At 39.0% G+C, this 119,610-nt stretch overlaps 8 protein-coding genes across 13 annotated transcripts; 4 read left to right on the top strand and 4 right to left on the bottom strand.

Moving 5' to 3' along the window:
- Window positions 1–4,726: 4,726 nt before the first annotated feature.
- LOC121528241 (WD repeat domain phosphoinositide-interacting protein 1-like) lies at window positions 4,727–20,476 on the top strand. Of its 2 annotated transcripts, none has more exons than XM_041815570.1 (12): window positions 4,727–5,133; window positions 10,649–10,731; window positions 11,985–12,154; window positions 12,253–12,349; window positions 14,770–14,867; window positions 14,964–15,056; window positions 15,136–15,206; window positions 17,685–17,792; window positions 18,228–18,392; window positions 18,472–18,579; window positions 18,705–18,844; window positions 20,339–20,476. In XM_041815570.1, the coding sequence occupies exons 1-12, from the start codon at window positions 5,057–5,059 to the stop codon at window positions 20,449–20,451; spliced, it is 1,323 nt and encodes a 440-aa protein (XP_041671504.1). In that variant the 5' UTR covers window positions 4,727–5,056; the 3' UTR covers window positions 20,452–20,476. The 2 variants fall into 2 exon arrangements, with proteins under 2 accessions (XP_041671504.1, XP_041671502.1); XM_041815568.1 differs by having other exon boundaries at window positions 10,649–10,758.
- A 2,435-nt stretch (window positions 20,477–22,911) lies between these two features.
- arsg (arylsulfatase G) lies at window positions 22,912–40,595 on the bottom strand. 2 transcript variants are annotated; one of them, XM_041815567.1, is made up of 12 exons: window positions 40,507–40,595; window positions 38,482–38,543; window positions 38,304–38,397; window positions 37,991–38,226; window positions 34,629–34,743; window positions 33,475–33,621; window positions 24,632–24,831; window positions 24,456–24,536; window positions 24,223–24,331; window positions 23,734–23,854; window positions 23,544–23,634; window positions 22,912–23,192 (listed from the first exon to the last, which is right to left on the bottom strand). In XM_041815567.1, the coding sequence occupies exons 2-12, from the start codon at window positions 38,528–38,530 to the stop codon at window positions 22,912–22,914; spliced, it is 1,524 nt and encodes a 507-aa protein (XP_041671501.1). In that variant the 5' UTR covers window positions 38,531–38,543; window positions 40,507–40,595. The 2 variants fall into 2 exon arrangements, with proteins under 2 accessions (XP_041671501.1, XP_041671500.1); XM_041815566.1 differs by having other exon boundaries at window positions 38,304–38,543.
- LOC121528238 (monocarboxylate transporter 7-like) lies at window positions 40,127–54,258 on the top strand. The gene is made up of 6 exons (XM_041815565.1): window positions 40,127–40,365; window positions 44,936–45,176; window positions 45,283–45,426; window positions 45,548–45,676; window positions 47,651–48,610; window positions 53,605–54,258. The coding sequence occupies exons 2-6, from the start codon at window positions 44,939–44,941 to the stop codon at window positions 53,910–53,912; spliced, it is 1,779 nt and encodes a 592-aa protein (XP_041671499.1). The 5' UTR covers window positions 40,127–40,365; window positions 44,936–44,938; the 3' UTR covers window positions 53,913–54,258.
- Window positions 54,259–54,397: 139 nt separating this feature from the next.
- On the bottom strand, window positions 54,398–62,783 carry LOC121528242 (archaemetzincin-2). Of its 2 annotated transcripts, none has more exons than XM_041815571.1 (7): window positions 62,672–62,783; window positions 60,326–60,614; window positions 60,075–60,248; window positions 57,392–57,520; window positions 56,978–57,141; window positions 56,647–56,823; window positions 54,398–55,289 (listed from the first exon to the last, which is right to left on the bottom strand). In XM_041815571.1, exons 1-7 carry the CDS (start codon window positions 62,717–62,719, stop codon window positions 55,152–55,154), a joined length of 1,119 nt encoding a protein of 372 aa, XP_041671505.1. In that variant the 5' UTR covers window positions 62,720–62,783; the 3' UTR covers window positions 54,398–55,151. The 2 variants fall into 2 exon arrangements, with proteins under 2 accessions (XP_041671505.1, XP_041671506.1); XM_041815572.1 differs by having other exon boundaries at window positions 62,438–62,678.
- A 371-nt stretch (window positions 62,784–63,154) lies between these two features.
- On the top strand, window positions 63,155–65,330 carry si:dkey-21c1.1 (protein FAM104A-like). Its single transcript, XM_041815007.1, has 3 exons — window positions 63,155–63,832; window positions 64,204–64,309; window positions 64,628–65,330. The coding sequence occupies exons 1-3, from the start codon at window positions 63,816–63,818 to the stop codon at window positions 64,883–64,885; spliced, it is 381 nt and encodes a 126-aa protein (XP_041670941.1). The 5' UTR covers window positions 63,155–63,815; the 3' UTR covers window positions 64,886–65,330.
- Window positions 65,331–71,001: 5,671 nt separating this feature from the next.
- tepsin (TEPSIN adaptor related protein complex 4 accessory protein) lies at window positions 71,002–79,633 on the bottom strand. 2 transcript variants are annotated; one of them, XM_041814903.1, is made up of 13 exons: window positions 79,543–79,633; window positions 79,030–79,102; window positions 77,629–77,720; window positions 77,435–77,528; window positions 77,276–77,343; window positions 77,106–77,187; window positions 76,145–76,216; window positions 75,856–76,047; window positions 74,050–74,236; window positions 73,822–73,935; window positions 73,657–73,735; window positions 73,437–73,571; window positions 71,002–72,662 (listed from the first exon to the last, which is right to left on the bottom strand). In XM_041814903.1, exons 1-13 carry the CDS (start codon window positions 79,579–79,581, stop codon window positions 72,057–72,059), a joined length of 1,833 nt encoding a protein of 610 aa, XP_041670837.1. In that variant the 5' UTR covers window positions 79,582–79,633; the 3' UTR covers window positions 71,002–72,056. The 2 variants fall into 2 exon arrangements, with proteins under 2 accessions (XP_041670837.1, XP_041670838.1); XM_041814904.1 differs by having other exon boundaries at window positions 75,856–76,044.
- Window positions 79,634–79,823: 190 nt separating this feature from the next.
- On the top strand, window positions 79,824–82,379 carry ndufaf8 (NADH:ubiquinone oxidoreductase complex assembly factor 8). The gene is made up of 3 exons (XM_041815018.1): window positions 79,824–80,104; window positions 81,942–82,052; window positions 82,131–82,379. The coding sequence occupies exons 1-3, from the start codon at window positions 80,024–80,026 to the stop codon at window positions 82,149–82,151; spliced, it is 213 nt and encodes a 70-aa protein (XP_041670952.1). The 5' UTR covers window positions 79,824–80,023; the 3' UTR covers window positions 82,152–82,379.
- A 119-nt stretch (window positions 82,380–82,498) lies between these two features.
- Window positions 82,499–119,067, bottom strand: slc38a10 (solute carrier family 38 member 10). Of its 2 annotated transcripts, none has more exons than XM_041815016.1 (17): window positions 118,886–119,067; window positions 118,472–118,696; window positions 115,525–115,642; window positions 115,090–115,135; window positions 114,848–114,941; window positions 114,500–114,643; window positions 111,806–111,930; window positions 101,849–101,951; window positions 101,299–101,481; window positions 97,991–98,102; window positions 93,384–93,490; window positions 93,137–93,287; window positions 91,563–91,718; window positions 91,037–91,489; window positions 90,870–90,956; window positions 87,894–88,034; window positions 82,499–87,799 (listed from the first exon to the last, which is right to left on the bottom strand). In XM_041815016.1, exons 2-17 carry the CDS (start codon window positions 118,559–118,561, stop codon window positions 86,643–86,645), a joined length of 3,267 nt encoding a protein of 1,088 aa, XP_041670950.1. In that variant the 5' UTR covers window positions 118,562–118,696; window positions 118,886–119,067; the 3' UTR covers window positions 82,499–86,642. The 2 variants fall into 2 exon arrangements, with proteins under 2 accessions (XP_041670950.1, XP_041670951.1); XM_041815017.1 differs by lacking the exon at window positions 111,806–111,930 and adding an exon at window positions 111,008–111,132.
- Between the last annotated feature and the right edge of the window lie 543 nt (window positions 119,068–119,610).

The raw sequence follows: 119,610 nt of genomic DNA, 5'->3' as shown, positions 1-119,610 counted from the left end.
ACCAACAACAGGGTATTTTCGGGAACAGCTGATTTTACGAGCTGAAAAGTGAAAGAAAGGAACCTAGGAAGTACAGACTTCTCTCATTTCTCTGCAGGCCTGAAGCTGAAGGACATATGTAATGTGAAACACACCACAATAAAAATGACTTGTACACCTAATAAAAGCATTTTTTTATACTTGAGTGAAAAGATAACGGCACATTGTATAAGTCTGAATAACTTTGAGGTAATTTGTTACTCACTGAATGAAGTGCATGTTAAAAATAATGTTTCATTAAATTGAAATATAAAGCCTACACATATCTTATTCATTAGAATATAACTGTGGATAATGGGGTTGCTTAATATTGTTTTCAGGGCCCATACTGATCCAATTATCAATTATGCATGAGACCGATCGCACTTAGTGTGGCAAAAGTAAAATTGCACAGAAAGAAACTGAAGGAAAATAAAAAGTTTAACCCTAGATCTATCAGCTTGAGAAATGGTACAGAGCAACAGCAGGAAAACAGAAAGCAATTCCACATGCTTGCTATGTCAGTGGCACCCAGGCAACAGTGTTGATTTGCAGCTACTAGGGTGACATCCGGCCAATCAGATTATGTTGTATGCAGGACATTTGGTTAAACTGTGGAGAGTGAAAATAAAGCCAGAGGGGAAGAAACGCCTTGCAGTTGAGCCAAAGAAGCACAATTTTGATTAATTAACTAGACTTAGCATAAAAAGTAAGGTAATTTGTTTGGTAGATTACTTCTTTGTTGTAACAATGCATCTTGGCAAATCCTATATAGTTGGAAAGCCTGCCTATTTCCCTTTTTAAAGGATGCCATGTCTGTAAGGAACATGCATTTGTGGGATGAGCAGCAGAGCTGAGTATGTGGGTAGCACCCATGAAAGATTGGCCAAATCTTCTCTGCCAATGCCAAACAGCGTATTCTGCCATTGACTTTTTTTTAAGCTTCTGGTATCAGTTATTATTTTTACTGTGAGCCTTATTGCTGTTTAAAATAATTAAGACCTTCAATATTTGTTCATTATTAGGTCTTCTGATAGAAAATAACTGGTACAAATTGTGAAATATATGTGATTTGAGAAATTTTCACAACAATATAACAGTTGTATTGTACTTAAATGGTATAAATAAGTTTTTATTGTGAGCTTCATCACTGCTAATTTACTTAGTTATTCAATATTTGTGATTATTATAGGCTCCTTTTAGAATTAAAAGATAAAACTGGTAGTCAGTGGTGTCTTGCCTCAAATGAAGGTCAGAATCCAAAGACAACCTCATCAACTCTGACATCTGTGACCCTGCAGGAGACACTGCAGCATCTCAGATGGCTGTGTGATCTGACCTGTCCCTGATGATTCCCCATGCTTTAAGTTTTACAGAGAAGCAGCATGTTGATTACTAGGTACAGTTTCATTATTTACCTCAAAAATAATTGCTTATGAAATAAATAAGTTGTACTTAAATACATTTTAATGTGCAAGTGAATAGCCATTAACAATGTGTTCAATTTTACAATATTAACTTTTTGATATGCATCCAATTAGTGGAATTTTTCTACAGCAAACGGCCAAGGAACCATATATGGTCACTAGATTAGACTGACTAAATTAGAATAAAACCATGATAAAGCAGTTATTAAGTAGTTTATGCAAAGGTCTTTAGATAAGAAAAGCATGCATAGGCCTGTTTTTAGGGTTTTATCAGTGAAACACTTCAAATCTATGTCGAACTTTGACGACAGTGTGTGTCTTTTTCTTCTCTCTCTGGTCCTTGGGTGAGTTCTGCTTTTCTTAGGTACATGTGGGGGGTGGTGGGGAAACACTGTCCCTAGGCTTTGAATTTTGAATTTGTAAGTATTTCAATGAGTGCCATATAAAGGATTAACTGTATAGATATCCCACAAAATGAGGCAAAAGCCCTCCTCAGTTTTTGAACTCCTGCAGAAAGATTACGAAAGAAGCAATATTATCAGGGATGATGACTTTCCACTAACCACAACTCCACATCCTTTTCGTTGATGATATAGGAAATGAAAAGGCCTCTACCAGTCAGGTGGTCGGTCCAGCCAGACGACCAATGGATCTCTTAGCAATTCATGAAAGGTAAGACAGTTTGTTTGAGCAACAAGCTATGGAGTCTATAAATCCTGTGGTTAGATGGTGATTTCACTCTACTCCCTGAGTCTGTTGGGCTAGAACAGGCCCCGTTCAGGGTTAGGGTCTGGGATGCAGTTTTGTTCTGAGTCCTGCAGTTGTTGGGTCGGTGTCTCAATGCTTCAAGTTCTTCCATGCCAACTTCTTCACTTTTCTTTGAATCCCTTGAGAAATAAAAAGGAGAAAATGCTGGAGCTCTGGAACAGTGACTTGTCTTATCTTTTGCCGTACAAGCCACAGAGAACTACTTCATAAAGTTAATGAGGGCAAAACTGAGGTTCTAACCCAAGCAGAAATGTTGCTGGTCTGTCGAAAAAACACTAAGATTTTCATAGCGCCAACAAAGATTGAAGAGACATTTCAAGAAATGAAACAGAATCAACATGCCTTTGAAAAAGTCATACAACTGAAATGCATCAAAATATGAGTGGTGTAGGCCATCGGCAGGTTTAAGATTTCATTTCTTGATCAGATAGCCCAACTTTACTTAGCGCTGACCTGAAAAGATACTAGATCTTTGGTGTTGAGTAGTATTCGGCGCCATGACATTAACAGCAGATCCTTAAGGGCCTGTTAGTTGTGGCCTATAAGAGTCTCCATGGACCAGCACGTCCCATAGGTGCTTGATTGGATTTGGATCTAGCACATTTGGAAGCAAAGTCAATGCCTTGAACTTGCTGGTGAATTCTTCCAGGACACTTTGCTCTATTGCTCTACAGTCCTGTTGTCATGCTGTCATGCCCACTCTACCTGGTAGACAGGTGTCAGATCCTGACTGGTCCATGTCCACATAACCCCCCCCCCCCATGCATCTTATCTCCTCTTTTCAAATGTCATGTATACTATGAGATGTTGAAACTGCAGCATTTTACAACTTCATAAAGTATGTTAGATAATTTTTAATTTGAAGACAGCAAGACATCTAAAAAAAATCAGGGACAGGGCCGTGTTTACCATTCCAAGCATCTCCTCTCCTTTTAAGACAAGTCTGTGAACATTTGGAAAGTGAGGAGACCAGTTGCTGAAGTTTTGGAAAATGAATGTTGTCCAGTTCTTGTCTGAAATAGGATTCTAGCTGCTGGTCTTTGCTGGATTTTTCCTTTGTGATGCACCGAATGTTTTCTATTAGTGAAAGGTCTGGAGCGCAGACAGGCCAGTTCAGCACTCAGGCTCTCCTGCTTTGAAGCCATGCTGTTGTGATAGAAGCGGTATGTGGTTAAGAACTGTCTTGCTGACATATGAAAAGCTTTCCCTGAAAAGAACATTATCTGGATGGAAGCATGCTGCTCTAAAACCTCTATATACTTTTCAGCATTGATAGCACCTTTCCAGATGTGTAAGCTGCCCACGCCATAGGCACGAATGCAACTCTATACCATCAGAGATGCAGGCTTTAGAACTGTCCTGTTTCGTTCCAAGGACACAGCATTTATAGTTTGCAAAAAACAATTCAAATTTGGATTCTTCTGACCACAGAACAGTTTTCCACCTTGCCTTAGTCCACTTTAAATGAGCTTTGGCTCACAGAAGACTGGCGTTTCTGGATCTTGTTCACAAATGGCTTCTCCTTTGCATGGTACAGCTTTAACTTGCATTTGTGGATGGTATGGTGAACTGTGTAGACGGAAGTGCTCCTGAGCGCATGCAGTGAGAATCATGCCTGTTTTTTCAATGCAGTGCAGCCTGAGGGCTTGAAGACCACAAGCATTCAATATTGACCTTTGGCCTTGTCTCTTACACACAGATTTCTCCAGATTCTCAAAATACTTTGATGATGTTATGTCCTGTAGATGGTGAGATATTCAAAGTCACCACAATTATACATTTGGTAACATTTCTGACATTACTCCACGTTTTTGGCACACTGACCCTCTGCTCATTTTCACTTCTGAGAGATTCTGCTACTCTAAAAGGCTCCTTTTACACCCAACCCTGTTGCCAGTTGACCTAATTCATTGCAAAATGCTCCTCCAGCTGTTTTTCATTACTACCACTTACTATTCACGCCTTTTGTTGCTCCGTCCCTACTTTTTTGAGATCGGTTGCTGCCATCATATTCAGAATGAGCTAGCATTTAACATGTAACGGTAAAACGTTTCAGTTTCAACATCTGATGTGAATAAATGTTGGTTTATGAGATTTGGAAATCATTGCATTCTGTTTTTATTTACATTTAATACAGCGTCCCAACTTTTTCGGAATTGGGGTTGTACTTAGAGAAAGCATCTTTACTTGGATTTAACAAAAACACAGTAACATAGCAGTTGACAAAGCCTTCGAAACTATGAGCCGGTTAATGTGGCGCTGTTCAGTCAGACAGTCCAAAAGCTTGATACCGCTCTTATCCAATGAAAACATCAAAACATTTCCTCGTGATAAGACTGAAAGAATAATTGGCCAATCAAGCGTTTTTGCCGTAAAGAGGCGGGCCTTATTTTACTGACATCGGTGTTATCAAATGAGCCAGAGGCTTTAAACTATCTGACCAATAGAAACACCGCAGTCGAGGTTTTGGCAGGTTGTTACCAGCCAATCACGATGCACCTGAGAGTGACGCATCCACCCATCAGCTGTTTTTGTTTTGCTGCTGTGTGGACATTGGAAGTTAATAACATAATAACAACAGTGTCGACTGTTTAAAGCGAAAGAGTCCATTTAGGAGGTGCTATTGTTAATCCTTCATCTTGATCAGATTTGGGATCAATCTTTCGGTGTGCTATGTGTGTCTTTTGAGCCAGTCTGCCCGGACAGTCCTCTCCCCTGAAGAGTGTGAGCGTGGCGCTTGGAGTCGGGGAGCAGAGGAGGGGAAGCGGGTTCCGGCGGGGATCGACCCGAGCCCTAGGCCTCCGACCTCGGCCGGCGAGAGGAGAGGGACGTTAGCGACTCAGATGGAGTCCGAGGAAGCACCGGACGGTCCCGCAGTGCGCCGAGGCTTCATCTGTGCCTCGTTTAACCAGGACACCACGTAAGCGACCTACAGGCTGGGCCCAGCATGAACTCAGTCTCCACGATGCACCTGACTGTTGCATAATTATTTTCAGCTGCATTACATTAGCCAGGTTTCTATTCTGACTGTTAGCAATAGCGTCAACAAAGCAGCTGTGTGTCTGACTAAACTTACAGCGTCTCATTATAATTTACAGATTAGTCCAAACAGCTGAATGTGAAGTAGGCCACTGTGTTAATCTTTAAGGCCTGTTGCACATTAAACTAGACACCATATAACCAAACTTCAGCCTGTTGTGTTGTAAGATACGGGTTAATACAGTGACTTAAAACAATAGTGTTTATGGCTGCCAAAATAACCGATAGGCTTCTTTTTCGATACTTTAAACGATAAATTCACCGTTGTTTAATGAACGATTGTATCGAAAAGTACAGAAAGTACAAAACAGGTGCTTTGGAGAGAAATTAACCGGCTATTACCTGGGTCACACACTAGGTAGGGGCCTTTGAGAAGCCTGCAATAAAAATGTGTTTTTTAAATTAATGAATTGACTAAATTAATAGGTCAACAGATTGCAATTTGCATCAAAAAGAGAAAAATACAATACTGGGAGGGACTGCCCTTAAAAATATTCTAAATGGTGTAGTCCAGCGCTGCAAAATAATGGAAGTAAATTTAATGTAAGCATAGTAAAAATAGTCTGATATTATGGTTCAAAAATACATTGAAATGCATAGATATTTGTAAAAATGATGCAACATTCATTGCTTGGCTAACTGGCTAAGGGAGGGCCCGTGTAATATTCTTTCAGGGGACCAAAATCCCTAGCTACGCCCCTGGATGCACCTATATGACTCTATTTCTTCCATGTAGAAGTTCATGTACCTACATTTATACTCACCGATGCCAAGTTTGAATATGAGTAGCCTACTTAGTAATACCTTTATAGTTTTTAAAATTATTTTAAAAGATCTTTTATTTTCCTAAGCTATTCCTAACACATCTTCACTGTAATGCATAGTTTACAGTGTAGGCCACTTCTGGCATTCTTATTTATGTTAAAATATCACCAAACTGCAGACATGACTTCAAATTTACCTGCCAACTCAAATAACAAGAAGCTGTAAAATAATACTGAGTACAGTATCTGCAAGTTTTATGAGTGTGAGTACTGAGGCTTGGTATTGGCACAGTACATAATATTGGTATCGGTATCTGTGCAGCCTTCATACAGATATATGTGAAGTATGGCAATTAACAAACAAGAGTAATGCTGTAATACAGCTGTATTGAACATAAACATCTCTTTCTCCTTCAGTCTCCTCCCATTCTTCATCAATACACCACTGCATTCAGGTCTTCCACTGATCAAAGCAGTGCAGTAGGTCTTCTTCAGACAGTTGTCTCAGAACCTCTGTCGTTCTTTTCTTAACTTCTGACACAGACTTAAAAAGTGTTCCTATGAGCACAGACTTTATCTTAGGAAAAAGGAGGTGCTAGATCAGGTGAATAGGGAGGGTAACCAAGAACTGTGATTTGGTTTTGGGCCAGAAACTGCCTTACTAAGAGTGCAGTGTGAGCTGGAGCATTGTCTTGATGAAGAATGAAACCATTTTTCCACAATTGTATGCTCTTTCTTCAGACTTTTTCTCACAGTTTTCCTAGAACTTGTATGTAATAGTGTTGAGTCACCGTTGACCCTTCTGGAACCCATCTTTCCAAAATGATAGCCTTTTTTTTCCATAACAAAAACTAGACTAAGACTATCAAAAATAGATCTGTTATGACTAAAACTGACAAAAAATAAGTTTAGTTTTCGTCAAGATGGCTAAAAAGAGACTAAAATGTAATTTAGTTTTTGGCAGACATTCTAAATCCATGATATTTCTCTACTGGTGGTAAATCTCAAAAAACAATGCAGCTGCATCTATTCTGCCTCTCAGCTGTAGAAAGCAGGGACCCCAGGTCTGGCAGAGTGTATAGAACACACTACCATGATTTGGTACCAAATTTGGGCAAGAAAGTAAATGCTTGGTCTAAAATGTGAGGACTTTTTATGGACTAAGACTAGTCTAAAATGTCTTGAGTTTTCGTTGACTAAAACTAGACTAAAACTAAAAAGGGTAGGAATTACTCAAATGGGACTAAACCTAAAAGACATTTCATCTAAAGACTAAGACTTAAATTATAAATAGCTGCCAAAGTTAACACTGAAGATGATACCCTTAATGTCAATGATAACATTAGCGTGGCCATGAATATGAACTTACTTTACCATGTTTTCTTCACCCTTGGTGGTGATGGGGTTTTTTCCAATGCACTGATTGCTGTTTTGTCTCAGGATCATATTGGAAGATCCAAGTTTCATTGCATATAATCAGTCCTTCTGAAAAATTTGGGTTTTCTTGCATTTGTTACAAAATATATCCACAAATTTACCTGTTTTTTTCTTTTTGATGAGGAGTCAGAAGTTTTGGGACAACTTTGGCTCATACTTTTGTCGTGTTCAAATTATCAAAAAAAAATTATTTTTATTATAAAATTTGCCGAACTGTCTCTTTACCAGTGGAGGCCATTTCTGCTACCGTCATCAATCATTTCGAACAATTTGTTCATTTGTTACTCATTTCCAACCCCTTAGCAAAAACATGTGCACTTCTATCAGTAGCTATCTGTGAACTAAAGATGTCACTTACTGGACATTTTCAGCAGTTGTGTGTGAATACCCAACCTTTAATACATAACACGTATGAGTGTGAACCACATGGTTTTATCCTCATTAGCACAGTCTCATTATTTAATGGCCATTTTGGTCTATATATACATTTAAAGTCAGCTCTACAATCTTATCTTAAGGCCTAAAAGACACAGAAGCCAAAAGGCTGGCACCAACACTGCTGATGTGATGCACATGCAACGATATTATAAATTCTCATCTTGCTAGGGATTCATTCACTCACTTTTTCTCCAGGCAGGCCTGTTAGTTTACAGGCAATATTGAATGTAAATACTCAAACCACTTAAAGCATGTTTGTTTTTCTGAGGCCTTAAAAAAATTATATAAACCATTTTACAGATAGATGTTTCTTTGTCAGTCATGACCACCACCTGCACAGACCACGGCCACATGCTCAGGGATTATGAGGGATCCTGAAGGACTACCTGACTTGTTTAGTTACAGGTGTGTCCCCCTCACATAAACACATCCTGTGGCTCCCATTGTAAAACCAACCAGGTGGCCAAACAGTTCAAAGCCCTTGTATCTCTTTTGCAAAACATTATTTTCAACTTCTGCGAAGATAAGATAAGGCACCGACGCCTTTCTGGGAAAATTGAAAGATCTCAATGCAAGCTGTGTTGTCTTAACAAGATGAGATAATCTGACAGGAGCCATGTCATAAATTGTTGCCTAATCAGATCAGGTAAACACTGAGAGGGGCAGGTGACTGCTTCTTCATTGTGTTACTATAGCATGGCTGATGATGGTTCACTTATTAGTGGAAAGAAGTCATCTAAGCCTCTAAATGAGCTAACAAAGCATATCAACCTATTAGCATAGAAATAGCTCATTTCTTTAGTTATGTATGCCTTTAACCAGCACAAACATACACAGCTATGCACAGTGTGTATGCATGTAGAGTAATGGTGGCCCATTGGCCAGGTCAGACCAGCCACCGCCAAGTATCTGGCTTGCACTGACCTTTGTCATAATTTTATACAGAGAGCCAGTCCACACCATCAGTTATCCACACACTAAGGCCTTTGCCTGCCACTTGGTACACACTGCACCCAACTCCCATGTCCATCCATGCCAGTGGTGAGCCCACAGGGTGAGGAGAATGAGTTCAGACATCCAGAGAGAGCTAGGAGTACAGCTGCTGCTCTGTTGCATTGAAAGGAGCCACTTGAGGTTGCTCAGGGGCCTCATACGGATGCCTCCTGAGAACCTCCCTTTGGAGGTCTTGGTTCAACTGAGGGTAGACACAGAACTCACTTGAGGGAATATATATCCCTTCTGTCCTGGGAATGCCTTGGGATCCCCCAGGAGGAGTTGGAAAATGTTGCTTGGGTGAGGGATATCAGGTTCAACTTGCTTAGTCTGCTGCCATCACATACCAGCCCTGGATCAGTTGAATAAAAATGCATGGATTTATGCAGGACTTCTGAATTTTGAATTACTATACAACTACTTCTGCTCATTTTGATCATTTAAAAAACTGTAATCAAAGAACAATAACATCTAAAATAACTTTCATTTGTGCAGTAGGGAAACCTCAAAGCTGTCCCAACCCATGACTTGATATCCTAGTACAGTATGACCCTTTGGATGAACTAAAGTGGGAACATGATTCAGGATATGTGAAATAAACACAAGATTTGTGATACTCAGTGAGGAGACCTGTAACCCTAGTTGTGCCAAAAATGGGTCCTGGCTCCCCCCTTAACCTAAACAGCATGCCACCTTTAAACCAATTGTTGCCTTTTCGACCAGTTTTCACAGCTGCTTTCCCATTCCTGACATTTTTAACTACTTTTCCACATCCTTCACCCCTTTTCGTTTTGTAAGCTGCCCATTTCCCTACTTTGTACCTATTTTTGCCACTATCTTCCCAGTTTTGCCACTCTCTTTGCTACTTTCACCAGAATTTTAGTATTTTTCACCCATTTCTGACAATTTTTGCCTCTTCTTGCCTTTCTCAACCCATTTCCCAATTTTTAGCCAATTTTTGCCTCTTTTGACCTATTTTTTGTGAAACTTCAGCGACTTTCACCACCTATTACTGCCAATTTCTGCCACTTATTATCCATTTTTGGCCACTTTTAACTGCTTTTCACCATTTCTCTTGCTGATTTCTGCTTCGGTTTTGCCTTTCTTAACCCATTTTTGTGACTTTTATCCCAGTTTGCCTCTTCTAACCAATATTTGCCGCACTGAACGACATTCCCCCACTTATGTCATTTTTTACCACTCTTATCCAATTTTTGCCAATTTTTTAGCCTTTATTCAACAATTATTTGATTAGTTTTCCCTTAAAGTTATTTAACTTCCTTCTACTTTATTCTCAGGTGCGCTGACATTTGTGCACATCATGGCTAAGCTATTAGCTGTTAATTATAGCCTGATATTTGCTGATTTTGCTGATCTCCATGGGCCCCCCATTTGGTGAGGCTCCAGAAGGTTCTCCCTTTTAGCCCCCCCCCCCCCCAATGGATGGCCTTAGGCATCAGTACTGAAACATTACAAACATATTTGTGCAGTAGAAGGTGAGCAGATGTTTGCAATTTTTGATGTGTTCATTCTTCTCCTAAGCACTGGTTTCATGATACAAATGTATTTTTGCCCTACATTTTAATACTTTTGTAGAATATTTTTCAGTTTTAAAACATAGACTTTCAAAAAAAAAAAAAAAAAAAGAAGTACCAAAAATTTAGACAACCTTTGCCGTAAACCAAAACCTGTATTAAATCAGTCTTACAGAACTGATAACCTCAAATTGTTGTTTAAATGATCTTTTGTGTGTTTTTTTCTCAGCTCTCTGTCAGTGGGCACCAAAACTGGATACCGGCTCTTCTCAGTGACTGCTGTGGACAAACTGGACTGCATCCATGAGGGAGGTAAGGAGGACACTCTGCCTCATCTGTGTAAGTATACAAGTGACATAATAGCTCCCACTGAACAGCCATATCTTCAATAAACAACATGCCTGATTGAGTGTTTATTTATAAAATTCCAGTCATGCGTACAGTAAGTGACAAAATGTGCCTCATCCCTTCCTTGAGGTGTCATGATATAAACAGGAAAGAAGTTTTTACCGGAACCTTTGAGGGTGAGGTCAGCAGAAATTGGTTGTACAACAGCTGAGCGAGGCAGCAAAATATTTAAACTCAGGGAGTTGTCTTATCCTGCATAGCAACAAAGAAAGTGAAAGTGTAGAGTTGGATTGAGGAAGTGTGAGCTCACAACTTCTCTGTTTGCTATAGACAGACAGTGCTCTAATGATTTCACAGCTCATCCAGGCTTTTGTTGCTACTGTCCCAAGTTTTTTGAAACACTATACTGGCAACAAATTCAAAATGGCATTTTCCAAAATGACAGAACCGACCGTCTTTTTGCTGTTTCAGATTAGATAAAAGGTTTCAGTGTTTCGACTATCATCATACTGATTTTATGAACTTTTTACAAAGCGTTCCAACATTAGAGGAAATGATGTCGTGTCGTTTCAGCCATTGTTGTTTGTTGACATGGTGAAAAAAGGTTCAGGTGTGAACAGCCCTTCTCGAGTCAAGCCACAAATTCTCTGTTGGATTGAGGTCTGGGCTTTCACTCTAAGGTTTAAACAACAGTTTTTGCAGTGGTGACAATTTAATCGCCCTGAAACAGGAAATATATTTGCGAGGGATTTTGAATACCTCTACATTCACCAAACTTAGCAGACATGAGCTCAGTAGTAACATGAAATGATTCCTTTAAGTTCTTGAAGTTTACTTTACTATTTAGCTCAGTGGTGCCTCATTAGATTGCATATAGGTGGTCAAAACAGTGGCTAAATTATTTATGCTCTGTGTGAATGTGAGCATTTTAAGCTTTACATGTACTTTGAGACCTTTTGACTTAATTTGATGAGGACAGGACAGTGAATAGTGTAGGGAAGCAGGCAGACAGATTGGCAAAGAAGCCACAGGTCAGACTTGAATGCAGGCCTAGGGGGAAGACTAGGCCTAGACCTGGGAAGACTAGCTTCCATTCATGGGGCGCGACCCACTTGCCAGGCCATCCCCACCCCTGAACTAATATTTAATACAGGGTTATACTGAAGCATTTCAGATTAAAAGCACCTATCAATGTCTCTCTCTTGTCCCTTTCCCAGTCGAGTGTCCAGATGTGTACATCGTGGAGCGTTTGTTCTCCAGCAGTCTGGTGGTGGTGGTCAGTCTGTCCATGCCTCGGAGAATGAATGTCTACCACTTTAAGAAAGGCACAGAGATTTGTAACTACAGCTACTCCAACAACATCCTCTCTGTCAGGCTCAACAGACAGGTACGAACCGGATGTACAGCTTTTCATACCTTTAATCCTCACAGGTATTGCTTTTGTTTGTCACCTTTTTTTACATTTTCTTTTGTCTGCCATGACAGCGGCTGGTGGTGTGCCTAGAGGAGTCGATCTACATTCACAATATAAAAGACATGAAACTACTTAAGACCCTGCTCAACACACCCACAAACCCCTCAGGTACCATCATGCTTTAACACTTTATTTACTAAATACAGGCTAATATGGTGTATATTGATTTATCAAAATAGTTGCATTTTCTTGTTGATAAAAAGCAGTACCTCATTTTTGATAAATAAAGTGATTTTTGAAGGAGCATAGTAAATTCTGAGACTACTGGTATATAGACAGTAAAATGATGCAGGCCTATCAGTTAAAGAACAAAATCTGCTCTTCTGTTTGCTAAATGTGCCATCAGAAGCTTCTTGTCAAACAGCCTATACTAGGGCTAAAATGCATTTCATTACTTAATAAAATAATTTTTTTATATTGAGATAAATGAAGAGTAAGCCATTATTGCACGATGCTTGAAGTACGGTGATACTTGAACCAGAACTACAGCCCGAGATTTATATGCCTCATGCATGTGTGTTGGATGAGTAGCACTGGGGCTACCATCCTGGCTAACAGTCCTTTCATTTTGGAGCTAAAAAATGTATCAAACAATCGTTGGTTTCTAATGTTCACATTATTTATTGGTCCCACTTTATAACCCCATTTCACCACTGTTACCACCCATTTGTTTCCCACATTTTCCACTTTTAGACATATTTTCCTCTTTTAACCAATTTGTATCACCTTTTTAACCACTGTTCACCATTTTCTGCCCATTTTGCCCCTTTCTTGCATTTCTTAGCCAACTTTTGCAGGTGTCATTCTGTTTTTTCCCCTTTTTTTTCCACATAGTTTTGTCATTTTTAACCCATTTGTCACTGTGTAACCACGTCACACTTTTTTCCTACCAATTTTTCCCACTTTTAACCCATTTTGCCCTTTTTTTTCTGTTTTCCTGAAAGATATTTCTTTTCCTTCCACTTTATTCTCTGGCAACTTGACGTTTGTGCAGATTATGGCTTAGCTATGAAGTCTGACATTACTGTTCGACGGTTTAGTCCAGCCTTTCCCAAACTTCAGGATGCTGCAACTCAATTTAAGACCTGAAAATCCTCTGGGGCTCACCAACAACCCTGTGTAACCTGAAAATGAGTCTCAAATATTCAACTTTTACATATCATATTTTTCTTTTATAATGAGGGAAGAGACATTAACATTACTCAGAAAGTGTTCCCAGAAAACTCGTTTCTAGTTGCATGAATTTCTTCAAAGACATCCATAAATTCTTACAATTGTGAAGTGAGCATCATACTACAATGTTTGACTGCGGGACCCCTGGTTCTTTACATTGGACAAAATGAATTTTAAAAAGTGATATAAGTTCAAACATCTGGCTGTATTTTGTAAAGTTAGAGACTTTAAATGATAGAATGAAATCAAGGATACATTAAGATAATTTAAGACAGGATTTATTTATTCTTTATGGTTTTTAATTCATATTCATATATATATATTCTATTCATATAGTACCTCTGCAGCCCACACTTTGGGAAGCACTGGTTTAATCAATGGGCCCATCCACAATGGTAACAATACTTTTTTAACTGGTTTTCATTATGCAAGTATCTAACTTTGCCACTTTGTTCCTGTTTTTTGCCACTATTTCCCCAATTTTGCCACTTTTAACTGATTTTCACCATTTTGTCACCTCATTTTTACTTCCTTAACCTATTTTTGTGTCTTTAATCCCATTTTTGCCACCTCTAACCTGTTTTTGCCACATTTAAACTACTTTTCACTACTTACTATTGTGTTTTACCACTTTTAAACCAATTTTTGCCTTTTTTTTTTTTTACCAATTTTGTCTTTTTTAACCAATTTCTGCCATTTTAATTACTTTTTCCTATTTTTAACCCCTTTTCATAATGTAATCCACCCATTTTTCACCCAATATTTGCCCTTTTTTTCTACTTATTACCCTTTTTTGCCACTTTTAACTGATTTTCACCATTTCTGCCATTACTGACCTTTTTTGCCTCTTTTTGCATTTTTAACCCATTTTTGTGACTTTAATCCCATTTTGTCTCTTCTAACTTGTTTTTTTGCCACACATTAAACTTTTTCACCACTCATTAGGTATGAACATGAGGCTCAGTGACTGACATTTTGTCTTTAATTTTCAAAATAGAATTATACTGTATGTCCTGAGTCAGAGTAGACATTTGAGCAAGTGAAAGAAAATCCCTAAAAACAGACTTTAGATAATGCATTCACAATGGACGAACAGCCTGAAAACATAACTCCAGTGCACAGGCATAAGATGCAACAGATTCTAATGTTTGAGGACAAAATGTGTCTCAAAAAGAAAGGTGCAGCTTGTTTGATTTTGGTGTTATCATTGGTCAGATTAGAGACTGATTTCTATGAAAACAATGGACCAAGACAGATAATACCACAGTGGGTCTATGAAAGCATCACTCCAAGGATTTGTCTGAGACATAAAGGCAGGAAGCTTACCCATCATCCCTCTCTCTGTTACTTTGTAGGTCTTTGTGCTCTCTCTGTAAACCACAGTAACTCATTCCTGGCGTACCCTGGTAGTGCCACCATCGGGGAGATCACTGTCTATGATGCTAACAACCTGGTAAACTAAACACCACGTCAAATAAGCGAATCTGTCATTTCTCTCCAGCTCAGTGTTGCTCCTGATATCATTAAAGACATTTTTTTTCCATTTTAGACCACTCTGACACTGATCCAGGCCCATGACAGCCCCCTGGCAGCCCTCACTTTTAACTCCTCCGGTACCAAACTGGCCAGTGCTTCAGAGAAGGTCAGCTTTGAGATCTGTCATATATATATATATACCCTTCTTTTTTATGGCAGACTTTTAATCCCTTTTTCTTCATCAGGGCACTGTTATTAGAGTCTTCAGCGTGCCTGAAGGACAGAAGTTGTTTGAATTCCGCCGAGGGATGAAAAGGTCAGCACTTGTATATTTAGGCCAATCAGAAAGCAAACTGTGGGCACAATTATTTGTGGTGATAGTATGCTGGGTTAAAAAAGAGCTAATGACAGGAAGGTGTGCAGTTCACTTACCTGCATCAGTCAACAGTCAGTGTTACACCTTTGTAGTCATTCTGAAAACAAGGATTAAAAGGTGTTTTCACTGTGCGTTTCTGTGACAGCGCTGTAATGAAGCTTCACTGTCATTACACCTCGAGACAGTCATATCGATTCCCCTAAGGCGTAAAATTATGTGTCCCTGTCTGTCAATTCACAGTGAGTTTTGACATAGACGGCCTACCCATACACATGAGCTGCGCTTCTTGCTGGCTCCACTGATCCTGGTTTTGCCTCTATGCCTCTGTCAGAACCTCTGAAGCCAGGTTGTGCAAAGGCAGTCTCCCTGACAGGAAGTGGATCTCTGTAATTACCCCAACAGGAAGTGTGTCACTTGGCTACGGGGGCGGATGTGTATTAAGGGAGGGTGGAGAGATTTGGCTTGAATTTCACCCAAATGGATTAAAAATAGCAGCACATGGGTTGTTTCAGTTCCCATTAAAGTATTTTAGGTTTTTAACAATGTTTTGTTAAGCAACATGTGATGTATCTATCAAAATAAGCAGTTTTATTGTTATTTTTTGTTTATGTAGATCCCCTTTAGTTTTTGCACATGCTCCCAACCTAAATAATACAAATTATGCTTTGAACAGGACAAAAATAATCAAAGTAAACCAACTGACTGAAGCCTAACAAAAAATGTACCAAAATAAAGAGGTAAGTATAAAAAATAATGAGGAAATACTTCAGCTACCTACTTGCATCACATATTGTTATACAAGTGCATCTCAAACATTTAGAATATCAAGTAAAAGTTCAGCCTTACAGGTCACAAAAATCTTAAACCAGCTATCTCAAAATATTAGAATATTGATGAAAAGCCCAATTTGCAAAGGTTTCCTGAGCCGTCATTCACTCATTCTGGTTCTGCACACACAACTGTAATCATGGGGAAGACTGCTGCCTTGACAGATTTCCAGAAGACAATCACTGACACCCTCCAGAAGGAGGGTAAGCCACAGGAGGTCACTGCTGAAAGACCAGGCTGTTCTCAGAGGCTGTATCAAAGTATATTCATGGAAAATTGACTGCAAAGGAAAAACGAGGTAAGAAAAGGTGCACAAGCAACAGGGATGAGCTCAGCCTTCTGAGGACTGTCAAACAAAGCAGATTCAAGAACTCAAGGAAGCTCCATAAGGAGTGGACTGAGGCTGGAGGTAACAGAGTCTAGAAGAAGATCTGAGAGGCACCGAATCCAAGGTACTTGGAATCCAGTGTTTTTTTTGTTTTTGTTTTTTTTTTTGTTTGTTTTTGGTGTTGGTCCACTGTGCTTTATCAAGTCCAGAGTCAATGCTGTCAGCCATCTACCAGGAGATTTCCTGATAGATGGATGGAGAACGCTTCATGCTTCCATCTGCTGAGAAGTTTTATGGAAATACTGCAGGACTGAGCACCTGTTCATCATGGCCAACCAACTGGCCTGACCTGAACCCCGTAGAGAAGCTATGGGGAAGTATCAAAAGGAAGATGAGAGACACCAGGATCAACAATACAGATGAGCTGAAGGCTGCTATCAGAGCAACCTGGGCTTCATAACACCCTAGCAATGCCACGGACTGATTAGCTCCATGGCATGTTGCATAGATGCAGTCATTTGTGCAAAGGGAGCTTCAGCCAATTACTGAGTGCATGAATGAGCCTAATTTTTTCATAATGCAATAATTTCTGTATTATAAATCCTTTTTAGACCGTGATATTGTAATATTTTGAAATAGTGGATTTTTGATTTGTGTGACTTGTAAGCTTTAATCATCAAGATTTTAAAAAGTCTTGAAAGATTTCACTTTGTATGAGATGAATCTGGGATATTTTAAAGTTTCACCTCTTGAAGTAAATCACAGGAAAAAATGAACTATTGCACTAACATCCCTCTGAATGATGAAAGATGATAACTTTAACTATACCTAAATAAGGATTAATGCCAGAACTACATTTATACCAAGAGACACACCAGTTTTCAGGGGTGAGTTCCTTGGCACAACACCCTGGCACAAACTGGGGATCCCTTCATCCCCCAGTACACCTCTATGACCTTCATAGTGCAGGTGAATCATCACAGGAGCGTAAATGTCATAGCGTTGAAGAACACTGTAAACTGGGCTAAAATTTGCATTTGAATGGATAACTCTAAAAAGAAATGATCATGTCTGAGTGAAACATGCTTGTTTACAACAAAAAGCAGCACTTAGAGATAGGGCAGGAATTTATTTTGGAATTTTTTTAAGTAAGTTAAATTTTCTTTTCATCTAGAAATTATTTTAAGGAAGAAAACAAGGAGGGTATACCTACTCTAGCTCTAATCATGACTGATTCTTGTCCTTCTTACTCCGTGTTTCAGATATGTCAGCATCAGTTCATTGTCCTTCAGCGCCGACGCCCAGTTCCTGTGTGCCTCCAGCAACACTGAGACGGTTCATATCTTTAAACTGGAGCAGCACAGTCCCAGGTGAACACACCTTTCTCTTCAGTGATTGTTTTCTATCAAATGTTAAATTAATTGAAGAAGCAGGTCTGAAACAACATTAAACCATGGTAGGTGAGTAGGCTTTCTGTTCCTTGATTTTCTTTTGTCCCATCTTGAACCTGCTGTGGTTCAGTGAAAGACGATGCACGGTATGTCCAGCACCCTCTGCTGTACTTGTGAAGTAAAGCAATGCATTTGTGTTCCTTCAATACAAACTCCAGTTTTTTCAGTTGATTAAAGGTCTCAAAGGACTAGAAACTCAATGTATTCTGTTTTTAATTCACATTTTAAATGTCACAACTTTTTTGGCATTAGGGGTTTCATAATACCAGCTGGCCTACTAAACACAGTCCACATAGAGGAATCGAAAAACTGATGCTGATATTCGTTGGTTTTCCTATCTTGTGTTTCTTCTAGTCAAGAGGAGGAGTCTCCTACGTGGTCGGCCTATGTGGGAAAAATGTTCACAGCAGCCAGCACCTACCTGCCTGCCCAGGTGTCTGACATGATGCACCAGGACCGAGCCTTCGCCACTGTACGACTCAACATGTTTGGCCTGAAGAACATCTGTGCCCTTGCTACGTAAGACAGAGTGAGAGGGTTATTTTTCAAGTCTGTCCTCAAAAAGTCATTCATTATCTTCTTTGTTTTTGTTTGTCAGGATTCAGAAGCTCCCTCGTCTGCTGGTGGCATCCTCAGACGGGTTTCTTTACATTTATAATGTGGATCCACAGGATGGAGGAGAATGTGTGCTCGTGCAAAAACACAGGTAGGCTCTTTGTTTGTAGAGCTGTATCACATGGGCAATCAAAGGACCAGGGCTGAAAAAAAAAAAAAAAAAGAAGTGGCTCTGGATGCAGAGGTGTAAATACTTTCTCTGCTCTGTTCCTGAAGGTTGTTTGACTCCAGTGAGGAGCAGGTGGAAGAGAGTGAAGAAGAGAAACAGGAAGATGTACCTCCCCAACCAGCCAGCCAATCATACGCTGCCACTGTAGCTCTCCCTTCGACTCCTCCCTCTTCCACCACTCTCATGGGTAAAGTGTTTTTAATAATTCCTATTTAAAGACTGATTAAAAACACAAGATAAATTACAAGCATTGTCAGCTGGAGATGTTACTGTAACCACCTTCATTCTGAAGTTTCAGAATGGCTGCCATATTATTTCTTTAGCTCCTTAACTCAAATTTGAAAAAAAAAAAAAAAAAGAAAAGAAAAATACTTGAAACAGAAATCAAGCAAATCAAAAGCTTTTTATGCCATTTTGACACACACATTTTTTGTTTTGTTTTGGTAGCACTTTATTTTCATGGGCCTTTATGACCTAGACATTTTGTAGTGCAAGTGGTATTTATCTTGTAATTTATCAACAATAAGGTGGTCATTACCTAGTAATTAGCTGGCTTTTTACAAAGTAATAACTCGTTAAGATTAAGGAAGCATGTTCCCTTGTAATAATGTAATATTATCGAGTAACTCCTTGTAATTTTATGGAAAAGTATTAGGGCCACTGAAAAAAAAAAAATTGAGACGAATTTTTTTTTTTTCACTTGTAAGAAAAAAGTCAGAATTCTGAGATTAAAGTCAGAATTCTGAGATAAAAGTCAGAATTCTGAGAAAAAAGTCAGAATTCTGAGATTAAAGTCAGAATTCTGAGTTTAATCTCAGAATTCTGAAAAAAATTGACTTTTTTTTCATTTGAAGAATAAATTCAGAATTCTGACTTTTTTTCTCAGAATTCTGACTTTAATCTCAGAATTCTGACTTTAATCTCAGAATTCTGACTTTTTTCTCACAAGTGAAAAAAAAATTTTCGTCTCAATTTTTTTTTTTTTAATGGCCCCAATACTCTTCCGTATAATTTAAAAAAGGGTTCCCAAAAGGTTTCCTCTCATGTTAAAAAAAATAAAAAAATAAAATAATCTCAAGTTCCAAGTGTGCCATTACATCTCTCATAAGATTTAAATATGTTGATGCACTCTTCTATGTCTAGGAAATTCTTTTAAAATGTAATTTTGTCCTATCTCTTTGATTAGTTACATGTTTTGTATTATCTGAGGGCCAAACTCTATTTTTTTTCTCTAAATACATCTGATTTGTCAAAAAATTTGGTCACAAGTTCTAATTGAGGAGTTACTGTTGGGTCCTGACTTTAGCCAGTTGAGAACCAGTGCTCTAGAGGATGGACAGTCAAAAATTCCCACAGAAACACTCCAAAATCTTGTGGAAAACCTTCCAAGAAGAGTGGAGGCTATTGTAGCTGCAAATGGGGGGCCAACCCCAATGTTAAAGTACATTTGCTTTTGATACAACATCATTACAGTCCCTTACAATCCCAGTTTTAGATTGTCTTTTAGGCAAACCAGTGACCACAAAATCATAATTATGTGGACTATCATGTCTAGTATGCTACCGTGATAACCGTAAGGTATCAAAGCACAAGGTCTGACATCTAACACAGCAGCTCGTCTACAATGAAAACTGCTATCACTATTAAAATCTTCTTTCCCCTCCCTTCATTTTCTCCCCAGGTTACTCTGAGGATGGTGGAGCCCAGAAAGGTGAGCTCATCCCAGAACACGAGTTTGCTGAGGGCCCCGTGTGTCTAGACGACGAGAATGAATTCCCACCAGTTGGCAACTAGAGTAACTGACCAAACCCTGCTTTCTTCTTTAAAACATCCATCCTTGCATAACAATCAGACTATTTCAAACAGGGATGGTGGACAAAAAATATTCCTGTGTTGAGATATTGTGTCACCCACACCTTCCCACATGTACCCCTGCTGGCCTAGGGTTTAATGTCGACAAGATGTTACTTCCTGATGTTTCTGTATAATGCGTCCCTGTCTCTTTTTGTAGACAATAAGGTTTTAAAAAAAACGCTATAAAGATTGGAAAGTCCTCCCATTATAAAAAAACATATTCAGAACATCTTTAGCTCTTTACTTAGAATGAAAGACTCTCAAAGAGTCCCAAAGTTAAAGTCTACATGATACCATTAAAGCTCCTGTGAGGAGTTTTTAGCTGGTTATCAAAAAGACTAAAATAAATACTGAGGCTTCTATATGACCTACAAAAGCAAAAAAGACTATAAGTGAAAGACGGAGTACTTCTGTATTATGTTTAATGTCTTAAACCACTGCTGGGGGTTAGGTGTCAGATTAGCAGCTCCCTACAGAAATAGCCTTTTTCTGCCTTTTTCAGCAAAAATAAACACTACTTACACATGTACAGGCATATTCAGAAAAGAGATGAGGTATGGTTTTATCCACTAAAATACAACACAAACTGAAAGTTCCTCACAGGAGCTTTAACAAACAGTGTTAAAACCTTTTTTAAAATACTGACTACACCAAGAAACCCAGAAAACACAGTCATAATATTGTTGCAAACCATTTTCATTTTGGTGAGGGTGTGATAAATCTTTTATTTTTCAGCAGACTGAATATGATGAGGTGGTAGTGAAGACAACAGGCGACTGTAGCCTGCAGTGGTTTGTGAGATTCCAGGGGCCAGATTGACAAAAAAGCTCTTCAGAGAGATGCACAGATGTCACTAATAAAATGTTTCTCTGAGGCTTTTTAAGAGGGAGTTTCCACCATGTCAATTTAAGAGCACTCTCACTTTTGCTAGGTTACAGAAGTTAGCTTCTGCTTCCCTCGTTAGTAACCGTAAGTGCTCTGTATGTCTAAAATTTCACCAAAAAGAAACTTAAAAAATGTAGCCTTGCAAAGATAATGGATCATCCAGATTCCATGTACCCAGTCGGAGAATTAATGAACCAATCAGCATCATCCATATATAAAGACAAACTGTAGTCACATTCATGGGAAATGTAGAGTTGCTCATTAATCTTATGAGCATGTCTTTGGACTGTGGACGAAAGCTGGAGTACCTCCACACAAAATGCCCCTATTTAATGGGGATTTGAACCAGGAACCCTCTAGCTGTGAGGTGACAGTGCTAACAACAGTGCAGCCTGTAAAATTCACAAGATTAGAATTTGTTATCTTTTATTTATAACTCTTATCAGTGCATTTTTGTCAATTAGGCCTCTGTAGATTTGGAGCTTTTGAATGGGCATTAAATGGGTCACATCTCTGTAAAGAGGAGCAGCAGCTCACTCGAGAAGGAAAAGAAGTTTCTGGGTGTGACACTATGAATCGTGATGCATGCAGTATGTATTTATGACGTGAAGGTGCGGCTGTCATACTAATTGTTGTGACGAGAGATGCAGAGTAACAAATGTAAGCTTATTTATCTCGAAGGTTAGTTTAAGTCAGAGGAGCAGTCAGCAGCTGAATGTGAAAAGCCTTGTGTTGAGCTGTACGGGACAAAGTTGCAGGTCCTTGAATTTCAGTGATATCCTGAAGACCTTTTTATTTACTACATGATGCTGAACACACTTTAACATGTACGTCATTTTTATTTGATGTATTAAATATTCTTTGGTCAAAATGTTTTAAGTGTTACTCGCGTTGACTGACCATGTGTGTATGTATTGAGGATTTTTACTGTGTATAATGTATATATAACATTTATAAATAGTACTGTTGTAATAAGTAACATGGTAATACCATTGATTTGCCAAAAGGTGGCGCTGTTAGGACACCCTTACGCTGCATTGAGCTGTTCATTCTGGGCATTTAAACCAGAGACTCATTAAAGCTGAGACATGATGCAACCTCAAATTTGTGTTGTTTTTATTAGCAAGCTTTGTTTTAATTTAACAAGACCTGTATTAAATGTTGTTTCATTTCAAACAAATACATATGTTTGCAAAGTTTCCGATTTTTTTGTTTTGTTTTTTTCAAAAAACCTTAATTACTTATCATAAATCATTATCATAAATTACTGAAAAAAGTAGCTTAAGTGCCCTAAATTAAAGATGTGACATTATCTGATCAAAGTTCATCTGTCTGGACCTTTTCACCCTCTTTTCTTGTTTGCATGTCTCCTGCTGCATCTGAACATTGAACCTCCCAAACAAACACTCTACAAACAACCAGCTGAGCATGTCCAAACAAGACATCTGTCTCCACATCTGTTTGCTTGCATCAGTGCTTCTCTCTAAGTGCGCAAGTGTGTGTGATTTCCCAGCATCAGCCCAGCATGCTGCAGCGGCAAACAGCCCGTCTGGGGTCACAGCAGGGTGCTGCAGAGTCATCTGTGCTATAATCTGCTGTGGAGACTGACGTGTCCGTTGCAATGTCCCACAGCAACTCCTCCCTCATGCGGCCAATCCTCTGCGCTGCTGCCTGGTACTCGGGTGTCTGGACCTCCAGAGGTGTTTCCTCTGCCTTGTCATGCTCCAGATCGAATATCAATGGTGGGTTATGGAGCTGCTGACTTCCTGTTGAACCACCACATGCCTCGGCTGCACCTGCAATTTAATAAGAATATGTTTCAAAGATTGTGTCACATCTTAATGCCCTTTTTTTCTCTCTTTAAATTCACCTTTATGAAGCCTGGTTTCATTCTCAAGAGAGATTAGGCGGGATAGGCGTTATTATTTAAACATCCCAATGATTTACTTTGAGAAAATACAGTAGCTGCTAGCAATTTGAGTCAAGCTTAGAGAATGTGCCTGCTCAGAAAGAAACGCAGGCCTCTTGGCCAGTACTACCTTGTTGATATAACGTCATGCACACCATCTATCACCGTGACAGGAAATAACAACATTGTACTGCAGCGTAGGAGGACTTTTTTGTATATATGTGACCTTTTATTTTACCTGTGATGTAAAAAGCTTTGTGTTTGCCACTTCGAGCTGCCTGCAGGTCACCAAACCTCCCAGCAGCTCCACTATTTGGATGGAAGAGAAACTACAAGAAACAACACAAGCTTATACCTGCAGCTTGACGTTTAACCCAAAAAACAAAGAATAAATCAGAGAATAAATCAATATCTGTCAAAGTCAGTACCTCATGGCCATCCTGTTTACCATGCAGGAGGACACCTGATGCATCAATGCCATCATAGCGTCTGTCAGAGGGGGCAGTTATTCCTGCCAGGGAGAGGAGAGTTGGGAAGATGTCCATACCACTGCAAGAGCATGAAGAGAAGAAAAGATATATTTCATGTGCGTTTTATTTCTCCCTGTGTTGAAATAGAAGTAGCTTTATATTGGAAGCTCATTCATGGTATAATTGATAAGAAGAAAGAAGAAAAATCTGAACCAGCAATATATACTTTTATACTGATATGGCAACCTCACTGTGAGGGAAGATTTGATGCCCCTTTACCATGAGTGTAAAACAGGTGTAAAATTTAAATTTAAATTCCATTATAGATACTAAATCTCACTTGCAAATTAAAATTTCATGAAAAAAAACTCCTACACAAAAATTCTTTTCATCTTTTAAAAATATCAAGGAACTGAAGCAGTCTGTGTGTTTCTACAATTGGAGAACCTGAGCAGGGCAGAGCTGGTAGTGTTTGCAGGAATCCTTCCAGGCCAGTACGCCACTGTTGGCACCCTGTGGCCTCCCTCCCAGGTGGTGCGCTTTGCTGAGCCTCCGCCTAACACATGAGTAAAAAATGACTCTGGGAACATAACAATTCACAGCAAAAACATGTGAAGTAGTTCTGGAATATTTTATGTAATCAGCCACATCAGCTTACTTTATAGAATTGTTTTTTATACCTGTGCTGGTCTGCCACTTCCCCATGAAAGGTCCAACACTTCCTGCATACTGGCACTTCTGTTCCCATGGCCCATTGTCACCTAAACACAACACACATCTATAATGCAGACATTTCTAGGACAATGGCCACACAGGTAGTGTGGAATAACAGATTTAACAAACCCTTCTGACTGACCTGTGAACCAGATGAGAGTATTATCTTTGTCTGTTTCATCTGAGGCGCTCTTAACTGCTCCCACCAAACTGTCCATCTCTCGAAGGCTGGCAGAGTACACACTGCTGTCCGTGGAGGAGGCATCTTGAGAAGGCGGAGGAGCGAGGGGAACGTGCATGTGGGCTAAAGCAATGTAGAGGAGATAGGGCTGTCCTCTCTCCCTGCAATGATAGATTTGTTTTTTGAATCTTTGACAACATATAAAGAGAGGAGCTTTGTCACTTCAATTTATTGAAGCAACAAACGATCTTATGCTGATGACACTGCCATCTACTTCCATGCTTCCGTTCTTTGGACAAGTGAACTTTGTCTCTGTGTTTGGTTGTAGAGATGTAATGTGCATGCATGCCTCCTTATCCACTTTACAGACCCTTTGGCTCAGTGTTACATGCATCTCTGCATTTCATCACTAATGGAAAATCCCTGACTCATCACTGCATTCTTTATGATCTAGTGAGTTGGACACAATTAACAATTTGCAGACAGCAGCAGTAGCGTATTTACAAAGCAAGACTGGGAAAACTGCCAGCTTACTTTTGTGCCACACTTTCCTTCAGCTCTACTGGTAACTAGTTAGACTCAGAGCCTTAAATGTGATGCTCTCTACTGTATCCAGAGTTTGATAGATTTAGGGTTAATACTTGTTATCCAATAATAAATCTTTGTCGTGGAATAATCTTTAACACAAGCTAAAATTAAAGTCACTGATTTTGAGCAAATCTAGGCGATTTAGAAGATCTAAGAGAATTGTAAGTCACATGCTGATAGAGGCATGAAATTGTCATTGCACAGTAGACCAGGTGTCTCCCACTGTTGTTTTATGTTCCCAGGTTTAGCTTAAAGGTCACATATTTTAACCCTTCAAGATAAGGTTATATTGGTTTCAGAGGCCCCCAAAAAATACCTGTTAAGTCTGTTGCTGAAAATCACAACAGTAATGGATTTTCCGATCTCTAAAAAACCCTCTGTTTCAGCCCTGCTCAGAATGAGCTGCTTCTGTGTCTGTGGTTTAAATGTTAATGAGCTGTCTGACTCTGCCCCTGACTACACCTCTCACAGGAAATTGATGTGGCTTAATGCAGTGGTTCTCAACCTTGGGGTCGGGACCCGCTTTGGGGTCGTGAAGAGACTGAGAGGGGGTCACCATTTGCCTTAAAAAAATTCAGAATATTTTTTAGACAACACTGTTGCCACTTTACACCAATTTTAACAAATTTTAACCCTTTTCATCACTTTTCCCCACCAATTTTAGCACATTTTTGCCACTTGAAACCCATTTTTGTCTGTTTTAAACCCTTTCCATCACCTTTTTCTGCCTGTTTTTGCCACTTCTAAACCAATTATTGCCACTTTCTGCCTATGGTTGCCTCTTTTGACCCATTATTGCCTCCTTCAAGTCCTTTTTACACCCCTTTCTGCCCATTTTAACCAGAGCTAATCCATTTTGCCAGTGTATATCAATTTTGATCCCATTCCACTTATTTTCCACCAATTTTTTGCACTTTAAAGCAATTTCAGCTATTTTTAAAATCCCCCTTTACCACTTTTTGTGCACATTTTTGCCACTTTAACCCATTTTTGATTTTTTTTTGCCACTTTTATCTAATTTTTGCCACTTTTTACCTGTTTATGTTCTTTCAAAATCTAATTTCATGACCTTTTCACCATTTTTTGCCATTATTAACCAATTTTAGCAATTTCTAACCCATCTAAATTATGTTTTTAACAAAAGTTTTTTTCATCCAAGGAAGGCTAAATGAATAAAGTTATTTGTTTCTTTGATAAAGTGATTATTATTCAGGTCAAATATAACTTTACAGTGGACCATGATTTTGCTGAGTTCCATGGGCCCCCAGTTTGGCTGAGTCCCAGAGACCTCCCCTTTTAATCCCTCCTTATGGACAGTCTTGTCTGCACACGACTATTCTTGAATGTTCTTGGCTGTTCAACCACATTCAGGTAGGGGTCCCCAGTCTCTGGCACCTTAATTTTGGGGGTTGCAGGCTGAAAAGGTTGAGAACCTCTGGCTTAATGGATGTAGCTCCCCTGATCCTCCCCTCAGCCTCCAGCTGAGAACTTTCTTGCAAGCAGGGAGCACTAACCAAGCCTGGTGGTGGTGCTAATTCCCCACATGACATCATGTGGGGAAAAATCTGAAAACAGCTTGTTTCAACATACATTTTATGAAAGGTGGAGAAAGAGAGGGGCAGAGGGATGTGATTTTTCTGATTCTTGGGGTGATTGTGGACAGGCCAGGGGCACACATTTTTACTAGAAAAGCCTGAAAAAGTGTATTTTGCATAGTATGTCACCTTTAAGTATTAGCGCAGTCAGTAACCCGCCAGCTGAGTACAAGAGTTCTTTCCTTCCTTGTATGCTATCCAGACAGAAGTACTGCAGAAAGCCCTCAGTGTCCAAAGAAGGGCATGCAACTCTTCCCCAGCCTCAGAAAGTAAATAAGAGCCCTGCTTTCATTCTTGATGCCACATGACTTTTAACTTGCTGGAATTGTGGAAGGAATGGACTGACCTCTGCAACCTTCTGGATCTGTTAGACATCAGACTCTAATCACACACCGTGATCACAAGGAAGAGGCTGTGATCTGGACAGAACTAGCTAAAGGAAATGTTTTATGTGCACTAATCTATAGCTGCATTTGTTGCCCTATCGTCTGCTTATGTGTTGTTGATTTACTTTACTTCTGTATAATCAAAATCTGTCCACTGGGTTACTGTGTGGTGAATCATTTATGCTGAGTATTTTAGCCATATTGTAACTGTTGTCTTTCTTTTACTATCTTAGTACCTGTGACATCATCACCATACTGCCTCTCCTACACACATTCACCGTTCACATTCAACTTTATTTATTTGTATAGCACCTTTCATACATAGACATGTAGCCCAAAGTGCTTTACGAAGGACAGACAGCAATGATCAATAAAAACCAAAGAGAGCAAGAGACAGTAAGGAATAGAATAAGACAAATTGAAGAAACAGAGAAAAGAAAAACTAGAAAAAAATAAAAATAAATAATAATAATAATAATAATAATTATATATATAACAATTAAAAGAACTTTAAAATCGATTCTAAAAGAAACGGGAAGCCAGTGCAGAGTTTTTAAAAGGGGGGTAATGTGCTCGACTTGCTTCTTTTTGGTTAAAATTTTTGCAGCAGAATTCTGAATAAGCTGTAGTTTTTTAATGACTTTTGGGGTAATCAGTAAAAAGAGTGTTACAATAATCTAAACGGCTGAAAATAAAAGCATGAATTAAAATTTCAGCGTCTTTTTGTGTTAAAAAAGGTCTCACTTTGGCAATATTTCTTAGATGAAAAAAGATGTACTTATGACCTTGTTAAAATGTGGATTAAAATTTAAATCTTGATCTAAAACCACTCCCAGGTTTGTGACACTGGCTTGAATGTAACTGTTAAAACCTCTGAGTTGTGTTTGAATTTGCTCTCATTTTTCTTTAGGTCCAATTTAAAGAATTTTGGTTTTGTTATCACTTAGTTTTAAAAAGTTCTTGCTCATCCATACATTGATGTCAGAGATACAGGCAGTAAGTGAATGCAAAGAAGTGGGGTCATCAGGGGAAACAGAGAGGTATAACTGAGTGTCATCGGCATATAAGTGATAGCTGATATGTTGTGTGATGATATTTCCGAGTGGTAGTGTGTAAAGTGAGAATAAAATGGGTCCAAGAATGCTTCCTTGTGGGATACCATAATTTAAATCGTGAGGCTGGGACACACTAGCACCAAGGCTGACGTAAAACTGTCTGTTAAAAAGATAGGAGGCTAACCACCAGGCTAAAACAAGGTCAGAGAGACCGGCCCATTTCTCTAGTCGGTTGATTAAAATCTCATGGTCAAGTGTGTTGAAAGCCACATTAAGGTCTAAAAGAATAAGGACTGGCACGTTGTTTTCATCTAAAACCATTCTAACATCATTTACAACTTTCAGCAGGGCTGTCTCAGTGCTGTGGTTTTTTGTGAAACCGGATTGAAGTGAGTCTAAAATGCTGTTCTGGGATAAATGAGCAGATAATTGGTTAAAAGCAATTTTGTCTAAAATTTTACTTAAAAATGGTAGATTAGAAATTGGTCTGTAATTATTTGACTGAAAGAGGTCTAAACTGTTCTTTTTAATAAGAGGTTTCACAGCAGAGGTTTTAAAAGCTGATGGGAAGATGCCAGAGTTAAGAGAAGTGTTTACAATCCTTGTAATTTCATATGAGAGGCTACTGTAACAGGATTTAAAAAGCTTGGGTGGGATGGGATCTAGTGGACATGAGGAAGGCTTCATCGCCCCTACCACATCCCCTATGGCCTCTTCTGTCATTGGTACAAATGAAGATAAAGTTGCTGGGGGACCAACAGCGGGGAGATCACAGGGAGACTGAGTTGTTTGATTTAAAATACTTTTTCTAATGGAGATGATTTTATCCTTAAAATAACCAGCAAATTCTTCACATTTCAGAGTTAAAATCATCTCAGTATTCAATGATTTGGGATTTAAAAGTCTGTCGACTGTATTAAAAAGCACTTTGGGATTGTTTTGATTTTCTAAAATAATCCTTGAGTTTAGCGTAACAATAGCTATTTGTTTGATTAAGAGACATCGATTCTAATTGATGCTGCTTTAGTAAATGAAGTCTATTATCGAGTAAAGAGTTTAAAGTTCTCTGTGATTACTGCACTTACAAATTGCAACAATGCTTTCCCATTGAATGCTGTTATACAATTTCACACCTTCTATTTATTTAAATACCAATATCTATTAAAAATAATAACATTATTTAAACATTAATTGTAAGACTGATTTTTGCTGTTTTTTTCATTGTTGTTCCCTGTTTAGGGGTGGTTCCCAATTAATTATTACTCTTTTTTAATACTTTGATTTATTTATAATAATAACTCTAATCATAATTATAATTATTAAAACAATAACCGAAACCTAGCATTAAAACCCTGACAACCTCCTGGAAAACTTAAAAAAAAAAAAAAAAAAAAAAAGTCTTATTCTATGAATTTGCTGATAGCTGGAAATTTTTCAAACCATAGCTTGCAACACTGGATTTACTGGTTTCTAAAGTTTTTCACTACTGAAACATTAGTTTTATTGCTGTTGTTAAATTTCATTTGTGGCATTTTCAGTGTTTTAAAGGTGCACATGAGAGAGTTTAATTTGTTCTGCCATTTCCTTTTCTTTGTAGGAATGTGAACTTTCTTAACCCCAGCATCAACGCCTTTGAAATGGCTTCACTGAATGAAAGCCTGCATACTTCTGGGTCTTGACAGCACATGACTGATAACCACTGCTTTAGCTCACATGACTGTGCTATAGCTTGAAGGCCCACTTTTCACAGAGAGCTGCACACAGCGAGGTTAGCGCACACCCATTCATTCACACACTTTATGTACCGTACTTTTACCAGCCAACTCTGGTGGCAAATTTGCAAAACTCTCACACTCTGTTTGTAAATCTTCAGTGGTAGTGCAGGAGGTAGACCCTCTATTTTTCAGAACCCTCTTCAGTTGAATCATCTACCAGTCAGGGTTAGGAGGCGGTAACCTTCCCTTCTTAAATAACCAGCTCTAATTTTTATTCATTTATTAAGTTTATCAGAAAGCCTGGCTTAGGCTTGCATTGGACCAATCCCAAATTATGCTGCTATAAGGCTTAAGATGCTTTTCAACCAGACATACCAAGAACTTTCAGTTCTAGTAATTTATCAACAAGGAACCAGTTGGCTCCAGTGGCCCAATGTTGTTCGTTTTCCACCAGGATCTGAAGTCTCCCGAAGATTATGCTAGGGTGACCATATAATCAAACCTCCAACTTTCACCTACATTGAAACATAAAACAAAAAAAAGTACTATCATCAGCTTGAAATAGAATCAGTTTTAAACAAGATGTAATCTGTGCCTACTTGTACACAGTATTGGGTGTAACATGGTGCAAAGTAAGCTTCATGTTTTACTGGATTCATGTGTCTTTTTTCAGTGCAATCTTCCAACAAGCATGAAAAACTGAAACCATCAAACTTGTTAAAACTTGGAATATTCTGCCCTTAATGTAAACATCTTTACTGCTGATGTTAAACAAGGTAATAAAGCATTACTCCTCAAACTAAAGCACTGGGGGAAACTTGCTTTGACTTTTGAGCACATTGTCCTTTGTGTCATATAGAGATATTGTGGTGCTGCCATGATCAGCTTTCCAAGGTCTCACTTGACGAGGGACACTATCATAGTCTTGATTTTCCTTAGTGTGTTCCCTGCATTCTTTATGTTGCTTTTTATGGTTATATCCTTTTTCATTCCTTTTTGTCCTTGTGTATGAGTCCTAATCTTCTTCCTGCCCTTCTGTTTTCTTTATACTAATCACCCTCATCAGTTTCATCTGTGCCCTGTACGTCTTCCAGTGATGCTTACATATTTTCAGTGTTTCCTTGAGCTTTTCTGCCTCTTTTTGAACTTTTTTGCATTCTGATCACTGAAGTAAGTTTTTGTGTCTGCCTGTTGGACTTTTGTTTAAGAAATACAATTTTCGTTAGTCTGACATTGGGTCACTGGCCTTTGTTTTAGCCCTGAACTGCGACGAGCAACAACACTTTTCCACATGAGAGTCGATTTTTCACCTGTTGATGCAGACATCAAGATGGTAAAATTAGGCCAGTTAAAAGTTGTGTCCATGCTTTTAAGCTGTGGGACCAGCTGTACGTACTCTCAGAGTATTTGCAGTGTAGTGGTGTGCAAACACTGAGTACAGAGAACTCAAACAAAACCATCCCCCCTTTGAGGTCATATTACTCTGTCACTAGAACTACCAACCACATCTAACAAGCATTTAAAAAATATTATGGGGACATAAATTGTTTGATGTAAAAAATCTTTACACATAAAATTAAATAACCGTATGATGACTGAGATCAGCAGTGAAATAAATTGTACATAAAATGGTTACGTTTGGGCCAGTCAAACATCTTAACCTATTTAGAGTCCCCAGTAAACACAGTAACATTGTCAACCATAACACCAGCATTTGCTGGCCTGTTTAGTGCTTCTGTTGCGTATCGCTAGTGTCTGCCTAAACCTTGTATCTCCAAAATCACCACTCTTCAAGGAATTTTAAAAATGCAGCATCTTTAAAATAATCTAACACTGAATGGTCATAGTTGGCATATTTTTGACACTTTCTATAGCTCTTAAATGTGTTAGAATCCACTGCCAGATGTAAAGGGTGACCAATAGCACAAATTTATGAAAATACAATAAAACAGGGGTGTCAAACTCAATGACAGAAGGGGCCGGATTCTGAATTAAGGTCTAATCTGAGGGCCTAACAGGGTCCACATTTAGCCAAACTGTTAACCTCATTTTCACCAGTAATAAATTATGGGGGAAAAACTAGCACCAATAATAAATGATTACGAGATTTAAAAAGTCAAAATGATTAGTTAAAAGGTTCAAAATCTGAGATTAAAAAGTCAAACTTTTAGTTCAAAAGGTCAAAACACAAAATTAGATGTTAAAATAATGCTTTTAAAAGGCAAATATATAAAAAATAAAGTCACAATCATGTTGTCAAGGCAAAAATATGACTTAAAATTTAAAATGGTGCACCTTAAATGTCAAAATGTGAGATAGAAGTTGAAATAAGTTGAAAAGTTAAAACGATTTGATAAAAAGTCAAAATTATAAATGTAAAAGGTCAAAATATGAGTTAAAAGTGAATATAATACATTTTAAATTGAAAAAGCTGAAATTATTAGATTAATAAATATTTTAGATTGAAAAGTTAAAATAAATATGAGATAAAAGGTGAAAATAAGAAATTGACAAAGTCAAAATACATACATAAAGTCATAACAATAAATGTAAAAGGTTAAAATATAAAAGTCTAAATAACAGACTGATGTCATAATTGTGCAATGCAAAATTTAAATATGAAATGAAAACACAAAAATAATTTCTTTTCCAACGTTTTTTTTCTGATTATTTTTAATTCTTTATTTTTTTTTCACATTTTTATGACTTAAAGATATTTGATATCATCGTGGCTAAGTTGATATTTTTGTACTGGAGGAAATCTGTAGACCTCGTATTTTAGGGCCAGTAGTAAGTAAGAATATGATATGATCTTGCGGGCCGGGTGTAACTGCACCACGGGCCGGATTTGGCCCCCGGGCCTTGAGTTTGACACCCATGCATTAAAATAATGAAAAATGGAGATACAAGGTTTTGGCCCAATGCTAGTGAAATGGGATTTTGCTATGGAAAATTTTGTTTTGTTTTTTTTTTTAATAAAAATTATGTTCAAACATTTTATACTGACATTTAAACAACTACACATTTACTTTACCCTTAGCAATCTGTCTGAAGAATACCAATCGCCAATCAGAGCCATGATATTGCTCTTGTCAACATAATCAATAATCTAAAAATAAACAATTCCAATAAAATCTAAATCTTATCATTCGTAGATTTGACTTTATATTTGATACAGCTTATCACAACATCCTACTGCACAGACTGGAAAATGTATTGGCCTATCCAGATCTGTCACCTAGTGCTTCAAATCAAATCTAAAGGACAGAACATTCTCAGTTTTATGGGGCAATTTTTCATTAAAAATTACAGCATTGTCTGCAGTGTGCCACAAGGATCCATTCTTAGTCCTTTGTTAATTAGCTGTTACATGCTGGTTGTGGTGAAGAATATACTAAAAAAACAAGGTAATACTACTTCAAATACTTGTCGTATGTTTCAGCTATGTTTGCAGTTGTATTGTACCTTGCATTGTGTATGATCCTGACTGCAGCAGATTTGTATTTTTTTGTCAGTGTCCACAGGTCAAGCGGCTGCTCCACAATACTGCTGTTTTCAATCAAAGGAAGGCCCACTTTGGAGTAACAGCCTCCATGCACACTCCTCTGCAACCTAGAATATAACAATAATGCAGTGTAACAACATGATTAATGGACTTCATACATGTATTCAGTGCTATAAATTTCACTAAGAGTGTACTGCTCAACAGACTGGAACAGTGGTTTAGACTTTCTGGTACTGTACTAAAGTGGTTCAAAACATACAAGACGGGCTAGTTTGTGTCCTTTGCTAAGTAAAAATCTGTGCATAGACAGATGACGTGGCGTTCCCCAAGATTCAAGTCTTGGCCCCATACTGTTTCATTTCTACATGCTACCACTTGCTCAGATTACAGCATCTTATAACATATAGTTTCATGCCTATGCAGATGACACACTGTTGTTTATCTCAGTGCCATCACATGACTACACTCATGTGTTACCTTTTTTTTTTTACTTAAATGGTAAAAGGACTTTTGCTTTTTTGGTCAGCTGACTAGTCAAAGCACTTTTTACAAACTATTGACTCAGCAGTGGAAGCAATTTAGGAATATGTGTCTTGTCCAAGGACAAATTGACACGTGGCTGCAGGAACTGGGGATCAGACCCCAGGCTTTCCAAGTGGGAGATTACCCAATTCACCACTATGTCACAGGTGCCCTTGCCACCATTATCACATGAACCATTTTTATGATTTAAACAATTTCAAAGAATAACTTAAGAAATGCCAATTAATTTTATTAATGATTTGTTATCTTTGCTCTACGTCATGTCTTTTGATAACTTTGATATTAAAAATGTCTTGTTTTTTGTTCTGTAAAGCACTTTGGAATTGCTGCAAGTACGAATGGCACTCTATATAAAGAGTTGCCTTGCCTTGACTCAGAGTTTAAACTTTAAAAACTCAGTTTTACATCAACTTGTAAAGACTGTCATGATTGTCACATTAATAACAAAAAAAAAATTTTCAATCTTTAGATTTTAAAAGAATATAACTGAGTGAGAAATGGAACAATTTTTAAGCAGAGCAACTTTAATTATAGCATGAGGATGTCATTAATGTAATAGAAAGAACCACACCTGATTACTTGTGGTCCATATGAGTGACAAGGGTGGCACTCGGGTACATCGTATCCTGGTTTGTCAGTACAGCCCATGTCATTGCTGTACGGGATACCAAAGTAGTATTCAAAACCTGTTCAGAAAATAAACACAGTGCTCGTCTTCAGAAACCCGTTTGAAAATTTGGCAACAAATAAGAGGCTTGTTGTGTTTTGACTGTGCTGTTCACTTGCAATACAAACACACTTTATTACTGAACAAGACATATTTTTGTGAATGTATGTGAAAGCTTCTCAAAGAACTAAGAAGCAGGCAAATTGTCACTGTTTTAGGGAGCAGAAAAATGTATTCCTGTGCTATGCAATATTACAAAGGTCTTGAAGAGAGCAAGAATGTCACACATCAAACTGAAGTATAGTCTGTAAATGTCCTAGATGATTTTCAGCCTATACCAAAATTTGCCAGACTCACCTTAAAAAAATTAAAATAATCTGGTGATTTTACTGGCTGATCAAACCTCAAAAACCAGTTTCCTTGTTGTCATCACACAAAAGTTGGCATTAGTCTTCTTAGAAAAAATTTGATCACATCTTGGAGCTGACACAACTTGTTTGAACAAGGCTTTTGTTCACATCATCGCTTATCTTTTTCCTTGTACCACCTGTTCAGTCCCATGGCTGTACAATAAAAAAAAAAACATAAACTGTCTGAAGACAAGGCCAAGGGCAGGATAATGAGGAAAAGCTAAATAAACCTATTGCTTAAAGATTAGGAGTGGGAATGTCAAGGATACTGATGATACGATACGGTAAAAGACACAATACACGACACAACACAGTAAAATATTGAACTGAATTTTCCTCAGGATTAATATATTATCTATATGAGGTGATACAGTGTGATACAATACAACACTATATGATATGAGACAAGATGACACGACACGACATAATACAATATGATGTGATATAATGTGATACAGTATGACTCAACACAAAACAATCCGCAATACAATGTACACACAATACAATTAAATACAATACGATGTGATAGCATACAGTGTGGTACGATGCGATGTGATGTGATTCCATTCATCGATGCAATCTGATACGAGGTGATAGGAAGTGATGGGATATGATGCAATGCAATGAGATCTGATATGATGCAATGCAAAAGATACCATACAATATGATGTGATGCAATACGATCCACTGATCCATGATGTTGAATGATACAATTTGATACAAATAAAATGATGTGATATGATTATGATGTGATACAATATAATGTGATGCAGTGTGATACAATACAATGCAATGTGTTTACTAAAGCATTTTTTCATCCTATCATGACTTCTAATTTTTCAGTTAAATGTATAAAAATATTTCAAACTATCAGAATAAACATGCCGTGTTTTATTTCAAAGTGATTCATCTGACTCTGTTATATCAAACAGACAGATGTATGACTCATCCTAGCCTGTTAGCTACTTGGCAGCTGTTTGCTAAGCTAGCGCACTGTCATTCAACCGTCTCTCCTCAATCCACCAAGAGAGTCTTCTTACAGACATTAGATATCCATAAACACATGTTCACTTGGATAATCATAAGTGCATGCACACTACGTAATCTACTGATCCAATGACCACATCCAAGTGGCAATCAAGTGTGTTTTTTCAATAAACAAACACTCAATTATGTGTATTAACAAATAAGTAAACTACCATTGTCATGGAGAAAATGGATGAGAAAAGTTGGAACAGTAGTAAACCTTCCTGGGAGTGGTCAATCTGCCAAAATTAGTCCAAGAGTGCAACGCCGACTCATTCAGCAGGTCACAACAGGACCCAGAACATCTAAAGACCTGCAGGATTCACCTAACAACTTAAGCTCAGTGTTCATGATTCAACAATAAAAAAAGAGACTGGGCAAAAATGGCATCCACAGCAAAGTTCCACAGCCAGAACCACTGCTGAACAAAAAGTACACAAAGGCTCGTCTCACATTTGCCAAGAAAACATCTTGATGATCCCCAAGACTTTTGGGAAAATATTCTATGGACTGACAAGACAATAGGTGAAATTTTAAGATGTGTGTCCTGTTACTTCTGGTGTACAACTAACACAGTATTTCATAAAAACAACATCAGACCAACAGTAAAGCATGGGGGTAGCAGTGTGATGGTCTGAGGCTGATTTGCTGCTTTAAGACCTGAATTACTTGTCATAACTGATGGAACCATGAATTCTGCTCTCTACCAGAAAATAATGAAGGAGAACGTCCTGCCATCAGTTTGTGACTTCAATCTCAAGCACTTTGGTTATTTAGCAGGACAATGATCCAAAACACACCAGCAAGTCCAGAACTAAATCCGATTGAAATGTGCTTGATGATCTGAAACCTCTAAGTGTGCAAAAATATGCAAAAAAATAAGAAATCAGGAGGGGGGCAAAATTTTTTTCATAGCACTGTACATGTAAAATATGGCCAGGGTGTTTGAGGTGAAGAAGGACTGAATGGGGGGAGGGTCGAGGGGTTTGGCTAACATGTAGGTGTTAGCAGGGACTTGGTGTTGAGTCAGCTGTAGGGGAAAAGTCAAAGGGGAGTGTGTCGTCTCGGGACACAGCTGCAGAAAGCAGTGTGATCTGCTCCCCGCGGTGAGGCTGACGGGTTCGCTCACACACTCCATGTGGCTGCAGTGACCTAGAGAAAGAGACCGACACCACAACACTGAACTGGAAAGATAGCTCCTATCTCATTAATCTATCAAACAAACAAACAAACATTTTTATATTCTAACAGTGTTTAAATTGTTCAAAAGTTAATAAAATCCTAGTTTAATGCACTGTATTTGTATCAGCAGATCTTCCTTTTCTTGTAGAGTAGCTGCCACAACGCAAATATTCAAGACTGGACTGTATATATCCCTTCTGCCCTTATTTACATCCTGCTCTTGTTTGATTTGTCCTTTTATAGCTTTTGGCTGTGGTGGTTAAATGTACTTGTTGTCTTTACTGAGCTTAAGATAACATGGTTTACTATAACTGTATGTCTAAAAGAAGGCTGTTTTTGTACATTTTGTCAAAAGAGGACAGAAAAGATCAGGCAGAAGCAAAACATTGCAAAAAGTAGATTAGAGGTCAAATTTCACACTTTTAAAGTTTGGTTCATGCCGTCTTTAAGAGAAGGAAATGTTCATAATAGAAACCTGTTGTTGTTGGTTCTTAACTTTTGCATGATTTGGGAGGGCCAATTCCTGCTTCCTGCTAAAAGGATTAGATACAAATTCCATTTTAATCACCACACCTCTTTGAAAATGCCTGTTTCTTCTTTGTAGATGACATCTATTTGGTTTTGTGCATTAATTTCAATCCTACTTGCCTCTTTTAGTAGGACTGTAGGGTCCATTGTGACCGAGATGCCATTTCCCTATCATGGCGGTGTAATATCCCGCCCTCTGCAGCAGCTGGGGTAGCGTGACTTCGGACAGTGGCAGACCAGCCACTGATCCCACACCAAAGTTATGTGTGACCCCATTTCTGAGGCCGTAGCGGCCTGTCAGGATGGCAGCGCGGGATGGGGAACAGGTAGAGGCAGGAGAGTGAAAGTCTGTCAATCTGGAGAAAGTAAGAACACTTATATGGAAACAAAGGACTATACTTTATTAAATGTTACAGATTTATAAATGGTTTACCTGATTCCGTGCTCAGCCAACAAGTTTAGATAAGGCGTGTTGTTTGCCTTCACCTCAGGCTGGTTAGCATCCAGGTCACCCCAGCCTATATCATCTGCCAGTATGATGATAAAATTGGGCTTTTTATTATGATTATCAACTTCCTTCTCATGTTGGGACACAGTGTGAAGCAACAGACCACTGATCAGTAGCGCAGGCAGAAGGAGCCAGGTGAAAACCTCTGCCATGTTGGGTCAAAATCTGCAAAAGAGTAAAATGAATGCATTGATAGTGGAAACCAATTGAGATTGAAAAAGTTCTAGCAAACTGCTGATCCACATTGTTTGATTTGTTACTCCCTTGAAATTCTTCATGTCTGTTTTTCAAATGGGTGTAGAGATTTGATATAATTAAGCTGTTGCTCAAGTTGTCGCTGCCGACACCACACAGCCAAGCACAAACTGTTAATACTTCTATCATTAGGCAAAACAGGGAACTGCACCCTGAAACAACCTCCACATGAGAACTGTTTCTTCCCCCAGGCTGTCACTCTGATTACCACTCAACAGTGGACTGTTGCTCAGTGGTCCAAAGTCCTTTAATCAGATGAAAGTCAATTTTGAGTTTCGTGTGGAAGTTGAGGTCCCAAAATCTGGAGGATGAGCAGAGAGGCACGGAATCTAAGGTGCTTGATTTTTCCAGTGTTTTCGGTTTCCACAGTCAGTGATGGTTAAATTTGCCATGTCATGGTGTTGGTCTACTGTGCTTTATCAAGTCCAGAGTCAACGCTGTCAGCCTTGTACCAGGAGATTTTAAAGCACTTCACGCTTCCATCTGCAAAGAAGCTTTATGGAAATACTGATCTCCTTTTCCTGCAGGAATTGCCAACTGATCACAGTGAAGCCAAAACTACCGGAAACTGGTTTGCTGACCATGGTATTACTGCAGCTGATTGGCCAGCCAACTTGTCTGACCTGAATCTTGTGGAGAATATCTGGAGAAATGTCAAAATGAAGATGAGAGACACAAGACTCAACAATACAGACAAGCTCAGGGCTGTGATCAAAGCAACCTTGGCTTCATAACACCCCAGCAGTGCCACGGACTGATTGCCTCCATAACCACTTCTCTAATTTTTGAGATGCACCTGTAAGTGTCAGCTCAACTACAACACCTGTGCAAAAAGTCATTCAAAAAAATTGGTGTCCTTTGCTTTGCTCCCTTCATCACATGTTCACCAGAAACTGGATGAACACAAAGCAATGAGTACGCCTAACCAGTTCTCCCTCGAGACCTGTTTCCCTGTTTGCGTGTAAACAGCTGATTGATAAAATCAGGTTAAGTGAGGACTTGTGATTATTTGTAAGCAGCCTCTCCCGTGGACTTTATCATACCAGAGTATCAAGCTAAACTTGAATATCATTTTGTACTTTTCAAAAAATCAAAATGTTGCGCCAGAGAAAAAAAACTATTTGCCCTCAATAAATGTTTATAGCCTGACTAAAGTAAATACAGACCTGATCACAACCACTGATTCAAATGCTTTGCACAGAAGAGGCCTTTGTTATGTGACAATTCACCTTACCACTTTAGAGGAAGGGACAGATAACGATTGTTAATATGTAGGTAGGCACTGTTGTGTGTCCAATTCAATCAGTTAGAAGACTGAAGAAGGTTAAACTTTCATCATCACTCCTGTTTCTCCAGCCATGACCCCAAACTTATGGTAAACAACTCTGAGTCCCCACGAGCAGGGGGTTGTGGGGGAGTCCGCAGACGGGTATGATGACAGAGAACTGGCTGGATCCAGATCTGTTTTTAACCCTTTTCAACCCCCCCTTCTGCCTGTTCGGGAGGGGTGAGTTCCCGACTACGAGCTTCATTCACACAGAGCATGGTGCTATTAGTTGTGGGTGTATGTGTGTCGGGCTGTGTCCGTGGATTAGTAGAAAAATACACGTGGGAACATGTGTTCGTAAAGTCCCGGATCACATTCTCGCTGCGCGCGACTCTAGCGGGATTACCGCTGCAGTAGCTTCACGAGCGAAGAAAAGGACTTCCGTCTGAAACTAGCTACACACAGGTGAGGAAGACCGCTAGCAAACACGCTGTTTCGTGGTATGGGCAAATTCATCCGTATAAAACGAGCTTAAGCAGCCGAACATGTTTTCACTTCGTCTCACATCTAAAAAATGTCCAAAACAGGCGACGAAGAAGTACTTACAAAGTGTGTGTAGCAGTTACTACTGTCACATTGTCCGCTGTGCACGAGCCGCTGCCGGGCGCGTTGCGTCAGTCGCACGAGGACGGACGTATGGCCCCGGCTATTAATTACCACCCCCTCCATTGACATTTGAATGAAAATAATAAAGGCGCCGAAATGTCTAGTTTTAACACAGTTTACAAAGAGAAAGCCGACACAGAAGGTTTCTTATGGACGTTAAGTCACTATTTTTGAAACGGTTTGGAAATTTTGACCCTTCAAAACTATTCAAAGCCCTTTCGGCAAAGCTTGTATGGACGCTCGCAATCCTGTCCGAATTTTAATGTTTTGTTTTCAAGGTTTGTAAGGAGCTTGGATTTTTTTTTGATAAAGGGTTTGCCTATTTGAAATTGTAACTGTATGCCTCCCCTGATAAAAATAGCTTACAGTTCGCTTATTAGGTGGTTGACCTAAAATAAGTTGGGAGGGTCTCGCTCTTAAAAACAACAACAACAACAAAAAAACACTACGTTAGGAAAAACACGGTTTCTCTAGAAGAATAGAAATAAACTCGAAGGATCAGTCATCATGTTTTGTTATCATTTAATCATTTAATCTAATTGAATTGATCATATTTATTTAGGCAAATGTTAGTTGTGTTTCCGTTAATTTGTCATTAAAGGGGTATTTCAGTGTTTTTGAAGTTGGGTTATATGAGTTGCTTGGCAATATTAGCCTCCGGAGATGTAAGTGTGCAAACAGGATTCCTAGTCTATACAGCGACACAGATGGGCTCAGCATCTCCACGTATTAGCTAGTTTTAGGTAAAAATAGGCCATAAAACAAGGATGACTCAAGTGTATGCTATATCAAGCATTTCTGAAGCATTTAATTTTACGCCCAAAAAGATGATGTTTGGCACTATTTTGCAGTATGAGTTACGGCTATGTGCTCTTCCGCCTCATTGTAACTTTGGCAGTTTTCAGTTTCTGTTTTTATATGATAAGAAAATGAAATTATATTTTTAAGTACACTATATTTGTATAGGGGCTGTCAGCATATTTGCATTAATGGCAATTCGATTAAGGTCCATTGTGATTCAATTTTTAAGGTTGCACTAATATGCTTTATTTTCCCTTCAGCACACTTTGGTTAAGCCACTGCATCATCCCCCTGCAACCACAGTGATGTAAAATAAGTACACCACTGCCCCTAAATGTATTATTTAAAAAAAAAAGTCACAGACAGCTCAGTGGACAAATGAGAAGTCATGTTTACCTTCTCGTAACAATCACTCACCTTTTACTGTTCAACTCATAATAACTTCCCTTTTCCATGGATAAATTCATGTCTCAATCTTTAATCTACCCAAAGTCTCTTTTAAAATAAAAGCATGTCTGCATCCAAACAGGAAGTCACTGTAGTTTGAGACAGTTTAAAAATTAAATGCAACAAAACAGTTTTAAAAACAAAATAGCAGAATTTCAAAATGTGACAATAAAAGAGATTTATCATGCTTAACTACAGAAATTCTGAGATTAATCATGACTGAAAAACATTGTTTTTGATCATGCACGTTTACTTTTGCCATTTTATGTACATTACACATCATGATAAATGCATAGGTTGTCTGTTCCAAATATCAGTTATCAGTCTAATGAACTACTAATAATTGGTATCACTACCAGAGATGCCTAAAAATGCATCTTAAAAGTGCTTGAATTTGATCTTAAAAGAAGTCAGAAACTTATTTATTAAATCTAATATGAAGACCTTGGTGACCGAGCAGAAATTCTTCTGTTTGTTGATTTTTCCCTTAAATGCGTAAGTGGGTATATCACAAAAACAATCTCATTCTGCTTTATTTTAAACATGAAATACATAACTCATTGTAGATATAAACAAAGATTGTTTGTATAGCATGCAGTAAATAGAATACATAAATTATAATTTTGTTGTTGTTGGTCTTGTTTGTTTTGCTTTGTGGCTTGTACAAGAAATCAGTTTGAATTTTTAGTTTGTTTAATAATCAGCTACGAACTCCTCACAGGAGCTTTAACGTTTCTGAACCAAAACTGGTTGAGGGATTGTTTACAGGATTTGTCTAGAAGCTTTGTCTTGTAATAAAAAATGAATTCAGTAAATTCAACTTTGAATAATTTATCCCTGATACACATCATTCCATACTAAACTTATAGTTAAATCAGTAAATTATAAAAGTTTAGTCTTAGACACTGTCTATCTATTTTCTTTATTCAACATACTGTATTTGAATGTCCTTGGCCACCGACCTAACTAAGAAAATGTGTATTAAAAAGCAACAATCTGCTCTGCGATTAAAATAGACAAGTTACTATTGTTATCTTGAACATTGATAATTGATTAGATCTTCTTGTTTTGAGAGAGGCTCTCACCCTTCTTTACCCTCCTTGCCTACAGCACTCATAATGTTTACACAATAAACCGTAGCAAAGGAACTATTTATACAACAACTTTGGGCATTCCTCTAATGAATGAGAAATAATCATGCTGAACTTCCCTATTTATGGGCCAGCTGTCAAGTTAGCTGACTTTTTCAGGAGAGCTGAAGAAAAGTTCAAACTGTAGGATTAGATGAGCCGTTATGGCATACTTGCCAAAGTAAAATACAAATCTGATTAGTTTTTAAAAATCATTCTTAATGTATATGAATTAATGAGATATTACACTCAGATTAACTGGAATTTTGTTATTATAGAAGTGAAAAAATTGCATGAGAAACACTGCAATGTATGTGAATGCAACATTCCTCCATACATTTAAATGAGCTTTTATGGTGTCCTAATACAATGGCCTTTATTGTACTAATGTCAGTTTTCATCCTACAGAGCATCCCAGTACACTGTGATTCAATGTTCAGAGTGTAAGAAACTTAAAGCTTATAAGAGTGCATTATAGTATGAAAACCAGCATTTTTGATTTAACCAAGTGCCCTGGATCTTACATAAATGCCTAACATTTGTGCCGTAACAGTTGGCTTGAAAATCAATTCACACTTCTGCAAATTGTGAACATTTTGATCAAGAGTAGACTTCCCGCTGTCACCCATGTTAAAATCCCTGTGAAGTGAAATCCAAAATGTGTGTCCTAACACCAGATATGTTGAAATAAGGTTGGATTTTATTTGCGTAGGGTAAATATAGAGACCCACCATGTCACTGGTCCCTTTTGGGAGTTACCCTGCCCCTAACACTGCAATGATATAAAATAACCAAGCAGTTCATCTCAATACAGTCTGTTGTTAGCTGATGCCACTGTCATCATTGATAGTTGACAGCCAGCTATAAACTTCTCACATCTATCAGCCATGGTGGCCTACTGGTCATTAAAAGTATCATAACGGAGAGATTTGTGCCAGAAAACAGTAAATTTAATCCCCAACGTTTGTCCCTCTGCTCTGGCTCAGAGCAAGGCAACAGTGCTCCTATCAAAGTTCACATTAAGGTCAGGAAGCAGGCTAACTGCTGGAGTGCTTGTCTATTTTTTACTTAAACCAGATGCAGCAGGAACTTGTCTTTAGTCCTGGATAATCAAAAACAGCAGACTGTGGCTTTGTCTCCGTCAAAGCAGAAACAGTACAATTCCTCCTGTCTGTTAGCGTTTAGATGCTAAAGTTTCGTGAAGTTTCCGATGATAGACAAAGTCTACTCATGCCAAGTCTGTCACCATAAAAGCCTCCAATGTTATCATCATTATCGAAAACTCTTATATTGAAGAGCAACACCAGGAAATGGGGTGTTTTCAGCAGTAAACAACAAAGGTGTCTCATAAACAGGAAAGGGACAAAACTTTAATATCTGAAAGTTTCATATCTACCGATACGATGTTTCACCTTTTAAGCCAATATCTGCAGATACTGATGTCACATCCATGATATTTGTATGTCTCTAACAATAATCCTGACCTGTGTCTCCCAACACCTAAGCAGTTCATTTTTTTGTTAGAGGTAATATTTGTGCTACTATGGAGAAAATCCCTTTAAGCTTCTAGAATATCACATTTGCAAGAAGGGGTTAAACACAGGCCCAATTACCTTAACCATTGGCCTATGACTTCCAAAGTCAGTTCAGTTCAACCTTTGTTTAGGATGGACATTTATGCAAAGTTTAAGGGAAATCCTTCATAGTGTTCCAGAGATATTGTGTTACCAAGCAAGGGATGAACATGAGCCACAAGGGCAGCCAACACACAAAAGTCTCACAATGCTTCATCCTAAATGCCTCACCATAAATGTCATACATTTTTGAAAGTTATTTAATGAAAGGATTTTTATTAAACTCTGTCCTAGCAAGAATAGTCTTTGCTGTTCAAAAGTTAACAACATAATTTCCATGTTTTTCCACAACTCCATGAACCAGTTATAGACTGGCCATTTTTATTGTATATTTTGTATTTTTACCTCTGTTAATAGGCCATGGCACTGTGTGGAGTCAAAGGACCACGTTTCCTGGGACCCAATGTGTACCCGGAGGCCCCTGATGGAGGCTGGGGGTGGGTGGTGGCTGTAGCCTTCTTCTTGGTGGAGGTTTGCACCTACGGCATCATCAAGAGCTTTGGCATCTTCCTCCAGGACCTGATGGAAGAGTTTGGAGAGACTAACAACCGTGTGTCCTGGATTGTTTCAATCTGCGTGTTCGTCATGACTTTTAATGGTGAGTAGAGCTATTAAGTTTCAACTGAGGACTTTTGATCAAAATCAAAATAAGATTGTGAGAATAAGCCTGTTGTAAACATTAGTTTATTTTCTTTGGCCTTCAGCTCCACTCTCTGCTGTTATGACAAACCGCTTTGGGTTTCAGCTGGTTGTTATGCTGGGAGGGTTACTTATTTCCACTGGTACGATTGCCACTAGCTTCACCAGCTCCATCAATCAAATGTACATCACTTATGGATTAATTGCTGGTAACGTATTCCTTTGTCTTCCCTTTCTTTTCCTTTTTTAGACATCACATACTACAGTTAACCTTATAGTGTATTTTTGTGTTTTTAGATTTTAATTTTGACTGTCTTTTCCGTTGTGCAGGCATTGGCTACTGCCTGACCTTCCTTCCCACACTGACCATGCTTTCCCAGTATTTTAACCAGCGACGCTCCCTGGTCACTGGTGTGGCTTCAACTGGAGAGTCACTGTCAATGTTTGCTCTGGCACCAGGTGAGTGCAAGAACTTTCATTGTTCTTTATGCAAACACCTGGAAAAACAAGGGGACGATGTGATGAATGACCTTGTAAATATTAGATTTAAAGTTTGTTGCACTTAAATGTACAGTATGTAAACTACACCGCCAGGGGGTTCTGGTGGGGTGGGGAGGTAGAGTGATGGGCAACAGAACACACAGACGATGGCAGAGAATAATTGTGGTTCATTACTAGTAAGCAGCACAAAACATGAAAGATACAGCAACAAAACGGCAGCTTCTAGTAGCAGTTCTCCCTTTCCTTATGCAGCTTGCTTTGTGCACTGGTGCAGTCATGTTGGAATAGAAAGAGGAATTTATGGAATCAGCAGGGCGTTGGTGACTTTTGCACACCATGCACCTTAGCAGTCGTTGACCCAGCTCTGTGATTTCATGTGGTCTTCCACTTCTTGGTTGAGTTGCTGTTGTTCCTAAACGCTTCCACTTTCTAAAAATATCACTTATAGTTGACTGTGCATTATCCAACAAGGAGGAAATTTCATGAACCATCTTATTGCAAAGGCTGCATCCTATCACAGTACAGCGCTTGAAGTCACTGAGGTCCTCAGAACGACCCATTGTGACCCACAAATGGAGACTGCATGGCTTGGTGCTTGATTTTATACACCTGTGGCAACAGGTCTGATTGAAACACCAGAATTCAAAAATTAACAGGTGTGGCCAAATAATTTTGTCTATTTGGTGTGTATCCCCTGCAATAGATATGTGCAACAGTCCATCAGGTGTGTCAGGTTAAAAAGTAGCAATACCATGGTCCTTAGTGTAAAATTTACTCTTAGACAAGTATGCAGACAAATCACCTGTGTAATTGTCCAAAAAGCATCAATGCCGCACTTGTAAGCTTGTTTTCTGTTTTTATTTGAATATGAGAGTATTTTTTATGTTTATTTAATCCAAAATATTTCACCAAGCTGCTATAAATATTCACCACAGTGTTGATAAAATATCCCCAGACAGATACCTTATGTACTGCTGTGGCCAAATGTGTGCTAAACAAATCTGGGAAAACATTTCTAAAGTCAGTCTGTACATTCATGGCATGTTTTTTCAAGATATACATTTATAGTTTGGAGTAATGGGTTTGTACCAAGAGCCATAGGCAGGCTTCCAGAAAGAGAAAAGCACACGTTTAGTCTTGTTTTAGTGGTATTTACAGAAACAGAAACATGGAACTCTGCTGGTCCTTTACTTTAAAGCTCCTATGAGAGGTGGTTATGAAACAGACTGCAGTTATGAGCTTCGTTATGAGCTACAAACACAAACAAGATCATCAAAGACAAGAGTGATGTTTTCCATGTTATCTTTAACGTCACACTGCTGCTGGGTGTAGGTGTCAGACGAGGCCAATGCAGCTCACGGCAGTGCAGTTTTTTATATTCAAGGGCAAAGATTTTCAGTGAATAACATATTTAACCCTAAAGAGGACATATATTACCCTTTTAAGACAAGTTAATATTGTTCTCAGAGGTCCCCAAAACATAACCTGACACACCAGATGGATTTGTTTCACACATCCATCTAGAAGAGCTTTAATGCTAAGTGTTTGGGAAAGGTCATGAGGGGAAAATCTGAAAACGGTATGTTTCAGCACACATTTTCTGAAAGTTAGAGAAAGAGAGGGGGGAAGGGAATGGATTTTTCTGGTATTTGAGGGGACTGTGGACAGGTCAGGGGCACATATTTTTGTTGGAAAACAAAAAAAGTGATTTTTGCATAATATGTCCCCTTTAATAGAAGTTGGTTTGTTTTGACGGCTTCGTCCACATGAGCAGCAGATTTAATCCAAAAGTGAAAGTTCCTTAAAGGAGCTTTAAATATGAATCTGATTGTGTTATTGGCAGCACAGAGGTCTTGTTCTCGTCTAAGTCCAAATAGGATATGATGTGTAAAGATTCAATGATGAATATTTACATCCTTTCTCCTTCCTCAGCCTTTTCTGCACTGAGGGACCGTATTGGCTGGCGACGAACCATGGCAGTGATAGGAGCCATGCAAAGCATCCTCATCATCTGCGGTGCTCTTCTTCGTCCCATTATTATCAAACCTAAATCGACCTACAAAGGAGAGACTGATGCCTCATCCCCAAAAGAACTGGAAGCCCTCAGTGCACAGGAGAAGACAGAGGGTACAAACCCAGACGATACCTCAAATGCACAAATGAACTCTTATAGTCAGGAGAATGAGCTGACGACAGGCTCTGTGAGCACCGGGGACTCTGGTGTCCAGTCATTAAAAGACACAGAAGGCAGCAATCCAGAGGAGAAGATTTTACTGCAAAAAGAAGCAGCAGCATCAGAAAACAGTGTAAGAGAGAGAGAATTAGAAGAGGAAAACAGCAAAGATGCAGAGAAAGAAGTGTCAGGAGAGGAAAAGAAACAAGGTGAAAAGTTAATAACAAAGAAAACAAAACTTCTGGATTTCTCCATCCTTAAAGAGTGCAGTTTTATTCTTTATTCTCTGTTTGGATTGTTCGTCACACTTGGCTTCTTCGCCCCTCAACTCTACATCATTGAGCTGAGTGTGAGCCGAGGAGTGGAGCGGGAACGAGCTGCCTATATGCTGTCAATCATGGCTGTGGCGGAAATCTTTGGCCGATTCTCCATCGGGTGGATCTTGTCGAGGAATCAGCTTAGGACAAAGAAGCTGCTCGTGCTACTGGTGTGTGTTATCTTAATGGCTACAGATCTGGTGGGATTTACTTTGGTAACAGAGTTTTATGGTCTGGCTGTGTGCTGCGCCGTGTACGGGTTCTTTATGGGAACTCTGGCGTGCACACACATCCCCATGCTGGCCGAGGATGATGTGGTGGGCATAGAGAGGATGTCTTCAGCTGCTGGAGTTTATGTGTTTATACAAAGCTTTGCTGGGCTGGCTGGACCCCCACTTGGAGGTAAGGCTCATCTTGTTGTCGAAAGTTTACTGTGAATACTGCCTACAGTTTCATTTTACCGCAAACACAAATTACATGCTGAAAACATAAAGAAGGAGATGTTTTGGATATGTTTATTTATTTATGAAATTGGAATGCACATATTACAGTCAGAAGATAAAGAGCACAACAGTAAGGAATCGTACCGGAAATTAAAGGAATCTGACTATAAGAAGTTTACACACCCCTGTTAATATACCCTGTTTTTCAATGTAAAAAATGAGGTAAGGTACAGCACCTGTAAAAATATTCATCCCCATGGATGTTTTACCCTTTTATTGATTTTAAAAATCAACCATGGTCAATATAATTTGGCTTTTAAAATTTTTTACACCAACTGTCAAAGTGAAAACAGATTTCTACAAAGTGAAGTCAATAGAATAAAAATATGTGAGGTAAAATAAGTGACTGTATAAATATTCACCCCCTTCAATATGTATTTAGACGATACACATTTGGCTGCAATCACAGCACTGAGTCTGTGAGGATAGAGCTCAATCAGGCTTGCTCATCTGGACGCTGCAGTTTTACTCCATTCTTCTTTGCAAAACTGCTCAAGCTCTGTCAGGTTGGACAGTGATTGGGCGTGAACAGCACTTTTTGAGTCAAGCCACAAATTCTCTATTGGATTGAGGTCTGGGCTTAGACTGGGCTTAAACTGTATGCTTCGGGTCATTGTCTTAGGCTGGCCACACACTACAGGATTTTAAGCCCAATTTTAGCCAAGATTTGCCTCCCCTGATGATCATGGGGGCGAATACCGACTGTTGCCTCGTCGCAAACGATTATTTGTCTGAGTAGTCCGCATTTGTGTGGTGTCAACACAATTAATTTACTGCTCCAAATCGCGTCGTAGCCTCCCAAACACTGAATTGTAAATATCAAACATGTTTGGTATTTACGATTCTAGGTCGTAGTGCTGCTGACGGAGTACCCACAACAACCAATGAGAGCAAGCACACCAGGAAGTCACCAGATGAATCACATGTACTTTCACTGCTCACAACCATAAACACAACTGTACCTTAATTCCTGCCAGGATTTCATCCTGAGTCTTTCCCTTGTTTTATGATTGTTGCTGCACCTGTAACGCATGCCAGGACAGCCTGTTGTGGAAGGACAGCAAGACGGTACCGACAGACAGCCGTGTTTTTTTGTTTTTTTTTTCTGAAATCACGTGATCAAGCGGGGTCGTAGGCAGGTCGGTAGGTGTGTGGTCTCCAGTGATCTGACAGTCTGGCTGAGTCGTCTAGTGTGTGCATTCAGAGGATTTAAGATGAAAAATCTTTGGAAATTGTCCTGAAGTCAGTGGTCTCCCACGGTTCTAAAATCATTTCAGATTAAAATCGTCTAGTGAGAGGCCGGCCTTACTGGAAAATAAATCTTCTCTCAAGCTGTAGTTCTCTTGCAGACTGAATAAGATTGTCCTCCAGGATTTTCCTCTACTTTGCTATATTCATTTTACCCTCTACCTTTACAAGCTTTTCACAGCCGACTGCTAAGAAGCATCCCTACAGCATGATGCTGCCACCACTGTACTTCACTGTGGGGACGATGTGTTTGTGATGATGTGTAGTGATTGTCTGATGGCCAAAAAGCACCATTTTGGTCTCATCAGAACAAAGAATTTCTCCCTCTTGACCATGGAGTCTCCCACAAGCCTTTTGGTGAACTCTAGTCAAGATTTAATAGTGAGTTTTCTTGAACAGGGGCTTTCTCTTTGTCACTCTCACATAAAGCTTTGACTGGTGAAGAACCTGATCAACAGTTGTTGAAGGCCGAGTCTCTCCCATCTCAGCTGCTGAGACTTACAACTCCTTCAGAGTAGTCAGCGTTGTCTTTAGCCATGTTTCCATCGGGGGTCCGGTTTGATTCTGTACGGTTTGGTATGGTTTGGTATGCTAAACCTCAAAACAGTTTGCGTTTCCACAGCCACCCATGCCCTCACTTGGTAAGCGGGCTGTAAAAGCGATGAATGTGAAGACTTCCGTGTTTTGCAGCCCGGAGCCGAGCTGCTGCTGCTGAGCAGCTGTGTCGTGCGCTGATGTGACGTCAGTACAACCTCCTGTTGTTGTGTGTGTAGCTCCACCTTTTTGGCACGGATAGGTAAGATTGGTACCCCTACGGAAGGGTGCCAAAAAGTGGGATGGTACGGGTCGTTTTTTTTGGGACCCTTTGCAACTTTTGCTCTATGGAATGTGAGTGTACACATGTGCCATATTCCTTCCATTTCTTATGATGATTTAACTGATCTCTAGGAGATATTCAGTGGATTGGAATCTTTTTGTACCCATCCCCTGACTTATACTTTTCAACAACCTTTTCTCTGGGTTGCTTGAAGTGTTCTTTTGTCTTCATGGTGTAGTGGTAGCCAGGAATACAGATCAACCAGTGACTGGACCTTCCAGACACAAGTGTCTTTATTCTACAATCATTTGAGACAAAATCACTAAACCCCTATTTCACTATTTGTGGGACTACTAGCACCAGTTGGCTGAATTAGATCAGTTTCTTTAAAGGGTTTGAATATTGATGCAGTCACTTATTTTACCTACATACTTCTATTTAATTTACATTATTTTGTAGAAATTTGTTTTCACTTAGAGATTAAAAAGGTTGCTTTTGTATGCTTTTTTGCCTTTTTGCCAAAAAAGCCAAATTATATTGACCATGTTTGATTTATAAAATCAATAAAGCATAAAAACATCCATAGGGATGAATACTTAATGAATAAAGGACATGCATGCAATTTTTAGCTGCATATAGCTTTATGAAGCAGGCATTTAAATTTGTATTAAAAGGAAAACATTTAAAAAGTATCTCATTTCATGTCTGCTTTTAGTCTTTTTTGTGGTATTGCTGTCAGCTTATTTTAAGGGCCTCTGCATTTCAGCATTGCAAATTTCAACACTTTAAAGAGACAAGAGTAGGAAAAAGAAAAGCCAACACTTTCTGGTATCTCCTGAACTTTTGCCCTCAGTGTAAACAAAAAACTAGAACAACCACCCTATCTGCCTCCATACAGCAGCTGTAGAGTGATTATGGTGGGCCAAGAAAAGAGGCTGAAATGGTTTCTGACCTTTGACATTGTACCTCCAAAATGTACTAAGATCATTTTTGATCCAGAGTGGACTTTTTTGCAAAGTTTGAAGAGAATTCCTCAAAGTGTTCTTGAGTAACCTGACATGCCAGATTCATGTATACATTGCAAAGGATATATTTAACTTACATCTGGGAAACCTCACACTCACAGTGTTTGGGAGGGGCAGGACTTTTCACAAAATAATCTGAAGGTAATTGGATGTACGTTCTGTCACATTCATTACAGGCCAATCAGAACAACAAGACAAAATGAGGTATCTCGCATGTGCAGCTCCGGTCGTAACCTGAGCTCAACAGCCAGGCACCACCATAGTTTATGATTGTTGGAGATTGTTGGTGGTTAAGACTCATGCTGATGGCGGCCAGGAGAAGTGCAAAAACATCTCCTCTGCCAAGAGACAACGTCAGTGTGGCTCAGTTCTGATAAAACTGCCACTATACTATGGCTACAACCAAGCTAATCGCAAAAACCGGCTTACAGTGCAACTAAACCCTGTTTGTAGCTATTGCAAACTCAATCTGAAGCAACAGAGGGCAAAAACATCTTTTATGTCATGGAAAGCTTCAATGCTGCTCTTTGCTCTTTATTTGATTTTTAAAAAACGTGGTTCCGTTCTGATAAAACTGCCCCTTCACTATAGCTATTCTGGCGGCAGCCATTGCTATGAGCTTCAAGTACAAAAACCCTGCCCGTAGCTACTTCCTCGTTGTCCTTGAACGATGCTGATTGGTCAGGTCGGTTTTCAGTACTGGCACAGTCATTTCAGATTGGAGCTTTGGAAGATGGATTTGCCCAATGACAGACATGGAATCTGGCCAGTCAATCTGCTTTGCAAGGTTAATTCTTGAGTCCACATGAAAAGTTGGAAGAAGATAACTTAAGTGTTTTTTTTTTGTTTGTTTGTTTTTTTAATCTCACATTTACAAACAAGGGATGAAAAGAGGACCTTAACCTTATGTCAAAAAAGCAGTTTTAAACTTTTGTTTGCAGCAGAGATGCTATGTATGACATGCAATCATTAAAGTGCTCATTCTTTTAGAACATTCTTTAAAGAAATCCTACCTTTTCTTATTAAATATGAGAATGACAAAAACCCTTCAATGCAACAGTTCATAACCAATTTGCAATATGAGTCAAAAACAGCAGAATTAAATATTCCTAAAGAATTGTTCAGCCCTTGTTTAGGAATAAAAGATAGTTAAGAAATAATCACATATCAAATCACAATTGTAATATTGGAGAAAAAAATTGCAATAAAATTATTTTCCAAAATCGTTCAGCTCTAAACCTTAGTACCACAAAATGTAATCAGTTCATCCTGGAGTCAGATTAGACATTTAGGCAAAGTTTGAAGACATTCCCTCAAAGAGGTACTGAGATATCCCATTCATAAGCAGGGGGTGAACTGAGGGTTCCATGGCTTTGTCTACCAAATTTTATTTAGATTTTTCTTGAGTTAAGGTGAATAATTGTGCTAGCTTTAAAGAAAAAACCCTTAAAACAGTATAGACATATCATGTTCACAAGTAAGGGTTGAACATGGACCCAGTTTGAAGAAAATTCCTCCTTGAATTTTCGGGGTATTGCTTTTACTAGAATGAACCAGACATAATACTGCCAGACCTGGTTATTGCTGGCACAAAGGCTTTATAACCCACTCACAGAATCCTATATTTCCCATAATGCTTTTGTCATTAGATTAAGTTACACAGCCTTTGAAAGTATTTATAATTTTTCAGTAGCTCTGCAAAAGGCCAAGAGTCCAAATGGCATCATTATGACATCACTGACATCATCCATTCTATATGAAACATAAAATTTTAATGCTTTCTTAACTCTTCCTCTGTCTCAGGTGTGCTGGTGGACGTGACTCAAAACTACGGATCAGCCTTCTACTCCTGTGCTGCCGGCATAGCTATAAGCGCCGTGTTCCTTGGTTTGGTTAGACCTGCTAAAAGAGGATTACTCTGCAGGAGGAGAAACTCCAAACAGTCTGATATCAAACAAGAAACAAAAAAGGACTCAGAGGAGAAGGGTGCTGCACGGAAACCCGACAAAAGAACTGACAGTGCCGAGGACTGCACTGAAATAGACAACATCTCCATGCATGACCAGGAGGAGGCGACAAAAGATGACCAGGAGGTTATAAGCTTTGCTTGAGATCATACTGTTGTTGAATGGGTTTGAAGGAGCAAGCCACTCATCAGTGGAAGGAAAAAAAAAACTTTTGGCAAGTGCTGAAGTGGCATCAATACAAAGAAAAGACCAATATAAATGTTACAACTGTAATGCAGAGCAAAACTGGCAATCTTTAGGTCACAATTTGTACTAAACAGTGTTTTTCTAGAGGTGTTCCTGTTATTAATTTAATTTTCTTTGAGTACTTTTTATATAGTCTAGCATTCAGGGACAATAGTGTGAGATATAGCTGTGTAAGGGTGATAATGGACCACAATTGATCCAGTGTTTTTTGACAACTTTAGCTATTACATTTTACAACACTGATACTTGACTTAATAACCTGCTGGGGATAAATACTGTAGTGATAATGAACTGTGATGCAAATGTAGCTGCAAAAAAACAACAAATTGCACAAATTCTGTAACACATGTTATAGATAATAAAAGCTCAGGTGATCACGTTCGTGATTAAAAATATCATTTTTTAATCAAGCTGTTGCCAAACTGACAATGCACTATTTGATATAAGATGTCTGACTCAAAGCTATTTTTGTAATGAAAATTTGTTCAATCACAATAAAACATGAGTGATTCGAACCTTTAAATCATGTGTTGTGTTCTTTTTATTTTCTTTAACCTTAAAGCAAGTTAACCGCTCACTTGTTTTTATGTGTATCATTACAATAACAATAAAAGGTTTAACAACATACAGAGAACCCTAAAATGCAACTTACCACCTTACCCTGACATAAAAATGAGATTTAAAGCTCCTGTGAGGAGATAGAAACAGACTGAAATTAACACTGATGCCTCTTTATGACTTACAAAAGCAATCCAGTGTCATCATTTCTAGATAGAATTTTTTGTTTTTTAGAAATTGTTAACATTATCAGTGAGTTAAGGCACTGATATGTACTCAAAGAAAATTTTAATACCGTCAATTTTGGTCTTAAAAGCTTGTTTAAGGCACTCGGAGGCATCCATGTAACTTTTAGTCCACCTGCTAAAACTCATCAAAGGAGCTTTAAACACATAAAAGTTGTCTTAAATATGAAAATTCCTCAGTAAGGCCAGATTTATCTTTAAACTAGATAGATGATTCCCCTAAAACAACAGTAAATAGTCCTAAAACAAGCTTAGGCTTCTTTTTTTGTTTGATTTTTTGTGTCTGCTGCAGTGTTTTCCCTTCTTATCCAGAGTTACAGCTCATTATAACTGGTCATGTGTTTCCCAGTATGTCGATGCACCTGCGGAGCCACAGTCGGGATGTGTTGAAAGCTTCAGTTGGTTTAGAAAGCTGGAACTTTGCCTGAGCGGATGCTTTACTCTGATCCTCCTCTATCCAGTGCAGTAAGGCCTGTCAAACACAGATTATAAAACATTAAGACATGATTGTTTCTGCCTCTTTGGTAAGCATAAGTGTTGGGAGGCAACCAAAACAACAGGAGAGAGAGAGAGAGATCCTTAAATGGCAAGAATGTGTATGATTTCTTTCACAATAGGCATTTAGGCATGTAGACGTGGTTATGCTGATGTTTGATGGAGCATCCGAATGGGGAAGAAAGGTGATTATGGTGACTTTGAACATGTCATGGTTGCTGGTGATCCTGCAAGCTTTCAGGGTGTTTCACCAAATTCTGGCCCTACCATTTGAATGATACCGCAAGAATCTCTTTTCCAGACCATTATCTGTAAATCTTAGAGACTGTGGTGCTTGAAAATCCCTGTAGATCATCAGTTTGTGAAATACTCAGACTAGCCTGTCTGGTCAAAGTCTTTAAAATCTCCCTTTCCCTGGTCTGGTGCTTGGTTTAACCCTCTGGGACCCAATTGGGTCCTTTTAGCCGCTTTTTATTTTTAATAGTCAATATTTTTTCTGTGTTAATGCTAATGGCTTAAGAGTTTCCAAAAGTTAATGTTTTGGATCAAGGTTAAAAGTTGCAGCATCACTTTTCATCTCACCTTCACAGTTTAGTGATTAAGCCCTTCTTCTGATGGGACGTTTGGGTCCCAAGAGTACTAAATGTATTTTTTTTAATAAACCCGTACTGCTAAAACAATAATAGTGTAATAAAAGCCATGTTGTTCTAATTCATTGACACATACAAGGCTCTGATAACTTCAACCTAAACATGCCATTCTGCAATTTATAATCTATATTTTGCATTTTTCTTGTTAAAATAGGGGTGTTATTATGACAGAAACGGTATAAAATGTAAAAAAATACTTCAAAAATAAAAAAAAAACGTTATGCTTCTGATTAGGGCTGGAGCTGATTAAAAGATTTAGGCTTTAAAAGTGGAAAAAAATATTAATTTATATGATTTTTATAGAACTTTTTTTCTGAAAGGACCCATTTATGTCCCATGGGTCCAAGATTGAGTTTTTCTGGGGGACTCTGTAGGGTTAAACTTCAGCACATCATCTTGACTGAGAGCTTATGGGTGTCAAACAGCTGAAAATGCTCTCTGAGTGTTTCCTGGATGTTTCTAGAAATAATCAGGATTACTCAGGCATGTGTGACTGAACTCACTGACCCAGGATCAAAGAATAGGCCAAAAAATAATCTTGTAGAGTTAATCATGCATATCTTAGTAAATGTAAGTTGTAATTATGATGTTTTCAGTAAAATATTCACACAGAACAAAATGGTTGAAAATACCTGCCACTTGAATGTATAAATACTAGATTTCAGATCATCATTTCAATCCTACCTGGTATCTTTCAGCTATCCTGAAACCAATTGCCACTTGTATCTTACGAAGACAGACTGGACAGAAATCCAGGGGCCTCCGATCAGACTCCTCCAGGTGGTTGGAGCCCTGCATGACACAGTTCAACCACTGGCAATGCTTTATTCCAAACATGTGGCCGATTTCATGGGTCATGGTCTAAAAAAACAAAACAAACACACAAAAACAATCATCAGTATTGATATTTTTCAACCAGGGGTATTGATTTAAGTGATAAAGGACCCTTGACAAGACCACTCCAAGGTTCATGGTACAAAAAGTTTGTAATAAGAGGAGCGTGTTTGCTAGAAACCTTGCAGGATCGAAGTAGCAGAGTGCTGCTGATGGGGGGAGTGTAATATCCATCAAACACAGAGTAGTCCCCTGGTTTTGGCCGAAGACGTTTTTGCAGCCGTCCAGCGTAATTCCTGCTGTAGAAGTTGTCATCATACCTGGCAAAACTGAAAACCCCCATACCTGCAAGAGTAATGGAGAAACTAGAGTAAAAACAGAGGCAAAAAATCTGCATGGTTTTATTTGAAATATGTTTGCACCATCTAGTGGCAGCTCAACTGCACTACATGTCAAAGACTGGATGATACTGATTGATGCAGCGCTCTGGTGTTGCCTTCTTAAATATTGGCCTTTTCTTGGGCATAGCAGGGTTTTTTAACAGCTGATGATAGTGTGGTGAGATATTTAGTAAATTTTTTAAGTTAAATCTCACCCATACTGAGAGAGGCCTGTCCAAAGACAAAGTTCCAGGAGTCTTTGGGGTAGAGGTCTATCATTGTTAATCCAACGATACAAAAAGCATCCTTTGGCTTCCTTTTCTCCAGGAATTTTAGAAGGTCACCTACAAACCAAGAAAATACAGTAACAAAGAAATTCTATACTTTTTTAAACTTTATTTTGGGCTTTCATGGATTTCTTTAGATAGGACAGAGTCAGAAATCAGGAAGTGAGAAATGACATAGGTCAGATTTAAACCATGATCACTTGCTTTGAAGACCGCAGCCTCTATGGTGCCCACAAATGCAACCAGCCCACCTATCATGTATCTTTAAAGCATTAGCTACAGCATGCCTGCTTCCAAAAAAATTGGGATGTTGTCTAAAATGTAAATAAAACCAGAATCTGAAGATTTTCAAAGCAACAAATCCACGTTTGTTTTAAAATGGCAGTAGGGCAACATATCAGATTTAGAAACTAAAAATGTTATTATTTTAGGAAACTGTATGCCCATTTTGAATTTTTGGTTGGCAAGAGGTTCCAAAAAAGTGGCAACAAAAGGCAAAAACATTTTTGAAATGCTGAGAGAAAGTAACCCAACATGCCAGGCAGACTCCGAGGAGTAAACAACATACACACATGGACAATTTAATATTTTGCTGCACAACCTTTTGAAGCAATCACTGCAATCAAATGATTTCTGTAACTCTCAGTGAGACATCTGCACCTGTCCACGAGTATTTTGGTCCACTCCTGTTGAGCAAACTGCTTCAACTGTCTCGGGTTTGAAGGGTGCTTTCTCCAGACTGCATGTTTCAGCTCCTTCCACAGATGTTCAATAAGATTTAGATCAGGGCTCATAGAAGGCCACTTCAGAATAATCCAGTGTTTAGTTCTTACCTATTCTTGGGTGTTTTTAGCTTTGTGTTTTGGGTCATTATTCTGTTGAGGACCCATGACCTGTGACTGAGACAAAACTTTCTGATGCTGGACAGCACATTTGGCTCCAGAATTTCTTGATAGTCTCAAGATTTCATTGTACCCTGCACAGATTCATGACACCCTGTGCCAGATGCAGCAAAGCAGCCCCAGAACATAACCGAGCCGCCTTCTAGTTTCACAGTAGGTACAGTGTTCTCTTCTTTCTATGCTTCATTTATGCGTCTGTGAACAAAGAGCTGATGTGACATGCCAAAAAGCTCCAGTTTTGTCTCGTTTGTCCAAAGGACACTCTCCCAGAAGCTTTGTGGCTTGTCAATATGCATTTTGAAGAATTCAAGTCTCACTTTTGTATGATTTGCTTTCAACAGTGGAGTCTCCCTCAGTCGTCTTCCAATTAGTCTACTTTGGCTCCAACAGCAAAGGATGGTGTGTTCTGATACTGATGTACCTTGAGCTTTGCGTTCACTTCTAATCTCTCTGAAAGTTGTTCTGGGCTCGTTGGTTACCATTCGTATTATCTGCCTCTTCAGTTTGTCTTTAATTTTCCTCTTGTGGTCACGCCCAGGGAGGGTGGCTACAGTCCTGCGGACCTTAAACTTCTGAATAATATGAGCAACTGTAGTCACAGAAACATCAAGCTGCTTGGAGATGGTCTTATAGCCTTTAACTGTAACATGCTGATCTATAATTTTCTTTTTACTCTCCTTAGACAACTGTCTCCTTAGCTTTCTGTGGTCCATGTCCAGTGTGGTACACACCATGATATCAAAAGGCACAGTTATTACTTTGAAATAGGCAGACTGACTGATAACAAGTTTGAAGACTCTTGTGATGCTAATTAGATGACACACCGCAGTTAAACATGTCCCTATGGTCAAATTATTTTACTTCTTTTCTAGGGGTACCATCTTTTTTTGTCCAGGCCAGGCTAGAGAAATGTTGTACCGTTCTGATAAAACTGCTGCTTTAGCTGAATCCAAGCTAATCTCTTCACTGGCTGCCTTCGTTTACAGACTCGCAGTCGCTTCATCCAAACCACACCCATAGCTTTTGTCTCCTTCTCAAACAACGATGATTGGTCTGGTCCAAGGTTATTATAGTTAACTAAAACTAACTTAATAACAAAAACTAAATTAGTTGACTGAAACTAAATTAAAAACTAAGCCTTGCCAAAAAACGAAAACTAACTTAAACTGTATAGTGCGCTTATAAAAATAACTAAAATGAAATAGAAATAGAGACAGAATATCCTTAGTTTTAGGCTTTGAGACAACCATACTGACTGGCACCTGCCCCCAAGCCTGTGGCGTGTAAAATGGCCTGACTTGATTGGTTAAGTCTTCACACAGTGGTAGTTTTACTTCTGGAGGTGTATTCAAGCACCGACATTAAATAAATAATTAGTGAAGAGTAGCCTGTTAAAATATGCTTTTAAATTAAACATTATTCCATAGTGGAATTCATTGCACGAGTTCATGAACACTTCTATAAACTATTTGGCCTCATTCACAAATAAATTCCTTTTTTTTCTTTCAAAAGATCCAAATTGTATATGTCAGCTGTGCACTATTTTAAATTTAAAAAGGGGTTTTAATGTTTCGCAAATCAATGCATCGTGTCATTATTTACATTAACAAAATGTCCTAACTTTTTTGCAGACTACAACATTTACCACTCATTCTTACATGGGAAGCAGCCAAAACCTCCCCGCAGACACAACAGAGGTGCTTACTCACCAGTGAGGATCTGAAGGTTGTACGAGTTACTGTTAACCCTGAAAGAACATCTTGTTTCAGCCACAGTAACTGCCGGCAGCAGCTTGACAGAAAGCCCATAGAAGAAGGCCTGGCAGTATTCTCTGAGCCACTCCACATACTGATCTGTCTGAGCCCCTTCCTCCCCAAAGGAACCTACGAGAAACATGGTGTAGAAAACGTCCCACTGCAGTCTGAAAATAGTCTCTTGCAAGTACATTACTCATGCTCACCTATGGTTTGAATATAAATAGTGTTGCGGCTCGCATCAGGTGTCTTGCGGTAAGGGTCCCTGTAGAAGCTCTCAAAGTCTTGAGGCTCCTCAGGGTGAGCAGGGATCCAGTCGGAGTCAGAGTGCACAGTAATGGGCTGGAAAAGTGATCCCGGCTGCCCTGGGTGGAATCCTTCCTCCAGAAGATGGCGTTCCTGTTCAGTGTACTTGTCATAATTTTTTGTCAGGTCCTGACGGTTAGAGATCAAGGCTATTTTCAGAGTCTCCACAGAGTGCTGGATCACCTTCATCTGCAAGAAAGACACAGAATTACTCTGGCTATTAAACCACCCAAAAAGCTGGAGTGCTCTGGAAAATGTATGAAGAAACAAAATGAAATGATTTGTTAATCCCATATTTTATTCACAATAGAACATAACATATCAGATGTTTAAACTGAGACTTTTAACCCATTCCAAGAAAAATAGCAGCCCACAAGAGCAGGACAACATTCCTCTCCAAAAAACTCTAGCAACTGGTCTCCTCATTTCTTAGACAATTACAGGCTGCTGTTAAACGAAGAAGGTGCTATAATAATAATAATAATAATAATCATGCATTTTATTTATAATGCACTTTTCATTAAGGAAAATCTCAAAGTGCTATAACTGAAAACTAGCTAGATAACTATCAAGTATAGGCCCTGCCTATGTGAGATTCTGCATGCGAGTGTTGGCCGCAACATCTCTGATTCAGAGGGAAGAGAAAGATGACCGACAAACGAGTGTGTGTTTCAATGATTCTCTTCGATTTATTGCAGGATAACATGAGCTCATATACAGTGTGACAAACAAAAGCAAGTTTTACACCAGCATACTCTGTCCGAGAGTTACATAAACTAGGCAATGAAAGATATAACATGATGGATGCCTTTGTGGATTACATGAGAACTTCCTGAATTATACAACTAATTACAAATTGCAGAGTCATGCAGAGTAATCATAAATAATGTCTGCCTTATACTAGAGGGAATGCTACACAATGGTTAACATGGACCTGTCCCTAATTTCTTAAGATGTGTTGCTGCAAAGTTAGAATAGTTTGGGATTTTTATTCTTATTTTGTTTTTACATCTTGTATTAAATTTCAGATTAATTTAAATTCATTTTTCCTGGTGGTTTGTTAGTGTAGTTTAGTTTTGATTTTGCAAAAATGCTTGTTTTATTTTAGTCTCTTTTAGTTTTAGTGCTGTTTTTTTTTTTTTTTTTTTTTTTTTTTTTGCCAAATGGCATGCCTGTCAGGGATTAAAGTCAAAGGGCTCTCACTTTTCATTTCATTTTTTCAACGTTGATGTATGTATACAATTCAAGTCCTAAAATTACAGTACACTTTAGATGTCATAGTAAGTTGATCTTTTCTACTAATTAAGCATTTGAACCTACAGGTGCTTCAAATAATAGGAAAAAATCAGGTTCTATTTGCTGTTTCAATATGGGGTACAATGAGTCCTTGCTAAACTAGTCTTCATTGATTTATAAAATATATATATCTTTGACAGTTGCTCTTAAAGCTCATGTGAGGAATTTTAGGTTTGTAGCGACTTTGGCGCCCTCTGTGGACAAAATTATGTTTTATCTTAATGTTAAAACATGTGAAAGATTGTATTGGCACAGCATTGTTAATTTCATCGTCAGACACATACACACCTAAACTGTGGCAGTGTTTACAGGCATCAAAAACATTTTATTGAAATAATCACTCTCCTTCCAAATTGTCTCATTTGGTTTTGTAGGTCATGAGGCCTACAGTTACATAACCTGTCAAAAACTCCTCAAATATGTTTAAATTCTAAGTCTTAAGTTTGATCAAATACTATGTTATTTTCATCTATTTTTTCCACATGGACCTTCATATACACATAGCCATGTACCGTTTTAAGGTTGGAAGCTTATAGCAAGGGAAAATGTATAATACGTTGCACTAATTAGGGGAACTACTTCAAAGCACCTTGAAATCAAATCATATACACATGAAAATATTTAGGCTTTTCTAGCAATATAACTGGATACGAACACATTCAGAGGACGACATATGTTGAAATAAGTATTTAAGTAATTAAATTGTAAAAACGTACCTGGGCACAACTGTTCGTTGATAGTCTATTGCTAAATTATAATACTTCATCAAGTCAATGAAATTTTTAAACACTACGCAGCTAATTCCTCATACGTTCTTTAGACAGCATCCAGTGTATGTTTTAAGGATTTCATAAATCGTTCTTGGAGATTAAAAACTGCTTATTAGGTATATTATTAGGAAAAAACGTTCAAAATTGTCCAATAACCACCAACGCAGGCAAGTTGCTCACCATTATGTTGACACCGGAAACTGATTCCACTGTGCAAGTACGCTGCATTCAGGTGCACTTCAGATACTGGTAATTTTCGGAGTTAGGGTCGTTCTTCTGACTTCAGTATTTCTATACTGAGGAAATGTGGTGTTACTTTGCTCATCTGAGCTGGACCACCCACCGTTAAAAACAAAAACAGTTACAAAGAAATGTCACGGCGAGCTGAAAAAGTATGAATATGACAAGTAATAAGCGACTTGAAAAGAAGTCTTGTACTATCTCGTGAACGTTTATTTTTTATCAGCAATGAGTACTGACGTTGAGTATGAAGTAAAGTATAAGTTTTACGTACATTTCTTGGTTGCTGTTTTAAATTGTATAACAGGGCTTTGCGAGAACTTTTCCGGTGAAACTAATTTTCACGAATATTCCAAAATCACCTGAACGCCTATTTTTTCTAATGACGTCAGATAAACACAGAGGTGGAGCTCGAGCGTTTGACTCGCAGCGACTTTGGCATCCAGTAATAATGACAAGCTGACTATGGCGCACCAAACCACGCAGGAAAACGAGTCATTCTGCGAGGGACATCGCTAAAAATAATTTAAATCCTCTCATACTTTTTTAAAATTTCTTTCTTGGGAGTGCTGTCAAGTCCAGGGAACAGTTAACTACACTTAACGTCAAGTGGACGGATACGTAAGCGGAAGAAGTTTCCGTTAGCACAGTACAGCAGTAGTTAGCTAGAGAAGTTAGCTTGACAATTTGCTGATTTCACGGTCAGGTAGCAGCGGGTAGGCTGCTGTCATGCCCTGGGTGACACAAGATTCACGGCAACGAGAATAGACACTGGATAGCTGATTCAGTCAGCTCAGGCGCCCAGAGGCAGTTTGTACCAGAACCGAGGCGTAGGCAGGGCGGAGTGGACTATCGAGCAGTGACAGGGCTGAGTTAACCCAACAGAGGTTTGAGCTTTCCTGCGTCGATTAAGGCTTCAGCCATCTGGATTACTCATTCATACATCCAGGTTTTTCTGCCGTGATGACTTCGAACTGAGCCATACTGATGATCGTGGAGCTGTAAACACAGCCTCAGAAAAAACATCACTGAATCCAGATAACAAGGAGAAACAACCTTCTTCTTTGCCAAAAAGACTGCAGAAATGCTGACTGACAGCAGGTGAGGACTTTTTCCACACGTGTTGGTTTCTGAAACACCCTTTTGTTGTTAATAGTCATAATCAGAGTAATGTTCTTGGTCATTAAGTGCGACTATGCAGTGTCATTGCATATTCAGTCCCTCTGTGAAGGTATGCTAATCAATGTGCTCTCATAATGGGACTACCACAAGTCTGATCATGTAACTGCTGGAGTGTGAGGTGCTATTTTTGGGCTCCCTTCATGTTCTGCCTTCTGATACTCTTCTTTCTCCACCCATCTTTCTCCCCCTGCCTGCACACTGTCTTTCTTATGACCTGTTACTTTTATTTTCCTTTCTTCTTAGTCATCAGTATACTCTCTGTTTAACACTTCCTCTTCTGTTTTGCACAGGAAAAGACACCGTAGCTGCGACAGTGAGGAGGGCCAGCAGCTAAGTCCTCAGGCTAAAAAGTCAGGCGGGGGTTCAAGCCTGCTTGTGTCAGATTTGGATTCAGAGGTAGGACGTTTATCTTGAAAGCATCACACTTGAATACTGCATTTTTTTTCTATGACTTCTTCTTAGTCTGCAATGAAAGTCATCTGTCAGAAAGGATGCATTTTTTCTGCTGGAGCTTGTTTTTATTTTGAGCTAATGTAAAGCAAATTGACATTTATGAATATAGCCTGCAGCCATGCAACATGCATATAAATGCACGTGACTCTACATTGCATATGTATTGCACCACAGTAAGAAACTGCCCAGAATGTTTTATTTAAAGCATCCATCCATCCATGAGGCTTCGCTTCAGAGCCCATCTCTGCTCTGTTTTTGCAGTCTTCCAGCAGCGACAGCAGTAATGGGATCAGTAGTCCAGAAAGAGCAATAGTAGTCACCACCAGGCCGTGCATACACAGCCAGAGCAACTGCATCACCCAGAACTCCCTAAGCCCAAAGCCTGAAGATGCTGCAGGCTCCTCACAGCGCGGTATCCATGGCGACAGCAGCAATGTCTCCTACTACCACATCAACAGAGTCCTGAGGGAGGCGCACTTCAGTAGTCTGCAGACCAGAGGGCGTCCGGGCTCGACATGACCGAGACCCCTGTCCCCTCCCTGACCTTTTTCCCCTTCGGCCATCAGCGCTGACATCACCGGCATGATGGGTCCTCTTCAAAGCCTCAAAGCAACACCCTCGGGTCAGGGGGGAGGGGACGATTGGTGGGGAGGTTTACAGAATTTTTGGGCACAAAGGCTCATCCCCACCTCGCCATGTACCATTTGTCAAGACCATAAGCACATCCGCCTTTCCATGGCCCAGCCACTGTGGTTTTCTGTGCAGTATTGATGTGTATGTGTGTTTTTGTGTGTGCGTGGGAGTGTGTTTGTGTGTGCACGCACTCTTTGCACTTTATAGAGAGGTATCATTCTCTTTACATGCGTGCGTCGATGCGTGGACATTTCCATTGGTGCTAATCACAAGGAAAGTGTGATGATCCAAAGTGCTCGCAAAATGAAATAAAGCTAAGCACTTTACTCAATAACTCTTCATTCTGTTTACTTTGACTGGAAACATGTTTGTTGAAGTGATCCCATTCATAAAGAGAGTTCTTGTATCGACTACATAGGAGCATTCTTAAAACAATCAAGTAAAATTTAACTGAAGGCCTTCAGTTAAAGCAGTCAAAGCAGTGAAGTGAAGATTACATATTTTCTGTTTCACTTTATTATCAGTCTCTAATGTTTTTAGTGTTGCAGGCCAGTGGATTGAAGGTAATACAACAGGGAATCATAATGAGCCTCAGCACCAAAGTCCAACCTCAGATTAGGCTCTGGCTAATTATAGAGCGGTAAGAGCGGTGCTGCAGTCTGCGGCTCCGCTCTGACGTCACAGAAGGCTCAGTGCTCCTGAACACAAAAAAACTGCCAAAAGGAAAGGCTCTCTGAATCACTTTGTGTTTACTTCCTCCAAAATTTACACAACATGCCTGTGTATGTGTGTAAGCATGCCAACCATACCCGTTCATGTATGGTTAAATAAGACCAGCACACTGTGTCGCAAATAATAGGAGAGATGTGAAAGTGAGTCATAATTTATGTAATCTTTCAAATCATTCTGCTGTGAAATAAAAGTGTTATTGAAAGTATAGACACTGATACATTGCAGTGTTCTGTTTATACATTAACACAAGACTCAAGTCTGTTGTTGTTAGTGCCGTAACAAAATACAGCGTGTTTTATTTGTACTTTTTAGTGTAGCTCATGTCCACTGAAAAAAAATAAGCTGCTTATGTTTTATTCTATGGAAGCCCTGAGCAGACATGCATGTATATGCTCTCCTGTACTGAGTGGTTTCTAGTTGTAGTCTCAGGATCTCTACTGATTTATTTTATATCCCCAGAGTAGCAAAGATCAATATAAACATATAAATACTCTTAACTTGCCTCATTAGTACTACCTCTAGCCCGTTAGTGATAAGCAAGGCTACCTATAAGGAGGGAAAAAGAGGAAAGCTTTCTGGGGCCCAGCCAAATTTGGGGCCCGTGAAGGTCAGCGAAATTATCGTTCCATTGTAAAGTTAATCTGTGACAATAATACATGTATATATTTTAACCTAAATAATAACTTCTCTTATCAAAGCAACAAAATTGATTTTTATTTATGCTGTAGCACATTATTGCCTTTTTTCAAAATGTAGCGCCTTTTTCATAGAACACATTACCTTTCAATGAGTGATGTTAACAATGGATGGTACATTGAACTAAATGATAAGGAATGTAATGTCAGACTTCATAGCTAGGCAATAACGTGCACAAATGTCATGATGCCAGAAATTAAAGAAGAAACCAAGGCAGCTTTTTTGGAAAAGAATAGAATAATTGTGAAACGAGACAAAAATGGATTAAAGGTGGCAATTATGGATTAAAGTAGTTTTTAAAAAATGGCATAAATGAGTTAAGAGTGGCAACAAAGGGCAAAAATGGGTGAAAACAGCATTAATAGACTAAAAGGGGCAAAAACGGGCAAAAAGTTTTTTAAAAAAGTTGTAGAAATTGGCAAAAAATGTGAAAAAAAATATACAAAAAGTGGCAAAAACAGGTCAAGTGGTTAAAGGGAAAAAGGCATCAACAAAGTGCATCAGTGGGCAGAAAGGGGTACAAAGTAAGCAAAAAAAAAAAAAAAGGGCAAAAAGTGAAAAAATGGGGGACAGGTGACAAAAGTGTGTAAAATGCAGCAAAAATGGCAAACAATAGCTAAAGTAGGCGAAAACTGTGAAATGATGTCACAGAAATGGGCAAAAAGGGGCAAAAAAATTGCAAAAAGGGGCAAAAAGCAGTGAAAAATTAAAAGTGACAATTGGGTAAAAATGGGCAAAAACTGGAAAAGTTTTTTAAAAAGTGTTGCAATGGGTAAAAAGAACAAAGGTGGCATAAATGGAAGAAAAGGGGCACAAGCTGAATAAAACTGGAAAAAAAAAGTTTCAAAAAAGGGGCGCAAAATGGGCAGAGTTGCAAAAATGGGCAAAAAATGGCAAAAGAGATCCTAAATTAGGCAAAAGCTGCAAAAATGGGTCAGAAGTGGCAGAAACAAGCAGCAATAATTGATGTAAAACAGCGGTTTAAAAGTACCGCAAATAAATAATTTCGACATCAGAACCCAATAACAGTCAGCAAAAACATGGACTAACTGTTAGCCAGGATGCCAGCACCAATGCTACTAATCCAACACATATGCATCGACCTTAATCATCAATAAATTACAACTTAGGAGGGCCTTTTCTCTCAGTTTCTCAGGGGCCAAGCCAACTCTGTGGGTGGGCCTGGTGATAAGCCAGCTAGTTTGTTTTCTAGATCCCTCAAAACTGTCAAGCTACAAGAAAGCAAGCATTGTGATCTTAAAATAGTCTCAGCAAATGTTTGGTGCATGTCCTCCCCCACTATGTCTACCCACATTTCCTCTCTCTTCGGCTGTCCTATCAAAGTAAAGGCAAAAGGCACAAAAATAATAAAAAAGTAACCAAGTCGCCAATGCCCTCTCATGTTGCGTGTAGTTAGGGCGCGTTGGCAGAAAAGAAGTGATATTTTGAGCAAAACAATTGTTAATTCTTTATTAGCTCAGGAAAATTGTGTAAATAAAATATATGGATGCTTGTCTACTTTGTACAGAAGCCTGAAGAGGACATGCATCCATTCATTTTACTTTGTTTCCCTGTGATTTTGGTTGTTTTGGCAAGATTCTGCCCACTTTCTTATTATTTTGAGATAACAATGCATGTTTTACAGGACAGCTCATTGGTTTCCTTCGGATCTCTACTCAGGATAACAACGCTGGTTTTTCCAGTCATTTTCTTGCTATGTTGATTCATCATCATTGAAAGCAGCATTGTTATCTTGAAATAATGACAAACAAATCAAGGTCCAGTGAAGAAAAAAATACAAATTATCTGTAGGAAATAGAGTTAAATATATGTTTGCATGTCTGCTCAGGGCTTCTGTAGAAAAAGGTGTCTGCAGTGTTCATCATCTGTGCATGTAGCTTGTACTACATTCCAGAGTATTAAATGCAGCAGAGTTAACAATAGTGTTACAGTGAACTTAATCTGATGCTGTGAGCAGCTATTTGCATAATGCTGATTGCTGACGTTATTTTGTCACACATTATTTCACACATTATTCACACAGAATCTCATGAATGTTTCCTCCATTACTTCACCGCACAGCCTTTAATCAGAGACATGCTCTCCTCGACCACTCTCACAGGTACGCTTTGATCAACACAGGGTAGACATAATAAATAATTTGTAAACTAACACTCAGGTAACATTTACATGAACATAATAGCTTAGTACCAAAAAATATGGAAGACAACTCTGATTTGTTGAGTCTGTAAGAAAAATAACTGTAGTGCAAATCACAAATAAGGGAGGGGATCCTCCCCCGGAGGTGTGGAGCGTGCTGTGGAGGCGTTAAAGTTGTTTCAGTTGGCTAAAAGGAATCCTGAGATAAAGCAACTGTTAATCATAATCCAACATAACCATTCATAGGGAATACTTGTAGTGAAATCCAAACAGCTACAGAGCTCAAATACCAGTGTTAACACATGAAGACTCATCTGTAGTTCACACACATCCATACTTTTACAATTATTATGATTCCTTAATCTCAAGTTTCTTAACCCAGTCGTTAAGCAGCTTTAGTATCGCTTCAAATGAGGCACCATATAGATTAAAATAGAGCAAACCAAACACTGTGTGCTTGGTCTTCAACTCCATTTCCTAAAAAGTTGGGACGTTGTGTAAAATTTTAATAAAAGCAAAGCAAAATATAATATGCAAAACATTTAAGCCTAATATATAAGGGAATACATCAATACATCAGTTGTTAGGGCTAAAAAAAAGTCATTGCTTTGGAAGTTTTATGCCAGTAGCATGTTTTTAAAAAGTTGGGACAGTGGCAACAAAGTGAAGGAGCTGTAAAATGCTAAAAGAAGAAACCTGGTGAAACTTCTCACAATTAATCAGGTTTACAATCAGCATAATGACGTTTTTTTTTTTAAAGAGCAGCCCAGACAGGCTGAGACTGAAGTAAAGACAGAGAGGGTGGGAAAAACAGCACAGAGCAACATAACATAAATGCTTCTCAGTGTAAAACTGCAAAAAAAAACAGGGCATTACATCGTTGACAGCCTTGGTTCTCAACTGGTGATTAGGGACCCAAAATTGGTTTGCTAAGCTATTTTCAGTTGGTCATATGTTTGCCTTGAAGTCTATGACGTGCTTTTTTTATTTTTAAGGATATTTCCATCTCTCTGTCCCATTACAGCTTTTGTTCCAGTTTAAGTCCAAATGGCCCCATTTTTCATTTAAAATATTTGGTTATGATAAAAAAAAAATTAAGAAATACGGCTTTCAATTTGTCATTAAAGAGGCGGTAGTGGGTTCTGACACAAGACCAGATCAGAACCACTGGTCTACAGTATCAATCAATCTTTATTTGTATAGCGCCATTTCATAGCCATAGTTGTCCCAAGACACTTACTATGCGACACAGACCGTACTCTGTGATATATTATTTATATGGACCCAACATTAGTCCACCATGAGCTTAGCACTAAGCACCATTTCAGCAGCAAGGAAAATCTTCCCTTTAATGGGCAGACACCAGACCCATGCTGAACAGCCATCTGCAGAAGCTGTGGTAGCATTGTAAAGGGATAGAGGGAAATATAGAAAGACATAACAGGGAGATGCAGAAAGAGCAAAGAGGCACATAATACAATTAAAAGGTTCAAAACTTATAAACAAATCTGTGTTAGGTTACAGACAAAGCAGAAAAATGTTATTTAAATGGCTATCAGATGTCACAGCATATGAAAAAAGGCACAGTTCTGTAGTGGACATTACTGCATGGCCTCAAGTACACTGCTGCTGATGCTGTATATTAACCAAATCAAGACACACAGTTGAGTCCTTTAGGCTTGATGTCATTTAGAACAGACTGCTACAAAGTGGATTACTGTCTGGAAGTCTAACGAGCCAAATTGTGAAATTCTGTTTAGAAAAAACGGTTCTGCATCCATTACCCATGGTATGGAAGTTCATTAAGTGCAAATATTACACATTTGCTTTGCATGTGTAAATTGTGCATTTACTGACCCAATAACCTTGTGTGTAATGTTTTGATGTTCCTGTAAAATACTTTTAATTGCCTGGTGTCCGGATAAATAAATGTGCATTGCCTTAACAAATATTTTTCTGGCATCAGACCAAAACCTTGTATCTCCATTTTTCATAAATCAGTTAACCTTGCAAAGCAGATGGAGACGCCTGTTCCCGTGTTTCTCACTGGCGAATTCATCTTGCAAAGCTTCCGTCAGAACCGTTTGGGCCCGGTTAGCAAGTGACAGGACCAATCAGCGACGAGGGGCAGTACTTTAAGGCGTGGCGGAGTCATGACGTGTGCAAACAGCAACAAGAGGCCTGCACAACTATGGCGGAAGAGATTAGCATGGATGCTGCTAAAGCACCAGTTTTTTCAGAACTTGATGACATTCGTTGGTAGCTGCGCACGCGCACCTTGGTCACGGCTATGTCACGTGTTTTGTTGCTCTGACTGGCCCGTAAAGATGTAACAGACAGAATGTTCATCCAACACTCCAAGTTTTTTTCAAATCCTCTGCCCTTTTCCAAACGCTTAGTATTGAAGGTTTTCCAGATGGATGTATGAAACAAATCCATCTGGCATGTCAGGTTATAAATCAGTGCTATTGGTCACCTTTACATCTTTACGTGAATTTTAACCAATTTTAAAGCAATAAAATGTGTTAAAAGATGCTTACTACGACCATTCATTGTTCAGTTATTTGAAAAATACTGTTATTTTTTTCCCTAAAAAGTTGTGAGTTTGGAGATTCGAGGTTTGGGCTGGTGCAAGCAATATGGTCACCTGCACAACTGTGAAGGCTAAATGAATACTGAAGAATATTTACAGCAACATATGCTGCCAAATTGATTGCTTATTTTGAAGGGAAGGCCTTGATTTAAAGTAAGACAATGCCAAACCAAACTCCACACATCAGCCACCATCTTGACTACAACAAAGGAGACACCAGACTTTGGACAACTGAAATCCTACATCAAGCAAAAATGAGAAAACATGTCCTAAGTAATCCAATTCTAACAGACAGTTGTTAAAAGAGGATGTGATACCACAGGGTGGTAAACATGACCCTGTCCCAAGTTTTTTGAAAAATTCTGCTGGCATAAAATTAATAGTGGGCATATTGTTCCAAAAACAATGAATCCACTCATTTTCAAACATTTGATATATTGCTTTTGTGCAATTTTCAGTTAAATATCACTGGAGTCAGGCCAAAACCTTGTATCTCCATTCTTCATGGGTTTAATTTTTTCCAGTAAATCAGTCCTATTGGTCACCCTTTGCATTTTATTTTTGCGTTTTTTTTTTTTTCTTTTTTTCATTTCCTGAAAAGTGGTGATTTTGGAGATACGAGGTTTTAGCCCATTGCCAGCGATATGTACGTCAATATTTAGAAATCATTACTGCTTGTTTTTAACAATTTATACAACGTCCCACCTTTTAAGAAAATGGGGTTGTAGACTAAAACAGAACACCAAGTCAACATTTTCTCCTGTTTGTATTGTTAAAATCGTACAGATTTAGCCTTGGTTTTAAAAATAAATACGATTTCTGATAGTATATACGTGATGACATCATTGGATTACAGTCCCAGCTGTAAAACGTTGGTCAAAAGTTGAGAAAAGAGAAGGCAGACACTGGCTGGCTGCTATCAGGTGCTACTGAATTACAAACAGCAGGAGCGTCAGCACTCATACTGTCACGCTCTGACAGATTCTCTGTTAAACTATCGTATATCGTCGTCTCTGTCTGGGACGTTTCTCTTTCACACACTGGCCTCGTCTTTGTCACCAGCTCCATACCACTGAACAGAGACAGTCTGTGGGGCTCAGGTGGAGGAGGAGAGCTCCTGTCTGGGTCCAATTCTGATTCTTCAGCGACTATTTCCTCTTCAGCAGTCCTGAGCGGCTCCACCTGGTTTTGAACAAACTCTGCATCATCAACATCTTTAATCTCCACTGAGGAGTCTCTCTGCTCAGAGGAAAGATCAGATGGAGAGGATGGGCGACTTGGCGGTTTGGTGACAGCTGGCGGGGAGATTTCAGGCTGACAGTGGTTGAGATTGGTTCTGCCAGCAGAATGTGACGGTAATAAAGGATCAGAGTATGTCAATGTTGGAAGCTGATTGGTTGTTGACTGGTGGCCGCTGTTAGTCGTGTCCTGTCTGGGAGCATGTAGACATCCACCCATGAGAGCCTCAAACTGGCGCAGGATCTGGTCAGAGGAGATAAAAGCAAAAATACACACCCTACTTGAATTCTCTAGATTAGCCTCATGAGTCTTCATCATGTGCAGAGTTCTTTAATGGCTTTGTTTACACTTGGAATTAAAATGAAGCTAAAGTGATCTGATTTCAAGTGGACAGCTCGGAATGTGTTCACATTTGGCCACAGTCTTTCAGTTATGTGTACACAGATGTGTCCTGGGCCACACTTTAAGACCATCTACTCCCTGTATCCATTAAAACAATGAGACTAAGCAGTCATGGATGTGAGGGTATGAAGTGTGATTGGTGGAAAGCCTCTGTAGAGATCTTGAGACTTGTTATTCTTTTGCATTCCTTTCCAAACACAAAGAGACTCCCAAAAAATACATGGGGAAACTACATCGTACATTTATTCAGCCAGGGGCATCTTTTTATTGCTCACCCAAATAGGAATACTTAAATGTAATTTAAGCAGATTTGTTTGTCAGTACAGCTTAGATCATATATACTTGTTTAATCCCATAACCCTTAAATGTTGAGGTGATGATCAGAGAGTTTTATAACATTTCCTGCCATTTTTATCTTTTTTTTCATCCTTTTTTATGAAAGTTCTCTTTTGTATATCTGTGTCAATGCAAGTGTGTTTTTTTAATGATAAAGACTAAGTCTGCTTCCTGTTTGTTTAGAAACAGATTGAGGAAGTGAGATCTTCTACTTCAAGCTGTCTGATCTTATCAACCAGGATGCACCAGATGTAAAATGGCTCTGACTGTCTCGCCTACCTTTGTGGCTTTGTTGGCTACAGGTCCCGGAGGCCCCTCGCTCAGCTGACGGAGCCTTCGTTGAGTCGCTCCAAACATTTGCTCCAAAGAGAGGAGATCAGACGTCATGAGGCACGACAGAGCACACATGGCACGCTGAAAAGTTAGAGGAAAACAAAGATATCAATTTAAGTGTCGCTCTATGCTAAAAATTCAAATCCAATCTCCTAAATGATTTTACCATCTTGACGGTGTTTGAAGGATCTTGAAGCTTGCTGGAGAGCAGCTCTACCACCACCTCACAGTTAAGAATGGAGCACCTAAGGGAGCAAACATGGCAGAAATAAGGCGACACCATGTCCTAAATACACTACACCAAACGAAAGAAGGTTAAAAGGGGGCTGACTCTTTGATAAAGTGCTGGCTTTCCTCTCTGGACAAGAAAACTCTGGATCCATCAGTCAGTCTGTTGATGAGCGCCATCTCCTGGCCACAATCCCCTAACTGCAACGCCTCCACCCTGCAGACCAGACAGAAAAAAATTATGTAACCTAACACCTCCTCTAACATTCAGAGAGCGATGTACGAGCTTACAAATGTGACCACATTATGGTTCGGATAGACAGGTCCTCACCGTTCTGATAGGTCCCCACTGCTCTCTCTGCTGGCCCCTGATTGGCTCCCTGTACCGGCTGACTTGCTGCCCACAGAGGTTCTGCTGTTCGCTGCGATATCCTGAGAGGAGTTGTGAGAGGAGCTGGTGCCGCTGTCTGTCTCCTCCCAGCCTCCTCCAACCTGCCCTGGGCACCTCTGGGTGACCCCTGTGGTCAAATAAACGTAGTTCCAGATGAATAAGGACTGTCACGATAAATAAAGTGTTTTGGTCATGATTCATGTGCAGTATAAAGTAGGTCTGTCATAATGCCAGATTTAAAAATTGAATACAATGCTAGAAAAAAAATTAAATAATATATGTTAATTCAACAAGTATTCACATCCCCTTCATTGTTTCAATTTTATGTTACAGCCTGATGCTGCAATCATTTCAATTACTTTTTCTCTCATTAATCTACACTCAGTATCCCATCATGAAAAGGTGAAAGTAGAATTTTAGAAAGTTTTGCCAATTTATTAAAAAGAAAAAATTTAAATATTGCTTTGACAGAAATATTTAGACCTTTATTCAGTACTTTGTTGACGCACCTTTGGCAGCAATGACAGCCTCAAGTTTTGTAGAATATGGCACTACAAGCTTTGCTTTGTTGAGTCTGAGGTCCTGAGCACTGCAGAGCAGGTTTTTATTGAGGATATCCCTGTACTTTGCTCCATCCATCTTACCCTCAACCCTGACCAGTCTCCCAGCCCCTGAAACTCTGAGTTGGCTTTCATGTGTTTTGCACCAAGGCTTCTGTCTAGCCACTCTGCCACAGAGCCCAGGTTGGTGGAGAGCTGCAGTGATTGTTGTCCTTCTGGAACTTGGTACCATCTCCACACAGGATCTCTGGAGCTCAGTCAGAGTGACCATTGGGTTCTTGGTCACCTCTCTTTCCACAGCCCTCCTGCCCTGATTGCTCCATTTGGCCAGGTGACCAGCTCTTGGAAGAGTCCTGGTTGTGCCAAATATTTCTGTTTGAGAATTTTTCAGGCCAGGTAAGTGCAGCAGAAATGTTTCTAGCCTTCCCCAGATCTGTGCCTTGCAACAATCCTGTCTCTGAGCTCTGCAGGCAGTTCCTTTGACACCCTGGCTTGGTTTTTGCTCTGTGCATTGTCAGCTGTGATGCCTTCTAGAAGTGTGTGCTTTTCTAAATCACATCCAATCAGTTTGATTTACCACAGGTGGACTCAAATCAAGGCGTAAAAAACATCTCAGCAACAGTCAAGAGAAATGGGAGGAACCTGCGCCAAATGTTTGTTGTTGCAAAGGGTCTGAATACTTATGTCACTGCAAATTGCATAAATGGTAAATGGACTTGTAGTGCCTTTTTCTAGTCCTCTGACTATCCAACAGGCTTTTAAACCACAGTCACACCTCATTCACACACTGATGGCAGAGAAACGGCCATCAGTATTATCTTATTCCATTCAAATGCATCCATACCCATTTACACACCAATGACAAAGCAGTGGTTAAGTGTCCTGCCCAAGGACACATCGAACATTTGAGTGCAGGACCTGGGGATCAAGCTCACAAGCTTCCGACTGTGGGACAACAGACCCTACTGACTGAGCCACTGGAAACATCTATCTCTTTCTCTAAAGTTAGCTTAAGTTTTAAAGACCATCATTACTTTTCATTAACCATCAATAATTAAAATAACAGCGATTGTATCATTTTAAAATGTGTTATCAAAAGCTTTGACAACCTCAGCTTCAAGACACTTTAAATTCAATTTAGAAACACATACAGATGTTTCTACCTAACTATCAAAACATGCCTCACCTTTTGGTCTGCGAGCAGGCAGGTTGTAGGCACATGCAGGCACAGCCACCTCGATGGGGGCAGAGGGCGCAACCACAGCTCGGTAATGGTTTTCATGGAGACGGATGCCCTGGTGTTCAGTGGGAGGAAGCACAGCGCTGGCCACGACCTCTGCTGCTTTCTGGATCTTATCCAGCAGTGTGTCACTTCCTGCTGGGGGGAACAGGTACAGACAGAAAATTACAGATTGATGCTTTCACTTTGCAGAGGACCGACTGGATCTGTGTATGTGTACTGGTGCGTAACTCACCTGCCCCCTGCTTCCCTGGACTGTATCCAAAGCCCTGCATACCTGACCAGTGGGACGTTCCTGAGCCCATACCTGGACAGAAACACACAGCAAACTTTCAATATTCATAGCCTTCTTTAAAGTAATGATGTTATCGTTAAAGTTTCAACTGGTTACATCATTGAAATGTTACTTCTTGAAGTGACCATCACTTTGGGTGAAAATAAGCCCTACGAAAGTACCAATAATAGATTAGAAAGGAAAAGAACTATACAGGAAGAGCTCAGGGCTTTGGGCTCACAGTAAAGGGATGAAGGGGTTAAACTGTGGGAATGACATGAAGAGTCAGGCCTTGCAAATACTAAGGCAAACTTTATAACCAGAGAGTATTACACTCATTCCTCCAACAAAAAATTAATGTAAAAAAAAAAAAAAAAAAAAGTTTTCCATCTCATCATGACAGCTTCCTGCAGACCTATCACTTGCCATTTACAGATAAATTAATGCACTAATATCATCTATATTATATTTCATTTTTTAGTTTTCTATAAGAACTACTAAACCTGAATCTATGACATGAAATACATACAATATTTACATCTTTATTAAAGACAGGCAACAACATATGAAAGTACATATATCTGAATAGAATTTCATTACAATTCCTGTAGGTGAAATGCTCTGGTGGCCAAAAATATTTGGCCATATAATGTATCTTATTGCATTGTCATGTAGCACTGATTGTACTGTGTGTCTTATATCACATACAGTGGCATGAAAAAGTATGTGAACCCCTAGAAATTATGTTTTCTGTGGTAATTGGTCATCAAATGTGGTCTGATCTCCATCTAAATCACAAGTATAGACAAATATGTGCTTATAGGTATAGGTATCTGCATATATCATTTTTAACCCCTGTGCTTTATGAGTAAAATATTATTTTGGGTATGTCCTTATTATTCCATTGATTGCTTATACTCACCTATTGTTGGAGGAGCTAGGTTGAGCATGGGTGCATCACTTTTGTTTGAAAGTGTATCTGTGAAAAGCAGTCTGGCCACCTCCTGTGAATCAAAATGTAAAAACTTAGTACTTTAAAATTGTTAGACTTGTCACATAGTGCATGATTAATTTCATGCACCTGTGTCTTACCTGTGCTGTATTTCTCACTTTCTGGTACAAAGCTGTGCCATGGATGGGATCAGGAGGGCCGCTGTACACTTAAAAAAATAGATGGAAGAGAGAATTAAGTAGGCCTAGTGGCTAAAAAGCAAAAACAGATTAATGGAGCTAAAAGGACTAATGTTCAACCTGATGCCTGCTGAATGAAGGTGGAGTTCCTTCTGAGTTCTGTGAGGAAGTGGTTCGAACCATGACCGCAGAGATGCACAAAAATCTTCAGCACCTGATTCACAAGGAGCACAAACAGAACATGACTTTACGCAGATTAAGAGGGAAAGAAAATTTTATATTTGGGTCTAAACATGCAAAAACACAGATCACACCTTGAGTTTGACATGACAGGACTCCACCTGCAGCCTCTCCAAAAGGTACTCCAATAAACACTGACCGCACCCTGAAGACTCATGGGAGATTTCTGCAGTCAAATGGCGGTTAAGGGCATTATCATATCATTATGCTCTTAATGTGTCTAGTCTTTGGTAAGTGATTCTCCACATGAAAGAACAGTGGAAAAGCAACTTTGAGGATAACCATTTCACTGGCATTTTTCTTCACAAAATTTTGTGGAAACTAGGATTGATTTTTTTTTTATATCATCGACTCGTTGATATTTGATTTTTTAAAATCCTACAAAATTATTTTTACAAAATGTCTATTTTCCAGGCTTGCTAAAACCTAAATTTATCTCTAGATATACTGTTAATTATTTGAGAGCCTTACAATCCTTTAAATTAAAAGGGAAAAAAAATACCTGGTTATTTTTGTAACATACCTAGAAAGGGATTTTAACCCTTTTATAATCATTTTTTAAGTCACGAAGTTTGACAAAATATTCAATATCTAAATATTTTATAATAACAAATATCAAAAACAATAATATCTCCCTCATTTTAATGATTGATAGCATCAAAAGTGCAATTTTTGTTTAAAATGCAACTTTAGTTATATTTAACCAAACGCTTCCATGAGAATTTAGACAGTTTACAGGAGTTTGTCTGTTTTTTGGTAATCAAAAACAATAAACTACCCAAATTTCAGTGCCTTAGACTTCTATTTTTGCTGCTGTGTTATCAAAGCAGGTATTAGTACGTCTGATTGGGTAATTTTACATCTTCAATGGTCACATCTTATAAATTACGGTTGTAAAAGTGCATAATTGATGAAAAAAAAAAAGGTTGAAAAATGAGATTTAAAATTAGCAACAGTTTGTATCATTTATGAACCATCTTTGACTTATCAAATAGTCTATATTTTTAATATTATAAACCTTGATAATTATATTATCCCGTTTTTAATTATGCTGCTTGGTAAAATAGAGTGGCTGGTTAAAAAAAAGTTTTTGTAAGGTAGATGTTTTAATCCACCACAGTGGCAAGTAGGTGGAAAAGTTAAATCCCAACCCTACTACAGATCACCTGCTATGATTATGGAGTATCTAGCCAACTATTTTAAAAGATGACTGATGTTATTTGAGAGACAATGTACTACTAATGAATACTGTCAAAATATTAGAAACAAGCATTTAATCACACAATACAGGGCGGAGCAGTATGGCTTTCTCTCCCACCCAAGCAAAGCCTCATTCTGTGGGGAATACTGGGTGCATGTGCACATTTTATGCTGCTATGGGGTGGACTGCCGCCAAAATATGCCATCGAAATTGACATGCAATGACAAACAAGCATCCATCCATCAGATTGGCCGGATAAGCTGCCAAAGGATACTTCCAATTTCTTGGAAAAGGTAGCCAGGACAGGGGTTTTCATCATCTGCTGTAGCCTTCATCAGAGTTGGGACCTTCGGATGATAGAGAAGAAATGGTTAAAAGGGTTTCAGACCACATCAGAGTCCACAGACTACCTGAATATTATCTAGCTTGTTTACACTGGGTCCAAACTATGAAACAGATACTGAAATATACACCATGTTGGCATAACACCAGAGCCTAGGGCATAACACCTTTGCCCAAACAAGGATATATTTCAGTATTTTAAGCAAGTATGCCAGCTTCAAGTCTGTCGTTATAACAGGAGACGTTGGCAGGTCAAAAATAAAACATGATATGAAGTGATATCCAAATTTCTTTCTTCATACTGTACGCTAGCAGGCAGCTAGCATGCTACTGATGGCACTTCAACAGACTAAACAGACAACTTTACGTGCGTCAAATACGTCATGCTCCTCTCACCTCTTAGCTAATAATCTTCATAACAATAACAACAGCAAACAACACTTACTTTCTGAAGAAAAGCCAGTCGTTCCATGAATGTTGCCATGATTTAGCAATCCTGGCTGCGGGTTACTCATCTTCCTCCAAGGGGTACGAAGGGAAGGCGGGGCTCGATGTGACAGCTCGCCAATCACGGGATGGTGAACTGTAATCGAGTCGTTTTATTGGTTTTCTGGTTACGCCTATGCGTGACAAATAGCGAATCAACTCCCGGAAAGCTAGGACGTATGTCTTGATTGACAGGTAAGCGAGCGAATCAGATTGCAGAATATTGTGCGGGAGGTTTCCTTGATGACAGGGTCAACAATATGGCGCTGTCCATAGTGAACAACGTCTTGCACTTGTGTTGGTGTCGTTAAATGCTTTACACGTTTTCTAGCCAATGTAAATGAGTGTGAAGCAGAGCGGGATATAACATTATTGTCTCAACTCTATCGTGATCATCAGTTGACGTGTCAGAGACATCTGTTGATGCCTAAACTGCAGCAATGTCTGGGTCAAATGTTTGGAGTCGTAGTCGTGAGAAATTAAGACGTTTCCCTGAACTCTTTGCCCAGTGCTCAGCAGAGGTAAGCACAGAGAGAAGATAAATATTTGAAGTGTGTAATAGCTTAGTACAGGACCCATGTGCAGTAGGCCCATCAAATGAACGGATATAAATCATAGTACTGTAATTTATATAGGAGATATGAGTAACTTAACTTGCAGTTCAATAGACTCTCCAACTGTTAATGTTACATGTCATAAAAGATATTTGGGTTTAACCTACATGGGACCCCACATTTAAAGTGGTATGTAGAGTTTGTTTTACCCTGTTTACTGAAATTATAGGCATGAGCTCTCTGGGTGTGCCCAACAAAGACATAGGAAGGCCTGTCTGTAATACAGGAGAAACTTAGACTACTGCCCGGTGATTTTATGCCTCCACAAGGGACACAGTTACTCAACAGTGAAAATATAGTGGGTCAAGAAGACGGTCTGGTTTCTGTGGTTAGGTGATCGGTAGATATCTTATTTCTTTAATGACTAGGTGGACGTTTGTGAGAAACTTTGAATGGAGGTCAAGTTTCTGCATAAAATAATAAGGGTTAACCCCCAAATCATAGTTAGCAGTTCACCCTAAGTCCAAGTGTGGATTTGCACCAAATATGAAAAAAAATCACTCAATGCCTTCTTGAAATATTGTGCTCACAAGATTTAAAGTTTCAGTTACCTTGGTCTTCTATCTCCCAAATGTAGTCATTTAAGTTAATCGTTGAGTCAGTGGACATTTGCTGATAGCTTAAGGGAAATCAAAAATATTCTTGAGATGTTGCATTAAGCAAGGGGTGACATTGAGGCCTAATATCTTGACCTTTAACCTCGATCAGTTCATCCTTGAGTTAGTGTTGACATTTGCAAGTTTGAAGAAGATACATAAAAGCCCTCTTGAGATGCCAAATTCATTAGAATTAAGGGACGACAGATATTAGTTTTCCAGGGCTGATAGGGTAGATGAACTGATATTATATTCAGACTCCCTTCACTTTTTGCTACAGTTGAAAAAAAATTGATTTTATTCTCAGGAATACACTCAGCAACCCATCATGACAGAAATAAAACAGAATTTTAGTACTTTTTGCAAATTAATTAAAAATAAAAACAGGCATATCACCTTGACATAAGTATTCAAACACTCTCAAAACACTTGAGATTTAGCTCAGGTGTCTCCCATTTCTCTTGATCTTTGCTGAGTTGTTTCTACACCTTGACTGGAGTCCACCTTTTGTGAAATGAATCGATTGGACATGACCTGGAAAGGCAAACTACTCTCACAGAAGGCCTCAGAGCTGACAATGCATGTTAGAGCAAAAACCAAGCCTTAAGAAAAAAACGAAAAAACTTAAGGGGGTCTAAATACTTTCTGAATGCTCTGTAAATGTCATTCCTGTCATGTAGAGAATTGACTTTGACTGGCAAAATCTTTTCATGAATACATTTTCTTCATAAAAACAGAACCAAATATAATTTAGGGCTTGAAAGTTCTCAAAATCATTGTTTTTTTTAACTACTTGCACTGGCAGGTAGTTTTTTTCATAAATCACTGGTGGGAAGAGAGTTAGAAAGACCAATCATACTCATCAGACACATTACATTTCTGAATTTATATAACATTGATTTAAATAAAGGCCTTATATCTTCTGCAGGGGATGCCAATAAAGGGCCCCATCATTAAAATGTGCATTTAAAAGATGAATCATCCATAAATCAATAGCACAATATCCTCATAGAGCACATACTCAAGTACATTTTTACACTGTTGGAGCGAAAAAGAAATCTAGGTAGCAGAAAAGAGTAACAAAACATTTCTCTGTATGTTAATTTTTTTTTTTTCACCTGCTTGTTTTTGTGATGTTTGTAACTCAGGCAGCTGCATACGGGAAGTGTGTGGCAGCTACAACAACAAGCAAACAGGAGCTAAAGAAAGACCTCTGTGCCAAGGAGTTTGAAGCACTGAAGACATGTTTCATGAATGCAGTAAGCTAACAAGTCAATGTTTTTCTTGTGTGTTGGAAGATGTCAGTCCTAAAATACATGTGTTTTGTTTAATCACAGGCCAAGAAGAAAGTCAAATGAGTGGAAATCATGTCAGCTTTATTGGAGCTGCACAGCTGGACACAGTGGAAGAAGGAAGAGGTGTGGACTCACTGAAGACTGTGACATTACCTGCCCTGTCCTGTTGGACAATTAAAATGAACTGCTTACCTTTGGAGACACTTCCTTTTGTGAAGTGGTTGACAGGGAATCATGATTTACTTCTTTATTCCTACATTTCTGGAAGGTGAATAAAGCATTGTTAAGTTATCAGTATCTAGTGTGTGAAACAGACCAACAGCCATGGATGAACTAGAGATTCTTTTATTCATTCTTCTCAGCAAAATGTACAGAAAAGAAATGCACATAGAAAAATAGTCATAAAAATAGGCTTTTGTACAAAGCAAAGGTCCAGCATGTGTTGAAATGCTAGGTGATGGAGTTAGAGGAGCTGGATTACTAAGATAAACTACAAACATTATCCCTATGTTCCTCCAGTCCTTAATACAATGTGAGAGTCGGTTAACTTTACAGTAGGACATCCAGTGGATGGAGGAAGTAAGTTCACCACTGCAGCATACTGGTAAAAAGGCACTGATGAATCAAAAAGAGATTTTGAAGATGGAATGGTTTGTAACTACAGCTTAGATCCAGATGGATCAAGCTGCTTATTGTCCACAGTTTATCAAACAGTAAGGCTACACGATCATTTATACAGCTCACAGCTCCAGAATGAGGCTGGATTCACTTACTTTCATTTGAAAGTATAGAGAAACAACACTAAGGCGCTTTAACCCACAATACATCCAATAAGTGGTTAAGGGAAGGTACAGAGAATCCCTAAACCTTAACCACAAGACAAGTTTACAGTATTTACACTTTGATGTAACAGATGAACCAAAGTGACCGCAACATTAGACATCAAAATCTACACAAGTGACGATAAAACAACCAACCTCATAAAGCTGCTGAATGAAAAGGAACTTAACAGACTCATACAAACATTTATAACCCAACCCTGTCCAAATACTCAACACAAAATAGTATTTGCATAGATTTATATACATTTCAACAGTAACCTCTTTAAATCCTCTTCCATACAGACAAAATAAGTTAATATTTACAGACGCCTTGCTCTTTAATAAAGACTTTGGTTTATATTTGGAGAACAGTATCGAGAAGGAGAAACTGTCCCTCCAAGTCTAGAACATTTCTGAAGTCGAGAAAGGATTTAAGGCAACGGTATCAACATGGTGTTTTTACACATGCACTGAGCTGCATGTGTGAACAAAGAGAACAACTTATCAACACGACTTCACCTGGAAGTGGAGTCTGGGTGGGCTGGCGTACGAACGCAGCAGGAAATATTCAGGAATATCATGGCAAACCAGTAGGGATGTAACAATACAATTAACTCACAATATGAATATCACGATTCTTAATTTTCAGTTTAAATAAAGATATTTAATTTAATTCATCTATGAATATGATCTTTTTTATTTTAATTATCTGACTATAAAAATGGAATATACTTCTTTTATTAAAAAGTAATACCATTCATATTTGAGGTTCCATTCTTACAAATAAAAAACTAAAACTTATAGAAAGTGACTTTTTAAAGTGCTACTGGTTCAGCTGCTGATATCTAATGCTGTTTTCATACATTCAACCTATAAATGTTTGGGGTAATTTTAGGGTAACCTACACAAAAAAAAAATCCTGATTTGCTTGTTCACACATGTAGAAAATACTAAAGACAGTCTGTGGATTGCAGCTCTTAGACGTCCCATCTTGCAGACCCTTACTGTAAAACGCTGCATCTGTTAGGACAGAAATACACGCCAACACTTTCAAAATAAAATTGGACGAAACTCCAGGTTAGCATCGGGGTAAGGGTTAGGCTACCAAAAGTTAAAAATAAAAAATCTGACCTGTAAAACCTACTTACCAAATGTTTAATAAAGCCAAGTAAACAGTCTGCTTACAGGAAAAAAAGCTCAACCTCCATGAGAACACTAACGCAGATAATGTAGCTAAGGCGAAAGTTAAAAAAGCTGCGTTAGCTGTGTACGGGACATAGCTGAAGACTTCACCTTTCAGTTTCGCAAATCCCATAAACTCACCTTTCATTCCCGTAAAATAGGTACATAGCTAACACAACTAAGCTACGTAAGCGTATGCTTTGTCCGCTAAAGCTAACTTATTTTGTTAGCAATGTTACCTAAATAGCTAAATTAGCTATGTTAACATTAACCACTTTTGCTAAAGCCCACGCCGCTAAAGCTAAAGCCAGCGTAGCAGAGTTAATGACGCTAAACAAGCCACTGTTTGCGTAACTACCGTAGAACAGGCCTATGCAAAATTTTAATCCCAGGTTAGACCTCTGACCGTTCTTCTGTTGTATTTATGAAATTTTGCTTCTTCTGTAATGTTTACAGTGTGGTTATTTCATGAATCTAACAGCTAGACATTGTTTATAAATAAGGTTGAATTAAAAAAAAAAGTTAAAAAAATGTTCATGTGTTGTTCCGGTAAATTCTGTCAAGACAGTGTGGCTGCAGATGTTCACCTGAGACACCGTATGTCAGAATGAAAAAACAAGCTAAGACTTTGAAAATAAAATAGGATTAGACTTTGTTAAAACTTAAAAACTGGAACTGAAAAACCTGATTTTAAAAACGTTTTATAAAGAAGAGTAAAAAGCTTGTCTGTGACAACACAGTAAACTTAGCTTATGTAGCTGAATTAGCTGTGTAAGCTACGTCTACAACATAGCTACAGCTAAGCTCGCGAAGCTGCTATGTAAGCTGTTGATCCATGTTATCTACATAGCTAAATTAGCTCTAGCTACATTTGCTAAGGCTCATGTTGCTAAAGCTAACTAGGCCATAGATAACGTAGCTACAAAGCTAATGTAGCTACAAAGCCAACAAAGCTATGAGGCTTACATAGCTAAAGCTAAGCTCACAAAGCAGCTGTGTAAACTACATTGATACATAATATAAGTAGCTACGTTAGCTTTAGCTGCACTTGCCTATGTCGTAAAGTTAATTACGTAGTTACATAGCGTAACTATGTAATTAGCTTTAGCTGGAGCTTACAAAGCTAAAGCAAGTCACTGTTAGTGTAACTACGTCTAAAATGGTTCCACACATAATTTACTTCTGGATTAGACCTCTGATCTTTTTCTCTGTTTTATCCATGAAATGTCTCTTAGTCTGTAATGTTTGCAATGTGATTATTTCATAAATTTAACTACTAGACTTTGTTTATGAATAAAGTTGAATTTGAAAAAAAAAAAAAATTAAAACTAAAACTGGAAATACAGCAAAAACCAGCAAATTATGGCACTTCCTGAGATATACGGTGTCTCAGATGAAGGGGCTATAAAGGTGGCTGTCAGACATGCACGGTCTACAGCCAAACCCTTTTTGATTATATCATTGCCGTCCTGGCAGATGCAGCATCCCAAAGATGTGGTCTGCAAAGGGGGTGTCTGAGATCTGTGGTCTACAACTAGACCTATCCCAAAGTACTAGGGGGCTAGCAGGAAAATTTCACGGTGAAGTCAGGGTTAAAAACTCTGCTGTTTGCATTCACACATGCAGTCCATCCAGGTTAATTCAGGAAATTTTCAGGAATTTTATGCAAGTGTGAAAAGGGCATGAGAAAAGGTGACAAAAGCAGATAGTTCCCTCTACTGCTAACAAAAAAAAAATTTGCACTATATATTTGTATCAAAATGATGTAAATTGTTTACATTCATATTTATAAATTGTATTGTGAGGCATCATTACATCCCTACAAGCGAGCTCATTGGGTTGATGATGTTTATATCACATGACTGATGGGTGATTAGTGCTGCATCGATGCATGTAACAGTGTCCTAACTACACACAACAAAACCAGGTTGATGACTGATTTCTATTGTAGTATCCTGACAGCATGCAACCAAAGCAGCGCAACGCTTTACTTCCACCGCCCTGTTCCTATTTTCCTTTCTGCTGCTCATGTTGAGATGGCAAGGAACAAGGAAATAGAGAGATGACAAGAAATCAGGAGTGTCGGACAGAAACATTTCCTTGGTCTTTTTTTATAACTTTCCTTACTGAACAGAGCTTATTGTACAAAGTGGAGTGTCAATTTTGATACTTGCGTGTTGTTCGGGCACGATGCAACAAAGCTATTTCTTGTTACTCTTTCCTGCTTGTCTGGATGCCTCTTCACTTGTTTGATGCTGTGAATCCTACAAATACATGTAGCTTTGAAATAAAGGCAAAAAAGTGTCGGACTCTTTGGCTTCGTCTGTCATCTTAGATTTCTGTATTGTCTTTTTAACATCATGCATTGCCTCCTGAGAGCCTTCTATAAGGAATATTCATTCTGTGAGAGATGTGAGTTAACTGAGAAAGATCTCAGGGGCAGACTGGTAAAATTTTTCAAGAAATTATGAGGAGTGCACGTGTGAAAACAGCTCTGGTCCACAGTTTTACAGTTTTCTGCAGGTGTATGTTGTGTATCTGTCTGTGTTTGTTATTTCATCCTCTCGTCCTCTGAGGCTTCTTTAATCTGCCTTGAGTGCACTATCACCCCAGCCATTAGTTGCTCCTCCAGGGCTGCATGCAGGTCTGAGCCCCCCAGATTCAGCAGAGGCTCCAGCCCGGGCACCCCCCTGGATGCTCCATTCTCCTCCGAGGCCCCTTCAGCCTCTCCAGGTCCCAGTTCCCTGCGCCTTCTCCTCAGATCCACCTCTCCTTGCTCCCTCACCTTCTCGTGGGAGCCCTGAGGCTGAACTTTGGCTTTGACGGCCGAGTCTTCAGCTCCTTCTCCTGGGTCAGCCTGAGCTACAGCGTTCTCTTTGAGGTCTCGTCCTCCGTTCTTCAAAGTGTCTCCGTCTCCTACTTCAGCCCCCTGTGCGGCGATTCTAGCTTCTACAGCTCGCTCCACCTGGGCAAGCATCTCCTGAGCCGGCTCCTCCACTTTTTTCTCTTTCTTCCTCTCAAGTATTTCATTGTCTGCATTTTGCACCTTCTGCTTCAGTCTCTCTTCTTCTGCTTTCTTCTTTGCCGCTCGCTCCTGCATCTCCTGCTCTTTTGCCAGCCTCTCCCGTCTCTCCCTCTCCAGTCGCTGCTGCTCCACCCTGGCCTGCACTTCTTTTTCTATCCTCTCTTTCTCTGCTCGCTTCTTTTCAAGCTCCTCTCGGACGAGTTTCTCCTTTATCTCCTTCTCCAGCTTTTCTTTTTCCAGTCTTGCTTGAACCTCCAGTCGTTCTTTTTCCTTATCTAGACTTCTTTCCTCTTCTTTAACTTGAGCTACCTTATTGATTTGAGCTTCAGGCTGATGGTCATCAGGTCTTTTCTTCCCCAGTGGCACTCCTCTCGCCCCAAGCTCATTCTGATTATGTTCGTCTCCCCCAGCTGCTTCAGCCGGGACATCTTCTTTGTAAGCTGCTTGAGCAACCACTTTAGGAGCTCCGACCACAGCACCCTGATCCACAGCCTGAGCTTGATTCTGTGCTACAACATGAGGCTGGGCTACAGCAGCCTGAGGAGCTCCAGCTGCAGCTACAACCCCTTCCTTAGGCTGCTTCACATCTGAAGCCAGGACTGACTCTTTGGGCTTTGCTGCTCCTGCTTCTCCGACCTCCAACTGTTCCTGGACTCCTTTCTCTGCCTCGCCTTCAACAGCCCCTTCAATTTAAAATACATTAATGTCTAGATTAAACACTACCACTCACTTAATGATACTCTGCCTTTATGCCTGTAAAACATCATGTATACGCACCAGCAGGCTTGTTCTGGTGGATCTCCTTGTGTTGTTCTTCGATGACAGCCAGAAGTTTCTCCTGCTGGTCCAGAAGTCTCTTCTGTTGCACCTGCTGCTCCTTGATCACCTGCAGCAGGACGGCGTGGTCGAGCTGACCTTCTAAAAATGACAAAGCATTGAATTTAAGTCAGTCAAGAAAATATTAAGTTAGCTGAGAGGTTTAGTTAGGTTGACGTAGGGCGAGTGTCTAGGTGAGAGGGAAGGGGAAACAGGCTTTTTTCCCGTTATACTGTTCATACTGTCACATTGGGCCACATTAACTGTAAAAGTAGCTGCAGACGCACACAAACTATGTTATTGGAGGAGGTGAGTGGGTGGATTCTACATCAACACTTTTATTAATGTGATATCTGTAATTATACACCAATATCTATCAACCTAAAACGCACATAGCTTAGGGAGTGTATGACAGAGCGACAGGGGAGGATTAACAGAGGAGGAAAGAGGAAATTCATACCTGCAACCAGCTTTTTTATCACTGTGACCGGAGTCCAGCAGAGAGAGGAAGAAAAAATAGGGTAAAGATGGAGAAAGAGAAAGGGCAAAAGTAAACAGAACGAGAAAGTCAACAAAAGCCAAAACCGACCAGTAGAGAAAGAACTGGACTAGAATTAAAGCACTTCTCCTCTTTCCTCATTTGCACAGGCAAAAAAAAGGCTCAATATGCAAAATAGACAATAGTTTACAGTATGTAAGCAAACCAAGATGAAGAGGCAGAAACATTGCAGCATGCAGCAGATAACAGTAAATCCACACTGCTACATGGGAATTTTCTTAAACTTTGAGGGAAAATTGTTAAAAGTTTTAGGGAAAAAATAAAGGGACATTTTCATGCACATTTTTTAAACTTTGCAGATTTTTTTTCTAAGTTTTTTTTTTTCAGAAATTCCTTACAACTATCAATAATTTTTTGAAAGTTTGAGAGGTATTTTATGAGGGATACTGCTGGATGCAGACTGGTGCTCTCAGACACCACCATCTGCAGACCACCACTGTGAGATGACCTACAAGTAGTTACACAAACGGTGGATAGCTATAGCAACAGCAGCTACATTAGTATGTTTTCATGGAACTTCTTTCTGCAGGGCACTGTTTTTTCAGCTATATTATACATTTTGTAATTTCAGTTTAGTAAAACTGAGAAGCCAGAACTAAAAAAAAATGTTCTTTTAAGCAGTTTTATTTTAGGCAAGGCAGTTGTCACATCGAATGTGTCTCGACTTGCAGTCTTCTTAAGCACTGTACTATATGTGGCCTCTAAATGAACCTGTCTGTATTTAAAAGATACATTTTGACTATTGCATCTTTTCTTGAGTATCCTAAGTTTTTTTCTATTTTTTTTTTGAGTAGCTATTTTTCTCAATGTACTAATTCTATAAATACACAGTACTTGAATGTGGCCAATACTTGCCTTACTCTATAATATGCATTTTTTTAAAAACATCCCTTTTGCTACTTTTTCCTGGGGAGTCGTGCCCAGGGTCATTTGACATGTATATATGTGGGTGTTGATGTTTGCATATTAATGTACAGGAATGTTTATTTGTGTGTATATATATAAGGATGTATAGGTCTATGTACAAGGTACTACTGAGGGGTTTTGTCTTTTCCAGGAAGCCTCAACGGTTTCATTTTGAAGGTTGTACCTGCGCTGCTTTGCACGCTTCCTGTATTTACACGGTTTTTCTGCTCTTTGTTCATAAAGCTGAAGAAACGTGTCCATTGTGAGTACGGCCTTGTCTAAAATAAAACTGCTTGGAAGGACATTTTTCAAGTTCTGAGTTCTAGTCTTTTAGTAGTGCACCTTAAGAAGTAAGCGTGCTTTCTTTTGTTCACCATCATTCAGGTCATTCCTAACACACCCTACTGTGGGCTTTAACATTACTCTAACCATTACAAGTTAGTGTGAGTGTAATCCAGTTCTCTTAAACTGTTTGCATGTATTTCCAGTTTTTCTTTGGTTTTACTTGGACTTAATTACCATCCTGACTATGGTGGAGTCTGACAGCAGTGGTCTGCAGAGGTAGCCATCTGAGAGCAGCAGTTTGCAGCATGACTGTTTTTGGTATTTTTGGCAAATTTGGTCAGAAATTTTAAAAAAGTAACCCTTAAGGAAATTGTCAGACACTTAAATGGACATTGTTGGAGACTTTTATTAGAGAAGTTCTTCAGAAATTTTGTAAACATTAGGGTGTTTCCAAAACTCCTCGCACATTTTTTGGAAATGTCTTCTATTAAATTCCTTTTGAAAGTTTATAAAACTTCTATGGAAAATTTCAGAAATTTTCATGGAAGTTTTCTAGATTCTTCAGAAAATTTAATTATGTGAATTTCATGGAAATTGCAGAAACTTGCAGAGAAAACGTTGTGCAATCAGGGAAGAAGTTATTTGAGGCAAAGTTTTAAAATCAATGTCTTTTTTCAATTTTCCAGTCCATCCTGGAATAGCTTTTAGGTAATTGTGTATTTATGCCATCTGGCTGCACTGTCCTTTTTCTCCCATCTTTTCAAACATACTCAGCTCAGTCTACATTACAGCGACTTCTTCTCAGTGTCCTCTTTGCTAAAACTGCACTTGATCTTAAAATTAAAAGGTCCTTGATGACACAGGAGAAGAACAATGCAGCCATATGACTTCACTACCCCTCTTATGGAGTGTCATTTTTTTGAAAACCTCTTAAGTTTGGAAACTGATGGCACTTTGAGTGAAGAGGATATTTAGGAAGATGTAACTGTAATGTAGATCGAGGTGAGTTTATTCCAAAATGTGCTGCACAAAAATGACCAATGTGTAACCAAAGATGTAGAAGCTATATTCTACATAACATAATATGTAATCAATTGTGGAAATTTAAAGATGAAAAATGGAATAATAAATGATACATTTGCAGTGCAGCTTGTTTCACTGGTAAATAAGTGTTGAAGACAACTAACCTTCCAGCTTTTCGTCTGCTGTATCCTTGCTGTCTCCAGCGGGAGCCTTCTCTGCAGCAGGCTGATGTTCTCCTTCAGGAAGCAGAGCTGTCAAATAAATAAAGTTTTATTTATCCTTCATTCTGAGTTGAAACTACAGTGCTATGAGAAAAGTGTCGGATACTCACGTTTCCCTGCAGCATCTGGAACTTTGGCCACAGAATCGACTTGTGCTGATGCAGCCTTACTTTCCACCACGGCATCATTCTTGAGATCTTTAACCAGACCAAGGTCTTGATCTATCTTTAGCTTAGAAACTTCCTGCTTTTTCTCTGCGACTTCAACCTGCTTGTCCAGCACCTCGTTGGACAGGACTTCACCTCCTCCCAAATCCACCTCCTCTTTCTTCACAGTATCTACAGGCTTTGGTTTCTCTTTCTCCTCTGTTTGTTCCTCTACCTTGATCACGTTCCCTAAACCTGCATTCCTCCTTAGTTCCTCTTCTCCTCTCCATGCAGGAGGAACAGGTTGTTTTTTGTCCTCCTGCAGCTCAGCGTTGTTCTTCATTGCATCCACTACAACCTGGTCATGAGGGATGGGAGGTTCATGGCGATGGGCCTCTCCCTCTGGCACTGCAACACCTAAGAAGGTAGTCAAAACATCACTATCTTGATGCAGTTCTTTGAGGTTCAACCTGTGGTTGAGTGTCCTTACCAGCATCAGGGCGGTCCAGCTGCACCTCCTGCTTCTTCCTCTCAGGCACCTCAATCTGGGGGGGCTCAGCCTGGACCATCTCTACTGGTTTAGCCACCTCCACGACTGGAAGGACAGGCTTTTCTATCTCTACTGGCTTCTTGTTTGGAGGGTTGTCTACATGCAGAAACACAGGACACAACTTATTACAGCAGCATGATATCTACCCTCTAAAAATGTCAAAGATTAAAACATGCACATGAGATCTTTTCACCAAAGTGTGCCTTAGTAAATTAGTGCTTTTAATTCTAACAGATATATTCAACCATAAAATAGTTTTTTACTCTTCTTAAGTGCTGCTGCTGTCAAGCTTTTATTTTCATTTGCTTCATTTCCTCACACAGCAAGTTCAGGAAGACATGCTGGAAAATATGAGACAAACTACAGTGACTAAATTAAGAAACTGTAAATGTGACACCTCATTTATTCCACTATTTTCTTCTGTCAGAGAAAAGTTAAATGACTCAGCTCTTGTGCAACACTATTTAACGCTGGTCCAGACAACCACTCTTTGTATTATTGTACAGTTGTGTTTATTACACACATTAACTGCTGGCACTAAAATAAATTAACACCTGGGTGTATCTCATGTGAATTATGCGTGCTAATCCATGCAGCTATAATGAAATTCAAGCTGCTAATGAGGCAAAGCGTCCACTAGATGGCAGCAAATACTGGCATAAGCCAAGCTGACACAAGTGGTGCTTTCCAGTGTGATAAAGGAGGAAGGGGAGAGTGAAGATGACTGAAAATGGAAAGTGGCAAAGAGGAAACAGGCTGGGTTGACCCACATGAGCTTCACCTGGGGAGGAAGTGAAACTAGAAGCCACCAGATTCATTTCAAAACAAGAACATTAACTCAAACGCTCCCATTTGTTTCTGCACCTCCACCCTTCCCAGACCTGTATCACCCTCTTCCCTTTTTGATACCAGAGCTCGCAGGCATTTTAAGCTGCCACTGGAGATATGGCAGGGGGAGACAATGTATTTTGGGGGGAGGGGAAGGCAGGAGAAATGAACAGAGGTAGAGGGATGAGAAGGGGGGGGATTACTCGAGTTTGAAGGGCATCACTCTCGCTCCATCAATGTCAAGCACTCAGCGCTGCTCTCAGATATTATCAAGAGGTTATCTCCTCACCCGGCCTGTCTGTCTATCAGTCACTCTGTCTGTCTCTGTCTTTTCTTCTCACACACATGAAAGAAAGCATTTCTTCCTCCCTGGCTTTGTGCCTTTGTTTTAACCTTTCATGTCCCTTGCTATGGCTTTGTATTCCTTCTCTTTACATTAATGTTTCAGGATGCTGCAAATGTCCCAAAAATAAAACAAGGAATAAAAATATGTCTCATGCTGCTGGATAGATATTCCATGAAATAACTGCATGCAGACCTGCTGTCCAATCTCAGCTGCTACAGACGACCCTGCTTAAGGACCGTTGAGGTAAATGCTTCCATGGCTCATTAGTTTACCACTTTAATCTACATCCCATCAAGTACAGAAGTGATTGCATGCTATTAGTGCATGTCATGATCTTTACCAGGGAGTTCAGGGAGGTCCAGTAGCAGGTTGTTCTTGCCGGGTGCTGGAGGAGGAGGTGCTTGGGCCTTGGTGGTGGGGCTGCTTGCTGATATGGAGAGGGTGGTAAAGGTGCTGATCAGCAGGATGCCCAGACCCACTAAAAGCACCAACTGTAGGGCAGAGAGAAGCACATGGTCAGATATAACTAATATAACACAGAGTGTTTGATTGATGATTAGGAGAGACTTAATTCTGTTTATAATCACCTGAGCAATGAGGCCACTTTTCTGGATCTTTCTGAAGATCAGAGCAGGGCATATGAAGCAGATAAGGCTGCCCATGGTGGCTCCAGTCAAACCCAGAATGGTTTCCACTAAAGTGAAAAGAGGGAAAGAAAAACACTGAAATGTTCTTTTTGTAGAAGAATGAGTCCAACCCATGGGTACTTTGATCCCAAGTGTCAATAGTGCATTTGCCAGGTCATAATTCATTATTAGTGGATTTAACAACTAAAAAATAATAATAAGGTTAAGTAGCTACTTAAAAAATGTATAACTGGTCATTTGTCTTAAATTACAGAGTTATTTCAGTCTAGCAAGTACCTCACAAGGTTTATTTACTAAATAGTACATTACTGTCCTTTAAAAGCATGTTTATGGCAAAATAAGGGAGAAAAACTATTAAGGAGGTGTTTCTATCCTCTTTCCATGTGGCTATTTATTTCTGCAGTAAGTGCAGTGAAGCTGCATGTGAATAAGCAATGAGGTAAGATGCTTGCGGTACCTCTTTAACGGCTTTTCTCCCTCGTTTTGCCACAAAAACTGGGTAGATTCTTCAAAAAGCCGAATGCAATAGACAGACATTTTCAATTTACAGTAATCAATAAAGATTTGTATTAGTATTAGCCCTGCTAACATCAGCCCACAGACAATGTGGAATTGAAGCTTTCAGCCTTAGATTTTAACTTTTCTGCTGTATAAATTTAATATATGTAATAGGGATGACCTGGAATAGTCGGCGATTCGACGAATCGATTCGGAGGAGTCTGATTCGACTATGAACCTCATAGTCAAATCAGACTCCACCCACTGTCCTGCGGTGCTGGGGTTGTTTATCTCCTCAGACAGCAAGCACATGGCTAATTATGTACGCATGATGATGTCAAAGCAAGTCTATCTCTCTGCGCGAGCTCAGTATCGCTGGGGACTCTGCAGGGAAAGTGGGAAAGTTTGACCAGAGCTTTCTCGTAAAGCAGAATTTTAATCTAAGTGAGGTTTTCCTGGTTAACCAAAGGCTTAATATCATCAGCGATATGGAGGGATTTTGTGTCATCGCTGTGAGTAATGAAGAGGCTGAAACGAAGGCAACTAAAGCTGAGCGCCGTAAACACTGATGCAGCAGCAGCAGCAGAGAGAGAGGCCTATGTCGGCTAATTAGCAGAAGTAGTCTTGAATAAGGCGTTAATGAGAGGAGGACTGGCCTGGACTATCTGCTGTGGAGCTTTTGTCTTTTCGGGACTAATCCAAATAAACCAGGATGGTTGGATTTCCAGCTTTAGCAGAGGTTACAGTTATATCATCATGAGGAATGATATTAGCAACTGACTCAAAGACTCAAAGACTCAAAGACTCAATTTTCATTTGAAATGTAGAGTCCTAACGTGGTGCCCAGTCAACAAAGCACTTTTGTTATGTGTTTGGATGCTTCGTTGTTGTCAGTGGAGGTTGGTATTTGGCTGTTGTAAGCTGCAAAGTTATAGTAGCAGCCGATGTGCTAACAGGCTAACGGTGAAGCTAACTGTTGTTGTTTATGAGTTTAACGTGGGCGTATATTGTGTAACTGACTGCATGTGTAAGGAAAAGTGCGCAGCTTTCATTTTGGTACTGTAAACCACTTGCACAAAGAACTAAGAGAGAGATTTATGCGTTTTGCTGCTGTTAATGCAGCAAAATAATGTTAAAGCAAATGTCCGGTAGTTGTTCTAAATGTCCGGAATTCTTGAGGACAGCCAGTCATTTTGACCGGGGACAAAAAAGTCTAGCAGAAACACTGTTCGCCTATTAGTCGACTAAAGGCAAAATCTGACGAATCAGATTCGACTATGGAAAACCTTAGTCGTTGACACCCCTAATATGTAATAATGTATGCAAGAGCTGATTTAGAGAGGAGGTTTTTTACCAGGCAGAGGGAGTGACATGTTGGACAAACTTCAAACTACTGCAAAAAAAAAAAAGACATATATATATATATATATATATATAAAAAATATAAGGCTAATATATTGCCTGTAAATATAAACAGAAATGTTCATATCCACAAAAAATATTTAACTTTTTGAGCTATTATCTGCCAAAAATGATATCATATTGAAAATATCATGCATCCCTTGTAACAGCTCTGATTTTTACAATCATCTCTATTAAATGCATATTTTTGTAAATTTATCAGTAATGTACAAAACATGCAGATAAAAGAGAAAGCTTAAAGTCAATAAAAAGCTGAAATTAATTAAAAGATGAAACAAACAAAAGACATCCATGAAACACAGGCTGAAAGTAGTAAATTTAGACCCTAAACAGTTAGCTCAAAGTCAAGGATAGAGTTGAAAGTTGGCTAGGAGTGAAAGATAAAGTTTAAAAGGCATTAAAGGTATAACAATGGCCTTATCAACATTAATATGGAAGACATTGAATATTTTCTAAATTAAGCTTAGTCAACTGATCCCAATTATCGCCTCACCTGCTCCCACAGGCAAGCACACTTCTTTCTCTCAACACAGCATTCTGTTATCTCTGTAAAGTTAAAGTGTCTTTGAGTGCTTAGAAAGGCGCTTATAAATAAAATTTACTTTTATTACTGTTATTATTATTATTCAAATATGACACCCCTATAAGTAATCCCTGCCTGATTTAATGCTGATGCACCATGCTGCTACTGGCAAAGCTTAACCTCCGCCAACCCAGCCTCTTCCTTTATAATATAAAGCTGTTGCACCCTCATATTTAAATTCATGCAACTACTAATTTTACTGTGTTAAACGTACATTATCATAAATGTATCTATCTATATGGGAGTTTCTAACAATGCGCCCCCTGGAAAGTCAAAGCATGCTGCTTAGCATCTTTTGAGCAGAACCTTCTCTGCCAAGTAAAACTGTATATCCTTTTTTCAAAAAGATGGTTAAATGTATGACCAGTGTTCCTGAATGAACTAAATATATTGTTGAGTAAATGGCAAGTGTAAAGTCAAACTTCCTCCAGGTGTGTTACCCTCAGCTCTGTGTTCACACTGACAGGACGCCGCTGCCCTGAGCTTGAAATCAGGCAACGAAATGTCTGCACTTAATCAAAACACTAAGCTACAGAAGAAAAGAGGGGAGGTTGCGCACTGAGGCACAGCGGAGGTAAGCTCTACTTTGAAATGACACACAGGTGCTCAAGTGTGACATCTACTGGATATCCACTCTGAAAGCCACATATTATACTATTAAAATTATTAAGACCTGAAAATAGCCTAAAGAAAAAGATGAAGAATAAAACAGTTTTCTTATGGTTAAGGGTAAATAACTGATATAGTTACCACAGAGCAGTCAGAATTAAAGGTTAGTTTCCTGCTAAGTGTACTGTTTTTAACTGCTGAGACAATCAACTTTCTGGTGTTATTACATTTTTGGCTGAGCTTCAAATAAAATCTGATTTTTTAAAAACCATATCTTGGCTTCTGGTGGGACTTTGTCACCAAAACTGATGGAGTAACCTTACACACTTTTGAAGGTTTAAATTATTTTTCTTGTTGGATTATTTAGGACACAGATTCATCACAGGAGGGTTTTTCTTCCATCCACTTAAGGCCCCCATAAGTGAGTCTCAAGAATCAACACTGTTTCTCACTCCTCTTTTCTAAAGATGAAAGGAAACCACGAACCCTAACACTACAGCATATACGAGTGAGTAAGGAGCTGCAGATTGAAGTCAGACAGGATTAAAACAGTCCTTTTAAGTTTTCAATACTCAGTATTTTATCCTGGAGCTTGTAACATAACCCTCTACTAAAAATGTTGTAGCAACTCCTAATACCTTGCTATTTATCTCATCAGCCATGTCTTAGTGGTGTGCCTCATTTATAACCAGCACTTGATCAGTCTTTTGTACCAACCACGGCACCCTACTCCTGGCAGCAGCGAGCCTTGGCCCCGCCCCTGTCCCTGTGGACTGGACCGGCTGGGCGCCTGGCCTGGAAGCCCATCGTTCATCAGGAGGACGGACACCATATTGTCTCCATCAGATTTAGTGTCCTTTCTCTCCAGGGTCCTACCTCCTTTCTCCTCAGTCTATTAGTCTGATTAAACACACAAAGAGCTGGCCAAACCTGCTGCGTGTGTGTGTAGGTGGTGTGTGTGTGTGTGTGTGTGTGTGTGCGTGTTTGTGTGTGTCCAGCCAATCAAAAGTTTAACAAACAGTGACCGAATGAAAGGATGAATAAAACATAATCTCATGCTAACCTTTACATCTCCACCATTTTGGAGCTGTTTGTAAGAGGGACGGGGGACTCAGAGAGACTGACAGAGAGCCAATGAAAGTGCTGAAATGTGCATGTGGTAGAGAGAGTCTGGGAGAATAATAGCCCTATCTTCCTGTCTGCCCGTCTAAAAGGAGATAAAAGTTAGAAACCTGATTTAAGGACTGTGTTAGAGTGTGACAGTCACTGACTCGTAAAGTCACATTCACACACGTCGTAAAGCTCCACCGCCACCCCGCCCACATAAAGGAACACATGCACCTTAAAGACCCCCAGTCAGAAAGCTGTACACAAGCATGCACAATTTCCATCCTTTCAGTCCATGCATGATTGTTCACACACACACAGGATGTACCATTGGGGATGAGAATGCCTCCCAGCATGGTGCCAAACACGATGCAGAGCGTGATCATCTTGAAGCGCAGAGGAGGCATGTATCCTCCGGCTGCAAACGTCCCATCCTTCTGCTATAAAACCAAAACACAAAGGAAGATTATGAAAAGAAGGAAAGACTAAATGAAGAAATTAAATCTCAACTTTACAATGCAATTGAATTCTCTACTTTCTAAGCATACTATTATTTTTGGTTTTACACAAAGCTTATACTACTCAGTGTTTGTTGTACATCAATCCTTGTGCTTACAAGTGCTCAATTCTCATCATTGCATTATCACTGGGGGGTACGCTACGAAGCAAGTTCAACATGTTGTTTTGGCATGTTTTGGTTATAACTTTTACCTCTTCCCCTTGAAACAGTTAAAAGGGTTTGTGGTGAAATCTTCTCCTACCAAACGGGATAACCCTTCTATTTCCTCATTAGTCATCAGTAGTTGTTGACAGTATTTATGTAAATGGACACGACAACAACAAAGACATTTCTACTGTAACAAATTTTCAAAGTGCTTGTTCAAAATCAAAAGGAACCAATCGAAATAATGCTAATTTATGAGATAAGACAGTTGTTTAACTTTCAGCTATTTCAGATGATTCCCTAGGCATTCTGGGAGACTTCCTAACACTTGGTTTGGAGTATGCCTCTGGAAGAGCTATGCTCAAAGGGCTGTCAGGACACCCTACCAAGGTTATTATAATTAACTAAAAACAAACAAAAAACCTCCATAGTTTTAGTCTTTGACAGCAGCATACTGACAGGAACGTCCAAGTCTGGGGAGGGTACAATCGCCTGATATGAGTGAAGAAGACAACAATGGTAATTTTAGGTCTTGAGTTGTATATAAACATCAACATTGAATCAATAAACTGAAAAGTGAAGAGCCCTTTTGGGTCTCTCCCCTGACAGGTATCCCATATTGCCAAAAAACTAAAAACCAACACTAAAACTAAAAAGAAAAAAAAAAAATAGTAAACAAGATAACATGTGAGATGTCTCACATGTTGCTGTTAGAATAATTCACTGAGAAATCAGTTTTATTGTTGTTTTTTGTTTTTCAGCTGTAGTTGCTGGGTTTTCATAAACATGTTTGAATATGTGTTTGATGCATAGCTAGCATCACACAGCAGGTGGGAAGTTTTAGGCTTTGTTAAAGCTTCACATAAAAGTATGTGCATTAAAACTTTGTATATAAGTCAAAAGGCACAGCTTTAATGCTCCACTTATGTTGTAGGCCCATCAACACACATATGCACTGGCACACAGAGACGCTGAGCTCATATGCAGTAAGTTGGGGAATTAAACACCCCTTCCCATGCAAACTGGCCTTATTACATTAAGCGCCTGATGATGGTAATAACATGGCATAAATATAGTAAAGATCAGCCTACTGTTTTTGGGAGCTGATGGAAGTGTGCTCAAGTTTTTATGATGCAAGAATTTTCTAGGAAACAATTCTACCTCTGTATGATTTAAAAATAGATAATGATAAATGATGTGTGAATACGGTTGGTAACTATAACTTTGACATTGTTATTATTAAGCCATACCTGGAGAAATTCAGTATGAGACTCCCAGCTGCTTTCGTTATCTATGTGTGGCACCATTGTTCATGACTAGTATGTGGTAATTCTCTTAGTTTCCTTCATTTAGAGAGGAAACTTAATCAGTGATGGTTGCCTTTTATGAGACGGACTGTCAATCTGAATATTTAACATAAATTGTCAGAATCTGTGCAGGGTGCGGGTAGGTTTGGACAGCAGGATTAAGAAAAGAGTGCAAAATAGTGTTTTTTTCACATGCACTGAAAAGTATGTTTGTCTGGTGTCTACATGATGATACAAGTAATTTCATAAACATAACATTTCTAACTAGAAAAGCACTCGGAGAGCGCAGACCTCCACCATTAGCCCTATCTCCCAACAGTACAGAATCCTTTAAAAAAATTCTGAAACCAGACAGTGATCTGAATCACTCCCAAAATCTAATCAGTTCTTCCTTATACAATTTCTGACATTTCCTGAAAATTTCATCAAAACCCGTCCACAACTTTTTGAGTTATGTTGCTAACAAAAAAAGAAACTTACAAACAAACTAACTAACTAACTAACTAACGAACAAACCCTCCGATCACCTAACCTCCTTGGCGGAGGTAATGAAGATAGCACCAAGGTTGTGGCAAAGCTAATAATGGAATATGCTGATGAAGCTACAGCATATGCTGCTGTCCCCTGAGTGGAATGATAGACAATCTTGCTGTCACCCCAAAAGAGATCGTGCTGAGCAGTTGTTCAAAGCTGGATCTCAATCTGATAAATAAATCTAGAGATGCAATACCAAGAGCAGCTATACATAAAAGGGTAAATCTGAGCTTTATATAACCTGTCAAGGTCATATGTGAGTCAGCAGATCACCATACTCTACAAACTCAAAGAAAAGTATTAAAAATATGTAAAAGTTAAACACATAACCAAGACTGAAATCAAGAAAGCTGTATCAAAATTTGCAGGAAAGGAAGCTGTCAGAAAAAAAAACACTTGCTAAGCAAGTGTGAATGTGCAAATTAAAGCTTATTATCACTTTGTCATCATTAGAGCACAACAGATTTTAATACAATAAATCCATTTTCCTACCTAGACTTATCCTCTGATATTTGATGTTTTTGACATTTTAGTATGTAACATTTTATTTGTAGCTCTGATGAAACTATGGTATGGGACTCATAAAGGTTGATCTCTACTCCACAACATAATGTGCTCTGGAGCAGGTTAGGGGATCAGTTGAATTTACCATGTTACTTTACACTGGTAAGACATGAGCCATTTTCAGTACTGAAAACTCAAGTAATATTGATAACCACAAAGCCTTGCTTTGTAGTTTACCCCCCTGGTTTGGTTGTCAAAAACACAAGAAGAACTTCCTCCTGCGTGGGGTCATTTATGGTGCAACTGCATGCAAAACAAAACTATTCAAAATACTTTTTAAACTGCGTGGTTTTAAGGTAATGATTACAAAGCAGGTGGGATCATATGCCTGCAAACCTAATTGTGGTGCAACATGTTTCAAAATGCAGAGGATTTTACCACTGGTTTATTGATAAATAGATGGCAAATTTCTCCTTTTATTATATGATCTCAAAGAAACCAGAAAAATGCAAAATTAAGGATTTACTTTATGTATTCCAGTCTTCAAACTTACCTGGCTAATGTTATATATTTTTTGAACCATTTGTATCCATTGCACATTCAATCAGTAGCATCACTGAAACCCACCTGCTGCTCAAAAAGCATGGTGTTAATGGCCTGGCGGCAAGGCAAGATCATCATGGGGAATCCGACGGCAACAGACATCATAAAGCCCACACGGATCATCTCAGTCACCAGGTTAGAGGGAAAGTTCATCAGCACGTTGCCAGCAATGTTCTCAGTGAAACTGACGTAGCCAAAGAAACCCACCTGTTTCACAGAGAGATGGAGGGACAGGAAAAGCACTGCAGTAAAATACCTCATCGCCATCTTAATGAAACATGGTGGCAAATATGAAATCTGTTACGAAGAAACAAAATAGCACTTTCACTACTGACACAAATGACCATGTCTTGATAAAAAAGCATCAAGTTAATCATAAAGTGGGTTCTTAAAAAATAACACAAGCAGACACATATTTTTACATATTTTTATGTGTTGTATTGTTCTTTTATATGCTCTAGACCTAGAGTCTGTAATAAAGTCTTGAACTGAATACAGTAAAATCACAGAATCAGTTTTCTATATGACACTCAAAGTGTACTTTACTGTTGTGTGTGGTGGTGCTTTCACTCACAGTGATGTAGAAGATGGTGACTACGTTGAGAGCCGAGGTGAAGATGGTGCTCATGCGTTTGACAGACGGCTCATCCAGGCTGTCATACGTCGGCAACACCTGCCTGTTAGAGACAAGCAGCCCAACAAAAACAACACACTTTGTATACTGCATGGCAAAAGACCACACTAATACAACAGCTGCTGTGCATTCATGTACTGTCTGGATGATCAGAAACGCAACCAGTTCTTTGGAGGGTTACTTTGGCTGGGAGAGCGGGAAAGTAGATCCTGTAATAGTAAGAGTTTGTATGAAAGTGAAGAAATTTGAGGAACGTACTGCAGTTTTTGAAGCGCCATCATTTGGAGGCCCTTTAGTTTTAAGTTCTTATAAGTACTTGCCTTTCAACTATGGATGAATTTCAGCTATTGTGCTTGTTTCAGCATATTTACATCTATACAAAGAATTAAAGTTGGGATGCTCACATGTTGTTGTGCACTGTCCCAACTCAGTAAATGCAATAAACAGATCAAATCTGTGTCAATCAATAATCAAATGATGTATTTATCTCTTATCACATTATTGTCTTAAACTTTGATAAAGGTTATTTTTGGGTGGTTTAGCAACTATAGTTGACTTCTTGAGACAGTCAGCAGTTTTGTATCAAATTAAGACTTTTATTAAATCTAAAAAGCTTTTATCAAATTTCATTTTCTGGCCTGATCGGAAAATCATTAATGCTTATTCCTCATGACATATATATGCAAAATTATCAGCACTGCTTACTCAGGATTGGACACACCAACTGCTGTTAAAATTAAACCAAATTAATGTCTTTAAAGTACAAAATATCCCAATACTAGATCTAACCTGCTACACATCTATGTTTTAAAGACATTAAGGCAAGGCAGCTGATTTTGAAAGTTTGACTTTTTCATCCCCCAACCTGATTGGAAAACACATTACTTTTATTCAGTGGCATTATTTGAAAGATTTGTCAAGGTGCTGTGAAACTAGGGTTACTTAGGGCATCAAAAAATTACTCTTGGGTGTGTCAGTACAGGAGGAAAGTCTAAAAAACAACGGTAGAGAAGATACCCACACAACAAATCAATTGGGCTGAAAAGCCACACACACACACACACACACACACACACACACAAAGTTTCCATCTCATATACCAAAACATTTCCTGCTGCTTTATTTGCCTTTTTGCACAGTGAGCACCCACTGTTTGGCCACCCATGTCTTAATAAAAGTGATTTTATCTCAGCCTGTAAGCTTTTTGTAAGCATTACAGCCCAGTTCAATTAGTGTGTGGGTAACTCCTTTGCCTTTTTTAGTGACTGAAAAACAACTTCTCACTTTATAGAACAAAATATGAGGAGTCAGTAGACTCATATCCTGCAATGTAGTATGAGAAGTTGTGTACAACCACTGGTCACATTTAAAAGGGAGCGGCATGGAAAACAAAGTTTGATTATTTTATTAAATAACAATTCTTGATACTTTTTCTTTTATGAATGCAACTCTAGACTGATGTTAGTTATCACTAAAATTCTTGCTGTTATTTGGTAATGATTCTCAGCTCGGGTTAAACTGCACATTTTCTCTGTGTGACTATGAAAATTATATTATTAAAATTCCATGAGACGGAGAGTATTGCCCAACAACGAACTTTTTTAACATTTATTTACATATTGCAAATGTCCGCACTACATAGCCCCCACAGAGAACTTCCTGGTATGAAATATAGGATTTTAGACACAACAATAGTTAATGGCTTTTTTTCAGCTTAATGTTTACTATTTTACTATTAATTTGAATTATTTATAGGTAGATTATTCGAATGATCTGAATGTCAGTTCATGTATCAATTAGTTTAGGATGGATTTATGGCCAAGACAGCTATATGTGTTCCTGTAAAGCGTCCTTGGGTTTCTTGAAAGGCGCTATATAAATTCAAGATATTATTATTATTATTATTAATAAAGCTTCTTCTCATTGTTGTTTTGATGATCGTTTTCTGACTTCTGCGTCTCCCCTCTTCTCTCTAAATGCTTCTCCCTCTTCCCTCTATCTTCATCTCCCTCTTCTCTCTGTATATATCTCTGTCCATCTGTCTGCATCTCTCTCCCATCTTTCTGCATCTCCCTCTTCTCTCTGTCTCATGCTCGCTCTTCACTCTTTCTCTCTGTATTTCTGCAACTTTTCTTTCTTTTTGCCCCTCCATCCCTTTACATCTCCAAAACAACTTCAGCAGATGGCTGTTTAACACAAGTCTGGTACTGCTCAGGGTTTCCGTTATAGGGAGGATTTTCCTTGCCACTGAAACTATGCTAAATGTTGTCCAGTGCTGAGCTCATGGTGGATTAATATCGGGTCCATCTATATGAATAACACAACAAAGAGCACAGTCTCGACTTAGACTATGGCGCTATGCAAATAAAGATGGGTGATAGACTGGTTGACAAGTTGTGTTTGTAAGTACATCAGACATGTACATGAATGCATCAACTTTTTCACATTTTTATTGTTTTATAACAGACATATAATCAGCTGTATAATATGGCAGGTGATGAAGGCAATGTCATGGCAGTGGGGGTGGAGTATATGAAGAGTGTCTGTCTACATATGAGTGTGACATGGAGTGGGTGACAGCAGTCAAAACTGGCTGTGTTTGAACCTGCGAGTGTCTGTGAGAAAACGAACACATGTAGCTCTGTCCCTCTTTGACCTCTGCTAAAAGAGAGCCGAGAGATCCACCACAACATAAACCAGAATATTTACAGGCATTATATTTAACAGTGAGTGTCAGGCAGGTTTTAGAGCACTGTAAACTTCCCAGGCAGATCCTTGTGCTTGCCTCTTCTCTTTCACTAACGCCCTCGTATATATATGTGAAAGTAAGAAACACAGAATGACTGAGAGAGAAAAGGAAACTATAACTTTCTCTGCCTCTTGTTCTCTCTCTTTCACACGCTCTGGTTTTATGAGAAAGCGCAGTCCCGTGGTGCTATTCCTTTATGCTCGTTTAATCTGCAAACCAGTAAATCTGATAGCCAAGGTGAAATAGAACTGCATATTGTAAGAGGGGAGCTAAAGCATCTAATGGTCACTCTATTGTCCTGCATCAAGGGCTAATGTGACTTGTGCTGCCCTTAAATGGAGAAAATATGACATAAAATGTCTACTTTGAGAAGTGTTGGGAGGGCTGAGTGTGTGCTGTAGATATTATCATTAGCTCTGAGTCGAAACATGCTGCTAGAAGCATCACAGAGGGACAATTTGGCTGCATGTTTTTCTTATGTCCCTCTATTATGAGCTAACTGCTCCTCACTATTCAAAGCGTGCAGCCAAAAAGACAACAGGGCCAGCTCCCGTCTCGTCATAATGGTGATGTTAAGTAATGTTTTAACTCAAAGTAAACACATTTCATGAATGTAATAAAAGTCCAATGTGCTGAGAGCCGTTTAATCAGCCCGTGAAAACATCAGTGTGTGTCTGTGAGATGGCTGCACTCCAATGTGTTGATTAGTGGTTTGGCTTAACGGGGCGCTCGCCTCGCTCCGCCTGACCGCAGGCCAAGAAATCACCCTGCCAAATATCACTCGGCACTGCTCGTGGGAGCCCACGCAAAAAAACAGACACACTTTTTCTCTTTCTTCTACACGCACACCTCACTCCTTCACTAATGAACACGTCTGCTATGCTATAACATTGTGTATGCTTTGTGAGATTTTATTAATTAAAGTGTCGTTCAGCCTCCAGGCTACAGGCACCCACTCCTGCCACTTACCTCACTCTCTCTCACACAAACAAACCCATACAGTGCCACCACCCAAACATCTGGCCTCTAATGACCTCACTGTAGCACTCCAAAGCTACAGCTCTGGAAAATCAAGAGACCACAGTTTGTCTGTGGTCTTCTACCTAGGGTTGTGTTAAAATGAATATCATCTTTTTAATAGTACACATTTCACCCATATTCCCAACAGTGTTCACATTTTTGTCAGACCATAAACAGCAACAAAGGAAAATTCAGTACATTTCTAACAACTTTTGTCTTAGGAAGAATTCAGAAATTATTAATTCAAGGCAAGTGGGGATGGTTTTACATTTAATGTGGGAAAGTCTAGTTAGAAGGCTCTGCATGTAAATTACAGATCTTCTATCTGAAACACTTTATTTCTTCCCCTGAATTCTGCCTTTTTAATGACAATAATCAAGATCGCTGTTATCTGTATGCATGGCTGCTAAAAAGATGTTAGCAGCTGGGCTGAAGGCGCCCCAGACTCTCTTGATACAACTGTGGATCAGGTCAACAGAGATTTCCTCTCGACAACAAAGACAAGCTGCTTGATTTTTTGGCACCAAGAGCGGTGTTACCCAACAGGAATATTAAAGACAGGTGAGTTAAAACTTTATTATTCTGCTGTTTAAAAATGAATAGGAACTTCTTTTCATTACATTTTCATAGTCGCCTCTTTCTACTTAACCAGTTGTTTTCTGTTACTACCTAAATGACAGTAATTATTTTGGAAGGTGGGTAATAAGAAGAAATGTTGTATTTAATTTTTTTTACTCAATTTACTTGAACCAAAGAAAAGCATGTTGTTGCAGATGTCTAATTATTCCAAAGCTGTAGGACTTTGAACAACAATCATATTGAATTAAAACCATTCCCCTTAACCTGCTTAAAACACAGAGCAAGCGCCAAAGTGTAAAGAACAGAAAGACAGTGACAGAGCATGCAAATGGATGAAAAAGTAGAAAAAGATGAACACAGCGAAACTAAAAGGTCTGACTGAGCTGTGGAACATGTCAGAGATTAATCTCTGCAATCAGTGTGGGGAAAATTACAGAAATGCTAAGGCTGGTTTTAAACGTCTTGCTAGCTAGGTCTTCATCTATAAACAGTTGGAAGGTTTTTGAGCTTCAGATATAAGAAAACTGATTTGAATGGATTAAACTAAAGTAAAAAATTTTTGTAATGCTTGAAATTAGTTTTACTGGCAAGAAAAACAAGACAAACTTCAGGGCACTCTCATTTTTATGGCATGGTCACATAAACCCCCAAAGCCATTCATTAGCTATACGGCTTATCTCATTCAGGGATGCATGGAGGCTGGAGCCAATCCCAGCTATCACTGGACAAGAGGCAGGATAAACCCTAAACTGGTAACCAGTCAATCACAGCACCAACATTTATGATGTGTTTCAGGTTCAGTTCAGCCCAGCGCAGTACACAATTATTTGTGTTTCAACTCTTAAAGCACAGGAGAGTTGTCAAAAGAACAGATCCAAACTGTCCTACTTTTTAAGCACCCTTCTGTTTGGGTATCAAGTCACTACAGCTGTGTTTCCATCAGGGGGTCCAGTTTGATTCAGTTCGGTTTGGTATGGTTTGGTACACTAAACCCCAAAATAGTTTGCGTTTCCACAGACAACCGTGCTCTCACTTGGGTGGGCGGGGCTGTAAAAGCATGCATGTAAAGTCACAGACAGCGCAAGTCAGCTGTTCCAGCTGCAGAGTTATAGAAAGGATGAGTGACAGAAATCAGTTGGGAATAAGCAGTAAACGGCTTGATTTCAGCTGAAAGTGTTTAAAAAAAACTACATCTTAATGATGTTAACTGCTGTCAGTAAAGAGCCTCAGCTGATGGAATACGTGTCCAGAGACGGTTTGAGTCGTAACGCTACGTTAATATGTGAATATATCTAGTATAGCACAGTTTATGACAAAATAGGAAGGTTTAGAGCTGTACTGTGAGAATTCGCCGCATTGAAAATAAAATAAAAGTTCAGCTGGTGTTAAAGTCAAGCTAGATTAAGTCAGAAATCCGGGGTGCACTGATCTCGTTTAAAAATAGGCTGCAGCCTTAAGTTTTACGAGCCCATCCAACAACCACAGAACGATGTTTTCACAGGTTACCTAACGTAAGACGTAGATTAATAACTAGTTACAGATGCGAGTGAACTGTTCAATGGCATCGTATTCACAAATTGTCTGCATTAATTTAGTTTCTTATCCATCATGGATGGATCAGGCTGATGTGAGCCTTTGGCCTCTGCTTTGTGTTCTTAAAATCATCCAGATAAACATCAGGAAACTTGATTTGTGGCCAGATACCAATATCCATAGACTAGGAAACAGTTTGGATCTCCGTCGAGTCCAAATATTTCCCATTTAGGCAGATATTAGTCCATTTTTCTCCCATTTTCGCCCGCTTCTCACAGCAGACTTCCGTCTTTGAAGCACGGAGGCGAGCAGCTGAGTCACACGCTGACGTGACGTCAGTGCAGCCCTTATTGTTGTGTGTGTAGCTCCACCTTTTTGGTACGGTTAGGTAAGATTGGCACCCCTACGGAAGGGTGCTGAAAAGTGGGACGGTACGGGTCGTTTTTTTTTGGGACCCTTTCTCTAAGGAAATGCCAAAAAAAGCATGCCGTACCGCATCGAACTGAGCCGGACTGCTCGGTGTAAACGACCTATTTCTAACCCTAAAGGTTGAAGCTAGACTCACTGTGGTCCACTGATTGCTTGAAAGACTCGTCAATTCCCATACAACAGTGGTAGAAATGGAAAAACACGAAACACACCATGGTGGATTTCCAGAGTCATTTCAAGGTTGCTTTTGTTTTTTTCAGATATGTCCGTGCAAAGCACTGCCTCATGGATGACCTTGGAGGTGCAGACCCTGATAGGGATCGCTGGTAAAAAAGCTGGAGGGCAGCATAAGGCATAAGACAGGCTCCTAGCTTGTCCCACAACGAATGGCTGCAGGGGGCTCATGTAGACATTCAAGCAGTGGTGGACAAAATGTAAGAAGCTGAACTGTAACAGCTGAAGTGGCATTCATGGAATCAGAAATGGTTTGACCTAATGGATGCCATCAACAGTCAGACCTTTTAGTCTGGGAAGAAAAGAAGGCTTACACCCCGCCAACCAAATAAGGGAACAGTTGGCTGTGAAAACCCAAGCGATATCATGGTTTTACCTTACCAAACTGTACTTAACCAAACCAGACCTATGGGCAACTTAAGAGTCAGCAATTAATCTAACAAGCACGTCTGGAAGATGCAAATGGCACAGTGTAAAACTGCTTTGGTTCCTAAAACTTTAAGGTCTACAGATCTTTTGCAGACATTTCATACATCAGACATATGACGTCACTCACTATGGTGGACAGCAGAAGAGTGGCTGCTGCCATTTGGCTATGATGCATTATAGTTGCCAATTGTGTTCTAGGTGTATTTAAGAGCAATAGAAGCTAGAGAAAGTAATTCATCTTAAGGGCACTCACAAACAGAGAAACTTAACAAAAAGGTGTTCCTCTGTAAACAGGTCCCTTAAAGTCCTCATAAAGTGATTTAAAAAAATCTTTTTTTTAGGTTGCATGACTAATCACTGTGTTATGAACCACCAGACCAAATTTCAGTTATGAAAAAGTTTATAAAATTAAACTTCAAAATCATGAAAATTGAGACAGTAAAATCTGCTCTAGAGTGGTGTAGGTGTGTCCGTTCATTGAGCTGATGAGAAATATGATCCTCTCAAATTTAAAATAAAGCTTCTGATCAGGGTGTAGCTACCTGACTCTGTGCCAGAGCAAAGAGATAGAAGTTTGGGATTCAATTTACTGTTTTCTGGCACAAATCTCCTTGTTATGATACTTTTATTGACCTGTAGGCCACTGTGGCTGATAGATTTGTAAAATTTACCTCACAATGAACAAAAACACAGCATGTAGCTGGCTGTTAACTTTTAATGAAGGCAGTGACATTGGCTAACAACAAACTGTATTGAAATGAACTGCTCAGTGATTTTATATCATTGTAGTGTGTAGGGGGCCAGTGTAATTCCCAATCAAGACAGATGATGCCATAGGCTCATATATTTGCCCTGCTAATCGAGATGAACAACATAGAGGTGATCTGAATTTTTGATTCAGTCACACATAGATTGCACCTTTTCACCTATTTACAGCAACCTCATTCCAACATGTCTAGTGTGTTAAGACACAAATTTTGGATTTCACTTTACAGGGACTTTAAGCATACAAAAGCCTTGATGACCACCTTGCTGTCCTCATAAACACTTGTTTGTTTCACATTTTAATAAAAAGTCAAACATGGGAACAGTACAGCTATTTTCAGTAGTTAAAGAGTTTCGAAGGTTAGTAAACAGGAGCCAAGTTATACATTTTAATCCTAATGCACACCTGTGGCATTTTTTGTACAGTGTAATATTCAAAGTTCAATTGCTGTTTATAAATGCTGGTGTCCCTTTTTTTCCCAAGTCTTCATTTGTTGGTTTGGGGTTTTTTGATACTGCAATAAACACAGCTCTGTGGACTTGTCACTGGGGTATTATCGTACCGTGAGATTTTTAAATTTTTACATCCCTACTTGGCACTAGCATCAGTGAGTAGCATGTCCCTTTTGCTGTCCAGGCAGGGGCAGAGCCGACTACACAGACTGTATGATATAGTATGAAAAAAGTCTATCTGACCATGCCGTGAAAATAAAGGCGTTGTATTGTTCAAAAGAGAGTGCCTTGGAGTCTTTTCTTGGTTTGACGGCTATCCAAAGGGTACCTCAGAAATGCCTTTGTTTTGAATCCAGGGAGCGCTCCTTCCTGCAGTTCTGCAGTTTAACTTAATGACACTGTCCTCTATCTGTTGTTCGCTTTCTTTAAAGGCAAGTTTTATTCTTAAAGCATAAGAAAAAAGCAGAGGAGTGCACAAAGAGTGGTTTTAGTCTTTGGTTAATTCTAAGAAAAGCAAACCTGCTTTGGAGCAGAAACAGATGCGCTAACTATGAGAAGCACGTTAGCAAAAATAAGCAGCCTGCCTCAATTACGACTACAAATCCCTCAACAACCCATTATCTCCACCACAAATTTGTGTGTCTCTTTGTATGACAGACTCACCCCAATCCCTCCACTGTGGCTCTAAGGGATGATGCAAGTAAGCATGCGTAATTTTTATAGATTCCTACATGAAGCAATGAAAGCTTTAATTCATGGTGTAGCTGCAGGAGTTCGACAGCGGAAAACCCCCATTTAAAAACAACTACTGTCAGAGTTTCCCTTCTTTGAATCTTATTTTAAGATTTTTTGTAGTCAGTCTACTTTTAATGGTCCTGTGCGGGTGGAGGGGCAGGAGGAGTACTTACGACTGACAGGCGAAGGCCATCCCACAGATGGGGAGACAGCGAAACACACCCTCCCAGCGCACCACATTGACCTGCTCTAGCCACCAGCCGCTGAGCAGCTCATGTTTGAACGAGGACAGCACCATCTGAGGGGGAAGGAGGGGGGGTTACGGCCCGAACTAAATGTAGAAAAGTTGGGGGAAGAGCACGAAGAAGAGGAGGGAGGGAGGCTGCCATGCCGACGGCTCACAGACAGAATATGAAAGTTAAGGATGAGGAAAACCAAGAAAGGGAAAGAAGGAAGAGACATGACAAGAAACCCAAAACTGAAAAAAAACCTGCTGGAGGTCATGGAGGTGAAACATGTATGTAAAGAAAAACATACAAATTGCAAAGATTACCAAGACAAAAACCACCTCACAGGTTTTCCACCAATCAGCATGAATTTCTTACGTCCTGCTCCTTTAAATACCTGATTAAAAATAGCAGAATACTCCATAACCCTTCAGCCTCCCACACCCAGGCTGCTCATCCTGGGCGTGAAGTTGATGAAAACTCTCATTTCTCTGCCCTCATTACCACTGCCACCAAACACAAACACACACACTCATAGAGCACAAACAGCTCAGACCAAACCCAAAGTAAAAGATGAAAAAAATGGGGATGACTGAGAGGAGTGTGCTGAGGGATCGGGTAGGTGGGAGAGGAGTTTTTAAGGAGTGTACAGTTGCAGGAGAAACAGCAGGCTACCTTCACTCTACCCCACACTGCCCTTACCGAGGGATTTTTTTAGGGGTAAGGTTACCGTGGTTTACTTACGGGTGACAGCAGAAGGTTGTGGCGATAATGGGCAGGCACTGAATGACGCCCTTCAAGCGCCACAGGTGAACGCGCTCCACCCAGGAGCCCGAGATTATGCCATAGCGTAGTGACGACAACACTATCTACAGCACCGGCAGCAGGAGGACAAGGATGAGGAGGAGGAGGAGCAGTGGGACAGAGGGGAGCAAACAAAAGGGTGCAGAGGAGGAGGAGAGGAGGTAGTTGAGGAAAGTGAGGGACAGCAGGAAGGACACAAGGAAGAGAGAGGTGGTGTGATGAGCAAAGAGGAGAAGGAGGGAAAAATGACATCACTGTTAGAGGGTTAGGGGTCTGGGCTGGGCTGGGCCGGGTCTGGATCTGAAGCCAGACACACACCACACCAACGCTCCAGGCAATCGCCATGCTACACATCTACAGGTCACATTGCACAGAGAGACTGTAAACAGCAATGAAACGTCTGTGGAAGCAGCACTACACATTAGTGAAACAGAGCCACACACAAACTCAGTGTGTGAGTTCAAAGAGGAAATGAGCTGAATCACGAGAGGCAGGAAACTGATGCTGGATGTCACGGACACTACATGAATAATATTAATAACTTAGTGTTCAATTTTTCACAACAATGGCTGTTGAAAAGCTTCTCTGTGGTATTTAGGAAAACTGAAATAATTGTTTTCCTTATTGAAAGAGATTTAATAGACAATTATTTTGTAATATCTTATAATAAACTTAGCACAAAAAGTAAGAAAATTCGTGTTTGGTAGATTAATTATTTGTTGTAACAATGCTTCTTGGCAATAAACTGTTTTAAAGCCTGTTTATTTCCAGTGCAATATGGGATGAGCAGCAGAGCTGAGTATGTGGGTTGACCCCTTCTGCCAAATCTCCTCTGCCAATGCCAAACAGCTTATTATGCAATTGACTCTGATGCTGTACGTCAATGTAGCTCTAAACCTACACAGAGGTCTATGTGCTAGGGATTAGGGATGTAACGATATGAAAATTTCATATAATGGTTATTGTAACCAAAATTATCACGGTTATCATTATTATCACGGTATTGTTGAAATGTGCTCAAATGTTCAAAAAGTACTTATACACACACTGAAATCATTTACCAAATTTTTTTAAATAAAATAAAATAAAATAAAACACACAATGTACTTTGTTGGCACAACATTAAAATATTAACATCACACATACAAATGTGCATTAAAGATGGCACTTTATGGCCATAAGAGGTTGCTGCACTTTGTGCAAATTGTAGATAAGCTCCAAGAATACTTTTCTTTACATTCAGTGCTCAAGACTAGATCTAGTCTTACAGATCTAAGAAAAACTGGTACAGAAAGAACACTTTCACTGTTTCATGTACCTTTGTGTACAATCTCTCTCTTCCTCTCTCTCACTCACTCTTCCGCTCTCTCTCGCTCTCTCGAATTGAGTGGTATCACCGTGAGTTTTCAAAGTGCGGTAATCAAACACGGTTTTAATGGTAATTAAAATTTGAAGCGGTAATACTAACCGTCTCGAATTTTACCACGGTTTATAGTGATACCGGTTATCGTTACATCCCTACTAGGGATAGATAATATTATCAGCATGATATCAAGTGTTGTTGTCCATCTTTACATACAGTCAATGTTTTTACCTTACAACACATCTAATGCAAATTAATAGAACTCTGAGAATGAAAGGATCTTGTATATTTTGTGCTTCATATCATTGAATATCTTAATTGGAAACTACTTTTTGGAGCATAGAGGTGCAGAACATACACCGGGTATGAAGTATATAAAGAGTATAAAGATGTAACCACAGCATCATTAAATAATCAACAACTTGACACTTTATATTCTTTTAAAAGATACATATGTAAAAAAATCAATGATATCTTTATGCCACATGGCACACATGGTGTGCTTGCAGATTCAAAGTGATTGTCTTTGGCAGATGTAAAAGGATTCTATTTGACTTATGATCACAGAACATAAAGGTTTCTTCATTTAAATATGTTTATGTGCCAACAAATAAGCTAGCATGCCCTCATGATTCCTTATAGTAGCAAGAGTTTATGATTAAGTGTGCTGAATTTCTGACCTCCATTTACTTTGCACTTAAAGAGCTTAAATGTCTCTAGTGGCCATTTCTCAGTGGTGAAGTTTTCCCAGGGGAGGAACTTTGTTTCAGGCGATAAAGAGCAGCGCAGCAATTGTTTTCTGCCTGATGTGATTAAGCTCCAATTTGCTCTTTGCAAAAAAAGAGAAGCAAGACAATGTCAAATTGTAGAAGGAAAACACAGTTCAATATTCACAATACAACAGAGCAAACAGGGGGAGAATTAACACAGAATAAACACTATTCACAAAAGCTGTCTAGATTTATGTGGTATTAATATGTACTGAAGACAATATTAAAGGACAAATTGGCTGAGGAGTTAACTTAACAAATCAAGAAAACCTCTAACATTTAAAACCTTAAAATGCATAAACAAAAAATAGTACAGTTAAAGAAAAACTCTGAATAATGTCAGAAAAGCTGCCCTTAGACTTTAAGGGCAACAATGTACAAAATTATAAACTTCATATGAGCAATAAAAGTGTTTATGAGGGCATTTCTACCAGTGCATTTTGGTAATTAAGCTGAACAAAGCTAACGTGTATTTGTGCTTCTGTCTGTCAGAGGTCTCACCGTGAACATGAACAGGGTGTAGAACATGAGAGCCATGGCTGAGAAGGACTGAATGGAGGACATCATGTTTCTCTGCAGACTCAGAGGAAGCACGATGAACAGGGACACCGCGATCAGGAGCAGCACACGGAAACCAAACGTCACCTTAAAAAGAGAGCGTAAAAATAGAAATAAGTCGACATTTTGGAATGAAACTCATCCATACACTTGATTTAAGTTCATATTGTGCCTTATTTTAAGAGTAGTGTGATGGGCAATGCAGATGAGAGCTGCAGACACACATGAATAATACATGATAGAAAGTTTGAACACTGAGGGAAGAATATTAAAAACAAACAGATTTCAAACCTGTAAACCTAACAGCTGAGCAAAGAAATTGGAGCCCAGATCAGCTATCACAACATAGAAGGCAATACAGGTTCCCAACATCAAGCCGATCATACTACAGAATGAGAGGAAGGAGAAATTATCATCATTTAGTTTACAAATATATCCTGTTATTTTAATATCTGTAACTATTTCTTTAAATCAAGTATAATATACACTTCAAATCAGCATAATGTGAGTGCCAAGTTAATGATTAAACTTGCCTCGTCTCCACCAGAGCTTTCCCAGGTTTCCCATAAGCGTGGAAAGCTGCAGAGATAAAGTGACGAGTGTGAAAAACATGTGGCTTGATAGATAAGTGTCCTAAAATAGTTTAACTTTAAGCGTGCTGAGGAATGTTTATTTAATTTGTGTTCTACAGTACAGTAGTGTCAGAAAGATTCCTGGTCATAGGCAGTTGATGATTTTTTCTGTGACTGGCATTTTGGTTGCTCCATCATGACGGCTTGCTAAAATGCAGTCTAATGTCTTTATTTTAGATGGTATTTATGCAAAGTCCTGCTGTAAACAATGCTAAAACAGTAAACGTGAAACATGAGCTGTATAAATACAACATAAGCTCATTACAGTCAATAATAAATGCATCCAATTTAGAATAAACATCCATAATAAAGTCTTTCATCATGTTGTTAACTCACCCAGTCCTGCATATGTCCGTCTTTTGGTGTTGCTTGCTGTGAGGACCAGAAACATGCAGGACTTGTGGGTCATCCATGAACAGAAAAACAACAGTAGAGTTCCCAGCACGATCCCACACTGAAGGAAGAAAGAGGCACACTTAAACACTCTTACAACTAAAGTCCATGGAGGAAAAAACAGATCTAGCGACTTTGTATTGAGGAGACTCTAAACGAGGGGGTTAACAGGAGGGAAATGTGTGAGAAAAGCTATACACACATTGTGATATTGCAGCTTTATGCTTTGTGAGCAAATTATAGGAGTTACCTTTTGTCCTGTTTAGAAGGAATGTTTTTGTACATTACTATACTAATCTAGTTTGATTTGCCTCCTCTCTCTGTGCAACAGAAACCTTTTCTCAAAAGAAAAGATATAAATGTGTATACATATGAGTACTGCACACAATCTAAATTTGCATATCACTTATGTGATATGGTTTAGTGTCTCACAGAGCAAACAGAGATGCAGAAAGGAGGGTGAGCTTTAACTCCTCACAGATAATCATTGTCTGAGGTCATATGATTATGTTTATAGTCTAACTCACAATGCTGTTCTATTTCAGTGTTGCAGAGGGGTACTAGGTGACAAAATGACCCACCCGCTGTACTGGCTTTGGTGGTTGCGCTGCACAAGTAATCTAATACATGCCACAATTTGCACTTTGTAAAAGTACCTTTGTTTTCAAAGAAGGAAACATTTTTTATGAGTTATTTCTAAAGCAGGAGTGTAAAAACTTCAGGGTTTGTTCTGTATGCTACTTAATATTTGTATGGTTTGAGTTGTTGTCCATGTGGGTCCCTGAGGGCTTAGCTTTTCTTAAATAAAAGTAGGCGAGGGCCCTGAGGAAAAAAGGTTGGGAACCACTGCTCTAGCACACTTAAAGAGAGTATAAAATCACCTACAGATGTACATAATTAATATTCTATATCATGCTGAGTCCTTTATTGAGGAGGATTCCAGGTCTTAAGCAGGTCTGTCAACATAGGACATATCCTACGTTTTAAAGAAAAAACTTCAGTTTCAAAACTGGTTCAGCAGGATTTTGCATCAACAGTTCTGTGGAAATTGTTGAGAGTCTGTTGGAATCACAACACCAGATATTAATAATTAGGGATATCATGGGCATTATGGGCAGATATTAGCCTTAAAGTGAATTACTGGTATTAGCAGATGTGAACATTTCTGCCTACATCTACAATCAACATACTGGCTGTAGATATCAGCCATATGTTTAGTATGAACAGTTTGTGGAGTTTAAGGCAGGACCATCTTAACCTAAGTTAATTGAAGTCTTTTTTTCTTTGTTCATCCTCATTCCTAAAATTTGAAAGTGTGTTTTAAGGAGTGAGGTTTAAGGCCTGAACTAAATTCATATATCGAGATCAGCTAAAATGAATTTGTAATTATCGGTGTCTCTACTATGAATTTAAATTTTGAGTGAAAAGAGATTCTAGGGAAAACAAAACGATACCTGCAGCAACAAAATATGAATACAAGTAAACAAATATCAGGTAATTTCAAAACTTTAATCACCATCTTGCACACTATATGATATTTTTGCAATGTATACAGTAATCTGTCTCATTTTCTCCCGGCAAATTTTAAATATAAATGTGCCCTTGTGTGTACTTCTCAATACTATTGATTATGTAGACTATATTGTTTTAAAATTAGGGCTGACAAGATTAATTGAGTTAATCACAATTAATCAAGTTACAAAATTAGTGTTTTTTTTTTTTTATCATGGTTTTTCTCACGCTCTATTTCCCCTTTAACACACTTTGGTTAATCCACATCAGTTACGCCCTGCAGCCACAGTGATGTCAAACAAGTCCAACACTGCTCCTTAATGTCGTATTTTACTTTCACAGACTGCTCACAGACAGCTAAGTGGACAAGTCAGAAGGCATCTGCACCTTGTGTTTCCAAATATTCATCTTTTAAGAAACTTCTTATATCTTTTAAAATCCAGTTAAAAAAAATTATGTGGTTCAGTTTGTATCATAAACTTCAATCTACCTATAAAAGCAGGTCTGCATCCAAACAGGAGGTCAATTACCCTCAGTTCAAGACAGTAGAAAAATCCAAAATAGCACAAAAAATTAAATAAAAAAGGGTGCAATCAATCGTGATTGATTACAAAAATCTAGAGATTAATCACGATCAAAATGTTTAATTTTCTGACAGCCCCATTTGATATACATAATATGGAAAATGTTTGTTTACAGTCTTTAAGGTTTTGCTAAATCTTTCACATTTCTGGACTAGAATATTGATTACTAACTTTAAATGAAAATAAACTTACATTATTATTAAAGTTGCTACAATCATTTCCCAGTCATCTTTGTCTTTCAGCGTCATATGCCTTGCAAAAAACTGCAATTAACTGTTTAATATATGCAGCTTACTTGACATGTAGCTTAATCAAACTACATTTTCCATTCTCCTCCTTTTTGGTTAGACTGAAAGGAAAATATTGTCCCTTCTTCTACACTCTACAGCTTCACATCAATAATTTAACGTGTTTAAATTTAGTCTGGATAGACATAAATCGTTAGTTTATAAATTATATGCACCCTCTTTAGAATAAACCACCCATGATGATGTTATAATGCAGCTTGACTTTGATCATCTTCACCTTTATAAAGCTATTTCTGACTTTTAGAAACAGTAGGAAAATAATATTGAGTCATTTTTCCATCACATGTGTTCATCTTCTTCAGTTTCTTTGCTCAAACTGTTACAGTAAACTTATCTGCAGTGCCATAACCCACTTTTCTCGGAAGACTGACCTAAATAACAGCTTTATCATCTCATAAGGTCAATGTAAAGGCTCGGGATCCTAGGAAGGAGTTTATCTCTGCACCTGTACATCTGCACGTGCGAGTGCAGCTTCAGGTGACGCACCTGTTTGAAGCAGAAGGGCATGGTGAGCACACTGACTCCAACGATGCTGTTCACCACGTTCATGATAAGACCCCAGTTGGACGCCGTCATTTTCGCTTGTTTTTGTTAAACTCCTCGGTGTAAAAATGTCCAATAACACGGTGACAGCAGCTGTTACAAAGCGGGGACTCGGCTCTATTTTCCGGGTGTGTTTTTTTCTCCTCCGCCTTTCAGTGACGTGGCGCTCTGGGAGAAAACACACATACAACTTAGTTTACATTTGACACAGTGACACCTAACATGGTTTTAAGACGTACAGAGCGAAAAAAGACAACACTTCAAACACAATATACCGAAATAAAAACTGAAAGACTGTTTAAAGTGTCGCCTTTAGCTAGCTCGCCATCATGACCGTTATTAGTTTAATTAACTCACCTCTCTCTGCGACTTTCTGCGCCCTCCGCCTCGCTGCTCTGTTTACGTTATCATCGGTGATGTCCTGACGTAAAGCTGTCACTTATTTCTGAAAAACAGCCCCCTTCCCGTGTTTATTCGCTATAAATTTACAGAAACCCTCAATAATGTGATAGCTGCAAATCCAGCCTTGCTGTTTTCTGAACGCGTATCCAGGAAGCATAGATTATGGTCGACGAGCTCGGTGAAGACAACACAGCATGCAGGTTTAATCACTGTGGAAATACTCGGGCGCTCGCTAGTGGTCACATAGAAGTACTGCAATCAATGGCACATCATATACTCGAGTTTGAAAAATCCTTAAATACCCATTTTCCTTTAATGTTCTTTAATCATATTTAGCATTGCTATATTCTCAACCCCTTACACATCCACACAGACCTGCCCAAAGAATTGGCTGGGTCCTGAAAATCCAGAGAATGGGCCCTCCCCAGCTCTACTGTATTGATATCAATGCATGTGTGTTGGATCAATAGCAATGGTGCTGGCGTCCTGGCTAACAGTTCCGTCATTTTGGACCTGGAAGGTGTGTCAAGTTGTTTGGGGTTGTTGGAGTGATTTATTTGTGCTAGTTTTTGATCATTTTTTAAACTCGTTTAGGCTCTGAATCTGCTTATTTTTGCCACTGTTTCCACTTTAGGCCTATTTTTTTTCCCACTTTCAACTTATTTTTGCATTTTTTAAAC

Source organism: Cheilinus undulatus, linkage group 20 (assembly GCF_018320785.1).
Source record: "Cheilinus undulatus linkage group 20, ASM1832078v1, whole genome shotgun sequence".
In the NCBI taxonomy this organism is placed as follows: domain Eukaryota; kingdom Metazoa; phylum Chordata; class Actinopteri; order Labriformes; family Labridae; genus Cheilinus; species Cheilinus undulatus.
This window is presented reverse-complemented; position numbering and strand designations above follow the sequence as displayed.

What these genes read in the sequence shown, in the direction of transcription:
- LOC121528241 (XM_041815568.1), top strand. Translation starts at nt 5,057, where the DNA reads ATGGAGTCCGAGGAAGCACCGGACGGTCCCGCAGTGCGCCGAGGCTTC. An exon ending in GGACACTCTGCCTCATCTGT is followed by an intron (nt 10,759 to 11,984) that starts GTAAGTATACAA and finishes TCCCTTTCCCAG; the next exon opens with TCGAGTGTCCAGATGTGTAC. An exon ending in AACATCTGTGCCCTTGCTAC is followed by an intron (nt 18,393 to 18,471) that starts GTAAGACAGAGT and finishes TTTGTTTGTCAG; the next exon opens with GATTCAGAAGCTCCCTCGTC.
- arsg (XM_041815566.1), bottom strand. Translation starts at nt 38,530, where the DNA reads ATGGCAGAGGTTTTCACCTGGCTCCTTCTGCCTGCGCTACTGATCAGT. An exon ending in TTGGCTGAGCACGGAATCAG is followed by an intron (nt 38,227 to 38,303) that starts GTAAACCATTTA and finishes TACTTTCTCCAG; the next exon opens with ATTGACAGACTTTCACTCTC. An exon ending in CAAAGCTTTTTACATCACAG is followed by an intron (nt 23,193 to 23,543) that starts GTAAAATAAAAG and finishes ATTAAATTGCAG; the next exon opens with GTGCAGCCGAGGCATGTGGT.
- LOC121528238 (XM_041815565.1), top strand. Translation starts at nt 44,939, where the DNA reads ATGGCACTGTGTGGAGTCAAAGGACCACGTTTCCTGGGACCCAATGTG. An exon ending in AATGTTTGCTCTGGCACCAG is followed by an intron (nt 45,677 to 47,650) that starts GTGAGTGCAAGA and finishes CTCCTTCCTCAG; the next exon opens with CCTTTTCTGCACTGAGGGAC. An exon ending in GGCTGGACCCCCACTTGGAG is followed by an intron (nt 48,611 to 53,604) that starts GTAAGGCTCATC and finishes CCTCTGTCTCAG; the next exon opens with GTGTGCTGGTGGACGTGACT.
- LOC121528242 (XM_041815571.1), bottom strand. Translation starts at nt 62,719, where the DNA reads ATGCAGCGTACTTGCACAGTGGAATCAGTTTCCGGTGTCAACATAATG. An exon ending in TTTCCGGTGTCAACATAATG is followed by an intron (nt 60,615 to 62,671) that starts GTGAGCAACTTG and finishes TCTTTCTTGCAG; the next exon opens with ATGAAGGTGATCCAGCACTC. An exon ending in TGCTACTTCGATCCTGCAAG is followed by an intron (nt 56,824 to 56,977) that starts GTTTCTAGCAAA and finishes TTGTTTTTTTAG; the next exon opens with ACCATGACCCATGAAATCGG.
- si:dkey-21c1.1 (XM_041815007.1), top strand. An exon ending in TGTCAGATTTGGATTCAGAG is followed by an intron (nt 64,310 to 64,627) that starts GTAGGACGTTTA and finishes CTGTTTTTGCAG; the next exon opens with TCTTCCAGCAGCGACAGCAG.
- tepsin (XM_041814903.1), bottom strand. Translation starts at nt 79,581, where the DNA reads ATGGCAACATTCATGGAACGACTGGCTTTTCTTCAGAAA. An exon ending in CCTTTTCCAAGAAATTGGAA is followed by an intron (nt 77,721 to 79,029) that starts GTATCCTTTGGC and finishes ATTTGACTGCAG; the next exon opens with AAATCTCCCATGAGTCTTCA. An exon ending in AGTGGGGACCTATCAGAACG is followed by an intron (nt 73,936 to 74,049) that starts GTGAGGACCTGT and finishes TCTGGTCTGCAG; the next exon opens with GGTGGAGGCGTTGCAGTTAG.
- ndufaf8 (XM_041815018.1), top strand. Translation starts at nt 80,024, where the DNA reads ATGTCTGGGTCAAATGTTTGGAGTCGTAGTCGTGAGAAATTAAGACGT. An exon ending in TTGCCCAGTGCTCAGCAGAG is followed by an intron (nt 80,105 to 81,941) that starts GTAAGCACAGAG and finishes TTTGTAACTCAG; the next exon opens with GCAGCTGCATACGGGAAGTG. An exon ending in AGACATGTTTCATGAATGCA is followed by an intron (nt 82,053 to 82,130) that starts GTAAGCTAACAA and finishes GTTTAATCACAG; the next exon opens with GCCAAGAAGAAAGTCAAATG.
- slc38a10 (XM_041815016.1), bottom strand. Translation starts at nt 118,561, where the DNA reads ATGACGGCGTCCAACTGGGGTCTTATCATGAACGTGGTGAACAGCATC. An exon ending in TGCCCTTCTGCTTCAAACAG is followed by an intron (nt 115,643 to 118,471) that starts GTGCGTCACCTG and finishes TTCTTCCTTCAG; the next exon opens with TGTGGGATCGTGCTGGGAAC. An exon ending in TCCAGATGCTGCAGGGAAAC is followed by an intron (nt 90,957 to 91,036) that starts GTGAGTATCCGA and finishes TTTATTTGACAG; the next exon opens with CTCTGCTTCCTGAAGGAGAA.